This window comes from Protobothrops mucrosquamatus, unplaced genomic scaffold (assembly GCF_001527695.2).
Source record: "Protobothrops mucrosquamatus isolate PMUCROS unplaced genomic scaffold, P.Mucros_1.0 scaffold1199, whole genome shotgun sequence".
Taxonomy (NCBI): domain Eukaryota; kingdom Metazoa; phylum Chordata; class Lepidosauria; order Squamata; family Viperidae; genus Protobothrops; species Protobothrops mucrosquamatus.
Genome location: NW_015387410.1, coordinates 103,011 through 247,189, shown reverse-complemented (window position 1 = coordinate 247,189; position 144,179 = coordinate 103,011). Strand labels below are relative to the sequence as shown.

The window sequence follows — 144,179 nt, the reverse complement described above, 5'->3', positions numbered from 1 at the left end:
GAAGACTGGTCTCCCACCATCTGGTTATAAGCTGAGAAAAGAGGGCTGGAAGAGAGGATTGGCTTCATGTTTCCAATCCCTCTTCCCCTACAAGTGTTGCCAGCATCTCCTGCAGTATATCTCTGAGTCTGGCACTGTTATAAACCTTTCCCTCCCCCCTTCCGCCCCCAACCACCCTGGTTATTTCAGGGACTGCATACCAGCATGCACATCCTTTCCTGGAATCTCCAATCACCTCATATGATAAGGCACTTTCAGAGGAGTTCTGCCAATAAAGCAGTTTTTCATAGGGATTCTAGTGGGCTATGTGTTCCTGTAGCTGTTGTTATGTATTCATGTCACACAGAGGTTCAATTGATGAGAAGGGTCTGACTGAGCAAAAATAGAGATTTGCTATCTGATTTCAACTTGGAGCACTCTCTCTTTGGGGATCTGGAAGTAGGAACATCCTGTGGACACAAGGGTACTCCCAAAAAAGTCTTTTGTTTATTTGTGTGTTTGTTTGTTTGTTTGTTTGTTTGTTTGTTTTTTAATGCCTTCAAATCAGTGTTAAATCCTGGCAACTGCATGAACAAGTCTTTCCAGTTTTCTTGTCACGATTTCAGAAGTAGTTTGCCATTGCCTGTTTCCTGGGGCTGAGAGAAAGTTACTGGCTCCAAGGTCATCCAGCTGGCTTTGTGCCTAAGGCATGGCTAGAATTCACAGTCTCTCAATTTCTGGTCTACACCAACTTCAGGCCACAATATTAAAAATTAATAGTAGTCTTAGGGTGTTTATTGTTGTTGTTTGTCCATCGATTTCGATGAAGACCTTGACATCTTGGGTCAAGATGTCAAGACTTGCGCGTGGATTGGATTAAAGTGAGGGAGAGGTGCGCATAGTCAGCCTCACTCTCTCTTCCCAGATTCCATCTTGTTCCAATGGCAGGACAAAAGTCGAGACAGCTGGAGATGGGCTAGGCGCAGTGGTTGACCAGGGCGTCTTTCGTGTCTTGCCGTGCTCTCAGCGTACCACATCGCTTGCAGAAACTGCCTTCATGACCGTTGGTCCTATTTTAATAGGTCTCATCCACTCAATCCGCCAGAGTCTGTCTTCACATGCTCGGGATAGACAAATCCTTTGCTCACCGAATGTCAAAGACACAACGGCTACTCTCGACCTGGTTTGGCCAGCCTGTCGAAGCTGTTGTCCGGGGTGTGGCCGCTGCGCATATTACAGCTACTAGGAGCCACAGGTGAGAGCTGAGTGTCAGGTGGGGACCAAAGGTGTACGAGCTGCCCTAAAAAGGGCACGACATGCCCTCCACCAGAGGTGCTACCCCTCCCTGAACACCCCATACACCCCAGGGTATTTATAGAGAGAGACTATCTGACATAGTGGTTTCATTTTGTCCACTATTCCAAAGACAATACATTTGTTTTCATGGTCAATTAATAACAAAGGTCAACCACTGACCTAACCATTAATAATCAGATTTTGGTAGGAAAGTAAGAAAAGAGGGGGAGGGAAACCTATTGTTTTTCTGTACTAGAATTGTTTATTCCAAACTCCCAGCAAATCCAGTTGAATCTTGAACATTAATGATTTTAATTTTTGAATTCATTCCAAAGTTCCTGTTTTTAATCTGTTCAGAGTACAGATTTCTGGCTGGTCAGAAAGGACTAATAAAGAAGTATCAGCATTAGAAAATACCTAAATTTGGAAACTGTAGCTAGATCCAATAGACGGCATAATAAATGGAAATGTAAAAGTAGAAAATACTTCCAGTCCTTGACACATCTTTTAGCTCCTAAATAACTCAGAAAACAATTGGTGAACATCTGTCAAAGAACAGCTTTCAGATAGTAATAAAGAACAACACTTGGCTTTAACAGGGAAAATAATGGTCTGTGTTGTTAATAATTCTGAACAGCGAAGATTTAGCAAAAGACATCTGTTTTAATAGTGGTTCAGAGGGATTAACAGTCATATGATAAGCAGTATTTACATGTGGCTAATGGTAATATATTGATAGATGGCATAGAGTAAAAAGGCCAACTGGGTTATTTAAACTTTATAAAAATGATTACCCAGTTTATTATTATTTAATATAGTTTCATTTGCAATGGAAATGAAATTAGTCTGCAGTTAATATGTATTTCTGCATGTTCTGATTAGCTGCTTTTAGAAAGTGCCCTGATTTAATGTTCATAGATCTTGGATTTTACTTTAGATGTGGTGGGTTGATGCTTTCAGAACAGCATACCATGTAGAGCCCATAAACTAATGGTCCTTAGTAATGAGTTAATATTTGGATCTGGATAACAGAATAACAGAGTTGGGAGGGACCTTCGAGGTCTTCTAGTCCAACCTCCTGCTCAGATAGGAAACCCTATACCATTTCAGAAAAATGGTTTTCCAATCTCTTCTTGAAAACCTCCAAGGCTGGAGCACCCACAACTTTTGGAGGCAAGCCATTCCACTGTTTAATTGTTCTAACTGTCAGGAAATTTCTCCTTAGTTCTAGGTTGCTTCTCTCCTTGATTAGTTTCNTCGCCTACATCGTCCATATAGGACGACTCGGGAACTCAACTCCTACCCCGGGCAGCTCACCTATCCCCTTATGCCCAGGGGAAAGGTATCAAGCCGTTTGACAGCTGATGCTGGCTGTCAAACCGGCTTTTACGCAAAACAGGCGGGAGGCAGCAAACAGCTGCGACCGACGAAATCGCCTGCCACCGGAAGTCCACAAAACTTCCATTGATTGAACCTGGTTGGCTATGCCATTTTGGCCACTTCTCTGTCCCTTTACTGGTCTTGTGCATAAGCCTTTTTTTTTTTAAGGGAAGCAGCTGATCAACACAAGTCAGCCTTCACTTCAGTGCTTCACTGCAGATGGCAGAAGGTTTAGTGGTCAATGGGGTTTGTACACAGAGAAAGATAGGTAAAACAGTAACTGGAACCAAATAACATAAAATGAAATTTGAAAGTGAACTATGTACAAATGATGATGTGCTTTGAAAAATGTACAATTTTTTTATTAAGATTTGTAGAATAGTAGAATAGAATAGAGCTGGAAGGGACCTTGGAGGTCTTCTAGTCCAGCCCCCCGCTCAAGCAGGAGAACCTGTACCATTTCAGACAAGTGACCGTCCAGTCTCTTCTTAAAAACCTCCAGTGATGGAGCGCCCACAATTTCTGAAGGCAAGCTGTTCCACTGATTAATTGTCCTCACTGTCAGGAAGTTTCTTCTTAATTCCAGATTGCTTCTCTCTTTGATCAGTTTCCAACCATTGTTTCTTGTCCTGCCTTCTGGTGCTTCACAGAATAACGTGACCCCCCCCCCTCTTCTTTGTGGCAGCCCCTCAAATACTGGAATACTGCTATCATGTTGCCCCTGTTTCTTCTTTTCTTTAGACTCTAGCCAAACCCAAGTCCTGCAGCTGTTCTTCATATACTTTAGTCTCCAGGCCTTTGATCATTTTAGTTGCTCTTCTCCAAACTTTTCCAAGGTCTCAACATCCTTTTTGGAGTGTGGTGACCAAAATTGGTTGCAGTATTCCAGGTGTGGTTTGAAAAAAAAGAAGAACGAGTTAAAGACTACTTGATAAAAGGGACTATGAATTTTGGTTATAAAATACAGATGGATTAATGGAAGACAATGTGGATATATAGGATAAAAATCACATGGTGTTAAAATTTAAGATATATATGACCACATATATATATATATATGTGTGTGTGTGTGTGTGTGTGTGTGTGGTCATATGTGTGTGTGTCCCTAATAACTATAAAAATACGCATCCCAGGAATATCTGTACAATGATATAAAATCCTCAAACTCTGGGAAGGATATAAACCAGCTGTTTATTGTTAAAAAAATAAAACAATAAAAATAATTTACAATACTAAAAACAACCTTACCTGTACATTTGGTTTTTCTTGCCTAAATGTAGAACCTTATTTTTTTCACCATTGAATTTCATTTTGTTAGATAGCGCCCAATGTTCAAGTCTGTCTAGATCCTCCTGTATCTTAAGCCTGTCTTCTGGAGTGTTGGCTATTCCTGCCAGATTGGTGTCGTCTGCAAATTTGATGAGTTACCCATCTATCCCCTCATCCAAATCGTTGATGAAGATGTTGAAGAGCACTGGCCCAGAACAGAGCCCTGGGGCACCCCACTACACACTTCCCTCCATGTAGATGCAGTTCCATTGAGGACCACACGCTACGAATCACACACCAGCTACGAATCCATCTGGTGGTGATGCTGTCTAACCCACATTTTTCTATCTAATCAAGTAGTAGGTTGTGATCTACTTTATCAAATGCCTTACTGAAATCCAAGTAAATTATATCCACAGCATTCCTCTGGTCCACTAATTTTGTCACTTAGTCAAAGAATGCAATAAGATTTGTCTGGCATAATCTGTTTTTGACAAACCCATATTGGCTTTTAGTAATGACTTTGTTTGCCTCTAAGTGTTCGCTGATTCATTGTTTGATTATCTTTTCCAGAATCTTCCCAGGTATTGAGGTCAGGCTGATAGGTCTGTAATTTCCTGGATCCATTTTTTTCTCCTTTTTTGAAGATGGGAACTACATCAGCTCTTTTCCAGTCCTCTGGTAGTTCCCCAGTGCTCCAGGATCTTTGAAAAATATAGTTCAGTGGTTCTGAGATCACATCTGCCAGTTCCTTGAGAACCTTGGGGTGTAATCCATCTGGTCCTGGTGATTTGAACTTGTCTAGGCTGGGCAGGTGCTCACTTACCATTTTCTTGCCTATCTTAACTTGTGTTTCTATTCTGTTTTTTATGGCACTATTTTTGATAGGTTGGTCTGTTTTTTCCTTTTGTGTAAAAACAGATGCAAAAAAACGAGTTAAATAGTTCTGCTTTCTCCCTGTTGTTTGTCACCTTCTTGCCACTTTCACCCACTAATGGACCAATCATTTCCTTCACTTTTTTCTTGTTTTGTACAGGTTGAAAGAAGCTTTTTTTGTTATTTTTGACTTTGGTCACAAGTCTTAGTTCATTTTGAGCCTTAGCTTTCGTCACTTCATCTTTGCAGGCTCAGGCTATTTGCTGATATTCTGACTTAGTTATGTGCCCCTCTTTCCACTTTCTATACTTTTCCTTTTTATCTTTCAATTTATCAGAAAGGTCTTTATGCAGCCATGCTGGTTTCTTTTGAGAGCTGTTATTTTTCCTCTTTGTTGGTATTGTGCTAGACTGGGCTTTTATTATCTCACTTTTCAAAATTTCCAAAGCTTATTGAGTTGTTTTCTCCTTGAGGATTCTCATCCATGGAATCCTTCCCAAGCCCTCTCCAAGTTTATTAAAATTAGCTCTCTTAAAGTCCAAGACTCTAGTTTGACTGTGTTCTATTGCTTGTGCTTCCATAATGTTGAATTCCAATATTGCATGATCACTTCCTCCCAAGGTTCCTGTGACTTCAACACCTTCTATCATTTCATCTCTGTTAGTGAGGATTAGATCCAATATGGCTAATCCCCTAGTTCCCTTCTCTACTTTTTGGGAGGCAAAGTTGTTTGCTAGGTTTGTCAGGAATCTGGTTGATCTTCCACTTGGTGCAGAGTTTTTCTTCCAGTTGATGTCAGGGTAGTTAAAGTCCCCCATTACTATTGTGATGTGCTTCCTACATACCTTAGTTAGCTGACTAGCAAAAAGTTCATCTATTTCCTCTGTTTGGTTGGGTGGCCTATAGTATACACCTATGGCAATTCCCCCCCCCCCCGAGGAGAGGAGCAGGGTGCCGAAATTCAAACAGCTGTCAATGAGTGCAACGGAAACAACAGAGCAATTATCTACTGGGGGGGAGCCGAATAGGCCAGTAACACACTAGTTAGCCAAACGCTTGGCATTACAGAGACTATAAGAACGTGATTCTCAATCCTGGCTAGAACTCTGACGATGTCAACACATGCTGACGAAAGCTAAGTTTTTAAATAAATTCTTCAGTCTCGGTGATCTGTGTTTTAGTTTTTGAATATGAATATACCCGAGACTCGTATCTTCAAAACACACACACACACATAAAATGAGGTACTGTTGGTACATGACACCAGAAAATTTATTACAGATACATAAATGTACTTCAAGCCAAGGTTGGAATGGGAAAAATGTGAAGGGACATTTTACATAGTGGACCTGTAAAGAACTCATTAAATACATATCACGCTACAAAGGATTTTAAAAATCGATATTGAAAAACAAAAAGAATTAGATTGATACTCTATATGGTAACTGCAGCAAGATTATTATGCAGGTAGCTTTTGACTTATGACCACAACTGAGCCCAAAATTTCCACTGCTAAGCAAGACACTTGTTAAGTGAATTTTGCCCCATTTTATGACCTTTCTTGCCACAGTTGCTAAGTGAATCACTGCAGCTGTTAAGTTAGTAACACAGTTGTTAAGTGAATCTGGCTTCCCCACTAACTTTGCTTGTCAGAAGGTCACTTGCCAGTTACCAAGTGTCCAAATTTTGATAACGTGACCACAAGGATGCTGCAAAGGCCGTAAGTGCGAAAAGTGGTTATAAATCACTTTTTTCAGTGCCATTATAACTTGGAATGGTCATTAAATGTATGGTTGTAAGTTGAGGATTACTTGTATGCACAGCAATGGAGGAATACTAAAACTCCCACAATGGAGGAATGGGTTGTGAATTTGTCAGGATTGGCAGAAATGGCAAAAACGATTTGTTTGGACAAAGAAATAAGTACTTTTTCTAGAAGACTGGAAACCTCTTACGGACTTTTTGCTCAAAGTGGGGAAAAAAGCGAAGTGATAATTTATTGACTTGACGATTGAGAAGGGATTAAAAAGGGTCTGAAGGGATTTTTGTTAACACCAAGAGGGAGGAGAGAAAATAAATTTGTTTATAATGGTGGACAAAAAAAAACGGAAATCGTTTATATTTTCTGATTTTTGTTTCTTTGGCCTTTGTTTTACTTTGTGCACATTTTCTTTTCTTTTTCTTTATTTTTCCTATTTTTACTTACATTGGTCTTTTGCTTATGTGAAAATTCTCACTAAGAATTATATATATTTACTCCTGATGCTAAAAATATAATAATAAAGGCAAGACTGATTTTTTACCTTTTTGCACAGGCCTAGAAGCAAGATGAACTTAGGGCTTCTCTTTCTCCCTCCCCCCCCCTCAAGCTAACAATCAGGATTTACATTTATCCACTTGTTAGTGGGGCCTACCTGATAAGGCTTCACATTAGCCTTAGGCATGAAAAGCTGGCTGGGTGACTTTGGACCAGTCATTCACTCTGAGCCCAATCCACCTTCATTGGATTGTTGTTATTGTGGGGAAAATAGGAGGAGGAAGTTGTGTTGAGTTATTCGCAAAAATAACAAAGGTAGGCTACAGATAAATAAATAAATATCCCTCAGTATTTTTCTTTCCTTTTGTCAGAGCTAGTCAATATTTTTGTTTGATGTTTATTCTTTTTTTGCCCCCAAGAATATAGAAGCAGCCTTTACAAAAGAGAAAGAATGAAGTGTGAGCTTAAAACTGAATTAATAGATCTAACCTTCTTAAAGCAGGGGTCTTCAAACTTGGCCCTTTTATGACTTGTGGACTTCAACTCCCAGAATTCCTCAGCCAGGCACGCTGGCTGAGGAATTCTGGGAGTTGAAGTCCACAAGTCTTAAAAGGGCCAAGTTTGAAGACCCCTTTTTCTAAAGGCAAGGCTATAAATGCAAGGTCCAAGCTTACGTAGCTGCATACGATTGTCTCCACCTCTTGCACAGAGCACCAATTTTGGTGGGAAGTTTCTGCCCACGTAGCAGTTCAAAAGCATACAAATGCAAGTAGGTGGCTCTCAAGAAACAAAGGTGAGCCCCGTGCCCTAGAGTCGAACACAACTGAAGGGAAATTTTTAACTTTACTTTTTTTCATGGGAAGGAAATTCTTTCGCTTTACTCTTCACACATTAAATCTGAAGAAGTCAGTATGCATCATGTGGTAAGGTTCAGTGATGGGATTCAAATATGTGAAGAACCAGTTCTCTGTGGAGATGCCGCTTCTGGAAGTCCACTCTAGGCCTGGGCAACAAAAAATTAGCTACTGGTTCTGCCGAAATAGTGCAAACCGGCTGAATCCCACCACTGGGTAGGTTCTATCACAATATCACATCAAAGTTCCGGTTTGGATAAGTATGTGTGCAAACACCCTGATCCTTATTGTGCCAAAGTTCACAACTAAATATGTGTGCAAAGTTCAAATCTGTGAAGATAAACTATAGTAAATAGGTGAACCTTCAGACTCTGGTTCTGGATTCATTGTGACAGTACAGCAACATTTTTTGTATGGCAATAAAGTTGTGCGACCACACACTATACAAATAAGGCAAAAGAAAACAAGGAATGATAGTAGCTTTATGACAAAAGCATGCAAAAAGGATTCAAAATAGTCGGCTGTGGGAGAAATTTAACTCAAACCCTGAAAGCTACTGCTGGTTAGCTAAGACATACTGAATTAGATGGGCCAACAGTGAATACAAGGCAGTTTTATACCTAGGTCAAAGGTGCAAAACTGATGTCTGGGAATTGCTGATATCCTGCTAGTTTCCTCTTTGTAGGCTCAAGATGGTGGGGCCAAACATGTTAGCTTTTTTCCCCCCTGGGGGGGAAACTGAAAAGTTAACAAGCAAAATGTTTGCTGGATGACCTTGTTAAAAACACCTATTTTACTTCTTAACGTTAAATGACTCCCTACACCAAAAGAGGTAGTATTAGTCCATTTTTGGAGTATGGCCCTCAATATAGCACTAGCTTCTAGGAATTCTTAATATCTGAAGTGGGTGTCTTCTTACGTTTTCAAAACTTAAGTGACCCTTGTCCCAAAGATGGAAGATAAATCCTTCCATTCCCCACCATCCAGTCAGAGCTGAAGAAGCTTCTTGGATGAGAAGCGAAATGTCTTCAAAGAGAAACAAAGTCCAATTGCCTCGTGAAAAAGCACCTTTTTGACAACTATGACCTGGATGACTGAGCGTCTCCATAGACCCTTATTTCTTTGTGCATGTATCTCATGCTACAATCTGAGATCTAACTCCCTAAGCATTATTATTCTATTCCATGGATTGTGCTTCATTATTAGCATATAGTAAATAAAACTACTACAGAAAGTAATACAGCTCTCCAGCCGGTGAAGCTATACACCCAAGATCTGAGGATATCTGTAGTATGATTATAGACAAATTTGGGAGGAAGGGGGAAAAATCACGTATTTTCAGATATAGAAAAGCAAATAAAAACTAATCTAGAGTAAAGAGTAAGAATGTAAGCTGTCCTCCAGGACATCCACGAACTCTCAGGTGACATACAGCTGGGTTCATGGATTGGGCAAAGTCATCATGGTTTGGCTTTGGCTTAGTACAGGGGTCTTCAAACTTGGCCCTTTTATGACTTGTGGACTTCAACTCCTGGCTGAGGAATTCTGGGAGTTGAAGTCCACAAGTCATAAAAGGGCCAAGTTTGAAGACACCTGGCTTAGTATGATGAGTAAACTCAACCAAATTATGGGGTATAGTATTGCATTATGGATGAATCCATTCCATTAGGGTGTATTTGGTAAACCCTAACTTGTAGGGTAAATGTTGGATGCCCAATGCTTCAGATATTTGAGGTGATATTGATAGTGGCCTACCTTATAACAGGGGTCCCCAACCTGTGGGCTGTAGCCCACTAGCGGGCCGTGGCCTGGTCATTGGGCTGCGGGACAGGCTGGCCAGTGTGTGCACACATGTGTGCGCACTCTCCTCTACTCGTCCTAGCGCAGCCGCTACACAAGCGGGGTGCCACATGACAAAAATGGGACGCTGCATGCTGAAACCAGGGTACCACACGGTAAAAACAGGGCACGTGGCAAAAATGGCGCCATGCAGTGAAAACGGGTCACCACATGGTGAAAATGGGGCATCGCACAGCAAAAATGGGGCGGTACTAGCAAGGGTCACACAGGCACTAGCACTGCCCCGTTTGCGTTGAGTGTGCTTGTGGCCCCGTTTGTGTGCGCACGTAAAATGTTTCCCCCTCCCTTTCCCTCCCTCTCCCTTTCCCTCCAACTGAGAAATGTTGGAGACCTCTGCCTTGTAAGATTGCTATAATTTTATTAAATTTTACAAAATGTACAATAAAAATGAACACAAACCTTATAAAATAGCTATAGATGAAGCTCTTTGATCAACTTCAAGGGCTAATTAGGAACAACAATGAAGCAGAGCAGCATTTCCAAAACTGATGTACTCCAGATATTTTGGGAGGTCATTAGCCATGCTGGCTGACAATGCTGGTAACTATAATTCATACATACCCGGAGGGCAACAGACTAGGGCAGCTTTAACTTCAACGGATGCTTTTTTTTAAAATTAGTCGCTTCTTTGGAGATGCTTACACTGCCTTATCCACGCCCACCTTTCCCTGTTGTTGAAGACCTGAGATTATATTTTAACTATATTTCTAGATGGTACTCTAGTCTAGATGCTGCAATGGACTTGGAATGGAGAAGACAAAGTCTGAAGGCTTATCCTTGTCTTCCCACCATACTTAACAAGGTGTAACACTTGAAAAACACCTGCATCATTCTTTTAACAAGTTCCATGAGGATCAAACTGTATAATGACAGAGCAGACATGAATTCACCAGAGTCAGATGTGGCCACAGGCCAGAAGAACAACAGAGAAATCAAGTGGAAGGAAAGATCACCAGCTGCTGCATTACTACACCATCCACAATATGCATCCGTAGCACATCTGCTCTGCATTTCTAAAATCACCAAGTTGTTTGTTCAGCAGTGGGCGTGTTTGTGGGAACTGAGTCACTGGCCGTATGAGCAATTTCTGCTTTTCCATCTCTCTTTGTCAGACCTCAGTTGGACAAAACCAAGAAATTATATTGCTAGAGATAAAAGACTGGTCTTCCATTTCCAAGCTGAACCCACAGGCAGAGGAAGCTGGTCCTAGCATAGTGTTTTCTACCATATCAGAGCCGTGATGCAGCGAGATCATGCAAAGATCATGGCCTTTAAAATGTTGCTGTTGCTCCCTTCCTCCGTCCCCAACATCTGCCTCTCGTTCTATCCCAGGAGTAGTCAACCTTGGCTCTTTTATGACTCGTGGACTTCAACTCCCAGAATTCCTGAGCTAAGCTGGCTTAGCTAAGCTAAGCTGGCTGGCTCAGGAATTCTGGGAATTGAAGTCCACGAGTCATAAAAGAGCCAAGGTTGACTACCCCTGTTCTATCCTATGAAGGTGGTCCTTCCTCCAGAGTACAGGAAGCTGGAGCCACTTCACAAATGTTACGCTATGAGATGGCTGAGGAGATGAAAACGATGCAGAGTGAAGGTCCAACTCTCCTCCCACAATGACGTACAGGGATGCAGTGGACTTCCAAAAATCCTTTAGGAGAGATAAGGTGCTGAAGCATGGTGTTGCTTCTTCAAGTCTCTCCTTCTTCTGCAATAAAATCCTGAGCTCCACTTGTCCTCCAGCCCATGACTCTTCTTTCTGAGGAAACCATTGGAGTGATCTTTTGAATTGCCAAACCTGAGTTTCAGTCCTAAGACTAAAGTCAAATAGCTTTCACATCTCCTTCTTGTCTAATTATGGCTACTCAAATTAAAAAAAAAAGTTTCCCAAACTTCCCCTTCTTTCACATCATACTTACTTTGCGGAAGCGAAGGCCCATTTGAAGAATTCACAAGATGGTCGTTGTGGGGATCATAAGAGGACAAAGGAGTATTAGGTATTTTTGCCACTATGTTATTTTTTGCCTGCTTTTTTCCATACACAAAGTGCGGGATTTGAATGGGAGAAGAAGTGGAAGAGCAACGCAGCAAATAATTTAGGCCAGGGAGTTGCCATCTGGTGGTTACTGTCTGCAGGGCCATATAAAAATGCCAACTGAAGCACAGTCCAACGATGCTTCCGCCCACCTTCCATTGCTTAATGGAAAGCACATTAAGATTCAGTAAGTGCTGAAAGCTACAGTTGTCTGAAATAATTAAGGATATATAGCTACACAGATCTTTTCTTCTTAGAATGTAAAAAACGGTATCTACTATAGATAGTCCTTGAATTAGATGGCAATTGGAACCGGGAATTCCATTGCTAAGTGACACAGTTGTAAAATGTGATGTAACATGACCACGTTGCTTATTAATGGCAATTCTGGCAGTCCTGTGGCTGTTGCTCACAAGGATTGCACAAGCAAGGCAAGGACCTCATATGATCACAACTTCCAACTTCCTGCTGCATCCCCCACTGACTTGGCTTGTGGGAAGTTGGCAGAGAACATCAGAAATCAACATCATAACTTTGAATGGTCGCTGACTAAGTGGTTGTAACCCAAGGGCTACCTATAGTCCAGCTCATCCACCAGCCTGGAAAGAAAGCAAAGTCAACTGTGGGGTCGACTGTGGAGTCCTTGGTGCTTCCTGAATTTGGTGGTGATGCTCAGCGAGCATCAAGGACCCCACAATTCAACCCTGAGCTACAAATACTCTCTTCTAAAGTCAATTATATTCATAAAAAGCTTCAGCAGGGAGAATTTACAAAAGAGGCAAGGAATTACTCAGCAGATAAATGACCGTGTTTACTACATGGCACCTCCCCATATGCTTCCTCAAATCCATGAGTACCCACAGCTTGTTAATCTCCAAAGCTTAGTGATGCTTTGGAACAGCAAAAGGTATCTTTCTACTCAACGCACAGCTCAAGTGGTTTCTTCTTGCAAGTGACAACTCAGCCAAGACCTTGGCACGGAGATGAGTAAGTAAATAAATAAATAAATAAACCCAATCCTTGGCAATCCTACAGCAATAGTGATGAAATCAACTAGAAGTTGTTTATATTTTTAAAAAATAAGAAAAGAAAAAAGACTCCCCTCTTCTTCTTGTGTGGCTCAAACTCTGATGCCTCAGTTGTCCACCTGCTTGTGCCAAATGAAGTAGGCTGCTAAATAATAACACCCATTCCTTTTCTGACTTCAGAAACCAGCCCCAACTGGTTTGGGAACTTTTCTGCATCTTTGATTTAAGGGGAGCAAGGACTTGATCCTTTGCCTAAGGAATCATTTTTCTGGAAAAACATCCTTTTTTAGGACTCTCCAGTCTTCTACCTTCCTGGATAATCGAAGTGTCTTTGCACCCATCTGGGACTTTTCAGATGCTTTGTTCTTTGGTTCAGATAGTTCCTAGCTATCATAACCAAGCCTAGATTAAATAGGCTCAACTGGGTTGTACTAAGGCTTCTCCTAGGAGACCCCTCCACCCAGTGGTTGGATTCAGCCAGTTCGCACCAGTTCGGCAGAACCGGTAGCTAATTTTTTGTTGCCCAGGCCCAGAATGGACTTCCAGAAGTGGCATCCACACAGAGAACCGGTTGTTCACATATTTGAATCCCACCACTTCCACCTCATTTGAGCAGCAGGGTGAGAATGCCTAGGGAGATTCTCAATCATCCAGATGATTCCCAAAGGTGCTTTTCAAAAGGCAACTGGACTTCCTTTATTTCACTTCAGCAAAATGTCTTCAAGGAAAAAACAAACTGCAGTTGCTTTTTGGAAAAAGCACCTTTGGGACAACCATGACCTGGATTGACTGAGAATCTCCATAGACAGCCAGGTGCTGTCCCAAAGGTGCTTTTCAAAAAGGCAACTTGGACTTTCTTGTTTTTTTCCTTGAAAACGTTTCGCTTCTCATCCATCAAATCGGTTCTGAAGAAACTTCTTGGATGAGATGCGAAACATTTTCAAGGAAAAAAAACCAAGAAAGTCCAAGTTGCCTTTTGAAAAGCACCTTTGGGACAACCATGACCTGGCTGTCTATGGAGATTCAGATGCAGATATGATATAGTTGCAATTACCGAAACTTGGTAAGATGTAACCTATGACTGGAACATACTGATAGAAGGATACAAACTGTTCAAAAGAAACAGACCCCATAAAAGAGAAGATGGAGTTGCAATATATATAAAAGACCACTATATTGCCCACAGAAATGCATGAAACCAAAGATGAAAACCTCCTAGAATGCATATGGGTCAATATAAAAGAAAAAAAAAAAGAATGACATTGCCATAGGTATTATACCAGGGCTTTTCAACCAGTGGTACGAGTACCACCTGTGGTACATTGGCACCTGGCAGGTGGTACGCAACCATCCTAGAAAAGTGGTAGCGGGGGAGGGGAATGAGCTGAACCAGTGGCAGCACCGCACAAGCCTGAGCGAGAGATGGCTGGAGCTGCAGGGCTGTCAGGGCTCAACGGAAGCGCCAGGATCAGTGCTGCTTTCCAGCTGAATGGCGCTTTGGGGCTGTCAGGGCTCAGTGGAAGCACCAGGATCAGTGCCAGGCTCCAGCTGGAGCTCGGTGCTGATCCTGGTGCTTCTGCTGAGCCCAGAAGAAGCACCGATCAGCTGGAATGTTGCAGCATCTCCAGGGTCTTGTGATTTACATTCAGATGCTTGGCAACTGATTCATATTTATGACGGTCACAGTGTCCCAGGGTCATGTGAAATGACCAAAACTTGCTGCAACCACCCAGCAGACGGGGGGAATAAAAACCAAACACCCCCCACCCCACCCTCACTGCCAATCCTCAACAGAAATGCTCACAATGAAAACCTCGGACAGGAGGAAGAGCGCCACTGGGTGGGCAGGCAGGTGTCTTGCTCGGCTGTGGCTTGGGGGGCACTTTTTTCAGTGCCATTGTAACTTCAAACAGTCACTAAACAAACTGTTGTAAGTCGAGGACTACCTGTACTTTATCACTTTTTTCCTTTTTTGGGAGGGGGGTCATCAAGTTTTTGACACCTTGCTAGGTGACTGGTGGTACTCGGATATTGCCATATCCTAAAAGTGATACAATGGGTGAAAAGGTTGAGAAGCCCTGTATTATACTATCGGCCACCCAACCAAGCAGAAAAAACAGATGCACTTTTTGCTAACCAACTAACAAATATAGGAAACACATTATAGTAGTAATGGGGGACTTTAATTACCCTGACATAAACTGGAAGACTAATTCTGCATCAAGTGAGAAATCAAGCAGGTTCCTGACCAACCTAGCTGACCATTTTGTTGTCCAAAGAGTAGAGGAGGGAACTAGAGGGAAGGCCATACTGCACTTAATTCTTACTAACAGAGAAGAAGTGATAGAAGTTGAAATTACAGGAAACTTGGGTGAGAGTGACTGTGTCATATTGAAATTCAACATAATGCAAACACAAGCAATAGAATGTAATCATGCCAGACTCTTAGAGTTTTAACAAACTCAGAGCTTGGGAAAGGTTCCTTGGAGGAAAATTTTAAAGGGGAAAACAACCCAAGAAGCTTGGGAAACTCTGAAAAATATGATCATAAAAGTCTAATCCAGCTCAATACCACTGAAAAAGAAAAACAAGAAACCTAAGTAGAAACCAGCTTGGTTGCACAGAGATTTCTCTGATAAACTGAAAAACAAAAAGGAGAAGTACAAAAACGGAAAGAAGGACACATAATATCAGCACAATATCAGCAGATAGCCAGAATCTGCAAAGATGAAGTGAGGAAAGTAGACCACAACCTAATTCCTGGTAAGCTAGAAAAAAGTGGGATAGATAGCATCACTACCAGATGGATTTGTAACTAGCTGACAGACCAAACTCAATGCGTTGCCCTTAATGGTACTACATCTACATGGAGGGAAGTAAGCAGTGAGGTACCATAAGGTTCTTTCTTAGGCCCAGTACTCTTCAATATCTTCATAAATGACTTAGATGGGGGAATAGAAGGGAAACTCATCAGATGTGCAGATGACACTAAGCTGGCAGGAATAGCCAACACCGGCCTAGATAATAGGCTCAAAATCCAGATGGATCTCAACAGACTAGAACGGTGGGCGCTATCTAATAAAATGAAATTCAACATAGAAAAAAGTAAAATCTTACACTTAGGCAAGAAAAACCAAAAGTACACGTACAGATTAGGTGAAACCTGGCTTAATAGCAGTAACTGTTAGAGGGATCTTGGAGTCCTAGTGGAAATCAATCAAATATGAGCCAGCAGTGTGCAGCAATAGCCAAAAAAGGTATGCATTCACAAAATCATGTGAGGTACTAGTACTGCTTTATAAAGCCTTAGTAAGGCCACACGTAGAATCTTGCATCCAGTTTTGCTCACCACACTATAAAAAAGATGTTGAGACTCTAGAAAGAGTGCAGAGAAGAGCAACAAAGATGATTAGGGGCCTGCAGGCTAAAATATATGAAGAACGGTTACAAGAACTGGGCATGGCTACTCTAGTGAAGAGAAAGACCAGGGGTGACATGATAGCAGTGTTCCAATATTTCACGGGCTGTCATAAAGAAGAAGGGGACAACCTACTTTCCAAAGGATGGAAACTGATCAAGGAGAGATTTAATCTAGAAATAAGGAGAAATTTCCTGACAGTGAAAACAATCAACCAAGTTGTGGGCGCTTCATCACTGGAGACTTTCAAGAAGAGACTGGACAGCCATTTGTCTGAAATGTTAAGCAGTGTTTCTCAACCTTGACCATTTTAAGGCATGTGGACTTCAACTCCCAGAATTCCATAGCCAGCATTGCTGGCTGTGGAATTCTGGGAGTTGAAGTCCACATGCCTTAAAATGGTCAAGGTTGAGAAACACTGTGTTATAGGGTCTCCTACTTGAGCAGGGGGTTGGATTAGATGACCTACAAGGTCCCTTCCCAACTCTTGTTATTCTAAGTCAGGGGTAGTCAACCTTGGCTCTTTTATGACTCGTGGACTTCAACTCCCAGAATTCCTGAGCCAGCTGAGCTGGCTCAGGAATTCTGGGAATTGAAGTCCACGAGTCATAAAAGAGCCAAGGTTGACTACCCCTGTTCTAAGTAATTCTAAATAAGTTGCCTCATGAAAAAAAAACACCTTTGAGACAACCGGCCATAGCTTGAAAACAAGGCCGGAGGCAAACAGACTGGCGGGGACTGAACAGGGCAGGCGCTAGGATCCCGCGGACCCAATTGGAGGCTCCGGGCTGCAGAAGGCCCTGTTTCCCAAGGCGAGAAGTCAGCTAGTCTTCCGCGGCCGCCGCCGCCGCCCAAAGCAGCGGAGGCGAGAGCTTAGCGCAGGGAGGAAACCGGCTTTTCAAGCCCTCCTAACGTGATGTGGCAATTCCTTTTTTTTTTTTGCCGACTCCGACGTTCCAGGCAAACCCGCACATGGGAGACGATGGCTCAGAAGGTGTTTAGCCGCGCGGCGGAGACTTTCCACTAAGCAGCCTTGGCCGGCGGAGGGGAGAGGACTGCGCGAAGAAGGGCGCTCCGATGGATGACAGCCGCTGCATCGACCAAGAGCTCCAGCCTTCCTCGGAGCAAGCCTTCAAGGCTTACAAGCGGCGCTGGGTCATCCTGGCGGCCGTCTGCGTGGTGAACTGCTCCAATGCGATGGTACGTAATTGCCAGCGGGAGTTTCGCTTTCCTTCCTCCTCCTCCTCCGCTTCTCCGTCTCCCCCGGCAGCCGCTTCTGTCTGGGAGCCGGTCGGGACTTTTTTTTTCCTACTTTCCCGCTTTCCCAGAGCGACCGTCCTGGCTCATTTTTATTCATTTCTTTGCAAACGCCTATCTTGTACACAGTACACAAGACGATGCTAGGCGGGTTTATTTTTATTTTGTTTTACCCCACGGCGGTCTACTACCTATCGTAAATCACAACGCCTCGATCATCACATCGCCTCCGCCTGCCTTGACTTGGACTGGTGCCTTGGGGGGGGGGAAGAATTGAGTTTTCTGCGGCGTCCCCAAAGCGAAGCGAGGAAAGTTGCCCAGCTGCGCTTCCCAGCCCAGCCTCCTTCCAGATGTGTCTGTGGGGGGGGGGACTTGGGTTTGTAGGAGATATGTGAAGTTCTCTACCCCTTTCCCTGCCTGGGGGAAAGGCCCTTGCATTTCCTTAAGCGGGAGTGCACACGTAGTCTGACCTGAGACTGATAAAAGAAACGTGAGAACACGCGATTCATGCGTGTCTTCTTCCATCGCCAGGTCGGGCTGAACGAATTGGGTGTCTCTTTAATTAATTTAATTAACTTCATTGCTTTCTTGGCTATCCGCTAAGGACTTATAGTATTGATCTTTACAACAGCCCTCTGAAGTAGGCTGAAAAATTAGCCGAGTGAGGTTCATGGCAGAGGCACCCTAATAGTTGAATACATTTTTCCCCAATCCTATAATCCCCAAATTCAGCTCCCTCCCCCACCCCAACCTTTTGGGCACCAGGGACCAGTTCCGTGGAGAGAGAGGTTTTTCCACGGACCGGAGAGGTCATGGTTTCGCATGCTGCCTGCATCCCACGACTTCGCTTGTTTGTGAGGCCCGGGTTCTGGCATGCCACGGAGCCAGGGTTGGGGACCCCTGCCCTAATTTCACAATCAAAGGTTAAGGGTTTTGAAAAGTAGAGATGAAGACATCCAGAAGGCAGCAGGCTTGGAAAAAGAACCCAAGTGGATCTCTTCTGAAATTCTTCTGTATTCAATAAGAGCCTTGCTTTATTACATGTTTTACTCCAGGCTTGAATGTAAAAAACAAACAAAAACCCTGATAAATATTAGCTACCCTCTGACTATATGCAGAATGCACTTCCTCTCTTAGTACTTTCAACCCAAGTGAAGGGCCAGAGCTTCACCTGTATTATCTAATTTGCATCAAAAGCCAACAGAGACTGAATAAAACAATTGATCGTTTTGTTATAGCTATTTTTTTGTATACCAACGGAGGCTTAATAGTCTAAAGATACTTAATTTTCTGGGATGTGCAGAAAAGGTGGGGAGAAAATAAATCATTGGGATAAGATGTCCTCGTTTTGTATTCCATTTCTGGAATCACAGACAGCTCATCTTAACTTATTTAGAAACTTTATTGATTTAGTCATTTGACCATACCAATGTATAAAACTAATACATATATATTAAGAAAACAATAGGACATGTACATAGTAAGTCATCAGCCCTACAGTTAACTCCGATTTGATCTAAACTTTTTGTTCTGTCTGAAATGGGCTTGGATTATTTTATTATTAAATTTATTTATTTATTAAATTTGCTTGCTGCCCATCTCGCCACATATTTTACTAGTAATATGCACGTTCATTCCCTGCAAAAAATAAGACCCCTTTTTTAGTTTTTAAATCATCTAAATAAGCAGCTCTTTCTGCAGCATGTAGTTTGCAGGCAAAAAGAATATATCCCAGATGTTCAGTGGCTCCTGTGCCACAAATGCACAGCCTTTCCTCAAACCGAACTCCGTGGAAACTCACAAGGTTGCTGTCATTGATCTATCTTGTCCCCTGGAGTCCAGTTGTTGGAAATGATCCCTAGAAAAAAGCTCTTCTGAGATATCCGAGGCACATAAGTTGTTAAATGCTTTTTTAACCGGGAGACGGATTTGTGTTGAGCCAGCCACTTCAAAGACTTAACATATTTAAGTGCTTTAATACTGTATCATCTTGGGCAGCTTATATGACATGTCCCTTGCCAGCCACAGAGTGATAGTGAAAAAGTGCATTTTGCCTCCTATTTGTTCCGTGCTTGCAAAACTTCCTAAATGCACAGGAATGGAAGTCACATTTTGCTGGTTCAAGCCAATAGCCCATCTAGCCCAGCCCTCTATTAAGCTGTGGGGTCCAAGTAGATGAATTTAGGACTAAACACATTGCTAACTCTCCAATGCTGTCACTTCCCTGCAGCTGCCATTAAAGGCCGGTGATTTTGGAGGCAGGATACAGCCACCCAAAGGTCAATTCTCCATGAATCAGCCTTTGAAATTTATTTTAAACTGATGACCATCATCAGATGGTAGTAGCAAATTCCATTTTCAATGCCCCATTGTGCAAAGAACAGTGCCCTTTTATTGTCTTCCCACATGGATGCAGGATGTACTGGACGACCCCAAGTTCTAAGACTATGGAGGAGGGAAAAAACACTTATTTTCTATACTGTGATTTTTTTTGGAGAGTTTGGAGAGATCCTACACAATCTTTTAAAATTGTGTAGATCTTTCTAGATTACCAAGACTTCAGTGATTATGGAATCACGGTACAAGGAGCATTCTTAATCTTCATTGTCTGTTTAATCCAGTTCTCAAAATAATCTGCGTAACAGGTCTGTAGGATGGGTTTACAAGGATACACAATACCGCGGCCTGTTTAGCATATGGTTTAAGTACTTAAACGTGAGTTTAAGTAAACTCAATTTGTTCGCATTGAGGAAGTATGCCAGAAACACTGGGATTAAAGGTTGATTGATGGCTACTTTTCGTGTCATATACATTTGCTGAGGATCAATTTAATGTATGAAACAAGGGACACCATATCATCGGTTATGGATTCTGTCACTCAGCTTCTGCCCCTAGGTCAGGGGTAGGCAACCTTGGCCTTTTTATGACTCGTGGACTTCAACTCCCAGAATTCCTGAACCAGCCATGCTGAAGGGAAAGAGAGAGGTTTCCAAGCTGAGCCATGCTGGCTCAGGAATTCTGGGAGTTGAAATCCACGAGTCATAAAAGAGCCAAGGTTGCCTACCTCTGACCTAGGTTTAGCAATAGCAACAGCACTTAGACTTATATACCGCTTCATGGTGCTTTACAGCCCTCTCTATGGTTTTGGTTTCCATGTCTTCTGAAATTTCTGGGTTCCCACCACTAGCTGTTGATCATGGCAACAATGAGAGACATCCATGGAGGAATCCTTTTCTGCCTTCTCAGATGCTTTTTCATCTCTGCGTGCTATTTCTGGCAGGAAGGAACATGGAAGCTGCTACATTGTTTCATACTATTACTGCTATACAGGTAGTCCTCGACTTACAACAGTTCATTTAGTGACTGCTCAAAGTTACAACGGCACTGACAAAAGTGACTTATGGCCGTTTTCCCCACTTAACGACCGTTGCAGCATCCCCATGGTCAAAATTCATACACTAGTTCATACTTACGATGGTTGCAGTGTCCTAGGATACTAACTGCAGTGGCTCACTTAACAACTGTGATAAGGTCATAAAATGGGGCAAAACGCATTTCACAAATGTCTACTACAGAACCGCTATAGTAGTTAAGTTAGTAACATGGTTGTTAAGTGAATCTGGCTCCACCATTGACTTTGCTTGTCAGAAGGTCACAGAAGGTCTGATCTAGGTTGAAGGGCTGCTCTTTGGGAATGACCCTTCAGCAACGGTCTCGCTTAGCAACATAAACTTTGGGCTCGGTTGTGGTTGTAAGTCGAGGACTACCTGTACTACTTCTCTTCCTTTCCGCCGAAGCTATCAATCAGCTGTCAGGATCAATAGCTGCTGAGCACTCACAACCTGCTTTGTAAAATTTGTTATTATGTACAAGTATGAGCATGTGACTTACTGTCATGGTTCCGACAGATGAAACTCTTCAAAGAACTTTGAGGCATTGTTTACCTTAAAGAATCTTTATTGGAGTAGCATAGCTTCGGCACTAACATAGTTGAAACCAAAATCTGAATTCCCCTCCCTTGAGCACATGGTATCAAAGCACAGTTCCCTCCTCCAATTAACAGTCATAAATCACATTCTCCAATTAGTTTGAAATGCCGGCTTTCCCTCCAGTTCTTCAACTCGCCATTTCATCATCTCTTATTTCAAAAGCACTGAATTCACACACTAGTACAATATTGTTATGTCTAACTAACTCCCATCACATTCTTCCTCCTCCCCCTGTATCATCTAATTCTAAGAGTAAAGCATAAGGAAGAATAAGGCTGCATCTCCATATGTTGTCAAAGCAAGAACATCCAATGTTAGCAGCATTGGCACTTACCTGTTAATGGCAAGTTCAGTAGAACTTGGAGCTTTTCAGATGTTGCTTGACTATAGTTCTTAGCAGTGTGAATGGTGAAGGATGCTGGGAGTTACTGTCAATGGTGAAGGATGCTGGGAGTTACTGTCCAAGAATTCCTGGAAGGTAACAGATCTCCATTACTATATAGAAACAAAATAAAATATATTAACGTAGTTTATGATTAGGGGGTTGGGAAGGTTTCTCTCTCATAAGACATGCTACACAGCTTTCCAGCTTTCTCTGAATTCATTGTAATGGAAAGAGGAATAATTTAACATCCTGGCTGGGATGAGAAGAATTGGAGATTTCCATCCCTTACTGAAGGGTCATTCCCAAAGAGCAGCCCTTCAACCTAGACCAGACTAGGATGCCAGATTTATGAATGCTAATACTACTTTATTATACAATAACAGAATCTTGTAAGTCTGATTGCACCCTATTTCTTTATCTTCAAAAGAACTGGGGATGTTCATGTCTGAGACGTTTCATCACCAACTTATGTTTCTGCCCGAAACTCGGATTTCTTTTATCTGACTTGGTTGCGGTTCTTCCTCTTGTTTCAACTTCCCATTACAGGTAGATGTGTATTTCAAAATTGCCATACATAACATTTAGGTCAAAATTTTATTACGATCATAGACCAGCATATGTAACATTAGGCTTGCGTTAATGGCTCAGCTCCACAAGTTTTGTCATTCTCTTTCTAACAGCAAGCAGCTGAATGCTCTAGGGATATTTGTAAGCAGGGTGCGGTGACAAATCCTTCTGTTTTGACATTTGTTCTACTCAATTGACATCACTTAGACCGCCACTCTTCAATGAAACTAATTAAACCCCATAATTAATGCACACCGAGGAGTTGCCTCTCTCCGTTTTCCTACAAATAGCATATCAAAAGAAGTGCAGTTGTCGGGAAACGCCCGGCCAGGTAGGGAGGAGGACTGAAGTGGGGAATTAGCCTTGAATCATTACATGGCCACAAGAGATCCAGGACTAACTCCTCCCCCCCCCCCCACACACATACACAGCCTGCCGAGCACCATGGAACAAGATAGATCAAGGACAGCAAGCAGTTTGGGCAGATTCCTGTATTATAGGCAGCAAAGTAGTTAGTTTAAATTCTACATGTGTGGTTCTGGTTGTTTGTGCCTGACAAAAAGACCAGCGATGAAAGTAGCAGGAGCTCTTCTAAAATTGTTTTCTGAGACTGCTGTCAGCGGTGAACTCATCCAGTGATTCTACTTTTTCCTATATTCTCAAGTTTTTTGGGGGGGAAGAGAAAAGATAGACCCCCCCCCTTTCTGACTGGGTTCAAACCTGCAGAAACTAACCCCTTATTATAGAAGAACATAGAGAACACAGTTCTGCAACATTTTTTTAATTGTTTCAGTACAGGTAATCCCCAAATTATGACAGTTCACTTAGTGGCCGTTTGAAGTTATGACATAACTCCTTCCCCAAGTACTTACGACACAGTCCCGAAGTTACGAACGTTGCACCACCACAGCAGTCGTTCGCCCTCATGAAGGGGCCACACAGGCACTGCAATATTTGCCCTGCCTATTACCCTCCCCCCCCCGTGGAGACTCACCTTGCGAAGATCTAGCGAGTCTTCAGTTTCTTTGCCTGCTTTGTTCCTTCAGGCCTTCGGTGTCTTTGCAGAGAACAGAGGCCTAAAGTACTACATGCTCACGTGAGATCGGTAGCGCGAGATCTCGCGTGACTGATCTCGCGTGATCTTGCACTACTTTAGGCCTCTGTTCTCTGCGAATTGAGGCCTGGGCGAGATCTGTGGCAAAAGGCTTTGCAAATGGAGGGAAGGCTTTGGTTTTTCAGGCTTTCCCTCCATTTGCCTTTTCCTTTGCTGAAGCCTGCAAAGGTAAGAGATTGCATCCCTGTAGGCGCCGGTTGTCTTTGCAAAAAGCCTTTGCCAGCAAGAATGGAACCCAGGAGGGGCCACCGCATCTCTCCCGGCCTCCATTCTTGCTGGCAAAGGCTTTTTGCAAAGGCTTGCCGAAGCCTAGAGGGAGATTGCGTCCCTCTAGGCCAGGGGTAGTCAACCTTGGCTCTTTTATGACTCGTGGACTTCAACTCCCAGAATTCCTGAGCCAGCTGTGCTGGCTCAGGAATTCTGGGAGTTGAAGTCCACGAGTCATAAAAGAGCCAAGGTTGACTACCCCTGCTCTAGGCTCTGATCATCTTTGCAAAAAGCCCTTGCCACTGAAACAGGAGCCATACTGAAAACGGAGCCATTGCCATGTCCCTTCTAAGCTCGGTTTTCGGCACAGCTTGGTTTTCGGCAGCAAGGGCTTTTTGCAAAGATGATCAGAACGGTCTCCCTCTAGGCTTCGGCAAGCCTTTGCTTAAGGCGAAATCGTAGCAGAGAGGCTGGACAGGAGACAGCTCATCAAGATTTTCAAAAGTAAAAGGGACTCGGTTGGGCAGGATTAGGAGAGGGAAGCATGAGATATCTCAGTGGGCTAGGGGAGGTATTGGGTTGGGGACCTCTGCGTTACACCATTCTAGACAAATGGCTGTTGAATCTCTTCTTAAAAACCTCCAGTGATGGAGCACCCACAACTTCTGAAGGCAACCCATTCTACTAGTTAATTGTCCTTATTGTCAGGAAATTTCTTCTTAATTCTAGGTTGGTTCTCTCCTAGATTAGGTTCCATCTACTGCTTCTTGTCCTGCCTTTAGGTGCTTTGGAGAATAGCTTGGCTTCTTCTTCTTTGTGGCAACCTTTGAGATATTGCAACACTACTATCATGCCATCCCTTGTCCTTCTCTTTATTAAACTAGACATACCCAATTCCAGCAACCGTTCTTTATATGATTTAACCTCCAGTCCCCTAATCATCTTTAATGCTCTTCTCTGCCTTCTTTCTAGAGCAGAGGTCCCCAACCTATGGGCCACAGCCTACTACCGGGCTGTGGCCTCTTGGCCACCAGGCCGCGTGAGTGGCTGGCCAGTGCGCGTGCTCACCCCCTCTCGCACCGGTGCTAGCCAAGCCCCAAGCTGGTGCTACCTGAGCCCCGAGCCTCGGTCCAGTGCTAGCTGAGCCGTGAGCTGCGAGCCTCATGCCAGTGCTAGCAGCCCCATTTGCGGAGCGCATTTTTAATCGGTTGATTAAAAAAAAAAAGCAGACCATGCACTTGGGGGGAAAAGCTGGAAAGAAAAAAAAAATCTACCCGTTAAATATTTCCTCTCTGCTGACTGTTTTCCCAGTTTCAAATGCTGCATGTTTTATTTTTGGGATTATGGTACTTGAGTTACAGTTAGCTTGGCTGGTCCTGTCACTTTGCCTGACTCATTTAAAGCTTCATAAACTTCATTACATTTAGCAGTTTCAGTTCAGGGCTACGCGCGCTTGATGATGGAGAATGTTGTGGATGTAGGATTTTTTATCTAAGACGGGCTTGTAGATCATCCTTGGAAGGGCAGAAGACACAGTGCTGATGGACACGACATTGCTGGGTTTTGACAACTAAATCAGACTAATGCTGATGTTGACCTTGGATTTGTTGCACCTCTTAGATCAGATATACCAATTTATAAATCCCTAAGCTTTTCAATCAGATATAATGTGAGAATAATTACTGTAATTACTGTTTATTAAATTTATATGCAACTTGACTCACAGCAACTAATTACTAATTTCATGAAAGGAATAACCAATTACATGGAAGGAAACCAGTTCAGTGGTACCGTAGTAAGGCAATGTAACTATCCTAGGTAATGTATCTACATCCCTTGAAATCCTGAAGCCAACATGAGAAGCTCTGTTCCAAGTATCTTTGCATGCCAACTAGCTATTCAAAAGAAGGCTTTTCTAACTGAGGAATATCTTATGGATATATTTTTTTTGCCTTATAGTATCTTTTAACTTGAGCATTTAAACTCAGTATATCATTTTACTACCAACTTATTTTTTGGTATATCCTACACACTGAAGTAATGCTTCATCCCTGATTATCTTAAATTATATCTATTGCACTCTTTTCCATCTCCGAAAAAAACATACGCTGCATTTTATTATGACTACCTTTGCTGACCTTCCATTGCGTTTCCTCTGTTATTTTTCCTATGTCACCCTATGGGTCTAGGCTGCAGGGAAATGTCAAGGAACCAGGTTTGATCCAAAAGGTTAACTCCAGGCCAAGCCTATTCCTTGGAGCCAGATGACATCAACGGGGAAGCCCAGAATTGTGCGCCCTCTCACGGATGTCCTCCAGATCCCAAGAAGAAACTACATGAACAGCCAGGAATATATTTTCAGCCAGAGACTGAAAGTATTCACAGTTGGAAATACCCTGAAGAACTGTGATTTGAGACCTGGCTTTGGTCACTAGATATCTTTTTCCAATATGTCTTTCTAGGGTTAGTGGTCAGGGGCAGAATTTTGGAGATTAGATGAGCTGGCTTTCACTTGGCCTAAAGGCTAAAGACCCTCATCATTGTTCTAAATAAATTAAGGATGATTTTTGAGCTGAAAAGGACCTGAGCTTTTAGATAAATCCGAAACGAATCAGCATCTCTTGAGTACAACCAAGCCATCATTGTCATGCTCCAGCTTTTGAACGCAAATCCACAACTTCAGAATCAGCATGCAGAACCTGGTTATATCTTACAGTAGATCTGGATTTTTTTTTTGTTTCAAGGGCTGTATTTCTAAGGCTAGAGGAAAACCTATTGCACAATATTCTGCAAACAATTATTGTGTCTTCTGTGATGGAGTGTAACTTTACAGATAAGTAAACTTTAGTGCTCCAGGTTTTAACATCTGATCGTGAAGATGTCCTATTTTGAAATGGACATCTTCATTGGTGGTTAAAAACCCCCCCACCAACTTTACTATTTCAGATTCTGTTAGGCTGATATAATATAAAGACATATAAATGTTCTGATTTCAGTGATCACGTTGTTTTGAATCTATACATATATCAAATGGAGTTGATTCCAGTTCATTAGCAAATCATTTCAATTTTAATAATACTCTGTCAACCCTTCAAAATAGACCTGGTCAGGAAACCAGTGACACAAGAACCAGCATAACTCAACTTTATTGCTTCATGGTACAATAACAGAATTTTGAAACTCTGAGTTAGATTCTCTCATCCCTATATTATACCAAAGAGAATCAAAGCAAGGCAGCTTTGAGTTTCTTTATTACTCCTCCCTTTTAGGGCTGAGTTGTGTTTGCATAACAGCTATTGAAATCATTCTTTAAGGCCATCTTCATACTTCTCTACTGTAAATGTTGTTGATGAGACAAGTAGGATTCTTTTTGATGTCAACTGTCTTAAGCACATTCTTCAGAATTGTTGGATATTCATCCAAAAGAGGGTGGTGATGGTGGTGGTGGTGATGATGATGATGATAAATGATACAGGGTGGTTGAAAATGTTGTATTATATACAAGATGTAAGTAACCATAGTGCGCGTAGCTTAGAAGGTGCCTTGATTTTAGTACTCACAAAAAAGGGTGCCTGAATGTTTGACAATGTTTTGTTCTTCTCGTTTCTTTTCTTTAGCTATGGTTGACCTTTGCTCCAGTGGCTGACATAACAGCTGAACGATTCCACACCTCACTGGATATGGTCAATTGGCTCTCCATTGTGTACTTTGTGGTATCAGTTCCTGTGGGGCTTCTAGCAATATGGATCCTGGACACCATCGGACTTAGATGTGCTGTAAGCAGAACAGAGATGAGCATGAGTTGGTTTAACCCTATCATGATCTTTGGAATGGGTTCTCAGGATTTTTCCAAAAATTGGTGGGGTCTGCTTCACTAGAAAATCAGAACTGGCCGATGAGCTTCCCCCAAAATCAGATGACTCACGTTCCACTGCTGACTCTACACAACTGGAAGCCGTGACTGAGGGGCATTGAGACGTGTGGCAGGTTGTAAGGCATGGAGACAGCAGTGCAAAACAATGAGATGTTTGATTGAAGGGGAGAGATGGATTTCATACTTGCTTTTTCTTTGCATTAAGAAACAAAAACAAAAAAAATAAATTTGGGACCTGGTTTGGATTTTTTTCCCTCCACTCAATTTTCTAATAAAAACATGTCTCTCTCTGTGTGTGTTTGTGTGCACCCCTGCAAACACACTGCAGTTTAGCTCAGGGTCTCCAAACCTGGCAACTTTAAGACTTGTAGGATTTCAATTCCCAGAATTCCCCAGCCAGAATCCTGGGAGTAAGTCCACAGATCTTAAAGCTGCCAAGTTTGGAGACACCTGAATTAGTTCATGAGAGGAATGTGTTATGAATTTTCATTGCAACTGGGGAAGTAGAGAAAGAGTTGTCCACGCCTGCACTTCAAACCTGAATCACATCAAAAGCACCCAACTAAATACTCAAAAACTGCTACTTTAATACTGGAGCATTAAAGTATCAAAGTTCTAGTTTGTCATTTCCCAGTCTGGTGGCTTTTATATATGTTGGGATTTCTGTTCACAGAATCACAGCCAGCATAGGGTGAACAGATTTTCTGGGAACTAGAATCCCAAGATAGGCGCAAAGCAATAGACTCAAGAAAGTATTAAAATGGTGCATTTATTTATTCGTATATTTGGCTGGTTGGTACAGTGTTTATAGCCCACCCCATGTTTATAGCCCATACTTCAGGGAGTACAAATATGGACACTAGTTGAAGACATCACCTAGTTTTGGCCTTCAGTGTACGTCCTAAAAGATGCGATAGGATCCTTTGTTTGTACATGTATTCTTCAGCAGCCAGGGATGAGGGGATTTTTCCATGGAGCTGGAAAATGTTATTTTGAACATGCCCAGAACACAGTGCTGCACAATCACTTTCAATGACTTCAAGGAAGTTTTCTGCGAATGTTTGTTTAGCAGCCACATTGTGATCTGGGTTTGCTGCCATTTCCTTTCTGCCCACGGAGTAGGGATCCTCCCATCTCATTTCACTGTGTTTGAAAACTAATCTTTGATCATCAACATATAACTTTGCTTGGAAATGCCTTAATAGCTGTCCTTAGCTGTATCCCAGCCACTGCAAATTCTGTATTGGTGGACAGAGCCTGCTTGCAGCTAGCCCTATACCAGGGATAGGCAACCTCGGCTCTTTTATGACTCATGGACTTCAACTCCCAGAATTCCTGAGTCAGCTATGCTGGCTCAGGAATTCTGGGAGTTGAAGTCCATGAGTCATAAAAGAGCCGAGGTTGCCTACCCCGGCCCTATACTTTTGGGTTCATTTACCCAATTGCAAATGGAATCGATCCAGCTTCAATTGAGCAAGGACTCCTGCATGCACGTGGCCTCTTTTTCACTAATGCCCAAAACGCCTCTATTGAGAATGAGCTGAGAGTGTCTTGACATTTGAGGACCATGGACAGCGTCCAGCACCTTGCCCACTTTCATTATTTCAGAGAGGGAATGTCATTCCTTGAATGCTTTACATACAGTGGTGTGCCACAGCTGGCTGATACTGGCTTGTAAAAAGCAATTGTTAAATTTTCTGGAATTTAGCAAACCAGCTGAGAGCAGAGTTGGGCTGCAAAGCCTAGGATACCCATCAGTTGTTTGGCAGCTAGTGGCACGGCAGTGGCAGAGCTAGATGAGCTCGTTGTTATACCTTTATCAGTGTGCCACTTGTTTCATTTGCGTCACTTACTGAAATTTATGCTGGGTAAGACTTGTGCCACAGGATATCCCTGCCCATCTTCCAGATTCTCTGCCTCACCATGGGCTAGCTGTCTCATGCTCTTTAATACAAAGAGTAGGCAGCCTTCTATTAAGTACGTGGTTACACACTTGGAAATATAACACAGGAGGGCATTTTTAGCATCGTTACTCAGCATCGTTAGCATCAGGTCATGGAAGACTTGATTTATGTTAACCCTGGCTGTGTGGCTTTTTCTCTTGCAGGTGCTACTCTGCGCCTGGCTCAATATGGTGGGCAGCATCATTCGTGTTTTCAGTGTTATTGATAGCCTGAGCTTAGGCTCCCTAAACTACATCTACCTTCTTGTAGGACAGTGTCTCTGTGCTGGAGCCCAGCCACTCATCATCTTTGCACCAACTAAGCTAGCAGCTCTCTGGTTCCCTGAAGACCAACGAGCCACAGCCAACATGATTGCCTCTATGTGTAAGTAACTGAGCATTGATGAGTCCGTCCTAGTTATTCCATAGCTGAGGGAGATGGGAGCCCTGGGTTCAGATGTCGCTTCTCTCGGGAACACAACACTTTCCCTATTGAGGCTGCAAGAGTTTATTACTAGCTTACTGGAGAGGGCTATTTTTGTGAAGATGTACATACTAGATTTTTGAACTTTTCTAAAACACTATATATCAGCGGTTCTCAACCTATGGGTCGCGACCCCATTTGGGGTCTATCGACCATTTCACGGGGGTTGCCAAGCAAGGCTGTCCGCCATTTTTTTTCCCCTTTTCCGGTGGGTGCCTTACCTCCCTTGAGCTGGGCCAGCTGGTGGTCGGCCTGCTCCGTCTCTGCCGCTTGCCAGCTACGCCTCGGCCGGCGCAGGGGGCAGGGAAAGTCCTTGACTTACGACCGGTTTAGTCCTTGACTTACGACCGGTTTAGTCCTCGACTTACGACCGGTTGGGGGTCGCGGCATTAAAAAGGTTGAGAACCACTGCTATATATAAATAGAGTGGAGAATCTGTGGCCCTCCGGATGTTGCTGAGGTAGGACTTCCTGTATTTCTTGCCACTGACCATGCTGAGAGATGGAAATCGAAGTTTAGTAATGTCTAGAGCAGTGTTTCTCGGCCTCAGCCATTTTAAGATATGAGAAACTGCAACTCCCAGAATTTAAAGTTGCTGAGGTTGATAAACACAGGTTTAGAGGGTCATCCCAAAGAGAAAGAAAGGTTAAGTATAACTCCAGAGGTTACATCTTTCATCTATATTCATGATATTTTCCATCTGCGACACTCTAGGTCAGTGTTTCTCAACCTTGACAATTTTAAGGCATGTGGACTTCAACTCCCAGAATTCCACAGCCAGCAATGCTGGCTGTGGAATTCTGGGAGTTGAAGTCCACATGCCTTAAAATTGTCAAGGTTGAGAAACACTGCTCTAGGTATACTTATACTATATTTTCCAGAAATCATGCTGCTAATTAAATTGAGTTGAATATCAATTTTATTTAATTATTTCATGGTATCTTACCTAAGTGACTCTGGCTGGCTATGAATAAATAAATAATACTGCCTGCTCCTGAGGAAGAATAAAAAAGATAATATATCTACCGTGTATCTCCAAAAGTAAGACCTACCTTGAAAGTAAGCCCTAGCTTGATTTTTCGGGGTGGGCCTAATATAAGCCTTGCCCCCAAAATAAGACCTAGTTTTGGGGTGAGGCGCATGCCTAAAAATCAAGGTGGGGTGGGGTGGGGGCTGGAGCTGCCCTACGCGCCTCGCACCCACTTACCTTATAATAATAATAATAATAATAATTTAATTTGTACCCCGCCCTTCTCCTCATAGGACTCAGGGCGGCTAACAGCCTCATAAAAACCACAATACAATAATACAATAATATCTATATTAAAAACCGAATTAAAAGAAAATATTTAAGAAGGCCAATCATTAAAATTACCCTTAAAATTACCCTTAAAAAACCCCGCTAAAATNGGCCTGGCTGCGGTGGTCCTAAGGTAAGGCCTCCCCCGAAAATAAGACCTAATGCTTCTTTTGGAGGCAAAAAAAATAATAACTCCGGGTCTTATTTTCGGGGAAACTCAGTATGTCCTGATCCATTCTGTAGATGGGATCTCACGGAATTGGCCACAACACTTGAAAGTCAGATAATGACTCAAACTGAAAAATCTTCGTCCTCTTTTGCTAGTTGTCAATTAAGGGGCTCTCCCTGATTTGCTAGTCTTCTACCTGAAAAGTTATTATTTGATCACAAGGGCTGATTTGGTGAAATAGACACATAAACCCCTTTTTCCACGTGCCGCACAATTGTGCCCCTTATGAGAATCGTAAAGCCCATTTAGAGGGGTTTTCAAAAAAAATGAGGCCAACCCAAAATTCCCCTTTCCCAATTTGCTTCTTTCTACTGAAGCAAGAAGTCCGACGAAAAGCTTCTGAATAGATTTGTGGCTTCAGGCATGGGACAGAAGGGGATCCTACTTGCTCCCCTGCCAGTTCACCTGCATGTTGAATGTGTTCCAGTTTACTTTGGTGAAATCGTTTGCAATCATCTCTTCCTTTCTTTTTGCATTTCCATTTAGCCAATCCGTTGGGCATGCTCGTAGTTAACCTATTGTCACCGACACTTGCTCCAGAAGCGAAAGATCTCCCTTTACTGGTAAATGAACATGAAATTTCACTTAGAATTCAGCACGATATACCTGTTCTTTTGGGAGGCAAACTACACAACTGCTGATGTTTTTTAAAATTTGGCTGGGTGCCTGTTTTACAGATTGGAGTGTCTGCAGTGCCTGCGATCCTCGGCTGCCTCCTGTCCACCTTCGGTGTTTGCAGTGGTGTTCCCCCAACTCCACCGTCGGCAAGCGCCGATCATTTAAATTCACCGACTTTCTGTGAAGGTTTGAAAATGGTAAGCTGCAAGCAAAGTAAAGGAGTACCCATGGGGATTGCCACTATAATTACAGGTAGTTCTTGATCAACAAACATTCAAAGTTACGACGGATCCCCCCCAAATGGTACTTTCGATCCGTTACAATTGCCACCCCCTCTGTCGTGTGATTGCATTTGGATGCTCAGCAAGCAGCCCACATACAGTATACAGCCGTTTGCAGAGTCTCGTGGTCACGTGATTTGCAACTTGTGATGCATTATTTTTTGCGGCCAACTAAGAAACTGTTTCCTACTTTGCCGTTTTCTTCCAGTTTTCAGAAAAAAAAACCCGCCCATTGCAAACAATGGGTTTACTTAACAACCATGGTGTTGGCTTAATGACTGCTATGTTCACTTAATGATCGCTGCAAAAAAGGTTACAAAATCAGGTGGAGGTCACATGATGCCCCCCTTAATGACTGGCACAACTTACTGCTGTAATTCTGGGCTCTATTACAGTCATAGGTCGAGGACTATCTGTATATATAGTTATCCCAAACAGCAAGATGGATAGTATATAAATTTATGTGTGCTTGTGTGTATGTGTGTGTAAAACCAAATCTAGGTTATATGGAAACAAAAAAGAATATCTTCTTGCTAGTCAGGGGTAGGCAAGCTTAGCTGTTTTATGTCTTGTGGACTTCAACTCCCAGAATCCCTGAGCCAGCCAAGCTGGCTCAGGAATTCTGGGAGTTGAAGTCCACGAGTCATAAAAGAGCCAAGCTTGCCTACCCCTATGCTAGGTAGTCTGGTTGACTACCTATGTCAGTGTTTAAGGAATCAATCAATTCTTCTCCCAGAACTGTGCTGGATGAGACCAAAGGCTAATGAAGGCCTATTTCCGGTTTGCAGACAGGAGTTGATAAAATGCCTAATGGTGTCTGCAGTACAAGCAGGATGATCAGAACAATGGAAGCAGGACTGGTATGTCTTGTGCCATGACATCCCTTGCACACATTAAAAGTGGTATTTCTCTGGAATATGAACCTTACTTTCCGAACATTAGCCTTGCAAGCCAGAAGTCCCAAAAGGCAAATTCAGCAACTTATTCTCGGCGTGAACGTCTTTCAATATTTTTTATATTTATAATTGTAATAATAAGCCACCCAGAGTCACCTTGTAAAGTGAGGTGAGCGGCATACAAATTAAATATGAAACTAAATAAAACATCTACTGGCATCTTGCACAGTGTGCTGTGTTTTTAACAACTCTTTCTTATTGTGCTTGCTTTAGCTGGTCCGAAATAAGCCTTACATTATCCTGACCCTCTGCTTTGCCACGGGGGTAGCACTCTTCACCTGTCTCAGTTCTCTGTTGGAACAGATCCTGTGCGTCAATGGATATTCCAATGTAAGTCCCTTCTTCTTTTTATGTGTCTTTGCCAACATGGGGCTTCATGGCAGGAGAAGCTAAGACAACCAGGAACTACGTGAGATTGGGTTGTAGGATAAGGAAAACATGGGTTGTCAGGTGCGGTTAACCAGACCCATACGTGTAGAGTTCAAACTAACTGCTTTATTGTTGTGTGCCTGTTGCACAGGAATCTGCCCAGATTTGACAGCTTTCGCCTGGGAAAGACCAGATAAGGTTTAAAGGTATTCAGTGGGAGTCAGATTGTGCCCTCTTATATTTACCTAATAGATCCAGACTAATTCCCTGCTTCAGCCCTCCCACCTTGGAAGGTTTCTTTCCAACATGTGGCAGTGGGAGACACAGTGCTGATGGGAAACCAGGATGTCATGGTTCCGACAGATGAAACTCTTCAAAGAACTTCGAGGCATTGTTTACCTTAAAGAATCTTTATTCAAGTTGCATGGCATCGGCACGTACATGGTCGAAGCCGAAATCTGAATTCCCCTCCCCTGAGCACATAGTATCAAAACACAATTCCCTCCTCCAATTAACAGTCATAAATCACATTCTCCAATTAGTTTGAATTGCAGGCTTTCCCTCCTATTCTCTAACCTGCCAATTCTTATCATCTCTTATTTCAAGCTCTGAATTCACACACTAGTACAATATTGTTATGTCTAACTAACTCCTACCACATTCCGCCTCCTCCCACAGCCTCGTCTAATTCTAAGAGTAAAGCATAAGAAAGAAAAAGGCTGCATCTTCATATGTTGTCAAAGCAAGAACACCCAGTGTTAGCAGCGTTGACATCAGGAAGTGCCTTTTTCTCATGGGAATCTTTGGAACTTGTGATTAATGGTTGCACAAGGCATGCCAAAGGTCCTCTCCAAACTGGCCATGATCCTTCTGGGCATTTAATTTGAAGAGTCTGGTGGGAGGAGGAGAATGGGAGATATGAATATTTAACTTACCCTGACCGTTGAAGGGCACTTCTTACATTTGGTTCTGTTCTTCTGTTCTTATTCTTCTGTTCAGTGGCTTCTGTGGCAGAAGAACACAGTTTTGGAGAGCAAAAGGGGACACAGAGCACCTGTATAGTGGTGTGAACCAAATGCATAATTGGTCCACCTCAAACTGCGAGACGAGCAGCACATAAATTTGATAAACAAATAAACAATTTCTTTAAAATGATACATCAGCAGCAGAGGGCAGCCATATGAACAGAATTCGATAACTTGTACATTGGTAGTATTTAATAGTGCCAAATTGTCCAACGATAAAGGAAAACACAACTGATCAAGTCTTCTACTGGCAAATATTTTCTGTTTTATTTTATTCCAAAAATCATCTAGGTCTCCTCAGTTTCTTTTTTTTTTCACATAAAAGGCAGAAAATGCATCCCCACAACTAAAACGTATTTGCAGTCCAATAGCTGGCTTGTTTGCTTTATGGATCCCCTGTAGACCTTCCTAAAGTATAGGCTGATGGAAATAGGACACACTAAGGCAATCAGAACTGTGTTTCAAGCTCCAAAAATGCATATCCAAGGTAATTCTGAAGTACAAGCTGGCCAGATAAGGATTGAGGAAACAGCCTGGTTATTAATTTTCAAATTACTGGCTTAAATGACATGATTTCCCAGTAGAGTTGATCTCATTTCTTTTATTGAATAAATTCCAATCCTCTTGGGCTCAGACAATTGTTAGAAAACTTTCATCATGAAGCCTCTCTCTTGATTTCCTATACTCTGTCAAATTTGCACAAGCTAAGAGAGTTATCAGAGAAAGGCTTTTTGATACTGAATCTTATAATGAGAGACCTTATTCCGAAGCATATCCAAGTACACTTTGATCAGCCTAAGTGGAAACCAGCTAATTATATCCACTTGCTAATCTCTCCATTTCAGCAAAAGATTCAGATAAAATTGCTTGTCTTTATCTAAGAGATTTAAGAAAGTTCTCAAAGCTAGTCAAACCTGTTCTAATGGAGAACAGGTCCAGATCAGTTGATGGACTCAGTTGAATCCACCTTCAGGCACGGTCACAACTTTCATTCTATAAAGATCCTGAAATGTTTCTTTTTCCTTTGTTGTTGCTTGTTAACTTCTTCTTATCATGTAAGAAAAGCCCTACAGTATTACACATTACACATACTATAGCAAGGCTTTGATGACTTCTGGTCTAGATGAGTAACATTTTCATATTTACTCCAATATTTGGTCACGCATGAATGAACTATGAACTGTAACTTATCACTGAGTTTTTAGATCATGAGGTTTTATAGTGCAATTTATATTTATATTGTTAATTTATTAATTTATGACACACTGAGACTCTAGTTTTAGAATTCACTTATAATTAATTTTGGGGAAAGTCTTTAGATTAATCTTTAGTTCCTAATTTTCATTTCAATGGGGCACTTACGCTTTGTTTTGCATACTTAAGTACGTGACATTTACATGGCCGAATTTCGTTGTATTTTGTTTTAAGCTGGTCGCGCTCACTGGCTGAAATAAAATGCATCCTCTCATATTGATTAAAGCGACTTCCTCTCCCCATCCCATGAATTTGGCCCCTCTGATTTTAATTGATGATTTTGTTTCACCCAGGAGTAAGATTTTGTATGACCATTTAAAATGCTAGTTTTTCACCTGGAGAGATTCCAGTGATTGAATAGAAACCTCCAGTGCAGCACTTAACCAGCATGCTGCAGATCTGAAAGCCAATTAGATCTGGCTGTCCCACCTCAAAATTTGTGCCTTCCCAGTCACTCCCCCCTTTTAAGCTGGCAAGAGATCTAAACTTAAATAACAGCCCCCAAATTCAGAGAAGACCTTGGAAGGGTATTATATCTCTGCCATGGAATTCTGGGAGTTGACAGCTACACATCTTAAAGTTGCCAAGTTTGAGAAACGTTAATTTAAATAAATAACAATTTCTGCCATTGAAGTGAAGTTGTTGAAACACTAAGCCATGTTTTGCTAGATTGTCCTTACTGCAAAGATTCCTGCTTCAGCCAATAGCCCACCCTCTACTCAGCTGAATTCATTTTATTTCCAATTATTATTGTCTGATCAGTGTGATTCTCTGGATATGGTTAAGTTTTGCTTAACTAATGTATTTGTAAAATAGAATTTTGATCACATTGGTTTTATAATTATTGGTTAACCACTTTGGTTATCAGAATGTTATCCTCTTTTTTTGTTAATGTCATAAAAAGCTATACTATTGTATTGTGTACTGTATCGTATTCTATCGTATCGTATTCTATCGTATCGTATTCTATCATATCCTGCTCAGAAATTATGCCACATGTTTCAGCTGTGTGGCCTGCATTTCAAAACCACTCATAAAATGAAGATTCAAAGTTTTCCCAAACAGATAACATCTAGCCTTTCCAGTTCTTAGAACATTAAAGCTGGGAGATTAACCACAAGTCACTTAGCTGAACCCAGGATCTCTCCTGATAATGTTATAAGACTTATGAGGCTTCTATTTTCCTTCTGAAATTTCCCTAATTTCCAGGCTTCAATATATTGCCAATATCACTAACTTGAATTTCTGAACTCATTCTTCTACAAAGATGGTTACACACATTTTAAATAGCAATAATACTTAGACTTATATACCGCTTCACAGTGCTTTACGGCCCTCTCTAAGCAGTTTACAGAGTCAGCCTGTTGCCCCCCAACAATCCGGGTCCTCATTTTACTGACCTCGGAAGGATGGAAGGCTAAGTCAACCTTGAGCCAGTCATAATTGAACTCCTGGCAGTCAGCAGAATTAGCCTGCAATACTGCAGTCTAACCACTGCCCACCATGGTTCTATACTTTATACTTCTCAATACTTTATGTCAATACTTTAGAACTGAAGTATCTCAATATGTATATATCTCAATACTTTAGAACTGTCTTAATGTGTGTGTGTGTGTGTGCGTATGTATTATATATGTAAGTAGAAATAATGTATCTATCTCTATATCTATCAATCTATCTATTGATCATCTATCTATCTCAATACTTTAGAACTGTCTTAATATGTGTGTGTCCGTATGTATTATATATGTAAGTAGAAATAATGTATCTATCTCTATATCTATCTATTGATCTATCGATCATCTATCTATCTCAATACTTTAGAACTGTCTTAATATGTTTGTGTGTGCATATGTATTATATATATAAGTAGAAATAATGTATCTCTATATCGATCTATCGATCATCTATCTATCTCAATACTTTAGAACTGGAGATCCAAGGTATCGAGTTCCTTCAATGTACAGGTGTTTCTAAAATTGTCACAGCTTGGTGGTGATTATTTTTAGTCATAAATCCAATAATTAAGAAGGAAAGAGTACTATCCCTTATCCATGAAGTTGTTCAACTATGTGCCCTAATCCAATATCTTGTACAGTTTTTTGCAGGTTTGACTGGAGCCTTGTTCATTATATTTGGGCTCATTGGTGCCTTCTTCCTTGGATTATATGTAGATAGGACAAAGAAGTTTACAGAAACTACCAAAATCAGTTTTATTCTATCTGCTTTGACTTGCATTGGATTTGCAGTGGTAAGTATATTTTGAAACTGAAATAATGCTTCTGTTTACCCTTCTATAGAGATAATGAACTTTTCAGCTGAATAAATCCTGCCCTCTAAGAAATAGTTAATCATCTAAATCTTATAATGTGATTATTAACAGAAGTGTGTTTTCCATGTAACCATAGATCAGTGGTGGCGAACCTATGGCACGGGTGCCAGAGGCGGCACTCAGAGCCCTCTCTGTGGGCACGCGCGCTGTCGACCCAGTCCTAGGCCTTCAGCTGGGTTTTATAAAACCTTTTCGCTGCCATGTACAAAAAAAAAGGTTCAATCAATCAGTCAATTTCAACTTCTCACGGGAAAAAAAAGATCTTGCAAAGTTGGGATTGATTGAACTTTTTAGTCCCACCCAGTCTGCTGTTACCACCGCAGCCACGCCCACCCAATGGGCCACACCCACCTGGCACCTGATGATGCATAAGTGGGTTTTGGGTTGCAGTTTGGGCACTCGGTCTCTAAAAGGTTCGCCATCACTGCCATAGATGTTTAAGTAAGAACTGATTAACACTTAATCCCTCCAGTGCCAAGTGATATAATGAAGGTTGTAATATTTTCACTTTCATGCTGATACTGAAGGAGATCAGAGGAATATTTGAAGATAGAATAAGTAGAATCATCACACTTTTTTGATCGCAAGCTATCTCACTGAAGTCTTAGGAGGATAAAGTAGATTGAATAGAACTCTGGAATAGAAAAATAAAAATTGAACCCTTGTCAGCATTTCATAGGATCATTAATCATTCCATATTATTTACCAACTTTTAGCTAGTATAAAAGTTCTTATGAATGTATTGGTGGTTAAAATAATGCCAAGGGATATTTTGGGGTTCTTAATCAGTACACTTGTTATTATTGCTTTAAAAAACTATTATTTCTTTAGATCAGACTTCCCCAACTTTCCCCAATTTCAAAAAGAATTGGGGCTTCAGTTCCCATAATTCCCTGTTGAAAGTTCCATATTACTTTTCATGTTGAGTTCATCTAAAGAGAGAGCCAGTTTTGGTGTAGTGGTTAAGGCACTAGTCTAGAAACCAGGAGACTGCAAGTTCTAGTCCTGACGTAAGCACCAACCAGCTGAGTACCCCTGGACCAAGTGCTAGGAAGAAGTAAGCAATAGCAAACCACTTTTCAAAAATTTTGCATAGAAAATTTCACGGACTTGTTGACCCCAGGAGTTGCCCATCACTCTAGTGAAATATTATCTATAGAACTAAATCTAAATGGATGCATTGGTGTCAGGGAGAAACTGGAAAGCAGCACTGCCTAATTTGTCATGCTCAGATATACTGTAAATGTGTAGCATGCTCTGGGTGGCAGGAATATCTGCTGGACATAATATAGAGACTTCCCCATTTGCTATGGTTATTTTCTCTTCTCTTCCTGCAGGTATCCCAGATGAGAGACCAAACCTATGCTGTGGCAATATTCAGCAGTCTTTTTGGGCTTTTTGGATTTTCTATGTATCCCATTGTCATGGAACTAAACGTTGAATGCTCTTATCCTGTAGGAGAAGGAACGTCGTCAGGGATCATTTTTGTGACCAGGTAGATAACAATAACAATAATAATAAAGTTGGAAGGGACCTTGGAGGTCATCAAGTCCAACCCCCTGCTCAGGCAGGTAACCCTATACCATTTCGGACAAATGGCTGTCCAGTCTCTTCTTAAAAACCTCCAGTGTTGGAGTATTCACCGCTTCTGGAGGCAGGTTGTTCCACTGGTTAATTGTTCTAACTCTCAGGAAGTTTCTCCTTAGTTCTGATGAAGAGATTCATTCAAGAAACTGAAATTGGATGTGGAAAATGGAAATTGATCTTCTCTGGACAATAGCTGGATTCATTCACTGGGTTTTAGGATAATTGGTTTAGGTTGGGTTTAGTGTGATGCTGATTCCAGCCATTGTGGTTAGCAAAGCATGGTTTCTGGCCCAGCATTATATGTGAACCAAGGTCTTTGGGCTTTGGGTTATTCAACAACAAATGCTAGTTGAGGAATTCTGGGAGTTGAAGTCCAACTCTTAAAGTTGCCAAGATTGAGAAACACTGAACTAATATATCCCTTCCAGGAGCAACGACTGACAGATTATTTTTGCCTTTGAAGCCAGTAGGAGTCAGACTTGCCCAAATCCTGGGAAATCACTAATAAATTTAAATACCGTAGCTTGTTTTTCTCCCACACTTTGTAAGTGAAGCTAAACAAAATCATTTCTAAAGAAAGGATTTGTATGCAAAGTGGAAAATAATGTCGGACATTGCAGAATAGAAACAATTAAATGTTTCCCAGGAGGGAATGGCTCTTTCATCTGGGCCTTGGTTTAAGCTCTTGTTTCTCAACCCTCTGCTACATATAAATCAGAATGCATAAGCTGTGTTACAAAACAGGTACCTATTCAAGTCACACAAGATTGAAGAAAAGAGAAGACTGTTCATTCAAGTAGAAAAAACAGCGCAGAGGGACAGTGCAAGAATTCTTATTAGGAAAGCCTGCTGATTCATTGATCACTGTAGTTACTTTGTGTATATGTTTTGGATTTTATTTTATTACAGTGTCACCAGTTCCAGTAGTAATATACTCACAAACCGAAGAGTATTCTAGTGACTTAAGAAAAGCTATATTCTCAAACTCTTCCCCTGCTCCATAAATATGGAAAAAAAGGACAGTTACCTTCAGATTCCTGATAAAGAAAGAAACAGGAAGATTTCCTACTACTTCATTCCAAAATGGAAAGAAATCTTCAGTGCATTCTTCTTTGGCTGGGGTAGCTAGAAATTTTGGAACATGCAGCTTATTGATGCCAGCTAAGAAAAAAAAAACCAGGTTAGATTCTACAGCAAATCAATAGCTGGGTCACCCTGAAGGTCTACTTCAAGCCCCAAAGCAAGTCTTTGTTGTTAAAGCTGAAAAAAATCTCACTTCAAAATAGACGTATTTTAGCTGTCGTCACCAGATGGGTAACAATCAATTTTGTTTCAACAGCCAGATCCTAGGAGTTCTGTTCATACTTCTGTTCCAGAACTTGGCGGTGGAAAAAAAGAATGCCCCTTTCTCTACCTGTGCTCCATCTCTAGGTCCACCAATGGATTGGACAAGTAAGTATGTTCCTTGGAATGATTTGTTAGCACATGAAGGTACCAGCAGATTCTTCACCAGCATTGGGGGGTGCATAAAGTTGAACAAAATCCTAAGAGTTGCTTATAGGCCATTACCCCCCCTCCCTTAAAAATAAAACATGGCTTAGTCTATTGACTTTTATTTGGAGGTAGATGAAGTAACCAAGGATCTTATCTAGAAGATGCCTAGGTTGGTTTTCTACACAAAATCAACTGTGACTGCTATTTGCCTTGGATTACTAGGGTTTTAAGGGTTCAGTCCTAGAGAAAATGTGATGGTGTTTTTCAAAGCTTCGGAGTTTTAGAATTTTAATCATTAGATATGTATCCTTTTGTTCAGGCGCGCATAGTGATGTATATTAGACTCCCTTACCCCCGTTCTCCCTACAGCAACAAATCTATGGCATATATTGGAGTGACTTGAAATCTCCCAGTATATTTCTGTAGTGAAGAATGCCAGTCTGGTACTTTAACTTACCACCCCTTTTTAGCAAAAAAATATACTGTGTATAGATGTTTGCAAATTGCTTAAAGCCACAGAATGTCAACACATGGAGTCTTAAATAAATGAAGCAAGTGTTCACCAATGATCCAAAAGCAAAAACGTTGCCCTTGTGTTATTCGGTCTTTCTCATTTCTCACTAGGGTTTAAGTACAGCTACATAATTAGCAGCATTGTATCCTGTGGCTCTCGTAGAGCTGTACCACATGAGGTCAAAGGGGGTGACATCAGCAAATCAGAATGATGCTAGTCACAAATTGTAGGAATGAGAGTCATGTTGAATATTTCCGATTGATTAGTCAAGCATAATATTTCTGATTGATCAAACAGGGAACAGATCCACACACCCTTGGAGTGTACGCCATCATGTTGTCAGGGTCTTCCATCACCATAAATGCAGCATGTTTTCTTTATGCTATCATAATAGGGAAGAATCAAGCATACAATCATTTACTTGCCATTTGAAAGCAGTCCGTTCAATTTAATTCTCTGATATTGTCATTTATTTCTTAACCTTGATGGATTAATTCTAGCTCAAGTGTAGCCGAGTATTTGATCTGAAGGCAGAAAGCTCCAGATTCAACCATTAGCATTTCCCAAGTGAAAGGACCCAGATGTTGATGAGAAAAAATTAGCCAATGACTGCTGAAATAGGCAATATTAGGTTAAATCAAAGGTGGTTGATATACCCACTGATATTTATTTAAGAAGAAAATTTTAGTATTCTGACTTTGTAGTGTGCTAATGTGATTGTTATAAAATGATGGCAGTTCAACTCAAATACCATATATAATTTGGTCTAGTGATTAAGGCACCAGGCTAGAAACCAGGTGATTGTGAGTTCTAGTCCTATCTTACCTATGAAAGCTCGATAGATGACTTTGGGCCAGTCACTCTGTCTCAGCCAAATTCACCTCACTATTGGTTGTTGCTATAGGGAAAATAGAAGGAGGAAGGAGCATTAAATATATTCACTGTCTTTGGTTGTTTATAAAAATAAATAAAGGTGGGATATAAAATGAATAAAATATCATGGCTGGTACCAGGACAGAAAACAAACTCCTTTCATCTTATTGTTTAGATCAGGGGTAGTCAACCTTGGCTCTTTTATGACTCGTGGACTTCAACTCCCAGAATTCCTGAGCCAGCATGCTCAGGAATTCTGGGAGTTGAAGTCCATGAGTCACAAAAGAGCCAAGGTTGACTACCCCTGTTTTAGATCATTTGTGGGCAACCAGTCAGGTGTGCCCCCAATTCCTTTTAAGGATTCCAGCAGCTTCTTTGATCAAGCTACTTAAGTTTGATGGTACACAACAGTTGTAGGATATTCTATTAAACTTTTGTTAAAAAAACAACAACTCCAAGCCCCTTATTTAAAAAAAGTGGAAAGAATTGTGTCCCTGTGGTGCTCTCTGAGCTTGGTTGTTGCTTGCCCTATCAGTGTTGGCTGGAGTGTTGTTCTTCGTAGTTGATTAGGTTGGTTGTTTACTGTTTGTCTGACTTGATAATTTCTTGATTGGGGAATTGTGGCCACTCTAACATTTATTATGGCCTCACCCTCTCTCCATCAGCAGTTTTTCGTTTGTCCAAAATTAGGAAATGTGGCCTTGCTGCCAAAATGTTGTCTAGTCAAGGTTTAGTGTCAGTGTTGCAGATGTATATACTTTGGGTGTTTTATTGGATGAACTTTTTTTGGTTTGTGCATCAAACAGTAATTAAAGACATTATTGTGTATCATTGTACCTTTGGTTAAATGACTTTCTCATACAATTTTAGTAAGCTTCTTGTGACATATGTTGTTTTACAAAATACTAATACCAATTCCGCAATAATAATTCAAACTGCAACTGATTTGGGTAAAATCTCTATAACTGGTAGTTTTAAATATTCAATATGCCGTAGTTCTATGCATTATTCCTCCCACTAGGTAGCTAAATGAAACTTATTTAAACATAGTTCAAGAGCTATTGGATTTTGTTTCTATGTTTTTTAAAATAAAGGGCTGAAGAATATTCTTTTTTTTTCTTACAGATGCAACACTAGTGATGGCTGGAATTACCACTTTGACATCCTGTTTGTTTATCGTTACATTTCACACTAATTACAAGAGGATCTCTGCAGAAACATCTCAAAGCTCTTCCATCAACAAAACAGAAGATGACGATGTTGCAGTAACAGCATGAAATATTTCTAAAGGAACTCTGGACTAAGCCATATGCCTAAAAATCAGCCGACACCTCAAGACACCTCAAGTGCCATAAACTCAATAAATTATAACTTTGTGATAAGTGACTGAAAAAACACTGGTTCTTTTTATTCTTCTGACAGTTGAATGTATAAGTGGCATGGAAGCATTTAAAACCGCCCCATCTTCTTCCAAAAGGGAGATATTGGCAATGTCAAGGAAACATCAAGCTTTCAGAGAAGGGAGGGAGGGAGGAAGGGACAGGACATAAATGCTAAGCTATTGCATTGTCTTGACTAATGGTGGACAGGCAGACAATATTGGGAGCAGGGAGAGAAAAGGAAAAGAGATATTTGTAGATAAAGAGGAGGGGAAGACTGATCCATGCGCCATTTTAATAAGCAACTTCATTCCCCTTTTGCCATTATTGAAGGCACTTTTTCAGAGTTAGAAACAAGGATTTTCCATTAAATAGAACTTAATCTTAGGCAAGGATGCTAAATTGCAGCAACGTTCTGGGTAATCTCGCCTTTTGCTTCCTGGAAAGCTGTGTAGAGAACAGTATATGGTTTGTTTGACTCCACTTGGCGCTATACTAAAGTTTATGGTTTAGTGTGATATATGAGTGTTTCTGCAGCATAAAAACACAATAGACAAGAGATAGGTACAACAGAAATTTAACTGTTATATTTGTAACAAAAAATTCTAGGCATATCCAGTAGTCACAATGTACTTGATATAGAATATTTTAAGTCAATGCAAAATATACAATCAAAATGCAACCAAACATAAATACATAGCAAAAATATATACAGATCTCTTTAAGGTTATAACCAGAAGACAAACGTATTTAAATATTGAAACAAAAAAAAGCATAAACTTATAAATAATGTTTACAGTCATTGCATTTCAGGACTGCTACTTCAAAGACAAGAAAAGGAATTTGCAAGACAGATTAAGTAAAAAACTAGGCACACAACAAAACTAATATAGAACAAGTAAACAAGTTGATGTGCGTTGCTAGCTTCTGTTTAAGCACACAGTGGGGACACTCTCCTAATTATTAGAATTTCACTATTGTTCTGGAGCAAGTTGTTAAGTACATATACTGCAAAAAGCAAGCACGGCACAAAAGGCAAACTACTCCGTTGCCCACACGTGATTTGTATGTTAGAAGTAGGCCTTTGCCACAAAATCTTGCTCAGCTTATTTAATAGAATACGTTCAATGCATTACCTCCATAGTTTTCAAAGGCAGGCAGGCTCCCTTCTGTGCCATCTTTTAGACCAGGGGTAGTCAACCTTGGCTCTTTTATGACTCGTGGACTTCAACTCCCAGAATTCCTGAGCCAGGTAAGCTGGCTCAGGAATTCTGGGAATTGAAGTCCACGAGTCATAAAAGAGCCAAGGTTGACTACCCCTGTTTTTCGACAGTGAATACATGCTTCACCCTGCCATCCTGTGGGATCCCGGGACAGGGTCACTAATCCAATGCTGATGTCGACAAAGGCCTATCACAACCTCTCTTCTAAACCAAGGCAACTCAAGGCAGCAGGATGGAGGAAAAAATCAGGAAGATACAAATCTCACAGCAGCTTTAATGGCTGCCAAGTCCAACTTGCGCCATAAGGAGAAAGTGCATTTGACTGCTGCAAAACTTAAATCTTTCTCTAGAACTTTCTTGCCTCTCATTTTGAATGAGGAAAGCCCACTCCAACCACATGAGAATCGGTGTGTGTCAACCAGTGGTGGGATTCAAATATGGGAACAACTGGTTCTCTGTGTGGATGCCGCTTCCGGAAGTCCGGTCTGGGCCTGGGCAACAAAAAATTAGCTACCGGTTCTGCCGAACTGGTGCAAACTGGCTGAATCCCACCACTAGTATCAACCCACGGGGGCATACCCAGAGAGAAAATATTTTATGTTTCAGTTGAAGTCAAGAATAGCACAGCAGTGAGTGGTTGTGTATTAGGTACATTCAAATGAGTGCGCGTGCGCACACACCCACACCCACACCGTGATTTAATTCTTCTCAAATGGCAATCATATCCCCTGACCTGCTTCATGACTCATCTTCTTTTCTGAACTGGCTTACCAGTAATTTCTTTTCAAAGTCAGAGAGCCCTAGTTGACCAAGGAGGACTGTAGGGATCTCCAGGAGGAAATTACCAGCTTGTTTGTTCCAAAGAATTTTTGAGTCAAAATAGTTAAAACTGCGGTACAAAATAAGTAACTGAATCTTCAGGCAACATGGGAAGTAGAGGCTTACTTGGTTAGCAATACAGCAATCAAAGTGATTTTTTTAAAAGCTTTTTGCATAAGTAAATACATAATTCGGTTTAGAAAAAAACCGAATTACGCAAAAGCAAAGCGATGGAGAACGTCTGTGCCTCATTGCCTGTTTGATCGGGAAAACAATCTTTCTGAGTGATTTTGGTCTGGGAGTTGAAGTCTACAAGTCTTAAATTAATCAAGTTAAACCATCTGAGCCTGCTATAATTATCCCATATAATTTCCCTAAATTTCTTGGAAACCATATCTTGGATCAAAGATTCAGAAATATAAATGCTTAAAAGGTTTTTTTCCCCCTAAAATATCAGTGTAGGATGGTCCTTTATTCTGAAAAACTTGGCAGAGACTTCTAGGAGTATATAAAACACTAACCCTAACAGGCTTGTAGTTTATTTATTTTGGTCACTGACCAGCAAAACAGAATTTTGAAAATAGAATTATAGCTGTCCTGTTGCAATAATAATATAAGCCAGTGATGGCGAACCTTTTAGAGACCGAGTGCCCAAAAAATGGCCCCGCCCCCGCCCCACCCCCTGGCCCCGCCCCACCCATCTCCCACCCCGCCTGCCCGCAGGGCCACTCACCATCTCCAGGGCCCGCCGCAGATCGCCCAGCAGCGCTATGGCGGTCACACCCTCTGCCTGCCCCCTGCAGCATCAACTGTGCACGATGGGGTGTAAGGGCAGAGTCTTGTCTATGCTGCCTGGCTGCCATGTCCTTGGCTGCGCTGCTCCGCGTGGGCCACGCTCAGGGGCGACTCTCCTTCAGGGGGGCTGCTGGAGAGGAGGGGGTTGCGGGGGGGAGGCAAGGCTGGGGCAACAGCACGTGTGCCCACAGAGAGGGCTTCGAGTACCGCCTCTGGCATCCGTGCCATAGGTTCGCCACCACTGATATAAGCTATCTACAGTAAAATTAACTAAATTTTTAATTGCTACCAAGTGTCTTATATTGCACAGCTTATTCTGTATAAGTGTACTATACTGTGACAAAAGAAACAAAAGTGACATTTTTTTTACCTTTCATACTTTTTTTCCTTACCTAGAGTTTTAGCAAGTAATTTTTCTTTCACCTTTATATAATAGAAGTCAATACATTTTTAGAGACCTTTTATGTTACTTACAAAACAGGGAACAGCATTATTTATGTGACTTCTTTACATTTTTGTTTTGCTACAGAGCAAGTTAGGATTCTCACTCATTTCTTGAACAAATATTTATTTAAGCTTGCCAAATTGGTATATATAAATTTACCCATTTGATGAACTGGCTTGCATCATGCTTGTTCCTTACTTCTACACATAAAGGCAGGCCAGCTTTTGAAGTGAATGGATATATCCCAGGAAGATCAATTAAGGAAAGTGAGCACTTTTCCAAGCAGAACAGGCTGCAGTGCCTAATTTTATTTTCTAAAAACATATTTGAATTTTATGTGGGGCCAACATGATATTTGAGGATAGTAATGGCACTTAGACTTATATACCGCTTCACAGTGCTTTACAACCCCCTCTAAGCAGTTTATAGAGTCAGCATGTTGCCCCCAACAATCTGGGTCCTCATTTTACCGACCTCGAAAAGATGGAAGGCTGAGTCAACCTTGAGCCGGTGAGAATCGACCTGCTGGCAGTCGGCAGAGTTAGCCTGCAATACTGCATTCTAACCACTGCACCACCAAGGCATGATGCTTTGCAGCATGCTAACTACTAGTTACATGTAAAACGGAACAGTTCATCCATAGAATACCTGCCTCCCTAAAGGACCAATCAGATAAACCACTTCCTGTTTTTGATAATACACCTCCAGAATCACGTAACCTACTGGCACCTTAAATCCGCCAAATGCTGGAGACAAACTGTTCTGTTTTGCACCCCCAATGGTTTTGAATTTTAAAATAAAAATCTACAGGGGAAAAAATCAGACAGAGAGCAAAGAGCCTCAATCAGCCAATCAGTTAATAAAAGATGACAAAGGTCTCTAAAAAAAATACTTCTCTAACACAACGTATCACTGTGCAAGATATCTCCTTGGATTATTCTCCTTTTAGCCCCCCTAGTGGTCTAGACCATGAAATCAACTCCATAGAAAGGCTAAAACTATGTTTTAAAATGGAGATTAGATATAATAATAACAAAATCTTGCACGTCTGATGGTGTTGTGCCTCCCCCTTCTTATAGTTGAGGTGTCTGTCTTCTGACACATTATCTGGAGTTCTGGACATTAAAAATGCTTTAGCCGTTTAGCCTAAGGCATCTCCATCAAGGTCTTATTTCTTACTCTTTACCCCTCTATTCATGCAGAGAAACCTAGAGGCTCAATAGGCCTCGTTTATCCAGAATTATTAAGTGGACAGATTGTAATTGCATGTATAGATGGACAGAAAATCAAAGCTAGCAGCAATTCATATTTGTAGAAATATGCAGAAAACAACATGCACTTAAAACATCCATTCCACAAAATATTTTCCTTCTTGAAAAAAGATCAGTTTTATACATACCAAATTCCATTTCTCTACTTAATAGTGAAAGACTTATGTACTGGTCAGGTGTAAATGCTCAATGGATATACAATACAGTACGTTTACATTATCAGTGTTCACCGAACAGGGTTTCCAACCATCTTCACATATAGAGGACTTAAGCATATATGTCTACTCTATGCAACTGCATATCTATGAGTGCTACAGATTTCCTGCATGGAAGCAATATTTGTGTAGAAAATTTGACATATACTAGGCTTGCTAGCTGAAATGTTATCTGAAATAAAAATATGGTAGACATACCTTTTACAAATCAAATCAGGGAACCCCCCAAAATAGACTCTTACTTTTTTTTATTATAGATAAATATTTAACTCAAGATCTCCATCAAAATTTCTGTAACTGCATATAAATCTCTCCTTATAAATTATCTTCAGAAAATATAAACATTCTAGTTAGAAATATTTAGTCAATATCTAAGTCAATACAAATGCTACAGACTCTGAATCTTCAGATCAGTCAAAAGCTACACTTACAGCTTTGGAGAGCATCTTAAGAGATCAATCAAAAAATAGAATTTTACTATCAAATGCAGAAAGCGATGAAAAGCAGTGCACTAGCACAGAAGTTTACAATCAACAGTCATAACCCTGTAAATATCAAAACCACTCACGAAATGACATTAAATTGGGCTTTCATGTTCAATGAAGGGGTTTCCATCTAATGAAAATTAACAGACAACCAAATTCACCCCAAAAATATGGTAATTATTCCAGTCTGAAAGGTCACAACCTAACCCGTCCAAGTTACTAAAATCAAGCTGATTTTAAGTTCTGCGGTTCATTTCCCACTCTCTAAAATCACTTCCCAAAGTGATTGTGGTAGGCAACAATTGCAGATGCCCGTATCTTTTCTAAGCAAACTGTAGTTTAGTAAGCCATTTCAAGTGAGAAAGCAGTCTAGCAAAATAAAAACCCCACTTAGCGGCACTCGGATTTTCAATTGTGTCAAAAGTCACAACAGTCAAGTGGGCTCTTCAGAGATCACCAGCCTAATGTGATTAATTATTAAAAGAACAAAATGATTGTGACATTCTGTTCCTATGGAATTGAAAGGCACTAAATGTACAAATGGGATCCAGAAATGGAATAAATAGCCTTCCCCAATCTACCTTTCACCTGATGTCTTGAACTTCAATTTCCATCTACTCCCCAAAAGCACGGCTGTCCAGCACACTGAATGGGTGTCAACCTGGAGACAGTTTGGGTAAGTCCTACTTAATTCAATAGTAATAGCCATTTTTCCTATACTTAGACTTCATTTACACTAGGTGTGTCCAATCTTGGCAACTTTAAGACTTGCGAACCTCAACTCCCAGAATTCCCCAGCCAGCATGTCTTAAAAGTTGGCAAGGTTGGACACCCCTGATCTACACTAATGTCCATAAAATGAACAACACATTTATAGGACCAAAACAGAATTCACTTGCCAAAATTATAAAACTGGAATGCAGAGACTGCAATTTCAGGCAGAGACACTCTGTATTTTGATTGCATGTTAATGGCCATTATAATTCTTATTTCTGATACTGCACTAAAAATTATAACTGCTCATAAAAAGTAACTTTTATAGAAGCTTGCAGGGAAATTTCAATTTATTTATTAATATCTTATAGAAGTACTTGCTGTGCCTAAGTCTATTTGACAGCAAGAGGTCAGGGTGGGGAATAAATAGGCATTAAACAAATACAACAGAATTACAAAGCAGACAATTTACCGGTAGGTGCTGGAGATCTTAGCCCTAAAATGCACATTGTTTTCATCTAGGATTTTAAATCCCAGGCAAGAATTTTGTAATAGCTATGACAAAGCTTCTCTGATATTTACAAGTGCAAAATTAAGGAAGCATGTAAACAAGAGACGTCTATATTATTCTTATTACATTAATAGGCAGAATGTAAAATTAATTCTGAAGAGGCCTGTGTCAAGACTGATTTCAATTATTTACATTTTTGTCAATGTGATCTGGGCTTATACAACGATTGGTATATTTTTACTTCTGAAAAGGTTGTCCAATCTGCAAACTAAGCGGCCTATTGACACAATGGCCTCTTAAGTACGTAATAGTGAACAAATACAAAGACGTATTCACTCTTCCTCGTTAAAAATGATTCCTTCTAGCTTAAAAAAAAAAACCTGGAGGAATGCAATGCACTGCTTTCAAAATAGAATGAGTTCTTGCCGCCCACTTGTTTCGCAAAGAATCTAGATCTTCCGCCCAGATGCTCTTGCAGAGCGAGACGTGAAAATCAGGAGCACGTGCTTCCGTTTTCAGAACTTGTACAGGTAGTCCTTGACTTACAGCCATTCCTTTAGTGACCATTTAAAGTTACAATAGTATTTTTTTTAAAAAAAGTGACTTATGGCCAGGGTCTCTCAATTACAAGCACTGCAGCATCTTCACAGTCACGTGATCAGAATTTGAGCACTTGGCAACTGGCATGTATTTACCATGCCAACTGCAAGGCTGCAGCGTCCCAGAGCCGTGTGATTGCCGTTTGCAAGCTTGCAAATGGCCTACCATGACCATAGTCAACAGGGGAAGACAGATTGACTTAACAACCATATGATTCATTTAACTGCAAAGATTCGCTTAAAAATTGTGGCAACCCCCGCCCCAAAAGTTCACACAATCAGGTGCGATTCATTTAACAACTGTCTTGCTTAGCAACAGAAATTCTGGTCCCAACTGCGGTCGTAAGTAGAGGACTACTTGCACATGTTTTACGTGTGTTTGCCTATGGTTGAACATTACACATACACCAATACTTACTTCGTAAATCTGAAATTGTAAATCTGAAATCAGATAGCAAACTATAATTATCATTTGCATTAACTCATCTTCTGTTCTGGTGTTCCAATGACACAAACCATACGTTAGTGCTCAATGGAGGAAAAAAGGCAAGAGAGAGTATGTTCTTAAATCTCTAATTCAACATTTGCAAAGAGTCAGTGACATTTGTATTAGGCCAAGTCACATGAACGTGGTTATGATGATAGCTTATATCCAATAAGAAAAAAGCTAATCCTCACCACCAGTGCTTTTTTTATTAAAAAAAAAAAAAAAAGGTGCCTGAACTCACACATGTCATACAACCCGCCTTGCCTACCCTACAAGGTTCCATCCAAAAAAGATGCCGGAACTCCGTTCTGGGCATTCTGTGACAAAAAAAGCCCTGCTCACCACCAATCACATCATCCTACTTGGATGTTTCGTGGGTTTCAAGAAGAAAAGTCCCTCCATCTCTTAAAGAAAATGTCAAGGCACACCACACAGAGGGAAGCTTTTCATAGTGCAAAGAAATTGGCTCTTTTTAATGCCCAAGTATATCAATGCAGCACTTCAAAAAAAAATCAAACAAACAAAACATAGCACACTGTTTAAGGACACAGTCACGACGAGGTAAACCAAGTCAGCAGCTTTATATGGTAAAGGTCAGCGGGAAGCATGGAGTGGCAGCAAGGTATTGTCACTGGAGGAGCAGGGCCAGTACACATGCATTTTTCTCCTTCAGCATTTGGAAATGGAGAGTTTTAAGGAAGCGAAAGGCAGCAGGACTCCTGGAAGATTAAGGAAACTTATTTCGTGCCACAATTCCATTACATTTGCTGAAAAAATGTGCTTCTGAAACTTGGCATGCAATCTAGGAGAACTCCAGAGTTGTAAAAAAGGGCAGTTTAGCACAAGCGTAAAAGGTACATAAGACAATTTTTAGCATTCCTGCTACGATCAGCAATGTAGTGAAAATGTATAAAAATATTAAGCAATATATGTCCAAATAATACTTTTGCATATAATCTGAGTGCGTTTCTTTGCTGAAAATGCTAAAATAGTGCAGATGTCTCATGCGTAGAAACTCAAAAGCTAAAAATAGGTTGTTGCATGAATAATATTTAAAGGACAGTGTATCTGAGAAAACATTGTCAAGGTCAAAGGAAAAGGTGCTCTTTGTTATTATTTTTGTAAATTTACTCAGAAAAAGTAGTGCGAGCAAAAGTACGTGCACGTTTCATGCAAACAAAAGAAATAAAGCTAAGTCCTATTTTAGATCAGCTAAAGTGTGGAGAACATCTTTAAATTACCATGAAAACTAATATAGCATGAAATGGCTTATGCTTAGATGAAATATGTTGAAAGCAGCTATGAGATTCTGGGGAAAAGAATGCAGAAATATTAAGGAATTGCAGAAGGTGTTACAATTTCACACCCACACCCACACACAAACATACTCTTTTTGGAATCAAATGCTGCACAACCTTGGGATCTAATTAGACTGATTCACAGATTGTGCTAAGCTGCGATTTATTTAACCATGGTTTATTCCACAAACGTGCTAAATCACAAACCATGATTTGCAACCAACAATGGCCAGATTCACATGGCACATTAAATTAAAATAAAGCAAGCAACCGTTTTGGCTTAGTGCAATGAACACATCTAATTGTAATTATTTTCAGTTAAGGTAGACTTTTCAAATAGTTGGCTATGCAGGTTTTCTATTAAAGAAACACAGCCACATGACTTGGGATGCACTAGACTAGTTACATCAATATTCTTTGAACTGAATCCAATTGTGTCATTTTACTGATTAGTGGGAAAGACTGTTCTCTTCTAAGGGTACAAAATCATAGAAACAGGTATCTACCACACTAGAGACCCCCCCCCATGTGCAGAGACTATGCAGAGAGACTTCAGAGATAGTCCAACACACAGTGGTGACGTGTAAGAAGCACACTGGAAGAGTATATATTTGAATCACACAACCAAGTAGCTGGCATTGTGTGTAGGGATATCTGCAAAGTGCATGGGCTAGACCAGATGGGAAATTTCACAAAAAGTCATGGATAATAGAGTAACAGGGTTAAGATCCTGTAGGACTTCCACATCCAGACAAGCAGGAATTGGTCAATCAACTAGCCATCATAGACAAGGACCAAAAGACAACAGTGGTGATAGATGTAGTAGTTGCCAATGACAGCAATGTCAGGAAGAAGGAGTATGAGAAACTGGAGAAGTACCACACCTGAAGGAAGAACTAGAGCAGATGTGGAAAGTAAAGGCCAAAGTGGTCCAACAGATCCCAGGAACAATGTCCTGGGAGATGTCCAGAAGAATGCAGTGCTAGAAACAGCTAAGATATTGCACAGATCTTTCAAACGCCAGGCCTCAAACGCCAGAAGACCGAGATTGAGGAAGACACATACTACCCATAGGGTGAGAAGGATTTTGTTTTTGTTGTTAAATGCTGCCAAGAAAATTGCAGGGATATCAGCTGCCTGGAATCAAAGCTGACTTGAAGGCACACACACACACACAGACACAAACACAAAAAGAGGTGAAGATGATGAAGAAAAAAGATCTAAGATTATCTTGTGCTTAAATAGCTAAATTTGATTTTCATTCTGAGTTTGTCAGATCATGTTCGGTAAAGTCCAATTCGGCATGTTGGTTTCCACCTCACAGACTTGGCTGATTTAAGGTTTAAGGATCCTAGCATCATCTTCCAGCATCTTTTATTTATCTGTATGAAAAATAACTGAAGAATTGTTTTCAGTTTGTTTTGTTGCTTAATAGCAGAGAGAGGTTACTACTGGCAGATGACATTAGAACTCTTAAAACATTCCTTAGTAGGCCAAAAGCAACCAAGGATGAAGTGGGGATGACCATGGATAAGAATCACACACAGCAAAGCATGTTCTGGACAAACCATGATGAGCATATCATCAGAACATGGCCTCAGTGTCTCTCCTTGCTCTTAACACACACGCACACACACACGCATCCCAAATAACTTTTACCATTGTTTGGATTATGGGCAAGTTCTAAGATTTGATAAAAGAAAAGCTCACATATGATTTTAATGTTATGAAAAAACTCTTAACTCCCAAAATAAAGCACATTTAGTTGCAAAGAATTACTTCACAAACATTTTAAACAAATATTCTCATTTCTGCGCAACATTTTATGTTCAGGAAACCAGAAAGTCACATATTAGGGGGGAGGGAAAGCAACTGATAGTATCATAAGAACACCTTTTACAAAATATTCACCATTCTCCAATGTAACACTGGATGGTACAACATGGAGATGAAAATACTGCAAACTGCAACACGCTCTCACCGTTTGGAAGACTGGTGCATGAAAATGTCTAGTTAAAGAGCACTAGTGAGCACCACACAATTTTTCTTTGCAATTATTTGCAAATACAGATATACGAGAGATGCAAGACACACAGAGCGCTGAAACAGATCCACAGCTGACAAAGATAAGGATGGACCAGTATTATCTACATTACAACTACACACTATCTGAATCCACTTCCAGACACCCCTATTTTCTCCTAGGAAAATACAACATTAATATTTGCAGCAGCAAAATGATAATGCTTTTGAAAATGCATCTTTTCTAAACGAAAGCAAATCCTGCAGACTCTCTGGGCTTCACGTTTACTGAACATTTTCTGATTTTTTTCTATTGCTATGCGTAAGTCTTCCATTTTCAAAGAGACTTATCACCACTTAGCAAGGCTTTATCCATTCTTACACATGTGGAAAGGATACTATAACAAGCACAACTTCTACAATCACATGGATATAAAGACCCCTACCAAGATATTTCCAGATACAGAAAGATAATCTCTGCCTATGACCTGGTCACATATAATGATTCTGATGAGGTTCATGGCTATTGCTACTGTGTTCACATTCAGGGTTAATTACTATAGTGTGGTACAATTTCAACAGGTTGGATATCTAGAACTAGGATTCCCCTCCCTCTTTTATTTTCCTTTTGCTACTCCATATGAAACAGTATCCATCATTTAATCATCTGGATCTTGGACTTACACACAACATTTTCCCCTTTGGTGTGGTCACAAAGAGGTCTTCATACCACTCTTTTGTTTTGTTTTGTTTTGATTAATTGAAACTTAGAAGTAACTGTAATTTAGAACTGAAGTCAAACCTTCCTTGCGGTCAGCCACAGCTTATCTAAATTTTGAAGGAATGGAAAGTTGCAGTTCATTAAAAATGGAACTTATTTCAGACATATCCAGGCCAAAATGGGGCAGAGGAACCAAAGCTCCAAATTATCTTCTGTTAGCCTCTGAACACAGTCTACTCATTTGGGGGGAGTAGGTATACAGATAGCTCTTGACTTACAACTGTTGTAAGTTACAACGGTACTGAAAAAAGTGACTTATGACTATTTTTCACTTACGACCACTGCAGCATCTCCATGGTCACATGATCAAAATTCAGACGCCTGGCAACTGACTCATATTTATGACGGTTGCAGTGTCCCAGGGTCATGTGATCACTTTTTGTGACCTTCCGACACGCAAAGTCAACGGGGAAGCCAGATTCATTTAACAACTGCTAATTTAACAACTGCAGTGATTCACTTAACTGTGGGAGAAAAATCGTAAAATGGGGCAAAACTCACTTAACATCTATCTCACTTAGTAACAGGCATTTTGGGCTCAATCGGGGTCATAAGTCAAGGGCTACCTCCAGTGGTGGAATTCAAATACCTGAACAAGCGGTTCTCTTATTGGATGCAGGCCTAGAACGGACTTCCAGAAGTGGCATCCATGCACTTCCGGAGGTCTGTTCAGGCCTGGAAGGCCTCCTCCAGACCTCCGAGGCCTAGACTGGACTTCCGAAAGCACTGTACATTAAGCCAGTTCTCCGAACTTAGCAAAATTTAGCTACTGGTTCTGCCGAATCAGTGCGGATCGGCTGAATCCCACCACTGGCTACCTCTATGTAGTTGATGGCCAAAACTATGAATGATTGTTATAGAGGAAAAAGACACCACAAAATGATAATCATGAAAACAAGTAAAAAATGTCTGTGTACTGGCAGATGATCAGTTTCTTAATCACAAGGAACTCTCTATGTAGGATATTTGGCACCATCAGTACAATTATCACATTCAGAGAACAAAATCCATTATTTGTTTCTAAACAGTTAAAAAATATTTTAACTGAAAATAAACCAATGTATATTTCATTTTCTGCATTATCATTTAATATTTATCAAATAAAGGTTGAAATAGATTAATTTTCTACATTGTGCTTTGTACCCATTCTGAGTTTGATATTTCAACAACAGTCTGAATGCTGACAGAAAGAGAAGGTTAGAGAATGAAACCAGGAACATTGACTTACAGATCAGAATTAGAGAAAAGAAACACATGGGGTACATTAGAAAACCAAAGCTTGTAGGTTTCATAAAAAAAAAATCTGTAAACTATAAAAAAAGAGACAAAATTATAGGAGCTTTCTTTTCTCTAAAAAAAATTTCTTGTGGTAGTGTAATGAAAGTGTTTGCGGTCCACAGATGAAAACTCAAAGCAGAGGACAGCTAGCCATTATGGGGAGAGTTTTCCCTCTTCTGCATTCTATTAAACTTTTTCTTTGCCAATTCTTCAATGAGAGCTCTGTTGTGTGTTTAACAATTATTGATTAAAAACAGTATGAGTAACCTGTGGGTTGCACAGGTGAAGAGGAGAAGGCAATGGGATCCCTTGTTGTGTAGATCAGGAAAAAAAGAACTAGTTCACAAATTATATTATTGGTTCTTTTCTATTCTCACCCAAGTTATTTATTTTTCTCTGGACTAGCTTAAATCCTTCAATAGGCTCCCTAATACAAATTCCTCTGATCAACTCATCTGTATAATCGTATTTCATGTCAGTTACATGGTTACTGAACAATGAACATGGAACAAGAAGACAGGCTCATAAATGACCTGAACTATGCAACAGTATTTTGCCAGACAAGTGTCATCTACAGTAGATGTGCAGCATTTGGACTATGAGTATCTCCCATCAGCGCCCTGCTTCATCAGCCAATGTGCTCTCAGTTCTTGAATCCTTAATGTTTCCAGTTTTCTTCTGTTTCTGTTTTGATTTCTTTAACATATGAACCTGCAATCAAAGATCACATATACAAAAGATATCTGACAATTAAAAATCAGACAATTATACAGTTAAAAAAATCTTTAAAAGAGGGAAGAACTAGCTTATGTTCCTAAGGCATGGCTTAACATACACCAGCCTCCCCTACCAGGCATTCCCAATAAGCCAAGAATTGTAGTAGATACGCTAGATATGGCCACGGGAAGCAATCATCCTGTCCAATTGGACATGTTCTACATATAATACATCTGATGCAATGCAGAGAGTGGTAGGTAGAGGGAAAACGTTTGACAACAAGCTATGCATACAGAAATAACATGGTGTACATTCAGATATTCATTTGATTCTGTATACTGAATCCTAGAAGAAAGAACTAGCTCTGGCTATGATAACAAATATCTTTTGGAACTATTATAGTTAACTTCAAGTAGTTAGAAGGAGCTTACAGTAAGTTGAAAAATGTTGTACTCAAAGAAAACTCTATATTTGGAAAGAAAAAGGTTAGGCTGGAACCTCACATTTTAGTTTTCCATGTACGTATATATTACATGAGGAAGATTTAGCTATGTGTATTCCAGCCTGCAACCTGAAATGGTACAGTGAGAACATGACCTTGAGCAATAAATCAATTATCATATATAGTAGGTCTCCACTATGTCGCCTTTAATTTACCATGATTTTCTGGGTTGATTAATCTATTTTCCATTCTGTTACCCCCCCCCCCCAAATCCTGAATACATGATAAGACATTCATCTGACATGCAGGTTTATTCTATTCTTCGTAATATACATTCCTGAGATGTAATTCTGCTTAGCTAACCCAGAAAGCCTCCAATCATAGCAGATGAAGAAGGCTGAAGGAAAAAGGCTACAGCTGTTGGGATTTTTAACAACTAAAATACATTCTATTTCAACCAGATCCATCTGGCTATAGTCTGTTATGTACAGGACCTGAACACAGTTACAGTTTTTTTCTGCTTTTCTACAGTAATGATAAAATGTCTACCAAACATATAAGTTACCTTTGGTCCTGCTGCAGAAATAATTATCTGACCTGGTGGTTGAATCCAGGGCTCACCATCTACTTGGACAGGAATTGGCTTCCGAAGTGTTACACGGAAGTAAGAGCCTTGGGCTATCCGGATGCCAGAACGAAGGCCACCTTGAACTTGACCCTATTGGGGGGGGAGAAAAAAACTAATCGGAACACTACTTTTCAAAAACAAATCAAGTCTCCTTTGAGATCAGTCACTGGGTAAAACTCATAAATACTGATTCTTTTACATTTTTTTATATATGTATCACACATGGAATTTCTCCCGATTATAGCCTGAAAGTAAGGAGAAGTTTTCTGACAGTGAGAGCAATTGATCAATGGAACAGCCTGCCCCCTGAAGATGTGGGTGCTCCATTGCTGGAGGTTTCCAAAATAGACTGGACAGCCATTTGATAGGGATGATATAATCTTTCCTTCCTTGAGCAAAGGGTTGGGCTTAAAGGCCTGAAAGGTCCCTTCCAGCCCTATGATTCTACGTTCTATAACAGCGGTTCTCAACCTATGGGTCGTGACCCCATTTGGGGTCGATTGACCATTTCACGGGGGTCGCCAAGCAAGGCTGTCCGCCATTTTTTTTCCCCTTTTCCGGCGGGTGCCTTACCTCTCTTGAGCTGGGCCAGCTGGTGGTCGGCCTGCTCCGTCTCTGCCGCTTGCCAGCTACGCCTCGGCCGGCGCAGGGGGCGGAACCACGCATGCACGGCGCTCCCGGGCAGGGAAAGTCCTCGACTTACGACCGGTTGGGTAGTCCTCGACTTACAACTGGTTTAGTCCTCGACTTACGACCGGTTTAGTCCTCGACTTACGACCGGTTGGGGTCGCAGCATTAAAAAGGTTGAGAACCACTGTATTTCCAAATATGCTTCCATTTAAACCAGGAGTAGTCAATCTTGGCTCTTTTATGACTCGTGGACTTCAACTCCCAGAATTCCTGAGCCAGCTAAGCTAAGCTGGCTCAGGAATTCTGGGAATTGAAGTCCACAAGTCATAAAAGAGCCAAGGTTGACTACCCCTGATTTAAACTATCACACTGAACACCCTCGCAGTCCGCACCATATTATATTCCCATAGCCTTGTGTTTCAATATAAAACTCAATTAATTTACAAGTGCAATTGTTTCAGGTCAAGTCAAACAGAATAAATCCATTGCATCCCATAAAAAGATTCAAATGAAAAAAAAAAACTATTTGACTTACCATGTGAACAACTCCGGTGACACCAACTACTTCTAACAAGCCATCATCAATTTTTGGTTTCTCAAACCGGCTGTCATTATCAGACCCCCAAAGGTCAGCCCCTGATCCCCAACTAGAAACAAAGCAATGATATAACCTTACTGTATTTACTTATTTGGAAAATTCATATAGCTGACCATCTTGCATATATATCTCTGAATGATGAAAAATAATGAACTAATAATAATAATAATAATAAAAACAACTGGAACATGACTTTGAACACCACGGGCATTGACAAAATCACAATCAGTCAACTGCAAAAGGCAGCTTTACTTGAAACAACTTACATCCTCTGAGGGTAACCGTTAACAACATCAAACAACATCTGCCTATCCCAGGTCCTTGGGAAGGACTTGATAAGTAAATAAAAATGACAAATCCAGTCTAAACATCTGACTGACTGCCTGACAAATCGTATTTAAACCTCTAATACCTTTTTATTTCTGTAAGACATTTTACTTTGGAGCATTTATTTTGCAGGAAATTAAAACAGAAAAACAAATGTACAAACAGTACATATAGCACATGTAGTTTTCCTCGCTGATACTGTAATTACTGGCATCAAACAGGGGCATTGTAGCAACTTGAGAGAGAATAATAAGTGTTTAATAATCAGAAGACCAGGTAACATTTAGATATGGTATCTGCTCTTGTCTTAATGACCTGCAGAGGGCGCTTGAAAGCAGCAGACAAACCTTTAGGTAAAATGAAAGCAGTCATAAATCCTACATTAACCCACAGATATTTAAAGACTGGGCCCCCAAAAGAAAACCTCTGTCCTGAGGTACCAAGTCAACCCGTGAAGATGTGCCAGCATTTAAAAAGAAACAAACAAGAGTTTATTCAGAGGTGAGTATAATTAATAAACTAGATCTGTTATTCGGATCGTGTCAGATTAACAGATTGGTAATACATTTTTCATATAGAAATATTAAAAAAAACACCTTTAAAAATGAGAAAAAAAGTAGAAACTAACTAAAATAACCAGTTGCCTTGTTATTTTAAAAATTAGTTTCTTCTTATTTATTTGTCTGTCCTTCAATATATTCAGGGCTCGTTTTAAAGCCTTTACAAATAATCCGTGTGTTGACTGGGTTCACAGTTTGTAACTACATTATAATATGACAGTTTGTAACTACATCATAATATCATATTATGGCTTTGTATGATGCATGAATCCAGCTAAGCTGAACAAATGCTGGTTTAGTGAACTTTATGTTCATATCTCTAATATTTCTTTGTATCTATAAACAATGGACCTATTAATGGTAACAGAAGGAATCATTCTTATAACACCTTCTTCCCTATATAAGGAAGCTAGATTTGACTGAGTTTTTTACAAAAAAAAATTGACAGAATTCTTAGAAGAGGCTCGGTGTTTTTGTACTTTAGAAATCTGAGAATCTTGCTGCTGATATCGTCTGACGAAAAGGTTTTGGGTAACCGGCAAAGGGGGGAAATGTCCATACAAGACAATGAAAAGCTCTGGGCAGCTGGCACAAACACTACTAAGCTCATGAGATCAATGGCGTGATTCTGTACAAGGCAGTTTCGTGTGGTCAGAAGTGAAACTGAATGGACAAAGGCAGGAGGAACAATAAGTAGAACAGCTAGAACAGAGTCCATTTGTTTCATGTCACCACGCTTCACAAATTTTAAAACTGTTTTGGATCTCTGTGAAATAGTTGTCTCTCTCTCTTTAAATGGGTGTAGGCTAATATAGGCAGGCCAAACTATATGCATCTAAGTTAAACAGTGCAATATATCATAGTTTGCCATTACAGGAATACTGCTTAGCCCAGGGGTAGGCAACCTTGGCTCTTTTATGACTCGTGGACTTCAACTCCCAGAATTCCTGAGCCAGCCATGCTGGCTCAGGAATTCTGGGAGTTGAAGTCTACGAGTCATAAAAGAGCCAAGGTTGCCTACCCCTGGCTTAACCAATCACTTAAGCCTGCAGATCTTCTTGCCATTCCTTGGCAATGCCAAATGTGGGTCAAAACATTTTCTCCTATTTTAAATGAGCAGCTAAGCATCGTGTCTAAAATAAGATAAACCAGAAAGTTGGCTTGTTAAGATTTTTTTTTCATCCTGCCTTTATTATTTTTATACACAAGGCAGTAACCATACCTAATACTATTTCCTCCACCTATTTTTCCCAACCTGTGAGGGGAGATGGGCTGAGAGAAAGAGATTGGCTCAAAGTCACCCAGCCGACTTTCGTGCCTAAGGGAAGACCATAATTCACAGTCTCCTGGTTTGTAGCCTGGTCCCTTAACCGTCAGACCAAATTCCATAGCTCCAGTATACTATATTTAAACTGGGAAACAAGATAATATACAGTCACAATGTTAGCCTCATCCTTGCAGTCCCAACAAAAGAAGAACAAAGAAGAATATGTGTAGCTCAGGGTTGAAATGAGGGGTGCTTGGTGCTCTCTGAGCTTGGTGGTTTTCTTGCAGATATTTCATTACCCAAACCAGGAAACATCATCAGTGCTAGTCTAACCAAACTCAGAGGACCAAAGCATCCCTCAGAAGAATAAGAAGCATATGAGCTTGAAATTCCTGCCCACTAACAACTCACAGTTATTTATTAAATCCATAGTAGAATAACATAACTCTGAGTGTGAAGCAAACTCTTAATACAAAAGCACCTAAGAGCTGTTTATTAATAAAGCTATTTTAGCTATTACAAGGCAGTTCTAAACACTAACGTAAGCACTGTTTGGTAAAAAGCAAATCCAAAGCCAGATATCTAGTTATTTACCTGGGAATATTTATGAAAATAAGACCCTCTATACTTGGAAGCTCAACTTCATGCTGGTCCATCTGAAGTTTGATTTCTTTATGAAGACTCCTGGTATGGCTCATTTTCTGCAGTCCAACTTTTACATAGACGCCTTTGTTGTGTAGCCTAGAAATAAAAGTTGTGTTTCTTTTATAAAAATGGTATAAGCTCTGTGATATGTATATCTGTGCTTTGCTGATTGACACAACAGTTTCCTTCTCTGATTTTATGGGAGTCTTGCTTTCCTCACTTAGATAAGTAAATTTCTAGCAGATCAATCCTAAAATGGAATCAGGCTGCACATTATAAAAAAAAATGACAAAGTCTCAGTCTCAATTAGATTGCACAGCAGAATAGTCAAATACCTTTGCTCTTACATGAAGACCAATTTCACACACTGGAATGTGGAATCAAATCAGGCCTTGCTAGATGGATGCATCACAATTCAGAGAGACATAATACATTTCTAAACTGAAGAACCAAAACAGTGATACGCGAGCAATACATTGGAAATGGAATTCAATGTGAAAAAAAGAATGGCTTAATCTTTACATGTTTACTTAGGAACTGTGATGAATGTAGATACGCAGGGATTGTTGAAAAAACAAGGCTCAAGTGGTTGTTTTTTTTAAGTTTTTGGAGTTTTAACTAAAAGAATCAAGAATAACTCAAGTCTTCTACGTCATAGTTTTTGGAGTGTTATCCGCTCTTCAACCCAGCCACCATGATTATTTCGGATGATGGGAATTGTAATCTAATGCCTCTGGCAGGTACGGGTTGAGGGAAGAAGAGGTGGAGCTATCATGACAGTAATGGTTGCTACCCAGTGAAACTGTGTTAAGATTCCCTCTTTCTTACATGGCCATAAGTTCTGGAGGGCAGGTTTCGTGTGAATAAACGCAATGGATATGTTTATATATGTTAGCTGGGTTTATTTCCAAAAACACAACTGATAGTATCTTGCATCATTTTTATGTCATTCCTACAAACAGAAAGCCAGTTAGCTCCATGTATCTAAATTGGAATGAAATACTATTCAAAAGAAAATTGTCAAAGAGAGCGGGGGGGAGGGGGAACTGGAGGAAGAGCCATTGACATTCTGAAGAGGCAAGCCTTGTCTCATTTTTCTGAGACTACAGATAGAGACGACCTGATAGTATATGTTTGGATTTTCAGATTTTCAGCCTTCATTAAGGGCATCTGAGCAAAACTAGCAGCCATGGGATCAAACACATATCTACTCGTGGATCTGTAAGTGGGAAAAGTGGGGAAAATGGTAATCTCTTTCAGCACAACCTCACAGATTTCTTGGAAAATAAGGAAGCAATCTGTATTACCATCTTCTGAGATTTTTTTATATATATAAATGTTCCAGTCTAACTCAGAGAACTGAACTTCCAGATGTTCTCCCATCCAAATAATAACTAGGTCTGGCCTTGCTTAGCTGTCTAAGATCAGCCAAGATGGACTAGATCAGTAATGGCGAGCCTTTTAGAGACCGAGAGCCCAAACTGCAACCCAAAACCCACTTATGCATCGTTGAGTGCCAGGTGGGTGTGGCCAATTGGGTGGGCGTGGCTGCGGTGGTAATGGCAGACTGGGTGGGACTAAAAAGTTCAATCAATCAATTCCAACTTTGCAAGATTTTTTTTCCCGCAAGAAGTTGAAATTGACCGATTGAACCTTTTTTTTTTTTTTTGCACACGGCGGCAGAGGCCTAAAGCGAAAAGGTTTTATAAAACCCAGCTAAAGGCCTAGGACTGGGGCAACGGCACGCGTGCCCACAGAGAGGGCTCTGAGTGCCACCTCTGGCACCCGTGCCATAGGTTCTCCACCACTGGACTAGATAGACATGTAGCTGGGTAACTGAGGCACCAAATAAGCAGAAACATGATCTTCTCATTGGACAAGTATGAAATATGGTGTTTACCACTGACTAGTGTTAGAGTTGCCATGATATCCATTTTTAATAATATCCTTAAGTTATGGTATGATAAGTACCATGTATATTTCTATATTACCCTAAGCAGAGATAGTCTTGTAACAGATATTCTGTTGCGTTGTAGATGGGGCTGCCTTTAAAAATGGTCTGGACACAAGTTAGCTCAAAACAGAACAGCTACACTGCGTGTTGGAATTGGCCAATATGAACAAATGATTCCAGTTCTTTGTCATCTAGGCTGGTTCTCGGTCCAGGTCCAATTCAAACTGCTGCTTAAGACCTTTAAAGACCAAAATGGTTTAGGACTAGGTCATCTGAAGAAGTTGTCTTCTCCCATATGTACCTACTCAGCTCCATCACCCAAAAAAAATTCTGTGAGCTTTTATAAGAAGGTCTTTTCCTGTGGTGACATCTCATTGCCTCCTTCTCCCCCACCCCGAAAGAAGCTCAAGTGGTGTCCACCTTAGCTCCCCAGCTATTTATTACCCAGATTTGTTGTTCAAGTGGATGGGCCTCACATGATCACATTCTGGGCACTTGGTAGCCAGACTGCATTTACAGCCATTTGCAGAGTCCCACAATCATGATTGCAATTTATGTATGATGTGTTTTGCCAGAAACTGGTGTTTGCTTCATTTGGACAATGAATTCCCTTAATGACCACAGCATCTGCTTTATGAGTGTCACGTTTGCTTAATGACCATTGCAAAAAAAGGTTGTAAAATCAGGTGGTCACGTGGTGACCCACTTAATGACCAGCACAACGTACGACCATAATTCCAGACTCAGTTATAGTTGTAAGTCAAACACCACCTGAATTAGTGAGATGAAATATATGAATGTTTGTTCTCAATAATTATCAGTTAGTGGGAGAGGTTGTTCCTTTTCTCAAAATATTCCAAATACCTGCTATTGAATTTGTCTGGCTCTTCTTCCCTAGCATGATGGAAACCCAGACTCAGCTCTGCATCAATTCCAAGGCCACAATAATTATTCATCTGTACAATCTGAAAACAAAAAAGTAGAAATGAAGTTTCACGTTTTGAACCAAACTATTTCTAACAAATACACAGGAACATCTCTATTAAAAACTCTCCAACTTAAAAAGAACAACAGTATGAAGCAGATCCTATCTAGTTAGGTTCAACTTCTGGTCTCTTCAACAGGACAAATATCTATCTTGAGTCTTGAGCTGTTTTTCGTAAGAAGTCATAGCATTCCAAGGATAATCCGGTAATATTCTCAATTCTCAGCATCCAGTTTATCTGTTGTCTTCTTCTTTTTCTACACTGCCAAACATATGTTTTGTTTTCAGTCTGTCATATCCCCGCAGGTTTTGCTACAAAATAAAAAGGTAGTCAAATCATTGGATTTGACGAAGGAAGAATTGGACCCCTGCTTATCGCCATGATTCTTCGGAGTGATTTTGGAAAAATCAGGTTAACATAATCTTTCTGGAATCCAGGAAGAGAGCCTTCGCTGAGTGATTTCTTGGGAAACCAGATTAACATAATCTCCCTGGAGTCCAGGAAGGGAGCCTCCTCTGAGAGATTTCTGGGAAAACCAGGTTAACATAAGAGAACTTTCTCTGTCAACCAGACTTTAGAACAGGGGTAGTCAACCTTGGCTCTTTTATGACTCGTGGACTTCAATTCCCAGAATTCCTGAGCCAGGAATTCTGGGAATTGAAGTCCACGAGTCATAAAAGAGCCAAGGTTGACTACCCCTGCTTTAGAACATTCTCCCCCAGAGATGAGGCGGGCCCTCCACTCTCCTGGCCTTTCAGACCTGACTCTGCTGACTCACTTGAGACTCAAATGAAAGCCCTCCCTCTGCCTTTTTAACTCGGCTAATTTTATTCTTGTTTTAACTGCCTACCGGAATATATTATTTATATATTTTATATTTTTATAGTTTAATTGTATACCGCTCAGAGTCTGCTGTGAGATGGACGGTCTCCAAATTTGATATATAAACAAATAATCTTCCTTAGAAAATTATTTGAAGAGCTATGACATATTGCCCATTACTCACATTCTTCACACAATGAGTTTCAAGAGGCTACATAAGAAAGCTGGTGATTTAATTTTACATTATGCAGATGATGTAAAGTTTACTGTGCTTATCCTAGAACGGAACAGTATGCTCAGCTGTTGCTTTATTGGTTTATAAAAAGGAACAAGAAGTAAACTCTGATCCATTTTACAAGGATTTTAAGGAAACCCAAGCAATTTGGTAATTACTTTATCAAGCATGTATTCTAATTACCATATTTTATAGCTTTGCAGTCCTCTAATTAGGGAAAATAGGTAACAAAGCACCATAGCAATTTATATGCCTTTCAAAATAAAATCACATTGCTCACAAGTAATCAGAATATTAATTATATATACATTTAACATAGACTTATCCTCTGTGCATAATGTCTGTCAACATTGCGTTAGGAAGTTTCATCATGAACTGCTTATTCATCAGAAAAGAGGAATAGGGAGTGAGAAAGTGACTAATTATGGTGAAAAAAAGAGATAAGTAGAAGAGAAACTGAAGGGAAAACGGAGAGAAGACTATAAATTATAGTCCCCAAATCAACTTAATAAATAGCAGGCATCTGAGAAAAACACTACAATACAACAATTCATTTTGAATTATTAGATCATTCTATATAAGAACAAGTTTTGGATGTTCAGCACTTTGTTTTTTGGTTTTTTTTTACTTATGTTGTTATTGCTGTACTTTCAGGAAGGAAAAATTGAGAAATACCTTAGGAGGTTCTGGCTCCAATATACCATTTTCTGAGCTTTCCAATGACTCTTGAGCATCCAAAAGGATGGTCCAACGGTCCATAAGCACATCGTCAGCTTCATCTACAGATATCAGGATGGAGTACGGATCTTCGCCACTATAGCCAGCACCCCAGCGCAGGACCCTCCCCAAGTCATTACCTGATCAAAAAGGGCATGTTTTCGTTAAAAAAAAATCTACTAAAGAAAAAATAAAATAAAAAGCCTTTACTTTACATTAACCTGAATTTCAGTAGGCCTATTACACAGGTGTCACTCGCCACTTCACGTGATGTGTCGCGACGTATCGCAACTTTTTTCGCATTGCCGGAGCTGAGGTGGGCGGGCCTCCGCATGATGCATCCGGTCCACAGGCCGGCAGTTTGACACCCCTGGCCTACTACCTCTGACCAATAGTTTGGCCTACCAGGAGTTGTGGTTCTGCCACATCTACAAGGCCTTTGATTCAAATACATTTTTAATTATCACTTACAAAGTTAAAATGAGATGTCTGCTGAATTTGCCATTGGAAATAGCCTAATGGCATCAGTTTGCTGTAACAGTTAACCAATGCTAATTTAATTTACGGAACGATAGAATCTATGAGCTTATGGGAAACCTCATCCACTGCCCTTCTTCTTCCTAAAATCCGCAGTTTAAGCCTCACCTGTTCCTAAAGGCAAAATAGCCACAGATGGTTCAGGCCAGGAGAGCTTGTGCCTGATTTCTTCCAGGGCACCAAGGACCCATCCAACTGTGCCGTCACCACCGCACACCAATATTCGGAAATACGGAATTTGAGAGAAGGCGTGAAATCTTCAATGTATAAAAAAACAATAAGGACAATATTATTGATAAGCACAACTGTGAATTGAAGCATGTATACAGTTTTCTTTAAACCTATCCAGCCAACTAAAAACAGAAATAGGCTCACGTTATCTTCTTTTTAAAAAAATAGACCGAAGTCGGTATCCCAAGAACCAGATAAATTTTATATGGGCAAGGAGAGGTTGGACTTCATTTAATCCAGCAACAACCCTTCCAGCTCCAAAAGCAATTTGAAGGTCAACAGAAAGAATTGAGACATCTCTCATTGGGGTCAGACTCCTGGGAAACGCACAAAAGTAAATTTCTGGATCTGGTCTGAGTGCTTTTGAGATACTGACAACAGTATGAAGATAACTCACAGAATGATGAAGTACTATCTCTTTATTCTAGAAGATCTGATTGTGTTAAACATAGTTTTTCATATTCTAACATAATAGAACCAAAATCAGAAAAAATAAACAAAGAAAATGGACTGACATAACCTTCTTTTTCAAATAAGACTTCACCTTCATCCCACATGCATCCTGCTCCCTTCCTATCATCTTTGTTAATTTTAAGTACATTTTAACATTAATATTTATTGTTTTAATATTTAATGTTTTATTTCGTTGTTTCACTTAGTTGTAAGCCACCTAGGCGAGATGGGTCATATTTAAATTTAATTAAAAAATAAATAAATATGAAATGATAGAATGGGCCTTTGTATCCTTAGCAACCCAATGTAGGGCATGAGCTACTGTATAAGGCCAAAAAGTCCTTCTCAATCTTAGATTTTTCAGATTACATTTGCCCTCAAAAACAGCTATTAGGGGAGCATTAAAACATGCTAAAGTGTTCTTCAGAGTTCAAGAATGGTTATTTGATTTAAATATCTTGCCAGCCTAAAACAATGGGGCTAGACTACTCAGAAACTCACTCCTGGGTAACACAGATAAGCTCATTTGGCCTTTGAAACTCAAGTGCATTGCTTGAACAATGAAAGCATTTGATCATGGTAAAGACAGAAAATTAATGTTATTCTCTTGCTGAAGATAAATGGAATATAACCCTTTAATTTTCATACAATGCTCTGTCATCCGAAATTCTATTTAGCTTTCTTCTACAAATCTGTTAAACGTTGAGCAAAACAGAACTGTGCCCACTAACTTTTTATAGTATCACTTTCCAGCTATGTCATATGCATTCAAAATGAAACGATGACAGATTTGCATGTGATAACAAGAAACAAAGCAAAATAGTTTGCTGGCTAGTAGGAAAAAAAACCCTCATCGCCAATAGGTAATACAAAATTGGGGGGAAAAAGTACTCAAACCACTCTAAAATTAATTCTGTGTTTCTACTTATTAAAAAAAAAAGCTTGTAGAACATGTGCGTGTATTTCATACAGCTCAAGTAGGAAAAAAAACATGCAATGCTTCATTTTCAAGAGTTAATGCTTTATCAAAATTTAAGTATGTAAGTAGGAAAAAAGTCATGTCATGAATGTTCAGTCTATTTTCCAATAAAGGGTAAGTGCCTAGAGCAGGGGTAGGCAACCTTGGCTCTTTTATGACTCGTGGACTTCAACTCCCAGAATTCCTCAGCCAGCTGTGCTGTGCTGGCTGAGGAATTCTGGGAGTTGAAGTCCACGAGTCATAAAAGAGCCAAGGTTGCCTACCCCTGGCCTAGAGTTTTCAGCTTTCTCTCTTTTTCATTCTTTACATCCCCGTCTCTTTGACAAATTACCTTCTTTTCTTTGGAATAGCCGCTGCCAAATCCCAATGCAAAAATAGAAATTGGCATTTATTCAACCCACCCCAACAGTTTTAATAAGTGACTTTAAAGCCTACTGAAAAGAGTGCAAAAATTTATTATTTGACAGGAGGGTTAAACATCTCTTCCTTCTTTTATTGAACCTTTTGGCATGAATATTGTCCGAGCTCAGCCACATTGCTATTCACACTGCGATGCTTCCTAATTACAGCACTAAAAGCTTTTGAAAGAGGTGGCTGGCTTCCAAAGCCTTTGTGGATCGTTAGCCCAAAGCTTCGGATCTGCATTTTCCCAAACAGCAGCTTTGCACTCCAAATTCAAGTAACCTTCCAAAATAAACAGACGATAAGGCGTCAGAATCTTCTGGTCAAAGAGAGAATTAGGAAATCCCAACACAGCAGCTGCAAAATCTTAAGAAGTTCCTTGGCAACACCATCTTCTCATCCATATTGAAACGATACAAGATCACCTAATTAACCAAGGTTACAGATTTTCAAACTCCTGAGCCATTATGCATAAGTGCCAAATGTTAAACACAAAAGGTTAAGAAACAAAAGGAGTTAAGATGAGGAAATGTTATCTTCCAATTCCTTCTCCAAGGGGGTGGCGGGCAGACTAAAAATGTCACTCACTGAGCAATTTCCATTTGGCCATTGTTCAGGGCTTCGGCAGCTTTGCAAGACCAAGAGCGAAGGAAACCAAGATCAAGGGGGAAAAAATATCGCTCAAAACAAGTAACATGTGAAATAGCCAAGATGTATTGAATAGAAACAATATGTTACCCAGGCAGCGGACCTCCATTTGTTAGTTCAAAGATCTGATGAGGGTTCAACAGTTTTCGAAAACTGTGCAACAAATCCCGACCTTTAAGACTTCCACTTTTGGCATTCACAAATACAAGTAAAGGATAGCAGTTCTGAGGAAGCTTATTTTGCTAAACAAAAAAGAAAAAAGAAAAAAGAAAGGAGAAGTGATTAAAAATATAGCATTTAGAACCAACAAGGTAAAGTTCCAAATTACACGATGATGTTTAAGACAATAAAAAAAAGGGAAACCCAATATTCCTAACAATCTAAGAGTACTTATTAAGAACTTTTTTCACATGGTTTTGGGGAGGTGTGGGTCATGAATTTAAAAGGCACAAAGATATATGTTATTGATTTCCAAAGAAACTTTTGTTTTTACTTTTTGCACCTAACTTCCAGTAAGGAAGAGCACAATTATTCCAGACCAATAATAGACACATATAAAACTTAAAATTGCCTGGTATTCCAAGCCATCATCATCAATCTATCTGTCTATCCTTTCCCCTTTTATCTATCTATCTATCTATCTATCTATCTATCTATCTATCTATCTATCTATCTATCTATCTATCTATCTATCTATCTACCTACTTACCTACCTACCTACCTATCTATCTTTATCTAGTTATAAAAATGGGGTATCAACTGACTTCTACAAGGGATAGCTATTGCTAAGACCTTTGGTAACCTTGATATGCTGGGGCTGAGTTATCAAAAGTAAAACATCTGGAGAAGCAGGTGGCAGCCATGTCCATGAAGGCCTCTGCACACATGTGTACCAGCTGTGTCCTTTCTTAGATTGGTAGGCTCTGTTCACAATAATTTGTGCTCTGGTTACCTCCTACTGCAATGTGCTATACACTGGGCTACCTTTGAAAGATACTCAAAAGCTGTCATTGGCCTAGAATCCAGCAACACAAGTAGTTGTTGGACACAACTCAGTGCACTCATATAACACCACTCTTTTGAGAGCCATAGTTTTCCTAGTAGTAGTATATGGTTTTAAGGAAGGCTGAGCACCCAAGAACTGATGCTTTCAGATTGTGGTGTTGAAGAAGACTCTTGAGAGTCCCTTGGACTGTAAGGATATCAAATCAGTCAATTCTAAAGGAAACCAACCCTGACTGTTTTTTGGAAGGACAGAAACTGAAGCCGAAGCTCAAATACTTTGGCCATCTAATGAGAGGAGAGGACTTATTGGAATAGACCCTGAAGTTGGAAAAGGTTGAGAAGGCAAAAGGAGAAGTGGAGGAGATGGCTAGATAGTGTCATTTACACAATGAACATGAATTTGGGCACACTCCAGGAGACAGTGGAGGACATGATGGCCTGGTGTGCTATGGTGCACGGGGTTGCGAAGAATTGGACATGACTTAGTAACTGAACAAAAACAAAAGTTTGCGAACTGTGTTGGCTCATGGATGTAATTTAAGTTGCTGGTTACCATCTATAAAAGCCCTTCATGACCTAAGGCCAGATTATTTGTAGGATTGCTCATCTCCAATTGTCTCTGTTTACTCTATGAGATTTGGTAGAAACAAAGATATCTGGGTGGGACCTGGTGATGCTTTCTCTGTCATAGCACTTGCTTTCGGAATATTTTTTCCGCAGTTCAAATGGTCTGATCCTACCAGCCCACCATAAAGCCCTGAAAATATGGCTCTTCCCCTGGAAATTGGGCCAGACTGTGAGATGACCCCATCCAGATTGAAAGCTATGGCTGATCTCAATTATTCTGCTAGCTTTTATTTTGTTATTCTCTTTTCAGATCCAGGCATTGGTTGTGCTTTGTTTTTAGTTCCTTTGTTTTTCAGGTTTCTCTCCAAATATAAGCTGCTCAGAGTTGCTTTTGTAAGCTGGACATCCATATAAATCAAACTAAGCAACAACAAACAAATATATCTTGAACCATCTCTGCCACATTTACTCCAACGTGAGCAAAGCTTATTTTGCAACTTGAATCAAAGGTAAGGCATTGATTGTCCTAGGCAGCTGCTTAAATACAGGAACAGTTTGCCTTTATCCCTAAAGACTATCTTTTGTTGGCTTGGGCAAAATGGAAAACAGCAGTGACAAGCAGTTTATTTTAGAGAGAATGAACGGATTAATATTGTCAACCCAAATCATTCTTTTCCTCCTGGACTCTAATTACATCTGGCTCTAGTAGAGGTTTCTTTCTGACACCATGATTTATACTAATTACTGGCCTGAGCTTCCAAATGAAAAGATAAACTATGATGTAGAGTCGCTTCTATTTCTTAACTTCCTATCAATTCAATACTCCAGCCTTTAGGTGGAGGTACTTTCAGAAACAGACCATCAATGCTCATTACATTTCATTCTACTTTAACAGCCAACCACACAAACCAATTACTTACCTACAATGAAGTTGAGTAGTCTTTGGTGAATTCACCAAAGGGCTTTCCACTTGTACAAAGCCCATTGAGAATCTGCTACAGTGTATGGCAGTGATGGCGAATCTTTTAGAGACCGAGTGCCCAAACTGCAACCCAAAACCCACTTATGCATCGTCGGGTGCCCGGTGGGTGTGGCCCATTGGCTGGGTGTGGCCCACTGGGTGGGCGTGGCTGCGGCAGTAACAGCAGACTGGGTGGGACTAAAAAGTTCAATCAATCAATTCCAACTTTGCAAGATCTTTTTTTTTCCCACGAGAAGTTGAAATTGACTGATTGATTGAACCTTTTTTTTTTTTTGCACATGGTAGCAGAGGCCTAAAGCAAAAAGGTTTTATAAAATCCAGCTGAAGGCCTAGGATTGGGGCGATGGCGCGCGTGCCCACAGAGAGGGGTCTGAGTGCCACCTGTGGCACCCGTGCCATAGGTTCGCCACCACTGGTGTATGGCATGCTTTGCTTGGAATCTTGTCCTCCATACATACATACAATGAGTAGCTAGCTGTGTTTCATGCTAAATCCCCTTAATTCTACCTGATACCAACATAGCAAATCCTGTGTGAAATCCTGAAGTCGCCAGCACCAAGCAGGGAAGGATGTATGAAGACATAGATTGCAACTCCTAAGAGTTTCAGTTTCAGACAAGTAACCCTTTCTTCATTGTACCAATAGAAGAAAATATTTGTAGCTCAGGGTTGAACTGTGGGGTCGTTGGTGCTTTCTGAGCTTGGTGGTTTTTATTCAGACATGTCATTACCAAACTAAGTAACATCATCAGTACATTGATGATGTTACCTAGTTTGGTAATGAAACTAGGTAAGAACTCGTAAAAAAAAAAACTACCATCAAGCTCAGTGAGCACTGAGAACCCCACAGTTCTTCACTTTGTCTCTGTATTTCTTACAATGGGCGAGGAGCTAAGCTTATTACACAAAGGAGGGACTGGGACCGTAAGCAACAAAAGGATTGCTACTCTAAAGGCTTGCTTCCCTCTGAGAATGGAGGCCCAGTTGATAATGATGAATAAAAGTGGAAAGTGGGCCTCAAGCAGTTGTCCAGCATCATCTGGGCGAAGGAATTCCATGTACAGCAGAAAAGCAGCTCTTATAAAGTGATCCTGAATTTCAAGAAGGCACTCTTACTCGGCAAGATCATAAGAAAGCTTTAAAGTTGCAACTATCTATTTACCAAAAAAATGCTGAGAATCGTTGAATGGACCTTGCAAAGCCAAAAACATATGCTGGTCTCTTTGAAATAATGCTTGTTCAATGTAAATGGAAAGCGAGTATCTTGAAGCAAAGCAGAAATCTCATAATGTTGACGGGCTGAGTAAAAATATAGTAATGCCATCACACAGACAGACTTCAGGAGGAAGATGATATCGAGGAGATGGATTATTTTATCATTTTTCAGAAAATGTGGAAAGATGAGTAGTCCAGTCAGAAGGACCATTAATAACATCTTCTGTGAGAGAACATGAATGTGGGTAGAAGCCATTAGTTCAAAAGGATTTGACATCAACATTAAAGAAATCCATCAAGGACTCCAGGCAGGGATTAGTGAGGATACTAGCAGGTAAAGACAGGTCAAACCTTCATGAAACATTTAAAAACATTTAGAGAAAAAACATTTTCCAATCGAGGCTAAAAAAGAAAAAATGGCTGCAAGAAAAAACTTTTATGGAGGAAAATATCAGGTCATCTTCAAATGTAAATGGAATGCCAAACTATGATGAATTGCACACTGAAGGGGGTGGATATGTTCCTTGTTTGCCTCCCCTGCAAAGAATATTCCTTGAGTTGCATAAATGGTATGGACAACCATTTCTGAGAAATTGGAAGAACGCCATCTACAGTAGCTCTAATGGAAGTTAGAACTGACTCCTTCAAGATGTGAGGCAGTCAGAATAAAGATCTAAGTTATGCACTATTCCCTATGGATAGTCAGAAGTTCAGGTCATTTGAGGAATAGATTGTACACAAGTCACAAAATGAAATAAACCATGGCTATTGAAGCCTCCATGGGATGAAAAGGATGTAGTTGGATTCTCGTGCATCTTTGCTAGCACCTTAGTCAGCATAAGAACTGGTGGAAGAAGTTTCATATGGACCTGTTGCATGAGAAACTGAACATACCTCCTAGAGACTGATGGTCTATTTTATCCCTACTGAAGAAACCCAGGCGTTATTGTTTGTCTCAAGATACAGTGATCATTCTTGTATTTGCTCCGGTGGATTCAAAGAGGGCCAATGGTGTGGTGAACTTAGTTGACTCCAAGATTGGAAACATGGGAATGAGGAGTAGAGAAAGGACGGTGTCTTACATCAGCCAGTCTTGCAATCTGTAACAGACCTAAGTATCCGGTGATGAAATAGATGGAGAAATAAAGTAGCACAAAAGGCTTTGGAGGCATAATTGTCACCCTTTAACAGATCCAAGTGAACATTACAAACAGATGAATGTTGTGGAACCCTGGATCATGAGTGCTGGGAGATTTGGGGAGAGGCAAGAGAAAATGTGAGGATATAGGCCTCATCTTTAACAACAGAGAAGGAGATCTTTGAGTGATGGGTAATGCAGGGCTCAAGATCATGCAAGAAGAGTGTAGTGAAGGGATATGATATGAAGACATGGAATTGAGGGATATTGGGGTAATGTATTACCCAAAGACAAAGCAATCAATAAATGACTATGTTCTCAGTGATCTCAACATGGATGAGGGGGCTTCACATCCTGGCTTTCTTAGCAATCTTTCATGACAAGACATAATCCCTGGGTTTTCCCTATTAAGGGGAGGAGTAGCCTACAAATTCTGACAGCAAGGCAGCAGGAATAGGCAGAGTAAAAGGCAAAAAAAAAAGAGCAAATAACCACAGATAAGCACCTAGATGGATGAAGGTGAATTGCAGGTGAAGCTGAATCCAAAGCCAAGCTGAAGATTTATGATGCCAAATCAACACAGTTAAACAAGCAGGGGTTGTAAATAACTGGATTCACAAAGTCACAGTATGTGAAGCCAGATGCTTAAATTGCTCCTAGCAAATGAAAACTCTTTCTGTGAGTCTTAAATCTGTTCCTTGCCAAGGGTGCCAGCTGTTCTCTTCCTTCTGCTCTGCTGGGTAGTTCAGTGTCTTGCTTCCCCACCACTGGGGAGGCACTGGGTAGAGAGATTGTGGTTGCACTATACCAGGGGTCTTCAAACTTGGCCCTTTTATGACTTGTGGGCTTCAACTCCCAGAATTTCTCAGCCAGGTACACTCACTGTAAATGTTTCTACAGAGGAAAATCAAGATCTATTTACTGTATAACAGAGTTGGGAAGATTTGGAAGATGGGTCCAGCCACCTTCTCCATTACACAGAACTCCTCACCTGCACACTTTTATACAGGATAATGCATCCTCCATGGCAGCCTACAAATTTTCAAAATCCCTACAAGTCTTTGTAAGCAAACCCCTGGCAACAAACCCTGATCTTATCCTTATTTTATTTTTGTAGTACATACAAATGCCCAAAGGACTGGCAGACTCTATGGGCTTACAACAAACTATATCAATCAGAAATATTCACTTTTCACTTTTTTTCATAAATGAAAATGGACTAGATTAACTCTCTTATTTTTATTGTGGGGTACTTGGCGAGACTACCCTTTCATCTACTTTATTCCATGTTTTATACTAGAAAACTGTGATTGATTTCAAACAATTGTGTGTAAATCTGGTTTCATAAGCACAATAAACCTGCATTGTTGCTTTCTCTCCTCTTCTGTCAAAGTTGGAAGAAAATTGAAAGTTTGTGCTTCTAGTTTAGATTAACCACAGGTTTACACATAGTTTGTGATTAAATGTAATTATGGCTACTTTACAGAAAACAGCTTCACAATCCAAAGAGCTGACTTGTTCAACTACCATCATTCAGATCAATCCCAGGGATTTTTTTTTTCCATTTCCAAGCTTTCATTAATCTAAAGTAGAACTAAACATTTCTGAATTTCTTGCAACTGATCTGAGAACAAAGGGGATTGTTTAAATTATTAATCAGCTTGGGTCTGAACCAGTTCATGTTCACCTTGCTTTTTCTACACACAAACACACACACACCAAGTTCAGTGAAAGAAATTCCCCTCTCTATTCAATTCTGCATCTCTCTCTTCCTTTGACTTAATTTCCTAAGGAAAATTAAGTCAAAGGAGCAACATGTAGAAAATAAGCAATAAATAAGAGCAACATGTAGAAAATAAGCAATAAATAAACTCTTGTGCAATGTATGACTGCAATTTTTTCCAACTCTTTTCTGCCTGCAAAAAATCAGGATGCTCTCCTAGGAAAAGCGTTATGCACCAAGTGTTCACTTGAGTAGAAATAAACCTCGGCCTACCTCTTTTAATTTGGAAATAAAAGCAAACTTTTTGAAATCTGATTGATATGTACAGGAAACCTTGTAAAACAAGACTTAACTAATTGTATGCATAATCCTATTGAACAATTTCAATTAAGGTGGGGATTTTTCAAAGGGTTTACTGTAAGATTGATTTTTGCACCCGCACCTGTTGTTTAATATGCAATTCTTAAAGCTCCTATCTTGAATTCAGGTATCTTGCAAATCATAAGAAACAAAGGATTCACTTAGACCAGTGGTTCTCAGCCTTTTTAATGCCGCGACCCCCAACCGGTTGTAAGTCGAGGACTAAACCGGTCGTAAGTCGAGGACTAAACCGGTCGTAAGTCGAGGACTACCCAACCGGTCGTTAAGTCGAGGACTTTCCCTGCCCGGGAGCGCCGTGCATGCGTGGTTCTGCCCTCTGCGCCGGCCGAGGCGTAGCTGGCAAGCGGCAGAGACGGAGCAGGCCGACCACCAGCTGGCCCAGCCCAAGGGAGGTAAGGTACCCGCCGGAAAAGGGGAAAAAAATGGCGGACAGCCTTGCTTGGTGACCCTCGTGAAATGGTCGATCGACCCCAAATGGGGTCGCGACCCATAGGTTGAGAACCGCTGCCTTAGACCCAGTAAACAAGCCATAGCAGTAACTATAGCAGGTTAGGAGTTATTGTCCCCAGATGTAATCTCATACATGCTTGTGAACGTCAGTATGTACCCCAAGTACAAATCAAGGAATGGCTGGGGGGGAAAGTTCAGTCAGATAAGAACCTATGTGATTGGTCTAACTTATAAAAGAAACTTTAAAGCATTCCTAAATGTCATAGGATGCACATCCCAGGAAATAAGATCTCCTGCTGCTATCATATAAGAAAATGTAACCACCATTCATTTTTACATTTTCAAGAGATTTCAGCCTGCCTGATCAATTGCCAATTCAATACTGACAACGTTCAACAATATGCAGAGTTATTTGCAAAGCTAAATTAACTCACTGTTATGCTCTCCAGAAATAGCTAATGTTCTTATTTAAAGCACACTGGAACTGTCCTTCAAGCTTTTAAATGGCAAAGCTGTTTTTCTTTTAGATTGAACCAAAATAGCTTATTATTTTAAATGCCCAAATCAAACACAACTGTTCTTTGTTTATAACAACACATTTCCTAACTGACAGTAAATTCTTCCATGCCTCTATTTGTTAATTCTTCACATTCTCTGTGTGATCAGAGTGGAACAGCAAAATAGTGCTGAATTTAATTTAACAAGTTAAATTGCTATAAAAAATGAGAACGCTTTCATTTCACTAAGAAAACTTTGCTCTGATTATTAGAATATATTTGTATCACCTCTATGCCAGAGAGCACATATTTAATTAATACTATTTATACTGGGCAAATGTTTGAACAGTCATTATTTAAAGAATGTCAGTCCAGTTGGATTTTAAGGAACAACTCAATTATGTAAAATATTCAGTCAATAACATGCAATGGATTATTTCCTTGATAGCAACTAATTAATATGTTTCTCTTCTAAGTATTTAACTAACTTATTCTAAGTATTTAATTTAACTAACATGTGAAGTTTTAGTGCCACTTTATAACGCCTTGGTAAGACCACACTTGAAATATTGCATCCAGTTTTGGTTGCCATAAGAATAAAAAAGATGTTGAGACTCTAGAAAGAGTGCAGAGAAGAGCAACAAAGATGATTAGAGGACTGGAGGTTAAAACATATGAAGAACAGTTGCAGGAATTAGGTATGTCTAGTTTAATGAAAAGAAGGACTAGAGGTGACCTGATAGCAATGTTCCAATATCTGAGGGGTCAACCTATTCTCCAAAGCACCTGAAGGCAGGACAAGAAGCAATAGATGGAAACTAATCAAGGAGAGAAGCAACCTAGAACTAAGGAGAAATTTCCTGACAGTTAGAACAATTAATCAGTGGAACAACCTGTCTCCAGAAGTTGAGGTTGTTAAGAAGAGATTGGACAACCATTTGTCTCTGATGGTATAGAGCAGTGGTTCTCAACCTTTTTAATGTCGTGACCCCAACTGGTCATAAGTCAAGGACTAAACCGGTCGTAAGTCGAGGACTAAACCGGTCGTAAGTCGAGGACTAAACCAGTCGTAAGTCGAGGACTACCCAACCGGTCGTAAGTCGAGGACTTTCCCTGCCCGGGAGCGCCGTGCATGCGTGGTTCCGCCCCCTGCGCAGGCCGAGGCGTAGCTGGCAAGCGGCAGAGACGGAGCAGGCCGACCACCAGCTGGCCCAGCCCAAGGGAGGTAAGGCACCCACCGGAAAAGGGGGAAAAATATGGCGGACAAAAAATATGGCGGACAAAAAAAATGGCGGACAGCCTTGCTTGGCGACCCCCATGAAATGGTCGATCGACCCCAAATGGGGTCCTGACCCACAGGTTGAGAACCACTGGTATAGAGTCTCCTGTTTGAGGAAGGGCTGGACTACTAGAATCTCCAAGGTTACCCCCAATTCTGTTATTCTTTTATTCTCTTATTTATTTTGCAATTATTGCAGTAGAGAAGGTCATCCACCAGTATGGGATAAAATATCATCAATATCTATCTCCATTCTCCTTCAAATGGGGGACATGGTGGAAGTTTAAGCCAGTACCTGGGTCTACCAGGATCCGGATAGGAAATAACATAGACAAATGGAGTGACAGTTCATTAAGTAGTTAAATGTTTCCAGATTAGTAACAATTTTTGCTCTCAACAGGTAATGTTCCCCTGATCTTGGGATTCCTTCTGGACTCATGGTTCCTGATGGAAGACCAAGTGGAAGTCCTGATCAGGAGGTTCTTTGCCCAGCTGTACCCTTGCCTAGAGCTGAAGAGCATCTTTCATTCTGTAGGCATCTCACTCCTAGATTAATGCAATTCCTTTTATATGCGGCTATCACAGAAAATGACACAGAAATTTCAATTAGTGCAAGCTGTGTCGCCCCATGTTGTTATGGGAAATCTCATTACTGCTACTTAACTATAGGAGCTACAGTTACGGCTGTCCATATGTTTCTAAGCGCACTTAAGGTGCAGTTCATTAATTAAAAAGCTCTACGTGCTTCGGGACTTAGGTATACATGAAATCTTGAGTCTGTCTAACCATTATGATCAAACAGGGAATGCCTGCTGAAGGTCCTCATCTAGTGTGCAGTGTGATTAATAGGGTCATGGAAATGGACATTGTCTATGGCAGCTCCCCACTTTTGAAACAGTTTCCCCTCCCCTGAAATACAGATAGTCCTCGACTTACAACAGTTCAAAGTTACAACGGCACTGAAAAAAGTGACTTATGACCATTTTTCACACTTATAACCGTTGCAGCATCCCCATGGTCATGTGATCAAAATTCAGGCATTTGGCACCTGGCTCATATTGACGACGGTTGCGGTGTCCTGGGGCCATGTGATCACCTTTTGCGACCATTTGACAAGCAAAGTCAATAGGGAAGCCAGATTCACTTAACAACCGTGTTGCTAATTTAACTGCAGTGATTCACTTAACAACTATGGCAAGAACGGTCATAAAATGAGGCAAAAGTCACTTAACAAATGTCTCACTTAGCAACATAAATTTTAGGCTCAATTGTGGTCGTAAGTCGAGGACTACCTGTACAAGTAGCCCACTCATGGCTTACCAAAGGCTTGCAGAGGCCTAACTGTTTTTCTGAAGGCCTTCAGAGATTAATTCCTATTGGTGCCAAGTATGTTATACAGAAACTCTATAACATTTATATAAAACTCAATGCACTGAAAGCCACTAGACTGAAGCAATATAGGTGTCTAACAAACAAAACAAAATAAAAATAAACATCAGAGGAAAATAGGCTAAATAAACATGAATTGTATAATTAGGTCATATATTAATGTCTTATGTTACTACAGACAGCCAATGGATCTTACCAGAACTTCCGGGAGTATAACTGCAGTTAATGCCTTGTCACTGACGGAAGTATCTTTAACTAACATATATAATCTTTCAGCTTCGGAAAAACAAGTAATTTCTAGTACAACAGCACCTATAATAAATGAAGAATATATTTAATATGACATGCCCATACTTCTTATGTATAATACAATGAGTTACCATATTTGTCCCAATACAGTATTTGTATGCTATTAAGCTCAGTCACTCAAATCTAAAACTTCATTGGGTATTAGGATCACTGGGGACTGGGTTTATTTCAGGAAAACAACACTTCTTTCTATGGTACTATATAGACTAGATTTTTTAAAAAAATATAATGTTCTCTAGGAGATGAAATATCAATACATTTTAGTACAATTAGGAAAGAGCTCATGCTTCTACATGCAAAGAGCATTAGGAGGAAGGGGAAGAGCTAGTGAAGTAACTCTCATACACCATGCATGAACCAAAGCGACACAGAACGTCCAACAGTTCAGCTGCCAAATTTGAATTAAAACATTATATTCTTACCTTGAGATGAATATATGTGACTCACAGAAACTAAATTTGCTGAAATAATAATAAAAAAAATCATTGCCCATGTATCCCTTTTAAAAACTTTTTTTTTCTAACTGAAAGAAAAGTGTATAGCTAATAAGTTAATGCTGTCTCATTTTAGACATATTTTAAAAGGTCAATTTTGTTTATTTGAATGAGTGAAATTTAAACACAAACTGTCCATGGATTTTAAGCTAAGGCTTCAGGATAGTAAATAGGATCAACTGGTTCGTGATAAAACAAAGCTAATTCCAAATAGTACTGATGGGAATGTTAGTTAAACAAACACAAATCACACATAAGCTATTAATTTAAGTTGCTGTCAGCAAGGATTGGATGGGCAACATTCCATAAACCATGGGCACAATTTTCATCTGTGCAACTGAGCTTCTGAGGACCCAACAGATATATATATATACAACCCACATTCATTTTCAGAAATGTGATGGAGAAAGAGGGACAGAACGATTGCATAACATGTCAGGTTGGTGTTTAACAAAAGATAGAATCCAATATATTTTCACCCAGCAATGAACCCAACTCATAAATTTCCACTTCTCCTTCATTATCCAAAATAGCCAATTCTAATTTAGTTAATTTTTTTTTAAAAAAAATCCAGTCTTCACACCTACTCTTTTTAAGGGGATATTACTTTAACACCAAATCAGTATTCCTTATTATTTTCTACAATTTCCCCCCCAAACTAAAAATGACTTATAAATGTAATACATTTACACCTAATAATAATTTCATGTAAAATCATACACGCAAAAATGGAAAGTCAGTGGCTGTCATTCAATCCAAGGAAAAATGAAAGAGTAGAACAATTTATTAATAGTAAAAATAAGTGTCAGGGGCATACGGATGGTTGCCTCTGATTAAATTAAGAGTCTTTGGTTAAAACATTTTCTACAACTTGCAGCATGTATATAAAACATAAAAAGTAATTCCAAAGAGAGATGACATCTGAGCACATTTCAAAATATAAAAGCACTTTTCATTTCATGTAGATTAAAAAAGACATGGGGGAAGGGGGTTATCTGACGTACTTTTGATGGCTAATTCATCTTTGAGGATTTTTGTATATTCTTCTGCAGTAAGATGTAGTGGTAGACCACCAACAAACAGATGGACACGCACAGTCGATATATTGTTTTCTACAATGTAAAATCTTGTTTGGTTCATCTGACGTAATGATGTCTGTGTAAGAAAAAAAAATTAAATTTCATCACCTTAAAACACATTTCATACAGAGAGAAATTCAAGACTTTTATAACCATCTTGCCAAAACGCTATTTCAAGACCATGAAGCCTGTCTACCAGAAGGATCGTTCTCCAGCAGAGAAGTTTGTTTTGGATTTACTTGTTCATTTTCAGTCTGTCCTACAAGTTTGAAAACTACAAATAGTTAGAGTGCCATTAGTGTAAACAGGCACCCAAGTAATTTGAGAATAATACCATGGAATTTAAAATTCTATGCCAAGAATACACAATGAAGAAAATAGCAAACTATTTACTTATGGTCACAATAGCTGTTGCTACAGTAAACCAGAAATGCATTTTATAAGTGACATGCAACCAGCACAACCACCAGAAGCAAGAGCTTGGCATTACTTCTGAAGAAGGACTTTTGCCTCCTTCCTCAAATAAACCAGGATTTGGAGTTACTACGTATTTTTTTTTCTGTCAACCACTGGCTTTTTTAAAGGAGGGACAAACCCAGACTTCCAGCACTGGTGAAATACTGAATTTTGTTTCTTCTGGAGTTTTTTTCATTGGTTAAGTGACAGCACCTCGCTAGAAAAGCCACGTGGATAAATTATTAAATAGAAATGTCAGCAACTGTGGGATCTCCTTATATGTGAATCCAGTCATTTTGCCTAAATATCTTTGTACCATGACTTTTTAGAAATATTCATAAGAGTTTGTATAGTTTCCTTATTTACCTTTCTGATGTCTTGTAATCTGCTGATAATTGATTCATGATCATCCAGCACCATTCGCTGAACTAAGGAGAATTTTAAAAAAATCTTCATTGATTGTTTTTTAATTGAAAGCTATCATGCTGTTAATTAAAGCTGTCAAAATTGCCAGTATTGAAATTTCTTAGAAGTAAAGGAACTTGCAATTTAAAAAAATAAGAAAATCAGACACCCAGGTCTTTAAACTGAAGTTAAATTACATTTACATAATACAGTGGAACAGTAAATATGACCAGTATCTCACCTTGTCTGGAGCCCATAAGGACTTCCACCAATTTGAAGTTTTGGAAGTAATCTGACTGCCAAAAGAGAGATATGTTAAAATAAATGTCTAGTAAACTATAGGATTTAAAACTGTTTTCATGATTTAAAAAGAAAATTAAAATGTATTCATAAATAGAAATAAAACCAAAGCTGTCCTCCCTTTAGTATCACAATTTTCTTACTATCTGAAAAGATAGTACATTTTGCATTGCAGTTTGAAAAACAACACCAAGTTGTGGACTTTTATTAGACATTGAAAGACAAATTTTCTTGAACACCGCATAAGTAAGTGCCAAAGTATTAAATATTAATTTACTGTATACAACGAGTGTGGCTCAGTCACCAATAATCTAAAGTGGAGCATGTTTTGCCCCAAATGTCCCTGTGGCTTTAACAAGACAGGTGTAGAACTTCAATAGCATTTTCGCCTGTGGCTAAATAACAATGGATTATTAATTTTGGCAAGAATCAATGCAGAAAAAAATCAAAAAGCCACAAAAAAAGAAAAGAGGATAAGGATCATTCTCCTTCAGGCTTAGCCTTAAACATTAGTTTAAACTATTTGGGGTCCTCTAAGCAGAACATGATCCAGTCCATTAAAGAAAAATGTGGGAATTGCCTGTTTTCAGTAGACAAACTCTCATAGATGCACCATTCACCGAAGAAAGGAATGTGAGTTACACTTAGTATTTATAAAAATACCAAAACTGGATCCTAATGGATCTTATTCTGATTTCTCATGCCACATATCAAGTAGGAAAAACTTAATCCAAATTGTTTTGGATCTTAGGCAGAAGAAGACCCACTCTCTGTAACCTTCACTCCCTTTAACAAGATCATAATATAAATTTTAATCCTGACAGATTGAAAGTACAGACCTAAGCCCTTCCATCTGCTTTCTGGGGAGTCCTAGGGAATGTGTAAAATATAACGAGAGAGTGATTATCCTGACCCTCCCTATTCTGCTTCTCTTTCCCATCATTCTTCTATCAAGTAAGGTCAACATAGCAGCCAGTCAGAAAAAAGCTATTTAAATAACTAGTTCCTCAGACTTTGTAGGATGTGGAGAAACAGAAGATGTATATCAAAACTCTAGTGCAGGGGTCCCCAACCACCAGTTTGTGGCCCGGTACCAGGCTGCGGCCCATTCAGAATCGGGCCGCAGAAGCGGTAGGCGGCATGCCTGCTGCTCATGTAAATGGAGCGTGTGCGCGCACCTGCCACTCACACAGAACCATTGCATCTCCCCCCCCCCGGTTCGCCAATCCAGAAAGGTTGAGGACCACTGCTCTAATGGACTAGCAATGAAATTCCCTAGCTATTTTCTTGTGCCTCTTGTTTGGGATCACAGTAGGATTACAAATCGAGTAAGACAATTAAATTTAACCCATCAGACCCCGGAAGAACCAACTAGTTTTATATTACTGCCTACCTGGTATCCAAGTAGTGGAAGAACTTCTTTAATGACCATTTCGGTGGTGCTTCCCTTATATATACGTATTGAAACACAGGCCACTCCAACCCTGAGGACGTGGGTAAAAGTTTATATACAAGATAAGAGAATCAAAGAAACAGAAATAATATTTTCTCATTCTCTACAACAGAACTGTTTATCAAATTGTGAGATATTGATCCTGCAGTTTATCAAATAAGTTGCTAAAACTTCACATACTGTGTATATAACATGTACCTTACTTGAATACGTCATAGGCGAGTGTCTGTATGAACTTGTTATTTATTTGAACATATTATTTATTAATGTTATTGTGGCACCCACTGAAGATTCTGTTTTGATAAATATACTAATCATAAAGGACTTTCAAGATTCTTCTTGTTTTGCTCTTAAACTATAATATTCTGCTCCGTTTCATTTTCTTTGCAGCTGATTAAAATCTGATTTTTAACTCACAGACTTGCTACCATCACCTATAATTAGTGTCGGAGATTATATAATTGCCCATCAAACAAACATGATTCTGGGTGGCAAACATAGCGGGAGATAGGCAGTCTAGGAATGCAAAATACAAATTAAATAAATCATAAAAATAAAAAGCAATGAAGAAGAAGAAGAATAACAATGACACAAGAATAGCTATTCAGGACAAGGTTAAAGTTTAGTTAGATCCTTTTTAAAAACCATCCTCAAATGCATATAATCACTGCCTGTTTTTAAAAACTAAAAGTTACTATTTCAGTGATTAAAGCTAGTGAATAAACAATTTTAGTATGGCAATATATCACTATGTATTTCATTTAGAACAAAGGAAGCTGTTACGTATCTCGGCAGATGTTGCTGGAACAATGGTGCACACAGAATGCTAGCATTTCTCTTGCTTACTCTGAAAAACTGGCTAAGGAATTAAGAAATTTAAAGATTACAAAATAATGCAAAGATATAACATATTGTTTTGATTTTAATAATTGCTGCTGCTTAGGATTCCTTATCGTCCAGGCGTGAATATATATAGCTTTGCTTCTTTTCTTGTTCACCTATTATCCACTGACCAATCTCCTTTGCAACATGCAAAGTTAAGTGTTTTTTTTTCAGACTAGCATAAACAGGTGTTGGCTAAATTTAAAAATGTTGGGAACTACAATTGCTTTTTTGCAGGAGACTCATATTCTCCTTAAAAACAATGTGCTTTTACAGAAAGCCAAGGGGTGGTGGGAGAATTATGTAAGTGGTAAAAAAAAAGTGCAAAGGTTGTTGCTACGTTATCTGACAGATTTTCTAAGTAAATCATTAAAGAAGTAGTATCAGGTGGAAAAGGCCACATCATATTTATTGTCAGACTGAATAATCAAAGTCTAAGACTCCTGAACTTATAGCACTTTAATCAGGGCTTTTTTTTGTCATAGAACTCACGGAAAGGCGTTCCGGCACCTTTTTTTGAACGGAAGAATCGGTTCCTTCTAAGCTGCCAGCTGGAGTACAGGTGTGGCTGCAGAACGATTTTGCAGACCCCCAGCAGCCTGATCCAGGCTCCGGAGGCCTGGAAAAGGCTTCTGCCGCCTGGATCTATGGCTGCAGAGCAATTTCGCGCCCTCCCCCCACAGCCGATCCGGGCTCCGGAGGCCTTTTCCTTTTCTACGCAAGTAACTTACACTACTCTCTTGAAATCCCTTCCTCTTCAATCTCTCCACTCAGCAAAGTGGGAGGGGACAGAAATAAAGCAAGTGATTTCTGTGCGAAATCCATCCTTTGCCTGACTCCTTCCTGCTGTTGGCACAAAGTGGGTCTACAAATTAATCTCTGTTTTGCTATTATTGGTAGTGATAGTTAAACCATACAAAAAAAGGAAAAGACAAGAGCTTTCCATATCCTAAATGGTGTTAAAATAATGCAGTGTAGTGGCTACCTGGATGTAAACTAACTCTTAAAAGTTGTTTGTTTATGTATAAGATGGGCATTATAGAATAAATAACCTCAGTACTTTGATATCATGCCATAATAGCTAGCAACTCCTATCTGACTTTATTAACACTTGGACAGGAAGCCAACAAGAAATGTTATCAAACAAGCCACATGGATATGTTCAGACAGTCCCTAGATATAGAACTCCAAGCAAGGAAGACTTCACCTTCAACTTTCTTGTATCCTTCATAAAAGAGGGATCTATGAATTGGGAGAGGTACTCTTGCATTCTATGGTAAATATAGAAGCAGATGCTAAAAGCAGAGATCTATACAGGAGCTAGATATGACTATTGTAATTTGTTGCTGCAAGGCATGGATGCCTCTGAAGATTAGCAGCTGCTTTGGAAGAGCTGTTTGCTTCAAGAATTTAATCCATGTTATGTCTGGACAGGGTCTCTCTCTCTCTCTCTCTCTCTCTCTCTCTCTCTCTCTCTCTCTCTTCTTTCTCTCTCTTTTTCTTTCTCTCTCTCTTTTTCCCTTCCTTGTCCAGTTTTTGTCTGCTGATTTTTTTTTCCTGTAATATTTTGGGAGAGGGGCATCTCTTTGGGTCAATAAATATGCAACAAGAGTCTTCCTATTTGGAAGTTGCTGAGAAAAAGATGACTCACTTCAGCCAGCCAGGATAAATCTTTATGACTTCGTTCTCCTTAGGTTTAGCTCTGATAACCCAAGCCTCAGGAATTGCTTCTCGGAAGACAGACCCCGGCTGCGCCTCTTCAGTTGTATCGTTCCTATTAATGATGTCGTCACAAAACAAGGCCTGCTGAGTGAATGTCTGAAGTTCGTAATCTTGCTGATCATCATTGATGTAGTACGCCCTCAGCGCAGCCTCCTACAACAGTAAATCCTTGTTTTTTTAAAAAAATCAAAAGAATATGCCTGAATGGAATGGTGATACAGCCCTCACTTTATGTCAAGTATACAGTTCCAATCAGCAGTTACATTTCCCCTGAGACGTTTTGTGATAAGATTGAAAAAAGTGTGAAATTCTAATCTTTCCTCAATATTGGCAAGTTCTATCATTATACATTATCATGTACCCCAATTACCAATGTACCCCATCCTAGATTGTTCCTGAAAATGCTAAGTGGGAACAAACCCAGTTAGCCCTGGGATGGGAGAATATTCTGTCATTCCAAGGTCTCAGAATAGATTGAGAAATTGCAATGACATTTCAGAATAAAAAAAAAAACAGCAATCTCTTTTCCTAAATTTACTAAGAAATCAACATGGACACCTCCAGGAATCAAACTCAACTTCACAGAAGCTGTACTTAGTCCCAGTACTCTTCAATATCCTCATAAATGACTTAGGTGAGGGAATAGAAGGGGATCTCATCAAATTTGCAGATGACACTAAGCTGGCAGGAATAGCCAACACCCCAGAAGACAAGCTCAGAATCCAAAAAGATCTTGACAGATTTGAACAAATGGGCCCTATCCAACAAAATAATAATGTGAGAAAAGCAAGATTTTATACCTGGGCAGGAAAAACCAAAGGTACAAGTACAGATTAGGCGAAACCTGGCTCAAAAATAGTAAGTGTGAGAGGGACTGTGGAGTCCTGGTGGACGATCACTTAAACATGAGTCAGCAATGTGCGGCAGCAGCCAAAAAAGCTAATACAATCCTTGCTTGTATAAACAGAGGCACAGAATCAAAATCATGTGAAAGTATTAGTACCACTTTAAAAAGCCTTAGTAAGGCCACATCTGGAATACTGCATCCAGTTTTGGTCACCACATTACAAAAAAGATGTTGAGTCTTTGGAAAAAGTGCAAAGAAGAGCAACTAAGATGATTAAAGGCCTGGAGACTAAAACATATGAAGAACGGTTGCAGGATTTGGGAATGGCCAGTCTAGAGAAAAGAAGGACTAGGGGGGACATGATAGTAGTATTCCAGTATTTGAGAGGCTGCCACAAGGAGGAGAGGGTCAATTTATTTTCCAAAGCACCAGAAGGCAATACAAGAAACAACGGATGGAAACTAATCAAGAAGAGAAGCAACCTGGAATTAAGGAGAAACTTCCTAACACTGAGGTCAATTAACCAGTGGAACAGCTTGCCTTAAGACGTTGTGGGTGCTTCATCACTCAAGGTTTTTAAGAAGAGACTGGACAGCCACTTGTCTGAAATGATATAAAGTCTCCTGCTTGAGCAGGGAGCTGGACTAGAAGACCTCCAAGGTCCCTTCCAGATTCTATTCCATTCCATTCTATTCTATTCCTTTGTTGGTACAGTAACAATTGGTAACCAGATGTCCCCTCCCATTAAGTAGGCATAACTTAATAACCTCCAAATATTGATTCCCTATTTAAAGTCAATCAAAACTCAAAATACAAGTAGCAACATTACGCACATGGCACTGTTAAATATATTGAAAATTAAGATAAAACTTAAAAACAGATATTAACTCAAGTCAAGTAAGTTTATTACAGTCAAAGACCAGAGACCAAAAAACAGATATCTAAGTCAGTACTATACCAGCTAGTAGTTACTTTCTCACTGATTACTGTTTTGCCATAAAAGAATAACACTTGGTCCAAAGTTTTAGTCTCTCTTACAAGCATAATTAAATTCTACAGAATTTTCAATAAACAGAGAAGTCAATTTGGTTTGTTGGCATTCTTACCACAACTTCTTCATTTTTTGTAATCCTCGGAACTGTAATGAGACGATACTGATTACGTTTTACTGCGTCATTCCCATCGTATATTTTTAATATTTGCTTACCTAAAACAAAAACAAATATTCTAATATATAACACAAGAAATACAGTTAAGTAGCATACGCTTCCAAATTGCTGAGGCATTTGAAAGGTAATTCTTAATTGCAATATTAATGGATTGTGATTGCAGTTCTATTATTTACACTGATCAAAGAGGCTACATCGAGTAACATCTGGTCTATAAGAAATAAGCAAAGATTCCTCAGATGCATATTAAAAACATTTTCTCTTCCACTCATGAGCTATCAGACTGTACTAACTGTCATCTAGTAGTATAGATTACCATATGAAGACTTCTCCTTTGCTACAAGCTCCTTAATCAGAAGCTAGATAAGTCATCAGTCAGAGGTCTTCTAGTGCAGTGTTTCTCAAGCTGGGCAACGTTAAGACATGTGAACTTCAATTCCCAGAATTCTGACAGTTATAATCCATATGTCTTGAGGTTCCCATTGAGAAACATTGTTCTAGTGGATCATGCACTGATCGGGGAATTAGACAAAATTATGTTTAAGACCTACACATTTTTTAATCAGAAGCTAGATAGTCATTAGTCAGAAGTCCTCTAAGTGCAGTGTCTCTCAACTTTGGAAACTTTAAAACATGTGGACTTAAAGACACGTGGATTCCATTATTCTAAACCCTTAGAAATTGCATTGGCACCTTTTCATTTACAATCCTGGATGAGCTAGCTAAATTTGGATCCAAACAGATCTTGAGAACCAATGCTAATTACCCAAAATCATGATTTATGGCTGTACAAGTCTGCCAGTCTTCATAGCAATAGCAACAGCAACAACAACAGCAATAGCACTTACACTTATATACCACCCCATAGTGCTTTACAGTACTCTCTGAGCAGTTTACAGAGTCAGTATATTGTCTCCCAACAATCTGGGTCCTTATTTTACCATCCTGTGAAGGATGGAAGGCTGAGTCAACCTTGAGCCTCATTAGGATCAAACTCTTGGCAGTGGGCAGAGTTAGTTTGCAATACTTCATTCTAACCACTGTGCCACCAGGGTTCATAAGTATAAACCATCAATGCCATAATGCTAAACTCCATTTCTACATAAGCCTCCATTCAAATGGTCCACACAATCTAGGCTTGCTTTAAAAAAGGAGCTTCACATCCACAGTCATATCCACGTTCCATTTATAGACAATATTTGCTACATTTTCATCATCCTAAGACAGTAATAATTTTAATTTTATACAGCAAAAAATGAGTCAGAGCACAATTTTAAAAAGCGTATAAAATTGACAAAACCAATATGATCTTCAGCACTTCATGCTATGAACTCTATTTTATAGCTCAGGGAACAAAGTTTAGGAGGCCCCAAGGACGAAAGAAATATTGACACAAGTAAAATAAGCCTCCAGAACTGTAATTTGAAATATTTAAATAGTTTGAAATTATCTGAGAACAGAAACACATAGAATTTAAAAACTAAAACCAATTAGTAGTATATGCACAAAACACTGTTCATGTAAAAATAAAACAAAATTAATAAAAACAGATTGTGAATCAGGAATAAAAATGTTGAATCTTTCTTAATAGAGGCTTCACAATGTTTTAGGGCTCAGTCCATGAGATTCTGTTATTTTATGTTCTATTTCTGAAAATGTTAATAATATAAAAAAAAATCTGTATGCTAAATCCTGCTAAATATTCAATATAACCATAAAGGTCTTAAAAACATGCTGATTAAGTAGTTGCTTTTTAAATATAAGTTGTTGTAAAACACAATCTGATTTCATAAAATCAGACTTCTCTCATAGTTAAGGCAGTTTTAGATTTATATTTCAGCCCAAAAATCTACTGTTAATTTTGGGAGAAGAAAGAATAGCGCAGTCCAAAAAACCCAGAGGATTATGAAATTAGAAAGAAAATTATCAGAATCTACGATTATCTCAGATTTCATATATCTTTATTCACCTATTGAGTTTGTGTTAAAGAACACAGGGTAGAAAATAGGACCATGCATTCTACTTGGAATATTTGGGATTTAACTTCAAGCAGTACTGCAAAATCCGTGAAAGCACATGGCATCTCCCGTGCCCTAGCGAAAATATTTCATGTGGAGGAGGAATAGTTGTTTAGAATGAAAAACACCAAATATTCTAATGTGGGAAGGGATGATCCTTCAAATATTTTATCTTCAGCATGAAAAGCTCAGGGGGCTACCTCTGCATCTAGTGCATGAAAAGATTCTGAAATCAACAGGAAGGCTATGGGAGAAAGGAAAAAGTGATCCCCATCCTTAAGTCAAATGCAAGCGTTTTAAATCATTTTTGGAGACCTTGTGGCTGAAAAGTACAACAAACAAATGCACAGTTAAGAGAAAGATTTAAGGTAGTTAACAGGACATTCGGAATTGAGTAACAGGAGACAGAATTTGAATGATGTACAAATGATGAACATGTAATTGCCAAAATGTATGCACTCTTTGCTGAAATTTGAAATGGAAAATGAACACGTGAAAGAGTATAGGATAAAACTGGCTGAGAATTTGGGACATAACATTGTTGGAAACAGTGGGAAAAAGTAGCTGAAAGGATTGGAATTCACATTAAAATCTAAAGGAGAATTTTTTATAAAATGATGTACCATTGATATATGACTTCAGAAAAGTCACCTAGCCTAAGTAAAGGTACTACAAATGTAGTGCAGACAACATGAAGGGTCATTTTATCATGGCTGATGGACTTGTAAAAAAGCCAGAACATTTTGAATTCAAATACATTTGGTTGATACACAGAATCATGGAGACAAAGATTCAACTGAACCAAGAACTTTTTAGTTGGGATTAATGCACAGACAACTAGAAAAAAAGCCATTGCACATTGTTTTTATAAATGATCATTGCTGGGTGGAGATTCTGAAATACCCACAACAGAGGATTGGTAAAGAAGTCTAGCAGAGATAGAAAAATTGTTTGCTTAGGGAAAGATCAGCTGCTACATTTATTGGACCAGGGGTTCCCGGGCTGAGGGTGCAAGACGATATTCCAGGGGGTTCAAAAACTTGGGTCTTCAAAATTATAGTGTATATGCATAATTTGTTGCCGTTATTTTGAACTTTTGTAAGGGGTGTGAGACTATATCAGAAGCATAGGGGTGCGGGGTATAGAAAAGATTGGGAGCCGCTAAATTAGAAACTGAAAACCCCTTAGGGACTTTTTGCTGAAAAAAGAAAATTAACTGATTATTATTTTATCGATCGGTAGACTAGAAAGGTTACATTATGGAAAGAAGGAAACTTTGATGTAACCTAGAGAGAGAGAGAGAAAAAGAGAGAGCGAGAGCGAGAGCGTGCGAGAGAGAGAGAGAGAGAGAGAGAGAGAGAGAGAGAGAGAGAGAGAGAGAGAGAGAGCGCAAAATATAAGAGTTCTTATAACTGCTGTTAAAAAGACCAAAAATCACTTCTTTGTTAATACTTTTTTCCTTTTCTACCTTTTCTATATTTCTTTTTCACTTTTCTATTACTTTTCTCTATTTCTCTTTAACTCAACATTTATATTGTTTTACTCTGTAGAAAAACACTTTTAACAACAATTATATTTAAAAGTACAAAAGTAAGCTAACAAAATAGTAAGGAGCTCTTAAACCTGACAATGCAAAAGGCAATGAGATCTGTAATATATTGAGAACTATTTTATGTAAAAACAAAATTTAAATTCTGCTCTTTAAATCACACTGAAACTAGTGTACAAACAATTAATAAATCAATCAATCAATCACAATAAATACAATTATTTAATTCAATAGAGAGAGCAATGGATTTCTTTTCATATGTCATTTATAGTTATGATATTAGGTTAATTTAGTAGTTTTAACCTTACATATGTTAAAATATTCAATAATAAACAGCTAGTATTTCAAAGAATCTGCATCACAGACACTTTGAAGGGCTGAATCACACAAACAGCTTGAGTTAATCATTGTTTAATAACAATATTGTCAATTATAACAAGAGCTGGCTAGCTGTCAGCTGCACTAGTAGGCCATATGAGGAAATCTTCTCCAAGAAAGGCTAAAATGTTCATTAGGATTGGCTATAATAACGAAGTCTAACAAGTCAGAATTGTGTTGTATCTTCTCCTTTTTATATTGTGAATCAAGGAGGCATCTCCCTGACCAACGTCCAAATGTTATCTCATTGTTTGCATTTTAAACAGTGCTTCATCCCCTTTTGCTCAGGTAAGGGTTCCTGCATATTTCTGCAAGGTCATATTCCTGAATCTCTACACCAGCTTCTTGACAATCTTTTGGATTGAACATTTTGCACAGTAAAAAAACTGCAGATTATCTGTGTATAAACCTTTGCGTTCTAGAGAGAATCTCTACTTAGTATCGAATGCCACTTACTGGAATCGGCAGAAACCTGGGATTCTTTTAGTGATGACTGTGTTGAATTATCAACGTCATCGTCATCATCTGTGGAAAGAAAAATTGAGAAAGGCATTTTATATGGCGGATGCACAGAGTTAATGTATTGTTTTAAAGACACTGCAGCATTCAGAAAAAAAAGGACTGCCAATATTGCTCTTCTTGCATTGACATCATCTACTACATAATGAAAAGTGCTGAATCAGGATACTAATGGCATTTATGCCCTGGGGGGATTAAAAATCCCTACAGCCACAATGAAACTATTTCACAGCAGAGATGTGCAAACTTCATTAACCTTGGAACATTCTGCTCCTGAATCAAAGAACCTGGCACAAATTTATGATATTTTATTTATTATTTTTACAAAGAAGAAAATGATATTGCAAAAATCTATATTCAACTTCCTATGGGGGGTTCCTGAATCCATGAAAAAACTTAAAATACATGGTTTTGGTTGGGCAGCTGATGTCAGGATTATACATGAAGTTCCAATTAACTGATATTTTTTTTTACTACTCATGCTTAAGTGCAAGATAAATGTGCTAAATAAAGGGCCAACAGGATTCAAGAGAGGGTGGTCTTGGTCTATTTTTGGCTACGCAGTGACTCTAGGTTAATTCCTCTTTTGATTCCATCCCCAGGTTCTGCCATCCCTTTTCTTAACTGATGGACAAAGCTGAGACTATCAGTTGGTTTAGCTTCTCATAGAGTAGTGTTCCCATAGAGGAGAAAGAAACATAGTGGAGAAAGAAACATACTCAGAGGGGGTGCGTTAAATTCTGGGGAAGAAGAATTGGGAGAAAACATGAATTAAGATGCAATAGTTGGGCACCTAGATCAGTGGTTCTCAACCTTTTTTAATGCCGCGACCCCCAACCGGTCGTAAGTCGAGGACTAAACCAGTCGTAAGTCAAGGACTACCCAACCGGTCGTAAGTCGAGGACTTTCCCTGCCCGGGAGCGCCGCACATGCATGGTTCCACCCCCTGCGCTGGCCGAGGCATAGCTGGCAAGCGGCAGAGACAGAGCAGGCCGACCACCAGCTGGCCCAGCTCAAGGGAGGTAAGGCACCCGCCGGAAAAGGGAAAAAAAAATGGCGGACAGCCTTGCTTGGCGACCCCCGTGAAATGGTTGATCGACCCCACATGGGGTCGCGACCCATAGGTTGAGAACCGCTGACCTAGATGGATTTAAACGTTGATGCCTGTTGACAATTGGCTGGTGGTAAAAAAAAAAAAAGTGGCTGGTAAATCTGTAATATGTTGGGAAATGCTTACTTTGTAGCTTAAAGAATACAAATGGGTGGACGACACCCCTGGGAAAGACTCACCAAAAATCTAAAAAGGAAGTATCTTGGCTTTTTATTTATGTTTGTTTTAATTAAACAATTAAATTTAACTGGCATGCCAGTTGGTGTAGTGATTTTAAGGCATCAGGCTAGAAACTGGGAGACTGTGAGTTCTTGACCTTGGGTACAAAGCCAGCTGGATGGCCTTGAGCAGTGGTTCTCAACCTGTGGGTCGGGACCCCATTTGGGGTCGATCGACCATTTCATGGGGGTCGCCAAGCAAGGCTGTCCGCCATTTTTTTTGTCCATTTTTTTTGTCCGCCATTTTTTTCCCCTTTTCCAGCGGGTGCCTTACCTCCCTTGGGCTGGGCCAGCTGGTGGTCGGCCTGCTCCGTCTCTGCCGCTTGCCAGCTACGCCTCGGCCGGCGCAGGGGGCAGAACCACGCATGCGTGGCGCTCCCGGGCAGGGAAAGTCCTCGACTTACGACCGGTTGGGTAGTTCTCGACTTACGACCAGTTTAGTCCTCGACTTACGACCGGGTTTAGTCCTCAAGTTACGACCGGGTTTAGTCCTCGACTTATGACTGGTTGGGGTCGCGGCATTAACAAGGTTGAGAACCACTGGCCTTGAGCCAGTCACTTTCTCTCAGCCCCTTAGAAGGAGGCAATGGCAAATCACTTCTGAAAAACCTTGCAAAGAAAACTGCAGGGATCTTTCCAGAAAGTCTCTGAGAATCAGACACAACTAAATGGAGTGGGGGATGTTTTTAAATATGTCATCCAAAGACATGTTTGTGAGATTGACAGCTACATAAATTTGCTAAATAAAATAAATACATTTTCCTGAAAATGAAAATATTGGTCTAAGGTGTACTGTAGGGGGCAGCAAAATATTGCTATAGACTCCGAACAGTGTTTCTTCAGGATAGCCCAAGCAAATAAATCAAGTAAAAAACAAGTTTGCATATTTGTCCCATCACCAAATCTATCTCATGTTGTGCTATAGTAACCTCTTTTTTTCCGCTATAAATTTGTAATTGGTGGGTTGGCTAGGAATTGTGGAAACTATCGTTTCAATCTATGTGTAAGACATAGGGAAGGAAGGCTGTACTATACAATTTTTGATAAACTAAGAATTTAAATTTTATAATGGCTTACTACTTTGCCAAAATATTAATTTAGTTTGCTGTCATCATCTTCTTTTTCCAGTAAAGAGTTAAAGCATTTTCTTATATTTAGTGAGTTCAAACCAAACCCCCAAAACCACAGTTTCCTGACATTTTGAACAGGGTATGCCATTTCAACTCATATCTTTTTTTGAAACCTATAAACCTGTCAATGTTTCTTGGAAGAAAAATAATCACCAAATCATTTGCGAGAATAGCAATTTACATTGATGATTACATATTATAGGTAGTCCTCATTTTGCGAGGTCAGCAATTATTTGCAGTTACAAAGGTGATGAAAAGATAACTTTGCGACCAGCACCCACATTTACTACCTTAGCAAGCCTGTAAAGCAAAGGAAATCTGAAGTAAGATCACAAAAACATCAACGGCTTCACTTAGCGATTGCTTTGCTTAATGATCAAGTTGCCAGTCCCAATTATGGTTACTAAATAAAGACTACCTGTTATAAACCAAATCAAGTCATAATATTATTTAACAACAATTCATAATAATGTGAATACAAGAGAAAGGCAGAGAAAGAAAGAGAAAAAACAATTGTAATGAAACAGTTTTAACCTGATCCATCCTGAATTTTACCTGTCTCTGTTTGTATGCTTTCTGACATTCGAAAACAGTGCATTTTACTGAAATTCCGAGAAAATAATCGCACACAACTGGGGGGAAGAATCATGTTCCTTAATCTTCCAAAAGTACATTCTGGAGGCACAATCACATAGCAAGCGGCATGAGCCTGCAGAAAACACAACATCAAGTTCTCAAGAAGGTGTGTCAGATGGCCAATAGGTTGCAGCACTTACATTTTTGTCTTCTGTAATTTGTGATATTCTACAGGAGCAGTGATAAAACAGACAATAGAAATGGTGGGAGTTTTGTCAAAGTTAATGCTTTTTCCCCAAAAAAAACCTGCTATGCATCTCAGAGTTGAGAACACTTGAAAATACTGTATTTTCAGTGCTATGTTAGTCAGCATTCTTTTAGCCATAACTACAGACATTATTAATCTCTCACAAATCCAAATCCATATGTGAGCTTTGATAATTATGTGAGTGTCTATATACTCACAACTACAAACTGTTTTAATGGAGGAAGAAAGTTCACACTTAGGAAAATCATATTCTCCTTACAAAGAATGGGGAAATCATTTGAACACAAGAATGTTTCCTGTTCTTTTATAAAATATGTACTGATATCATCAGAAATACCAGCTAACATTTACCTGTTCTTTTAAGATTACTCTTACTCTATAGTTCTACTCCACGCTATCAGACCTCTTTTGTGTACGCCTTTGTGTCTTCAAGTCAGTCTTGACTCCTGGCAACAACTGGACAAGTCCCAGCAGGTCTTTTGGCAGCATTTTTAAAGTGCTTTCTTCCTGTGGCTGAGAGGGAACAACTGGCCCAAAGTCACCCAGCCAGCTTTGTGCCTAAGTCAGGATTAGAACTCGGTTTCCTGGTTTCTAACCTGTTGCTTTAACCATTACACCAAACTAAGTCTCTTAGTCTTTCTTACTTTTTCTTATTCTTAAACTTTTATTTATTTAATATCCCTCCTTTATTGTTTTTATAAATAACCCAACGTGGCGAACATATCTAATGCTCCTTTTTCCTCCTATTTTCCTTACAAAAACCCCGTGAGGTGAGTTAGGCTGGCCCAAGGTCATCCAGTCAGCTTTCATGGCTAAGGCCAGATTTCAACTCACAGACTCCCAGTTTCTAGCCTGGTGCCTTAACCACTAGACAAGGGGTAGGCAACGTTGGCTCTTTTATGACTCGTGGACTTCAACTCCCAGAATTCCTGAGCCAGCATGGCTGGCTCAGGAATTCTAGGAGTTGAAGTCCACGAGTCATAAAAGAGCCATCGTTGCCTACCCCTGCACTAGACTAAATGGGCACCCTCCTTCCTATGTATAATTACCGTCTTTCCCCCAAAATAAGACCCAACCGGAAAATAAGACCTAGCATGATTTTTCAGGACGCTCATAATATAAGCCCCACCCCAAAAATAAGCCCCAGTTAAGATTGTCAGCCACACGGATGCATTTAGTACCGTAATTTTCCCCCCAAATAAGACCTAACCAGAAAATAAACTCTAATGCATCTTTTGGAGCAAAAATTAACATAAGACCGGGTCTCATTTTTGGGGAAACATGGTAGCAGAAATGTTACCATCTGTAGAGATTTATTAACCAAACACAGAGAGAGAGAGACACACACACAAACACCTTGCTAATAATTCTGAAGCTTATTTGATTTAATAAGTAGCCAGCAAAACATCCAGGAATTTTGGATTACTAATCGTTAGAATGTTTTCTATCTCGTTTGCTAATTAAGATAAAAGATTAACCACACGTCTTCGCTTCCTTAATCTCCACAGAGCAAAAGATATTTTGTGCGTCTGGATGGTTTCAAGTTCTGACAGTAGAATAGAAAAAATACTTTCAAGTTTAATTCAGGTGAAAATTTAACAGCCTGTTTTTAATAGTAAAAGTGAAGGCATACCTATGTCCTCGCTTAATGGCAATAATTGGGGCTGGAATTTCTGTTGTTAAGCAATACGGTTCTAAAGTGCAAAATCCTATGCCTGGAATGCTAAGCAACAGCAGTTCTGGCAAGCCCCGGTTACCATTGTTAGGTGAATTACTGCAGGTCATTAAGTGAGGACCTCACATGACTATGACTTCCAATTCCCTGCTGATTTTGCTTGTGGGGAGCCAGCAAATCACAATTGTATGATCATGGAAATCCAGGCTGGTTGTTGAGTGACTGGATCACAGACCCATGACCGTGGGGTACTGCAACAGCCAGAACTTTAAGGACTGGTTGTAAGTACCACTCATTCAATGCTTTTGTAAGTTTGAACAGTTGATGAATGAGTGGTTATTAACTGAGGACCACTTGTATGCTGAAACCTTGCCAAAACTTCCTAATACACTTTTCTCTCAGCTACAGAGATATCCCCAGAGTGTGGTCAAAAGAGTCAAGATGGTGGCCGTAAAAAACAGGCAGACTGAATCAGGTTCAGTCACATCCTTGTGGTCACCATCTTGATTTCTTTGACCATCCTCACCTCTGCTCACTAGGTTTTTAACGGTGGAAATAATCCTAGGTTATTTCTCTACCTCAAACCACGCTCCAGTTTTCTACTTAATGCTGCTATTCAAAGGAACAAATGTTTTGCTCTGAAGGCTAAGCATTTAACCTCTAGCTTTATGTTGTACCAATACCTTCTATGAATTTAAATAACCATTTTTATTATTAAAGAAGGGAACACCCACAAAGGCCATGATGGTTTCCCAGAGTAGATGCTTTGCGGTTTAATGTACACTTCGATAACGTGTTTTGTTCCATACAGTTATTGTAAAGGTCTTTTGGAAAACAGCTTTCTTTTCTTTTGAATATATCTATTCTGTGTTTCCTTGGAGACTTGCCTACCCCTTAATATGCTTACCAGGATGCCACACCATTCACACCTCATACCCGAGAGCACGTCGGAAGAGCCACACGTTTTCTTACAAACTTTGCAACGTGAGCCTGATGGAAGGTTTCCCTCCCTCCAGTGATGATGGCACATATCCTACAAAGAGAAGCAGAATCACAAGAATTATGTTAAGACAGGGCATTATAACATTTTGCCCTACAGGATCAAACTTGGGAACTTGGATGGGAAAGTAATAATAATAATAATAATAATAATAATAATAATAATAATAATAATAATGATGATGATGATGATGATGATGATGATGATGATGATGATGATGATGATGGATGATGATGATGATGATGATGATGATGATGATGATGATGTTGGAAGAGACGTTGGAGGTCATCTAGTCCAACTCTATACCATTTCAAACAAACGGCTGTTTCAATCTCTTCTTAAAAACTTCCAGTGTTGAAGCATTCACAGCTTCTGGAGGCAGGTTGTCCCACTGATTAATTGTTCTAACTGTCAGGAAGTTTCTCCTTAGTTCTAGGTTGCTTTTCTCTTTGGTCAGTTTCCATCCGTTGCTTCTTGTCCTGCCTTCAGGTGCTTTGGGGAATAGCCTGACTCCCTCTTCTTTGTGGCAACCCCTGAGATATTGGAACACCGCTATCATGTCACCCCTGGTCCTTCTCTTCATTAAACTACTAGACATACCCAATTCCAGCAACCCTTCCTTATATATTTTGGCCTCCAGTCCCCTGATCATCTTTGTTGCTCTTCTCTGTACTCTTATTAGAGTCTCAACATTTTTTTACATCATGGTGACCAAAACTGGATTCAGTATTCCAAGTGTGGCCTTATCAAGGCATTGTAAAGTGGTATTAATACTTCACATGATCTTGATTCTATCCCTCTGTTAATGCAGCCTAACACTGTGTTGGCTTTTTTGGCAGCTGTAGCACACTGCTGGCTCATATTTAAGTGATTGTCCACTAGGATACCGAGATCCCTTTCACAGTTACTACTATTGAGCAAGGTACCACCTATACTATACCTGTGCATTTGGTTTTTCTTGCCTAAATGTAGAACCTTACTTTTTTCACCACTGAATTTCATTTTGTTAGATAGCGCCCAGTGTTCAAGTCTGTCCAGATCCTCCTGCATCCTAAGCCTGTCTTCTGGAGTGTTGGCTATTCCTGCCAGCTTGGTGTCGCCTGCAAATTTTATGAGTTCCCCATCTATCCCCTAATCCAGATCATTGATGAAGATGTTGAAGAGCACTGGGCCCAGAATAGAGCACTGGGGCACCCCAGTACACACTTCCCTCCATGTAGATGCAGTTCCACTGAGGAAGTATCCAAAAGCTACCCAACAGATCATACTGGGAAACATTTTTAAAAAGTATCTGAGAAGAACGCAGAGGCAAATTATTTCTGTATTGCTGCCAAGAGAACACAATAGACAGGAGTCATCAAAGAGTTTAGTTTGAATCAAAAGAAGCTTTATCTTTTTTTTAACCAAAGTAACCACCCAAGGTTACTGGGAGTTAAGGAGTACAGGTAGTCCTCGACGTACGGCCACAATTGAGCCCAACATTTCTGTGGCTAAGCAAGACAGTTGTTAAGTGAGTTTTGTCCCATTTTACGACCTTTCTTGCCTTAGTTGTTAAGTTAGTAATATGGTCATTAAGCAAATCCACGCTTGTCAGAAGGTTGCAAGAGGTGATCACATGATGCAGAGACACTACAACCATCATAAATATGAATCAGCAGCCAAGGGTCTGAATTTTGATCATATGACCATGGTGATGCTGCAATGGTCATAAGTGTAGAAAATGGTCATAAGTCAGTGCCATTATAACTTCGAATGGTCATTAAATGAAATGATGTAAGTCAAGGACTACCTGTTTATAGTTTTACTGTGTGTGTATGTGTGTGTATTGTTATCATTTAATAAATACATTATTATTACAGGTTTTTAAAGCCTCACAAGATATTAAGGGTCTGATAAAGTAGCTACATCTAAGATTATGTAGAAAGTCAAGAAAAACATACTTTCAGAAATCTTAATGACTATATTTAACAGCCAGTTATTCACCTATGTGTTAAAGACTTAGAAAATATTTCATGTATCTCTGAGCAAATTTACTTCCCGTGTTATTCAAAGCAAACCAAATGATTTTGGAAAAGGACTACTCATAGCCCCAATTTCTTTCAAATGAAAATCTGGTGAATCTCTCTAATATTATATTAAGTATATTTATTTTTTAAAACTTAGTAAACCCTGGGAGGTGAGGCTGAGAATTGAACTTGATGGATTTCACTGGAGCTCTCTGTGGTATTGAACTGAATGTGAAGGCAATCCGCAAGAGGCATTAAATTCTAAGCTTTCACTACGCTATATAGTGAAAGCTTGATTTAATGCACTATATTTCACCTGGCATGTTTACTCTTCCTAAATATCCATCAAATACAAATTATGTAATTTGTATTGATTTATGGTATTTCCATAATAGCATAAATGGAGGAGAATGGTGTAATTTACCTTATTTGATTAATGATGTTATTATGCAAAGGACTTTGAACAATGCAAAGTAGGAAAAATTAATATTTTTTTGCATTTTGTTTTAATTATTATATTCTGATTGTTTCAGCAGGACATTCCTGCTATATTAAAAGGATGATTGAATGGAAATTCTGTCTGTTGCATCTGAAATCTACTAAAAGAGGATCTGTTAAACTAAACTATCAATGAATAGGTTTTAACTTAGATTTTGTCAACAAGGTATCCAAGCAAATTGGTTACCACTTTAGTAGCAATGCTCTACTAGATATTTCCTTTGGTCAAAAGTTTCCAATTTTTTTTTTGCAACATTGCTCAATTGCTTGCCTGCCTGCCAATAATAATAATAATAATAATAATAATAATAATAATAATAATAATAAAAGATGGAAGGGACCTTGGAGGTCATCTAGTCCAACCCCCTGCTCAGGCAGGAAACCCTATACCATTTCAGACAAATGGCTGTCCAGTCTCTTCTTAAAAACTTCCAGTGTTGGAGCATTCACCACTTCTATCTATCTATCTATCTATCTATCTATCTATCTATCTATCTATCTATCTATCTATCTATCTATCTATCTATCTATCTATCTACCTACCTACCTACCTACCTACCTACCTACCTAATTTCTATACAGCCCATTACACTTGTATGATTCTGGACATAAATTAATTTAATTTTGGTTGTTATCTACCAAATGTGTTACTGAAAAACACTGAAAAACTAGGATGCATTTTTCATTTGATCAGCATTATTTAAAGGTGGTGGAAATTTATTCAGCTGAAAAGTAATCCAATAACAAAGAGTTTGGGAAATTTATTGAAATTCATCACCATTAATTTACTATATTAATGATATTTTAACATTTATGTGTACGTATCCATCCTGTATGTAACACTCCCTGATACACACACACACACACACACACACACACACACACACAGAAGCATACACAGTCACAAGCAATTTTTCATTTTTTCTGTTTTCTTTTTGTTCTTGTTTTAGTTTTCCTTCTAACACTGCACACAACATTTAATGTTTTGCTACTTTGGTAAAAATGCAAAAATGTTAACCAGCTAGAAGTATACTCACATGATTTTGATGACCATCTTGATGGCACTGACGGCAATCACTGCAAGCAAAGGGGGCACAGTCTGTGTGTACATGTATCTCACACACTGAAATAAATGGGGGAAAGCAAAATGAACTTTCTTCTGCATCCGTTTATCCACGTACATCTCTATATTTACTTCTTTCTAGGATAACCTTTAAAAACTATTACAACTGTTGTATCCTTATAGAATTAGTAAGTAAAGTATTCTGAATACAAATTTAAAAGTTATTTAAATTAGGTGATCTGTTAAACACTTAATTTTCACAGTGCTGTCTAACGTCTATGTACAATATATTTACCAATGTAGTATGGCTATATTATTATCACTTATCCTTCTTATTATCTTCTTTACTCCTCCCCCCTTAATTGGAATGATGATGAAGATGATGATGATGATGATGTTGTGTTGAAAATTTCTGCACCAGAGACAAATTCCTTGTGTGTCTAATCACACTTGGACAAATAAAGGATTCTAATTCTTATATACAACATAAGTTCCCCATTTAGTGCTAAATGCCATGAAACACAAGGGAATATGTTTCATTGACAAACACAATTCCATTGCAAGGGAGAATACAGGTTTCCTTTTGAATTTTTTTTTCCAGCAAGACTTTCTTTAAGGATCAAGTAAGCACTCATACATTTCCTTTTCATAGAAAAACATAGATCGGAACCAGGAGAAAAAGAGTTAACAGTGAAATTAAGTTATGCTGATTAGTAGTATAATCCATTCTTTTGGGAGCTTACCTTCACAGCGAAATGCTGGACTTTCCAACTGCTTTCTGCACACAGAACAGAATTTTCTCTTGTAATGTCCTATGGGTCCTAAACAATGTGCAACTGGAACCTGTAGGGGGAAAAGGTATGGATTAACTACATATTGCATAGCAGTTTATGTTGCATATACATTTTAATTGCTATGCATTTGGTTAATGCCCAATCCGAAGCCAAGGCTCCATTTTTCCATGAGTATATAAACACAACACGCAGAAGAAGCCGAGAAATCTATGTGGTTGCTAAGAGTTAATACCACCTTGATGGCACATAATCAACCAATACTATATTAATTTCTTCTCATTAAGAAACAGAATTAATTCTGTTTATTGTTTGAAACATTAAAAATATGAACTATGCATCATTAACAAATTCTGTTTATCACACAAGCTTGGAACTACAAATCAACAATGATAAATTCCTTGACAAAAGTCAAGGAAATTCAGTAGAAAAAGTCCAGAATTAAAACTATCTCAAATTCAGTCAAATTCCATAGCCAGGGATTTTAGAAACCAAGGTTGCTGCCTTGGCAAATAAGTACCCCATAATCAATAATGACACCGCAGAATCAAAGCTATATTTATCTGTAATTAGTTCTCCACCTACCCATACTTTCCCTTGTTCAGTCAGCCCAAATCTGGGGGAAGCAAAGATTGTTCACCGGGTGTAGATCTTATACAACCTTCTCCACAAAGATTTTATGCAACGGGGATTCTTTTTGGACTGATTTGACTTTGCATGTGTTTTCTGACTGCCCAGGTCCACAATAGCAATTATACTGTAAATTGGGAGATACGCCTGCCATTTTGTGTTTGCACTCATCACTTAGTCTCAAAATTTATCCTTGGCTGAAAAATGTTACCAAATTGACTTAAATCTTTTGCATGACATCATTAATGTCATGAGATATATCTATAATTGAGGCATCTGTTTTAATTTCCAATTTCTTGATTTGGGTGAATATAATCCTATGTCCACCTTAATTCTGCTTTTAGACCAGCTAATTTGGGAGTCAGTTGAGGTGAGATGTGTAATATAGAAATTTAATACATAAACAATTTTTTTTATTGCTGGATTTTAAAGTAGAACATTATGGAATAAGATTGCATATTGACGACAGCATTTGTGGATTTGCTATACAGTCTCTATAAATATTTCATAATGACATTACTGGCATTGGCACTTGTATATTTTGAGAGGGGTGAGTTATATATTGATTTCTTTACTTATTAGAATTACAGTCTACTTTTCCCCAAGCTGTACAAAACAGCCCACATAGTTTTAATATCCACTGTTATTTGCATAACGCTTTGGGAGGTTGGTGAGGCCTAAGGTCAATCAGTGACTCATATAAATCGTCTAATGTATGAAACTACTAAATCTACCATAAGAAGAGAGGAAGAAATTCAGGCTGCTGTAGGAAATGCCAACCTTATCTTTAAGGGCAGCTTCCCACCTACTAAACATTTCTTTTTACGTAGTTCAACGAACTATCAAATATTAACTAAAATATCACAAAGCAACAGCAGGCCAGTTACAAGCAAAGGGCAATATTCTTTCTGATGGTCAATGTACTGTACATTAATGCAGGAACGATAGGGCAGAGAGAAAACACTGGGGATATGCAATTCAAATTATTCACTGAATGCCACACAGCAACAAGACCAGTGACAGCAGCTTGCTTTGACAGAGTAAATGAGAAGTATTTTCTGCCTACCTTGCGATGTAGAGCCTAGGAGACAAGGGTGAGGGCTACTGAATAAAAGTAGGTGGTAAAACAATTTATTGAGCCTCTTCCATGCATTAAGAATCGGAGAAAAAGCTATTATTACTGGTTCATTTATTTCTTTATTGCTTCAATTTACACACCTATCCATTTCCCAGGACTCCAAACTGCTTACAAGGTATTACATACAATAGGGGAAGAAGATAACTGTTACAAATTGCCATCAGTCCTCGCCATTAAGGGAAAATATTTTTTTCCCAACCATTTCTTAATGCCTTCTTGAAGAACAGTGTCTTCAAGAATCCATAATTTTGAAAGTGTTAACGGGGAGTGGATGGCTCAGATATCCAGAGACAAGCTTTTCCAAAGGAGGGGGGCCATCACCAAGAAAGCTTGATCGTGAGGTCTATTTCTTTGTTGATGGAATCTCTAGCCTAGCCTTCCCTTCCAGAATTTTACCAAGTAGACAAATACTGTGCTTCCCTGAAAATAAGCCCTTATATTATATTTATTTTTGGTCCAAAAGACTCATTAGGGCTTATTTTTGGAGGTTGTGTTATTTTTTTTACCACAAGGCCCAGCCCGGGTGGTGCCCCGCCCCACCAGGCAACTCAGGTTTCCCTCGGTGGAGGAGGAAATATTTGGAAACTGCTTTTTCATTTACATTCATTTACATTGCTTACAGGGAGAGGCTGCATGTTGCAGGAGGATGACAGCGCCGCGTCTGTGTGCATGTCTGCCTCGCTGTTTTAGGCAGCGCTTTGGATCAGCTGCAGCGTGCTGTGGAGAGGATGGCTGAGGTTTGGGGGATGGTCTATTCCAGTGATGGCAAAACCTTTAGAGACCGAGTGCCCAAAAACTGGCCCCGCCCCACTCCGCCCCCCCATCTCCCACCCCGCCTGCCCTCAGGGCCACTCACCGCCTCCAGGGCCCACCGCAGATCGCCCAGGCAGCCCAGCAGCGCTATGGTGGTCACGCCCTCTGCCCGCGCCCTGCAGCATCAACTGTGCACGATGGGGAGTGAGGGCAGAGTCTTGTCTACGCTGCCTGGCTGCCATGTCCTTGGCTGTGCTGCTCCGTGTGGGCCATGCTCAGGGGCGACTCTCCTTCAGGGGGGCTGCTGGAGAGGAGGAGGTTGCGGGGGGAGGCGAGGCTGGGGCAACGGCACGTGTGCCCACAGAGAGGGCTCCGAGTGCCGCCTCTGGCACCCGTGCCATAGGTTCACCACCACTGGTCTATTCCCATGAATGTAAATGAAAAGGCAGTTTCCAAAGTCTTCCTCCTCCACTTAGGGAAACCTGAGTCGCCTCCCAGAGTGGGACGTCTCGGGACGCCCAGCTTTCTTTCCCGCCCTTCCGCAGAGGAAGAGAAAGCCGGCAAAGCCCATGTCTGTATTGGATCTAATTCACTTCTCATTGGTCTTCAGTAACACTCCAGGTATCTCTTCAAATACTTATCTCCCTCAATTCCTCTGTAAACCAAGGAGAGTTCCAGGATCCCTGGGTAAGGAGAAGCTGCTTGAGTGTGATCCAATCCAGAGGTCCCGATGCCCTCTCATTGCAGGAAGACACTAGGACTTCAGTTGGACCATTTAGCAGACCAAGGTTCCTTCTGGAATCCAATTAGGTTCGTCAGATACTTGGGGCAGACCAATTTAATATTTCCTATCTCCCTGCATTGGAAAGAACTGCAGGGCCATCAGAAAGTGTTCTGACATGGCCTATGTACTATTGATATAAAGAGAGTGTCAATAACAAATGTACAGTGGCATCATATTTCTACTGCTGGAATCTGGAACTTCTTTTTCTTTGATAAATGAACAAAAAAGATCCGAATAAATTAATAAAAAAAAAGATGTTGAGACTCTAGAAAGAGTACAGAGAAGAGCAACAAAAATGATTAGAGGTCTGGAGGCTAAAGCATATAAGGAACGGTTGCTGGAATTGGGTATGTCTAGTTTAATGAAGAGAAGGACCAGGGGTGACATGATAGCAGTGTTCCAATATCTCAGGGGCTGCCACAAAGAAGAGGGAGTCAAGCTATTCTCCAAAGTGCCTGAAGGCAGGACAAGAAGCAACGGATGGAAACTAATCAAAGAGAGAAGCAACCTAGAACTAAGGAGAAACTTCCTGACAGTTAGAACAATTAACCAGTGGAACAACCTGCCTCCAGAAGCAGTGAATGCTCCAATACTGGAAGTTTTTAAGAAGAGATTGGACAGCCATTTGTCTGAAATGGTATAGGGTTTCCTGCCTGAGCAGGGGGTTGGACTAGATGACCTCCAAGGTCCCTTCCAACTTTATTATTATTATTATTAGTATTATTAGTATTATTATTAGTATTATTAGTATTATTAGTATTATTAGTATTATTAGTATTATTAGTATTATTAGTATTATTAGTATTATTAGTATTATTATTATTAACTGGTAACCTTCCAAGGGGGAGGAATCCTATCAGATCTATCCACTTGCAATTATTCTGTAAGAACTATCCCATTTCCAGGAACTGAAAGCCTTAAGATCCACCATCCTCATTCACTAGACTATGGCCAAGGCTTATGAATTTTGCAGCCTCAGATTATTTGATGGGCCACGTCTAATTCCCCTCGGTTGAAACCAGAAAAAGAAGGCTGAGCTTGCTGGTATACAAAAAGTTTTTAAACATCGTACTTGCGTTGAGGCGCAACAGCAATGTTCTATTAATGCATTAAAGAAAATCAGGGGGGGGGGGAGGAAATTAAAAGCCTCCTTACATGACCTAGCCAAGAAAGAAATCTCCCTTTAAGGAGATACATAAATGAAGTTGCCGTTGAAGGATGTAGTTTTGCACTGCAGAAAGGCAAAAGGGCAGCAAAAAAATATACAGCTGAGAAAGAAAGGCAGTGTCCCACTTCCAAGCAGCATATTTCCATCACTGAAGATAAGGGTGGGATAGTGCCAGCCGGGTCTGACCTAATAACCCAGGCATAAAAAGTCTCTCTGTTGCAGAAAGCATTGCAAGAGAATGTTCTCCCTACTTTACGCAATCAGATGATGCAATTACTATTGAGTAGCTTCCCTTCTCTCCGAGATGGCAATAGTCGGAGCCTTCCGTTGACGCTCTTGTGAGCGGACAAAAATAGCTCTGCATCAAGTTATGCATATTACCACACATTCTCAGAAAATGAGTAGAAGGATCTAGTTCTAACAGCTTGATTTAATCCCTTCTTCACCCCCTCTGCCAAATTCGTCCCTGAAATTAATCTTACTTCCTTCACTCCATAAAGCCTCAATTATTCTTGTACTTAATCATCACTATAGACAAGTAGCTGTTTTAATTATACAAGCAATATCAATTTTTTGGTTTTCGTTTATTATTGAAACCTCTTTCTGGAACACAGTCTTTACAATCCATTAAGATCATTTTGCAAAGATAATGTAATCTCATCCTTGCCTTTGCTTTAAAGCCATGTAATTGTACTTAATACATTGAATCACATCCTCACGCATGTATTTAATATTGGAATTTTGCTGCGTTATCCCAAAGTCCTTAAATAATCAGAGACATAAGCTAGAAAGACTTGAAAGCTTTCACCTCCATTTTTTTTAATTAAGTAGTTTATTTGATCACACAAACCATCAAAATGCCATCCTTCTTTTGTTTGGTTAGTGAAAGGAAGCCAATTTCAATCCATATTTTGCAAAGATGGCTTGTTTCCAAAAAATTAGCATTAAAATTAGCCACTGTCAAATGATGGAAAGGTTTGCAGTTCATCAACATTTGAAGCAAACAAATTCCAATATCCATGTAACTAAAGCTGTGGAAGGAGAATGAGCTTAGCATCATGCTACAGATCAGGTGAGCATAATATGCAAGCCAAATCTAAGTAGGATTTTAGCACAAGAAAATGTCAAATGTGGATGCAACAAGGATATTCAGCTACCATGGGCTTGCTGTTGCATAATCTATGAAATATTCTCACCTTACACCATGTTCATCAAGTACATTTATGATCCTAATACTAAACAAGATCACGTGAAGTGTTAGTACCACTTTATAATGCCTTGAAATTCAAGTACTTTGGCCACCTAATGAGAAGGAAGGACTCACTGGAGAAGAGCCTAATGCTGGGAAAGATTGAGGGCAATAGAAGAAGGAGACGACAGAGAATGAGGTGGCTGGATGGAGTCAATGAAGCAGTAGGCGTGAACTTAAATGGACTCCAGAAGATGGTAGAGGACAGGAAGGCCTGGAGGAACGTTGTCCATGGGGTCGCGATGGGTCGGACACGACTTCGCAACTAACAACAACAAAGACCACACTTGGAATATTGCATCCAGTTTTGATTTGCCACAATAGAAAGATGCAGAGAAGAGCAACAAAGATGATTAAGGGAATGGAGGCTAAAGTATATGAAGAAATGTTGCAGAAATTGGGTATGTCTAGTCTAGTGAAAAGAAGGACTAGGGGGTAACATGATAGCAGTGTTCCAATATTTGAGGAGTTGCCACAAAGAAAAGGGGGGTCAACCTATTCTCCAAAGCACCTGAAGGCAGGACAAGAAGCAGTAGAGTAGATGGAAACTAATCAAGGAAAGAAGCAATCTGGAATTAAGGAGAAACGTCCTAACTGTGACAACAATTAACCAGTGGAACCGCTTGCCTTTAGAAGCTGTACGTGCTCCATCACTGGAGGTTTTTAAGAAGAGATTGGACAGCCATTTGTCCAGAATAGTATAGGGTCTCCTGCTTGAGTAGGGGGTTGGACTACTAGAAGATCTCCATAGTCCCTTCCAATTCTGTTATTTTGTTAAAATATAAAACTGAAATGCTGTTTTGTACACTCCCAGAATATACACTACCTTGCCCCAAGTGTTTATTTACCATCCTGCAAACAGTGGTTCACAAATACAGGGCCACTATGCTTACATAACGTACACTCTACAACTTTCACCCCCTAGATCTCTCCATTATGTCCTTAAGCCAAAAGGTATGTAAAACGGAATTTTGGCTTTATGTTAAATCAGAAATAACACAGAGAAAAATGAAAATATGTATGCCTTACACACACTGTTAAAAAGAGTTATTAGCTTTCATAGAAAAGATATTTTTGAAAAGTCCACAAAGCAAAAACAACAATGTGGGTTAACTCTAGAAAATGGAAGCATTAACAGCTGTTTGGGGGACAAAGATGCCTGTTCTATTTTCAGCTATCTTCAGCAGTTAAACTTCCTGTTTCTATTTTTGTAGGGGGTTCCCTTGGTTTTCAAACTCTCATTATGCTGACAGGCTTAAACAATGATACGCATGACTGAAATGCACACGCAAACACAAAGACACACATATATGCATGTATGGGCTCCTAACTAAAGTCTGCAGGAAGTCAGTTCATACTAAACTGTTACACAGAATAGGGTATGGCTTAATTTGACCTAGGACTTATCTGCACAAAAACTACATATTAAGTGCACAAAGAACTATGCAAGATTTGGAGCATAATTTCAGCAAGCCTCCTACAATTTAACATTTTAATAACTGCTATACTAACAGGAAAGAATGGATACTAGCATTATCTCAAAAGACTCTCAAAACAGGGAACTTTTCTAATATCAATAAGCACACATAAATCTATTTGAGGTCAGAATCCTTCAAAATGTAATTCTGGCTTCAAAAGAGGCTTGTTTCATGTTCTATATTTACACAGTAAACAATCAACATCTAAACTGGAGATGAGTAAAAGTAGCTGCAAACTAGTGAAATAAAATATTAATCTATAAATGGGATTAACATAAATATTGTTTTTGGATGAAGAATAAGAACTAATGCAAAATACGTACCTCTTAACCTAATTATTTCTTAGAGAGAGGAAGAAAACTAAATGCCATTATAGCACATTTTATCTCTCTGGCAATTAAAAACCAGCTGCCTTTCACTTGATTAAAAGACATTGTATACATAGGGATAATATAAATTTGAAATAGTTAAGCAAATCCATGTGCCATCCTACTCAAAATAGAAATATAAACATGACTGAAAGCTCCTATAAAGTTTGAAAAGAAAAGGATATACTTTTGTCTTTTGGAAGACATACTTTGAACAAAAGTCCACAACATTTCAACAGGAGGATATAGCCAAGCAACAGATAAAAGCAGAGATAGGGAGAATTCTTACCATTATGTCATTCATTTATGTCTGTCTGTTTGTCTTATTGCCTTAGTTTTACAACTTGGAATTCTCTTTCTGAAACAAGTTCCCCCACCCCCACCGATACAAATGCAAAAGTCAGGATGTACTTTTAAAGGAAGATGCTAGAAATAGGTTTCTCAGATTGCTTGCTGAGTTTGCCTGCAGATTCAGAAAAATCTGCTGGACAAAAAAAAAAAAAATGGGAAACCTTGTGCAATTTTTAGATGGAGGTTACATCACACACTAACATTTTCTTTGGAATATTAGTTTGTAAGTGTGAATGCAATGATTGCTAACAGATGTTTTATTTACACTGGGTATGAGATCTCTTAAGAAACCAAGTGACCTTCAGCTTCATAAACCAATGTAGAAATGTTGGCCCTTAGAGACAAAAAACAAACATTTTAGTCACCCTTCTGCAGAAGTCATACTCAAACACACACACTGGGTGAGGATAAGGCCAATGTTTAGCACACTTGTCATGGACAGGATTTCCTAATACATTATAACCTTGGCGATGCTGTTCAATGTTAAAGAGCCAATCCCAAGTCATCCCACTGAAATGGTTCAGCCTAGTCCAGGGGTCTGCAACCTTGAGAACTTTAAGACTTGTGGAAGTCCACAAGTCTTAAAGTTCTCAAGGTTGCAGACCGCTGGCCTAGTCAAAGATGCACCTAATTTGTATCTTGGATAGAGTAAATCAATAAATCTCCTCAGAAATCTGCAGAATTAAATTAGTCACTCTTGGGACGAAGTGTACATAACAACCTTATCTGCAGCAAAGGAAGAAATAAGGTTTTTTTTTAAAAAAAAAAAAGAACACAACTCCCTGCCCATCTGTTCCCAGCCATATCTCTAAGCTGCTACAAAAATTTCACCCATCTTCCAATAAGAATTAAGAGTTTTGTTAAGGGAAACCACACTAGCTACAGAAAGCAGGTGACCAAGGAAAAACAAGGATTGGAAATGGACCTTACAACTGGAGTTTCTGATGGGAAAGAGCAGTTGAGAGACATGCCCAAAGCCCCTCAGCTAATTGCTGTCTCATTTGGTTTTCAAAGGTAAAACAAGTATGACTAAACCAAACACTGTAGTAGTAATAGTATCAGTAATATTAAATATTTTACTAAACATGCCTATCCAATGGCAAAACTCAGAGCATTCAATAACCACTCAATAACCCTCAATTTTGTTTTGTCTTCCCATGTAGAGCAAATAGGGAATGTTCCTGTCATGTTCCAAAAATGTTGGAAAATAAAAATAGAAACCTAACACAAAGGCTCACGCACAGCTACATACTAAATACCAGCATAGGTCAGTGTAAAGAAGGGAANGAATTGTCCATTCAAGCATTAAAACAGCTCTTTTTACTCTAAATAACACTAATATATGATTATACTTCCCTCTCATATTTGGGGGGAAAAAACTCTTAACAAACTTTATGAACATTAGTGTCATCCAAGGCCTTAGGCTTTAGCAAAAAGGCTTTGATGTAAAAAAAAAATTCAAACTAGACCATCTACTCAACAAATATCCTTCAGTTATATGAGCATTCTATGAATAATAGAACATGGAAACAGTGTAGAAATAAGCATAAACATACATTGTGGACCTTCAGATCATGTAGTACAGAAAACTGGAGCAGACACCTCAAGGGAATATTTCTCAACCTTAGCAACTTTAAGATGTATGGAATTCAATTGCCAGAATTCCCGAGGTAGCACTACTAGATACGGGTCAAAGTTGCTAAGGCTGAGAAACTCTGGCTCAAGTATTAGCATTCACAGATTGCATAAATAACTGAACACAACATTATTCCAGGAATGTAACCCATTAAACAGCTGCATAGTTGTTGCATATATAATGCAAAGATATATACTGCACACACACCTACATATATGCATGGTTTTAAAATTTAAACCAGACCGTAATATTTTATTAAAAAGAGCTATATATAACTCTGTGGATGGCATAGATATTAACAATCAAGTCTTCATTCCCTATCCCTCTAAGAGGGCAAAGAGGAGGAAAACAAAGGAATACAGGATTTGAAACCAAATTAACTCTCCCACAGAATCCAATTAATGGACTGTCTTGAAGAGTCTATCAAAAACAAAGATAATCTAGTTTCTGAAAAATAGATAAAACAGCCATAGTCAAAGTTTTTCAACATTAGGGTAACAAAAAAGTTGAATATGTGCCAACTTTCTCAAAGTCTATTTCCTTAGTCTTCAACAAAGTGCAGAAGAACAGCTGTGTCATTTCTGATTTTATTTGGAAGGAGTTTTGTTTGGACGGTACTAAGAATGATCTTGAAAACACAAAGATACAATGGCAGGATTCAACTGCAGGCGTTAAAAAAGTGAATGGGACAAGCCCTGTCTCAAGGTCGGTTTTTTGACATTATTCTGAATACTCAAAATCAGGACTTGCAAGACACTGACTACAACATGAGAAATCAGGAATTAGCCAGTTACATTCAAGCTCAGGGCTAAGGCTGATCTTAGAAATATGAAACAAATATGTTTGCTTAAGAAGTGGTAAGAACCATCTGAACATTTAATATGTAGACCAAAAAAGTGCTGCTTCAGATGCTAATAGCAATAGTAACTTCTAAATGAAGTTGCAGAGATTTTTTTTCCCATTAATTCATTTTAATCTGAAAAAGAAACCGGGAATTGAAAGGGTAAACCTTAACTCCTTCCCTTAAAACTTTAAAAATGGCCTGAAAAAGTAGGTCTCCCCCACTCCGGGGATCAAAGCTTCAAAGGGGCAATTGGGGATATGTGTACAGCCAACAGTCTGCCCACTGTAGATAAACAACTGATCCACACAAAAGTGTGCTTTCTCACTTCAAGATATTCTGCTTATCAAAATGCCCAGAGTGTCTTATGATGTTCCAATCAGCACTTATTCAACTGCTGTGTTTACTTCAATCAACATATATCTTTTCAGGTTCAAAAGTTCTGTTTAAATGCTGTAATTTATTAGAGTGTTTTGCAGCACTCTGAAAGCAATCCATTTACATCCATTTAAGAATATTTATAAATATAAACAAAAAAATGCTATTGTTCCATTCCATTACTTCCTTCACAATAGATATTAGACACGTGGAGAAACAGCACTCATCCAATTGTGTTAGAGCAATTAAATAATTATCAAGGAGGAAGAAAAGTGTTGAGCAACACTGAAAATATTGTAAAAAGGCAATGTACCTAGAATACAAGTTATTTTAAAGCAGCAGTGGCATAACAGTTTCAGTCAAACCAATATACCAAAGTCATGAACAGATTATTGAATTCAACATTATTTGAGAAGAAATTCCCAAGAAGAATCATATGCATACTTATACACAAAAATATGCATTGGAACTTACCAATACACAAAAAGCTTCTTAAATATCATGAGTTAGAGCCAGCTTGTAACTAAGCCCAAGCAACAAAGATTAGTCATAGTATGCTAACTCCATAATTCTCTGAAAGTTGTTGACACAAAACTTATCTTATTCATGCCAACCATCTGAGTTCACAAGACTTCATTTGACCTTGAATTCCATATCCTGCTTCAGAGTGACATGTTCAGTAAGATAGAGAGATGGTCAAATTTCAATTAACGTGGAGCTAAAATTTTAGTTGAAACTGATCCATTGCCAGATTTTCATCAATCTTGAAATTATAATTTAAAAATGCAGTTTATGATTTGCAATATTAATATAGTCTAAGAATACATCAGGAAAAATGTCTTTAACACCCTTCATGTGCCACAGCTTCTAAAAATAGCTACTTTATATAATCTGGAATGGGATTAGAGTATATAAATAAACATTTTCACACACAAAATAAATTGCTATTAAGCTTTCTGTTATTTTTTTTTAGTATTAAGAATCGAGTTGAATATTTACTTCATGCAGCTAATCCACAGCTGTTCTCTACCAAAGAAGATACTTCGTTAGGAAAATGTAATTAATAGGGACCACATCTTGGCTTGGAAAGCGAACAGCATTAAGTCTGCACAGTACTTGAATGGGTACGAAAATAGAGCAGTTGAGAAACATCTCCGAAGAAGGTAATAATAAGCCACTTCCTTACTGTGGCCAACATATTTATGAAGTCATTAGGAATTAAAGTTGATTTAGATGACACTCGTTTTAATAAATAGAAGTAGCTGAGACATTTTATGAAACCTTCTAAGGCTGAAGACTCTAAAACATTCAAAAATGTCATAGATTAAACCTGTGGCCTATATCCACATCACGTATACTACCATCTCAATGTTTATCAGTCTATTTTTCTCTTATATAAGTTACTGGGAGATGGGGGTGGGTGGGAAGGATACTGCATCCTCAAATAAAAATATAGCTTATAAATAGCACAACAATCAAAATAAAAAGCACACCCTGTACTCCTTCTGGTGATACCATTTCATCATCTAAAGATGTTCTTCAACCTTTACCACCAGACAGGAAAGTAAGTTGGGATCTCCAACCCATTCGTGATTTGGTTATAGCAACAATGAAATGGCCACCAACAATAACAACTTAACAAGATTCCCAATAAATAATAAATAGCAATTACATACACTGAATGATTGGCTTGTCTTCTTGTATATAGGAGTATGTCAATTTGATATTAACTTATATCAGGGTGAATTTTCCCCCAAAACTAAATCAGTATTTTTTATGCAGTATATTTAACAGTTTGCCCTGGTAATTTAGTTCCCACACAACACTAATACATATAATATGGTTTCATATATTATGCAACACAACAAGAAAAAAAAATGGCTTAGCTTTAGATACTAGACTAGTACTTGACCAAACTCTATACATATACACCAAAAAGTTTCTCTCTATTTTCGTTTTAATCATCATAGTCTACAATGACTTGCAATGACCATACAATGTCACTGCAATGCAGTACAATGAATGTACTTCTAAAATCCCAGAATTATCAAAAATATAAATATAATTCTGGATAAATTTGGATACTTTGATTACATTTATATATCAGCAAGTAAACTTTCTATTAACGTTAATTAGAGTTCTAGTAAATAAAGCTAGCAATATCTTTACATTAAAAACAGAAGGAATATTTTCAGGCATAGAAAATATTGAATATAATACCCTTAAATGCATATGCAGTACTTTTGCAGGATACAAACTGTTTGTTTACCCTTATATAACACTGATTGTACACATTAACATAGCATATTGCCAATTTTTGTGTGAAATGCTAAGCCAGGATTTTCAATCATGGTTTGTTGGGTCTCATAGAACATAAAACTATCCAACAGATCTAACTGAGGAGAAAATATAATGTAGTGATTGTCCTTTACATAAATATGTCATGACAAGCAAAGGAACATTTATTATTCTTCCTTTTTCATTAACATAACACCCAAAGACAAGTGAGGAGGAATGTTTTTTCATGAGAATGAGATGAGAGGAATTGCATAGTATGGCTGTGCAAGATATCAAGAGTCAAAGGGCAAAAGTGATATGGAGCACGTGGATCCTTATATAGCGCTATCAGAAAGATCTTAAACAAAATGTGCCTTTTCTCGGATATGTTTATTAGCTGTGAGGGCAGATTTGTGTTAGCCCAGGAAAAGATGAAGCAGTTTTAAAGGGTTCCAGACATATTACTGTTTTCACAAGCTCTGAATCACAGCATCTATGCACAGTCCTATTGGATTCCTTTTAATTTTTATTCATTTGTTAAATCTATAACCTGCCTTTTTCACAGGAGCTCAAGAAGTACATAGCACTTACGCCTACTTTTCCACAGCAACAATCCTATGAAATAGGTTGCGCTGGAGAAAGTGACTGATCTAAGTCACCCCGTCAGCTTCTGTGGCTGATGACAGACTAGAACGGGGGTCTTCAAACTCAGCCCTTTTATGACTCATGGACTTCAACTCCCAGAATTCCTCAGCTAGGCACGCTGGTTCATGAATTCTGGGAGTTGAAGTCCATGAGTCATAAAAGGGCCGAGTTTGAAGACCCCTGGACTAGAACCTGAATCTCCCATGTGCTAGGCATCCAGTTACACTCCATTGGATATTTAGCTTTTCCCAAAGCATGAGCAACTTACCCTTACAAGACTTGGAGCAATAGATGAACAAGGTATCTTCACATACTTCAGGCACTTCTCATGAGACATAAAATTGCAAACTGTGGAAAACAAATATACATGTCAATTTGTATTAAGAAACAGACAAAAGTAAAAGTCCCCCTTAGCCCATTCATTAAGATTCAATATAATGTGTTCTATGAATTCTTTTAGTGTCTTGATTCTCCTGCCAATTAGCTTTATTGGATGATGCTTTGTACAGATAATATGAAATATGGAGAAAAGCATCTTATTATCTTCATTCAATGAATAAAAATATATAACAAAAATATAAAAAATATAACTCCTTGAAGAGTTATGGCATTTCCTCATGGAAAAACAGCTCCCACTCCCTGATTCTTTAAATTTATTTTCTGTAGAATGTTTTCTGATATCCATGAACCAGAGGTATACATAATTTTCCAGCATATCATTGTTTTAAAATTAGCATTATAGTCTTGAATATTTTATTTTCAGTTTCTTTTCTAAACTGACTTTGAATTTGTCTCTTTCACAGCATTCTACGCTCTTCAAACTACAAGTAAAAGGTATAATATATGTGGCAACATAAACTCAAATTATGCAGGTGAAAACCCAATCTCTCTAAATTTCCAACAGGCTCTTTTCCAACTGTGAGTATGGACAATAAATAGAAAATAAAGAGCAATATAAATGTAACTTCTATTATTACACAAAACTAACCTTAAGACATTTTTCTGGTTATAACAATAAATAGACATTTTTAATAAACTATATAATAACAACAACAACAACAAAGTTGGAAGGGACCTTGGAGGTCATCTAGTCCAACCCCCTGCTCAGGCAGGAAACCCTATACCATTTCAGACAAATGGCTGTCCAGTGCTGTCAACTTCCAGTGTTGGAGCATTCACAGCTTCTGGAGGCAGGTTGTTCCACTGATTAATTGTTCTAACTGTCAGAAAAGTATGTGTCTAGATATCTTTATATAAATTTGTATTTTTGCTTACAGAATAATTTCTCTCATTACATGATCTCTTCAGTATAACACATATGGCCTTGAAATTATCAGCTACTAGATAGAGAAGCATAGTTTTTTTCGTCTCTAGATGTTAAGGTGAAGTACCATTAACAGTTAATTTTTCCTTTCCAACTTGTTTTACGTCATGCTGATTAAATTCTCTGCCAGCTAAAGTAACAGGCAAAAAGAGGATAACATAAAGTTTTGTAAAGTGTTTGGTTCAGATAATTACTTGAGAACACTGCAATGTAATTCAAGAGAGCAGAAAGCAGAATAGAGGAAAAATATTAAAGTCTTAAATGCATAGATTTTATTCTTTGCTGTAACACTTTAAACCAAGGGGTTTTAAATTATTGCAGGATGCAGAACCTGTTCATTAAAAAAAAAATCTGGCATCCCTGTTCAAGAGGAGTGAGGCTTCTGATTTTCTCCGTTAGAAACTAAGATTTGAAAAATCCTCCTTTATTCCAAAGTTGATTTTATAAAAAGGGTTGCTATGCAACAGGAATAAAATAATTTGGCAATCAAAAAGGACAAATTTCAAAACTTGCTATATCCAAAAGAATATTTTATAAATGTCAAACAAAGACAAATATTTTTGTCTGGCTTAGGAAATCATGCTGATATAATAAACACAACTTCTGCTGAAATGTTTGGGAAAGCAAGTTTGCAATACTATATAAATGAGCCATTTTAAATATATATTTACTTATTATTTACTTATTTGCATGATTTCGACTGAAATTCAGAATCAGGAACCTTTTCTCAGAGTTTCCTCTAACAGTTATTATGAATAATAGACTTTTCTATAATGTAGTGGATGACCTCAGAAAAATGACACATTACTATCATATTTTTTTTTTAAAAAAAAAAGTGAAACAGAACATTGCCATAACTACCCCCTTTTTAAAAAAAAATATGTTAAATGAAAGCTACAAAATGCACCTATTTTGCATATATATATATCCAGATACTGTATAGGTTTCACCCATAATGGCTGGATGAAAAGGCTGAGAAAGAAAAATGGCTCTCCGTGGGTGCATGGCTGGTTGGGAAATCCTGGGAGTTGAAGTCTACACATCTTAAAGTTGCCAAGGTTGTGAAATACTGCATTAAAACATCTGCGCATGCATTCCTCCAACTATTTCTCTTAAAGAGTTGAACTACATATTGCAATGACGTTCTGGAGAATCATCAATATAAAAATAAAACACCCACAAACAATCATCTTCCAGGTTATATTATGTTACAAGATCTTGCTCTGGATTCCAAATCATCCAATGTGAATTTAAAAAATCTCTATTTTCTCTGTAGTATTTTCCAAACCAATGAACACCCCCCCCCCACGTCCTATGATTTCTCTTTTATTTGCATGTACATGCCTCTCTCTGGCAATCAGAGTGTAATCCCAAACAAGGGGGCAGGGCTTTGTTCTTAAAACACCATATTCCTCTGTTTCCTAATTAAACGGTAGGATATTTCACTGATAAGTTCCCCAAGCTGTTCGTTTGTTGTATAAATCAGGGCAATGTCACAGTCAGCTACATTTTCTGTGCTGTTAATCTAGGATAAAATAGTAGGCAATTATATCCAGTTATGCAGAACTTAATTTCAGCATGAGACATGCAACGAATAGTTGTATAAATATTAACTTGGGCTAGAATTCAATTTTAAAAATTACTTCCATAATTTTAATTACTTTAGAATCACTTTAAAACCGCCCAGTCGGGTTTTTTTAAAAAATATATTTAAAATTACTCCCATAATTTTAATTACTTTAAAGTTTAATTACTTTAAAATTAGTTTAAAACTGCTTGGAGGTGCTAGGACTTGGGGGCACATACATTTAATAAATTATTATTACTTTAAACTATAGATGCTGACAAAAGTTCCAAAGAAAAGCAACAGCAATAACACTAATTCTGGCTAAATTCCACAAAACTTCTTGTTTTTTTTAATAAATTTTACACTACTTCCTGTTTCACAAATGGTTGTCTTAAAGCAGTGAATGCCATGGAACTCTTTCCATTGAAGTACATAAATGACAAGACAAGAAACAATGGATGGAAACTAATCAAAGAGAGAAGCAACCTGGAATTAAGGAGAAACTTCCTAACAGTGAGGACAATTAACCAGTGGAACATCTTGCCTTCAGAAGTTGTGGATGCTTCATCTCTGGAGGTTTTTAAGAAGAGACTGGACAGCCACTTGTCTGAAATAGTGTAGGGTCTCCTGCTTGAGCAGGGGGATGGACTAGAAGACCTCCAAGATCCCTTCCACCTCTATACTGACTGACTGAGTGAAATTGGCAAGATCTTCCAACTGCTTCCCCTCTCTTGCAACATGGCACATAGCTCAAGAGTTTACCCATTTTTAAAGAGCAGCTTTTCTATGGAGAATATAGGGAGCCAAAAAAGTATGACATATCTTTCCCAACCCAATTGAAGGTTGCAAAGAAATAAACATAAAGGGGCTCAAGAATTCTGTCCTTCTATCCGTGTGTCTATCAACAGAATAGCTCTCCAAAATCTGAAAAGATGATACAGATATCTTCAACTTACAACCATAACTGAGCCCAGAATTACAGCCGTAAGTCATGCCAGTTGTTAAGCAGGTTACCATGCGACCACGCCCAATTTTACGATCTTTTTGGCAGTGGTCATTAAGCGAACCATTGCTGTTGTTAAGCGAATGCTATGGTGTCTGCAATGGATGTTTTTTTTTACTAGAAATCAGAAGTAAACACTGGTTTCCAGCAAAAAAAAACTTAGTAAATCATGGTCAGGTGAATAAATGTGAGCTGGCTACCAAGCGCGCAAATGCAATCATGTGACCACATGGAGAGGGCAACCATCAGAACTTCCAATCTGTGTCACAAGTAGCCTTGGGGAGGTCAGTTGTAATTTTTTGTTATAAATCAAGGATTACATGCAATGGTGGGAGAAGCTGGCAAAAGAAAAAGCAAGTTCAAAAACTGGCCATATCTGACTTGAGGCTATGCAGAAAAATATTCCAGAAAAATCCCCCCAATTCATCCTCATAAGAGAAGCCTTTGAAGAAAAATTTGGAATGCTATTGACCAACCTTCCATTTTAAGCCCCCACCCCTCCTCCTTCCTGTCATGTGACTCAGAGCATGTGCAGCCTGGCCTGTGCTTCCCAGTGCTCACACACAGATATACGTTGATACATTGACAAAACGAGAGCAGGAAATAAACACAAAAATGTCAACACATAAATCCATTATACCAGTGTTTCTCAATCTGAGCAACTTTTAAGATGTGTGGACTTCAATTCCCAGAATTCCCCAGCTGGTATGTCCCTCTGGGAAATACTGGGAGAATTGAAGTTCACACATCTGAAAGTTGCCCAGGTTAAGAGCAGAATTTTAAAGATGAATTTTCCTTATGAATTTGCTTAACATTTGGCGCTGTTTTTTTGCCCCAATGTTTCAGCTACTTTTAGAACCAATCTAGAAGCTGCAGAGAAGAGACACTCTCCTCTCTTGATATCCCTCTCTTGATATCCCTTATTTGAGATAATGTGAGGTACAAAAATTCTGCAATTTATTTTTTTCTTGGCCAATGCTCTACCTGCTTAATTGCCAGCAACAGATATATTTACTGTTATTTCTTTCACTGGCATATAGTTCTGAAAGAAAATTGGAGAGGATGACTCATACTCATTCAGCCCTCTCAAGAAACTTGAACACCTTGGGTATGCATAAAGAAATAGGAACAAAAGAATAATAAATAATAGTATTTAAATATCTAACTCCATCTTATAGGGTGGGAACACCGAATTATACAGGTCTTGGAGGGAAAATCTTTGTCTCCAGCTTATCTGCAATTTGGCTTTTTTGCAATTAAACTCAAATATCACAGAAACTGTAATATGTAATATTATAAAAGCCACTGAAAAGTCACGTGAAATATCACAAAAGCTATAACCTATAGTTAACTGTTTAAAGATTGCAGTTAAATATTCCCTATTAAAATAAAGGACAATGTGTAAAATAAACTCAGCTGCACTGTTTATACTATCTCTATTAAAACACCTCAATGTTTTTTCGACTTCTGCATGATTGTAAAAAAATAAATAAAATCCAGCTGCTTTAAGAGTCACATGCCAGGTAATGAATAGATTTCTTAACCCATGGCATTTTTTTTCAACCGCATTTGCACAGAAAATAGAAAATAATAAGCCAAAGGAATTAGGGCAAAAGACATGACACAGGAAATGTAGTTAAATCTGGTTTTACCATTCATTATTCCTCTCCATACCTTTCAGCCTTGCTTCTACCCTGTCTGTGCACCACTTCATACACTGCCTTTATTCTTTAAACTTCTCACAACTCTCTTTCTGAGAACCTCATTATCTCCATCCAACCATGACTTCCTTGGTTTTTCCCCTCTTCTCGCTCATTCTTTTTTCCTTCATATATTTGATTTGTGATTCAGGCTTCATTCATTCTTTCTTTCTGCATGACTAAGTCACCTAAATGCTCTGATGTTAAGTCCACCACCTATGCATTCCTGATCCTATCCACTCCCATTTCTTAGGTGCCCTCTATTCGACTGTATAGCTCTTTTAAAAAAATGTCATCTCCATCAAAATCACAGTGCGTTTTCTCTCCTTCTTTTAATCTTAATAGTTCTTTGCTCTCTTTGACTACATCCTTTGCAACTATCATTTTTTTCCTATACAAATCACACAAGATCTCCACCTTAACCCCCTTCACTGCAACCATCATTCTCTTACATGTCTTTTTTTTCATTCTCAGCCTGTTTCACTTCATCATTCCATCAAGCATTCTTTTTCACTTTTCATTAGGCACACTTCTGAGGCATTCTCTAACGTAATTCTTTTTTACTGTCTTTGAAGCAGCTGCCCCATTTTTTTTTCTTACATTCACTTTCCATTCATTCTTCTGGGAAATTATTCTATATTCTTCTGCTTTCTTCCTGCAGTTATTCTACTCTAGTTTCTTTCACTTCTTTTTCCTCCCTGTCATGTTTCCATAGATCCAATCTTGATATTATAAGATAATGCCTTGTCCAGGATTCAGAACTTCTTATATCCTTTATTAATTATCTCAGTCTTTATAGTAAACAATGAAATCAGCATGGTTTTTGTTAATTCCTTTCCCATGTGTAAACATGAATAGAATTTTGATTCGACCATATACTTGAAACATGCCTTCTTCTAAGCAGATATTTTAAAAAAAGTTACTTGCACTTATTCTTGGGACTATGGATGTCTCATTATTTTATGTACATTTCATCTCATTCCTGCCATTCATTTCATCATCTAACAGGTTTTGTTCTTCTTCTCTGAATTAATTCAGAATGTTACACTATTTTTCCCCCAAACAAATCTTCATGTCACTGGAACACAACATGTACCTCTCACTAACCAATGTCTTCCTATTTTCATATGCATTCATAACCATGTGAGTTGTTTGAACTGGATGCTGTATAATTCAGAGTTGTTTGAGGACTTGAATGAGTTTCACAGGATTAAGGGGCCAATGAAGAGGAAAAAAGAAGCAGCACTGAAAACACTCAGCCATCCACGCCTGCCTCAATGCTGCAGGCGTCCACAGACATTTCTCTAAAGATGCAAGAGAAGGGATGGAGCATGTCAGCTGAGACTTAGTACCCCACTTCTCTTAATCAGGGTTTCCAAGAAAAAAAAATAACAAACAGGTTCTGCAGTCTGAAATAGTTTGAAAGCCCTTGATCTACTTGACACCAATCCATACTTTCTATCATGAATTGTAGACTTTTTTTCATAATTAATCCTACATCTTCACTTTCCTGCATGCATTTACCAATCCCACTCCACAAAATCAGACTGACTTTATTCAGATCGATTGTATCCTTCCCTTCACAGTCAGAGAAAATATCAGTTTTTCTATCTTTCATTTCATTCTTTGATTTCACTCCAATTCTTGCTCTTTTACCATGCAACATCTCTTACATTCCAAGTCACAGTCTTCCATATGCCAACCCGAATAGCATACTTAGCTATTGATCTCCATCACACATTTTGTTTTTGATCAAAGTTTTCATGTAACACTTTTTGGCAAGGTAAAAAAGCTGCAGATAGATTACTGGTCTTAGTTACAACTGTGCCCTGCATCGTATCTTCAGTTAACAATAAGAACAATACTGGGCAATTCTGATAATAATCAAAATAGAGCTGGAAGGGACCTTGCAGGTATTCTAGTCCAACCTCCTGCTCAGGCAGGAAACCCTATACCATTTCAGTCAAATGGTTGTCCTGTTTCTTCTTAAAAGCCTCCAATGATGAAGGACCTACAACGTCTGAAGACAAGCTGTTCCAGAGGTTAACTGTTCTCACTGTTAGAAAGTTTCTCCTTAATTCCAGGTTGCTTCTTTCCTCAACTAGTTTCCATCCATTGTTTCTTCTCTGGTGTTATGATGCTTTGGAAAATAGGTTGACCCACTCGTCTTTGTGGCAGTCCCTCAAATACTGGAAATCTGATACATTTTAGCCAGTACGCCACAAGTATGAACAAAGCCCAATTTTACCCCAAATATGCTATGGCATTCTACACAAGTTTGGATTAATTTATTCTACTATACATCATTAAAAACTACATGAGCCCTACTTTCAATATATTTATCTTTTCCATCTGGTGTAAAATAAGGAATGCATTCTTCTCCCTTTTAACAATCTTTTCTGCCTTTTGAAAGAAGGCTGTAATTGTTTCTAAGAGCCAAATATCCAGAATTAAATATTTTGTTCTAGTTTTTCTCACTGAGTGGGTGTGAGAAAAATGTGCCGGGTGTAATTCAAACTTTCTCTCGCAAAGGAACAGGCAATTCAAAAGAGCTATTATTCCATTTTTATTTCCATTCACTAATTGCGCTGAGTTCCACCACACTCACAAGTTCAACAAGAAAAACAATATCACAGTCTTTTATTAATGCTGAATCTATTTTTCTAATATACGCTTCAACCTCCTTGATAGCAAATACATAATCCTGGCTGGGGAGAATTTTCAGATCTTACTGAAAAGGACAAAAAGGGGTTAAAGAAATGTACAGTATTCTTGTAATTTTCCAGCGATGTAGTCTCCTATTTTAAGAAGCAACCACCTCCAGGCAACCAAGCAAGTAGTGGCTTGCACTTTCCCAGGTGGAACACATAGGAGCTTCTGGCCCCCAAAGGATGGACAGCTGCTAATGAATAGAGAAAACTGTGCTCATCATTCATGTCAACATATGGAAAGAAAGAGGAAGAACAACAAGATTATTGGAAGAGAGAATGAAAAGAAAGGAAAAAGCTGTAAAGCAGGGATCTCCAACTTCCCGAGGCTTTGGCCTACTCAAAACCAAGCCGGGTGAGAGGCGGGCCAACATGCACGTACACACCGGCCCACTGTTCACACAGCCCGGTTCCCCTCCCTCCCTCCAGCTAGGCCACCAAGCCACAAAGATTGGAGACCACTACTACAAAGCACTCAGGAAATCCCAAATAAGTATTTCCAAAATTAGACCACAAGTTGCTATTTCACCTCCACACTGACATGATTTAATTGGAAAAGGAAACCTTTTATATACTGCATGTAATATGCCAGAATCTCTGAAAAAGTTGCTGTCAGACAGTTTTCAAGTGACAGGAGAGGGGGGAAAAATATTAGCTATATTTATTTTAAAAAATCATTTTAAACTATAGCAAAGTAAAATTAAAATCAAAACTTAGCTTTTGACATAGTTCTGCATACTTCTTTGCTCTGGCCCAATCCAGGTTTTGGAGCACAATTCCCAGGATGTCTCACAAAAACCAAATGCAGTTTGAAAAAGTTTTGATGTAAATGGAGAAGACTTGACAACCAAACAGTCTCAAAAAACAACCACATTTCAGTAAAAAAAAATATGTATAAACATGACAAAACAGTTTTACAAAGACTTCCACACTGCAATTTAACTATATGGCAAAATCCTTTTATAGCTTTGTTTCTTAGAAAACTGGAAGTACTATAAACACAGCTATTTCTATAGTGCTATTTCTTCAGTCACTACTGGGGCTTAGTTGAAAGCTGTCCAGAAAATTACAATTGCTAGAAAATTTATTTGCAGCGAGAACGGGCTGCTATCCAGGTTTCATCTCTTAAGTACCAGTATTAGACAATATTCCCACTCAGGTGGATTAGGCCTCAGAGCAAAAAAATGTCCTTCTTCTGTCAGTTCACTGTGATATATTGCTGTTCTCTAGTATGTTGTGAAGCAATTATGAAACGCCAACAGGATCTGCTTTAGAATCCTAGAATAAAGGGGGCCTTTATAGTGTGTTATAAAAGTCCAGTTAGTTCTAAAAAGACACACATGAAAGCACAATGAATTAGCCACAAGTAAAATTTTGCAGCAGGTTAAGATCCTTCCACGTTGCAACTAACACCAGAGCCCCAGGCTTATATAGACTGACTTACAAAATACTAAATATCTATAAGGATCTCCAACAGTGCTGTGTCGTACTAGGAAAATCAGAAAAACACTTCTGCCAAATATGTTTTTGTGATGTGTTATCCCTTTCATTTTCTGCCTGCACAGGTATGTCCATATTCGGTTAGTTACTTTGACTACTAGTGGAATTTACAAAGGCTACCAAATTTCCCTTTACACAAACAGACGATAACAATACGCATGGGGTAAGGAAGGACGCTTCTCAATGTAAAGTAGATCCAAAAGAATTAACTTCACCTAAAGTTCAGCTCTGCAACTTTAGCTAAATATTAAGAAAGGAAAGATGAGAATACTTTTTGGCAGGTCTGTGCCCCAGAGGAAGTATCCATACAGCATTACAGCAAGCACATCAAATTGTATTAATGCTACAGGAACGATGTCTATATTAGTTCCATATGCTAGCTTGCTCATCCCACAACGACTCTAAATTTAGCTCTCTCATTTTTTTAGATACTGTATGTTCACCTTAAGAAATATTTTTGTCATGCAGCTTATAGACAAATATAAACCTTTGACTTATGGACAAATATAGATAAATTTTGACTTTCATCGTAATTTTTATTATATCAATGGTACGAAGTGAAGTACTTGTTTATTAAAAGAGACCAACTACATTTTGGCAAGAATTCAACAAAATGTCTTGATGAGGCTAAGGACCAGAATGAGATACCTTTTTGCAAGATATTGCAGGAAAAAAATAATACAGATTATATCATATTAAATAATAGAATATACTTAACTAGGGATCTTATTTAAGTAAGCATGAACTGCTTCTAACAATAATTCCAAGCTGCACAGATTTCCCACAAAAAAGAAACCCAAGTGATGCCATGGGATTTATTTGCAGGAGCAGGACTGAAGGCTGAAGGCATATCTTCTTCCAACCTCAAGGGCAGCCCATACCTATTCTTCTTGAATCCTGCCTGGGAGGAGGCTCCGTGGTATCCGAAGCAGGACATCCAGATTCAGTCACAGTTTTATTCCATACAGCATTAACCTTGTGAACTCTAAATATTAATCACTGCCCAACTTGAATACATAATGGAAGGAGGAATCCTTCCATTATGTATTCAAGTTGGGCAGTGATTAATATTTATATGTTACTTATATGTAAGGGTGTAGGTCTATACATATGTTGTATATAGTATGTTTAAATGTGTGTTATGTATTTGAGAGCACGCACCTAAATTTCATTTTTAATGTGTGCCATTGTGTCCACAGTAAAAAATGACAATAAAGGTTGTCTGTCTGTCTGTCTGCCTGTCTGCCTGCCTGCCTACCTATCTATCTATCTAATTCTGATGACCTGTCCATCTAAGTGGCGTAATAGAAGATAAAAAAGAATACTTTCCAAAGAGCGTAGAACCAGGACCAGCAAGCAGTGGCCAAAATACACTTTTCATTCCCAAACGCTGGCCAAAGCCCTGTTCCCAAGTAGGAAAGAAAGCTACTTGATGTAATGATCTGTGAGAATATCCCTGAGAGAGAGGAAAAGGAGAAGATGGAGCAACAATCTAGGCAACAGTGAGATAAGAGGCAACTTAGCCTAGAGCAGGGATAGGCAACCTTGGCTCTTTTATGACTCGTGGACTTCAACTCCTGGCTCAGGAATTCTGGGAGTTGAAGTCCACGAGTCATAAAACAGCCAAGGTTGCCTACCCCTGGCCTAGAGAAGCAGTAGGGTGTGACAAATGTCTCAGAAGTGACCCTCCCTAGTTTCTTGAGGTGTAAAAGCGAAGAGGAAGAGATGTATTTTCAAAATACATCTTGCAAAACTCTTTACTGTAGCCTTACAATAAAGGTACAATTGGTACTCATAGTTAGTGATTCTTGTCTGGAGTACCCCTCAGGGCTGATACTTTCTCACTGTATATTTTAGGAGACCTCAGCATCAAGTGCATATCAAGGTGTTGCAGTTAACTGAGAACCAGAAATGTTTTCTCTTCCGGGAGTCAGTGCATTCTTAGGCCTCTCTTTCCCAGTGCATCTCCTCCATCTTGGGTGTTAAATTTTACTCAATTTTTTAAACCATGGATCTGCATGATCTGAACTGAACCAGGTAGATGGCAGTCCTGCACTTGACTCTATATGCAGGTAGTCCTTGACTTATGACCATAATTGAGCTTGGAGTAAGTCATTGCGGTTGTTAAGTTGAGGCATCACATGACCAGACCAACTTCTTTGATATTTTTTGCTGTGGTCGTTAAGCAAAGGAGATTAAGCAAATCAATTTTTCCCGTGGATGTTTTTTTTTTTTGCCGAAAACCCGAGGCAAACACCACAAACTGGCAAAACAAATCCCAGTCATGTGACCACGGGATGCTGCAAATGACCATAAAGCTGAACCCAGTTCCCAAGTGCCAAAATGCAATCACGTGACCACAGAGGTATGTGTGAGACCACAGTAATTTTAAAAATGGTCGTGAGCAGCTTTTTTGGGGGGGGGAGGGGTTCATTGTAACTTTGAATGGTTGTTAAGCAATTGGTTGTAAGTCAAGGATTACCTGTATCTGATTAATAGAGACATTCTTCAGAATCTGATAATATAAATACACAGCTCTAAGATTTGTTCTGGAATAATTGTTTCATTTATTGTTTTTGTATTTAACTTTGTACAGGACGAAGCTTTAAATGGAAATTTAGTTGAATGCACCTTGGTGATTAAAAAAGCCTGCCTTCTAGTAACCAGGTGGTTACTATTCATGTCATTTCCTTCGGCAGCAATACAGAAATGGCTTGCCGTTGCAGGATAGCAAAAAGTGAGGCAATGTTAAATGAGTATCAGAGAAGTTCTGCTTAATACTAGAATTATCGGTAGCTAAAATAAATCAAGCCCAACATAACACAATGCTATGCAAGAGTTCAAGTCCTGCGGAGCAACGTAACAAGCATGGCCGACTGCAAAGGAAGAAAAGGAAACTGCAAACAAAGATACAAAACTTTCCAAGAATAGAAATCTGATACTAATCAAGAAAATGTCAGAAATGAAGACTCTCCTCCAAGTCTTTTTCAACTTCACACTCTCCAGATATACAGAAATTACAACTTCTAGAATTCATAGCCAAGGCTGCTGAGGAAAGCTGCTCCAAACCATTGTACGGTGAATCAGAAATTGGCAGTAGCACACTTTAGGTTTACACAGTTTTTGTTTCATTGTATATAAGCACAAGAGTTTCTACTATAAATTAATGACGGGTGAATTGTGCTACTGGGTTCTAATATAACACGTTATTTTTTTTTCCTGGATCTCAAATTACATTTTAAAAAATATATCAGAGCTTCCTCTTTCTTCGGTACAACTTTCTTCTTTAAAAGTGGTTAGCTTTATAGTTTTAATATGGCATTGTATGCTGTTTTAACGTTTGATTGGGAGCCACCCAGAGTTGGCTATAAGAAGGGTGGCTTATAAATATTTTAAATAAATAAAATAATCGCAGTTCCCTTTTTAATCAGAGTTCTGTAACGTGTATTGTATGTATATTGTAACAATGAAAGAAGATGGTTCCTATCAACTCAAACACTAATATTAAATCCTAATTAAATCAGACTTTAAGGAGGTGGTGAATTTACACATAAAAAGAGAGATGTCAACATAAGACATGGCTAAGAGATGGAAACATTAGAGGTCACATTTAATACAGATGACACTGATGTGGTAATGAATAAAAAGAATTCATCACCAAGAAGGCTGAATTATTGTCTCCCTACTTCTTGTAGAATATTCTATATTTAATCATATTTTTAAATGACAGTGATGGTGATAGTTCTAACATAGGTTAGAAAGTTTTCAGATAATTAATAATCACTAAAATTATGTAAACAGAAAAAAGGTTATGGTGACTTAAATAGAACATCCCTAGTTGCGGGGAAATTATTCAGAATATATTTTTTAAGAATGTTCTGAAAGAAACAACATGCTCTCCTTTTTCAATGTACTCCAAGCTAAATAAAAGGAATTTAAAAATGCATTTTCGATCCCTCAATCATGTAGCACAAAGAACTACATTGCTAGAGAACATATGAATACTGATATTTCTTGGCTAATTCATGGCACAGCATTTTCAGTAGTTACCAGCTAAGGAACAGAGAATAAGAAAACAAAGTACTAATTCAATTATTTTTGTGAGATGGTATTAGAGTCCTCTTGAGCTATTGCTCTCATTTAGCTGAACTTTCTCCTCTGCCAATAATACATTGCTCAATTATTTATAAAAAATATGTGCTAACTTCTTCTTCTTCTTATGTATTTGAATAAGTTCTTACTTCGTTCTTGTTATACAACAAAAGGTAAAGAAACAATAGTCACTTGGATACTAGCTTGGATACAGAAGCTGATGCAAGAGAATTACTCTTCCATTCATGCACACTCCATGATATTGCTCAACTATATCCAGCAATACAGCAAATTACTCACTTTCCCTATTTCCTTACCTGGCTTACACACCCCATTGGATGTTTATGCAATAGGGCTATGAGCAATGCTTAATCATGGTCCCGGGGCTTCAGATACAGTGAATTATCCTTCTTGATATGACCTTCCTGTTCAAGTCCATCTTACGTCTGTATCATAACTATGTCTATGTCATAGTTAATTACAACAGATCAATATAGTATCAAGAAAGTTCAATCCTAATATGTATGCAGAAAGAACAAACAGCTGCTTCCTTCCAGAGCCATAAAAATAGGGGAAGGAAGGAAGCAGCACAGCAGAGAAATATACAGCCTCAAAACTTCAGATATGTTCCGTGTGCCTGCAAGATAACTTCCCTTCAGAATTACATGAAAGAACACAAGGGAAGCAAAATCAACATGTTATCCCATGGTGTTCTCATGCTTCTCTTACTTTAGGGAGAATAAATCAAACCAATTTGAAGGAACCCCTTCCACTGAAGCCTCATCTGAGTAGACCCCCCCCCCAAGGGTGCATCAATAGTTAAGAGAAACAAGCAAAGTAACCTGAAATAAAGACACCAAAACTGTAGAGAATGCTTCAAACAGGACTAAAACTACAGGTCGACTTACAACAGTGCATTTAGTGACCGTTCAAAGTTACAACAGCACTGAAAAATGTGACTTATGACCATTTTTCACACTTACAACTTCTGTAGCCTTCCCATGATCACATGATCAAAATTCAGATGCAGGCAACTGGTTTATATTTATGACTATTGCTGTGACCTAAGATCATGTGATTACCTTTTGTGACCTTCTCACAAGCGAAGTCAAAGGGGGAAACCAGATTCACTTAACAACCATGTTACTAATTTAACAACTGCAGCGATCCACTTAACAACTCTGGCAAGAAAAAATGTGAAAATGGGACAAAAGTCACTTAACAAATGTCTCACTTAAAAACAGAAATTTTGAGCTCAGTTGTGATTATAAGTTGAGGAGTACCTGTATGCCTCTGTAGGAAAAACCCATCACAATAAAACAAAATAAATATGTCTTTAGAATACAAAACTTAAATACATCTTCAGAATACATCTTTATAATTTGTCCCCAAAATAAATATAGGCTTGTGGGAGATTACGGTAAACAACTGATACATTACAAACAATGCAGTTCATTATTGTGGAATAACAACATACTCTTATCAACAGCGGAAAATAAAAGTACATATTCCCACGTTGTATATCCTACAAATCCTGGAATTTTTAGAGAACACGTGATTGGATTCAGATACTGTAAATTTGCTAGCCCATTTACATCACCCCACAACCAGTGTAATTTTCCCTATCATTTGACCAAGCCTTCCAAGTGTTCATGTATAAGAATTATTCTTCAATTCTGGCATTGGCTGAATTAAGTTGTTCTAATGGGAATCCCACAAACATACCTTAGATCAGGGGTTCCCAACTGGGGGTGCGAAAACTTGGGTTTTCAAAATTATAGTGTATATGCATAATTCATTGTCGTTATTTCAAACTTTTGTAAAGGGTGTGAAAATATATCAGAATCGTTCTAGGGGTGCGGGGTATAGAAAAGGTTGGGAGCTGCTGCCTTAGATGGACATTAAGGCCTCAATCCACATGGACTGAAAGCTCATGTTGCCAGCATATGTACCAATAAAGCAAGAAATATGGTTGGGCATGTCATAAATGGTTTTGACATGAACATTTTCCTTTCTCTTCCCCTTAATCATCTTCTCTGAATTAATGACCTATCCATCTCCAAGTATTAAAAGTACCAAACAGAGGAATTGCAACCCTCAGTAGAACTGAGGTTACTAAATGGGATGACACAGGGATATCAGGCTTTCTCTAGAAAAGGGCAATGATAATTAGAGATGCCATGACTTAAACCTTACCACAGAGCTATTGAAATAATAATAATAATAATAATAATAATAATAATAATAATAATAATAATAATAATAATAATAATAATAATAATAATAATAATAATAATAATAATAATAATAGAGTTGGAAGGGACCTTGGAGGTCTTCTAGTCCAATCCCCTGCTCAGGCAGGAAATCCTATACCATTTCAGACAATTGGTTGTCTAGTCTCTTCTTAAAAACTTCCAGTGTTAGAGCATTCACAACTTCTGAAGGCAGGTTGTTCCACTGATTAATTGTTCTAACTGTCAGGAAATTTCTCCTTAGTTCTAGGTTGCTTCTCTCTTTGGTTAATTTCCATCCGTTGCTTCTTGTCCTGCCCTCAGGTGCACTCCTTCTTCTTTATGGCAACCCCTGAGATATTGGAAGACTGCTATCATGTCACCCCTCGCCCTTCTCTTCATTAAACTAGACATACCCAATTCCAGCAACTGTTCTTTATATGTTTTAGCCTCCAGACCCCTAATCATCTTTGTTGCTCTTCTCTGCACTCTTTCTAGAGTCTCAACATCTTTTTTACATCGTGGTGACCAAAACTGGATGCAGTATTTCAAGTGTGGCCTTACCAAGGCATTATAAAGTGGTATTAATACTTCATGTAATCTTGATTCTATCCCTCTGTTAATGCAGCCTAGCACTGTGTTGGCTTTTTTGGCAGCTGCAGCACACTGCTGTGCAAGTATGCAAGAGCAAGACTGACAGCTAGAATTCTTTTAGTCTTTATTAGCCAAGTGTGACTAATGTCTCCAGTGCATAAGCTCCCAGTCCTTAAAGAATATATTTATATACTGTGCACAAATTATTTGTATGTATTCTTCACACTCACAATCCGTATAACGGTATATATTCACTTTAACTGCTTTCATTAATAACATCCCAGTGGTAACTAAAAAGAGATTCATCCAGATGTTCACCATAATAATTGCCCACTTACAGGCCTGATCATATCAACTACAGATGACAGCAGATTTTAAGGTATCAAGTCTCTATAAATAACAGCTATTTCCTCTGAAACGATTGATCAAGTACAAAACTGGCTTTAAAACTGCCCTTTCTTCCACATTTGATTGATCCTCAAATTTATGGAAAGGAAAGGAGATAAACCTCTGTATCAAAGGTTGTGTTTTGAAGTGGATGCAATATCCCAATAGGCTCTTCAAATTCAGAGGCAAGTCCTCATAGTATAACCTTGCTTTCCTTTCAAGAAATCCTTGGTGCTGGGCAATGGTTAAAAATCAACAGGCATTATTTATGCCAGCCCATAGAGAAATAAAATAAGGAGATAAGTTTTACCTCCTGTATTATTACATACATGACAGTTCCTCAGAAGACAAATATTGGCAATACTGTGAGAGAAAGTCCATTTTATCTGTGGTGCAAAACAGGGCAGGGAAGTATTTTTCCCAGGATAAAAATAAAGAGATAAGAAAATTGCAGCCTTTCAGACAAGCCACTATTAAGTCACAGAAACTTTTATCAGTAGAACATTGACAGTTTTACTCTGCCTCTGCATCATTTACAATTCAGGAAGCTTTTCTTTTTCCTAAGAGAAGTTATTTTCATCTGCTAATAACCTGCCCATGCCACAGAGCCATTTAAGAAAGGAAAAACCTAGTTTGGCAAATAAACAAGAGGAAGTCATTTGCATTTGCTGTTCCAGTAGGGAAAGCTTTTGCGTACACAAAGATGAAGGGATAGAAAAAGTTTTTTCCCTCAATTAATGTGTGCCAGGCATCCATGATTAGAGTGAAGGGATACTCCTCCCTCCTTAAAAAAAAAAACCTGCAAACATAAAAAAAATGGGCAATTTTAAAAAAAGAAACACTTTGCACTCAGACAGACAGCTTTACTTGGTAGAAAGAAGATCAAGAAAACATCAGCTGTTGGCTATTTCTCAGCATAAGACCTCAAAAATGGGGTGCGGAGGGAGGGGGGAGAGCTGCTATAACATCCACAACTAGACAAGCAAGTAGACAACGCCATTGGCAAGACAAACCCAAATCCCCCAAAAAAATAATACACTGCTAGATTTTCAAGTCCCCCAGAACTCTCCAACCAGCAAGATGGCTTGCATTCCAGGTTGCCCCATGAGAAGAAATGGGCCGAATTGATCGATCGATCGATCGATTGATTTTGCATCAATTACCCACGTTTATTTAAAGAGCCCCATATTGGAGAACTCATTCATTCTGGGTTTTTACTAACCACAGTTTACAAAGGTCCTAAAGATACTGCGCAGCTGGGCAAACATGAGATGGAGTGGCGGCAGCATCCCTACGGGGAGAACAAGCTTCCACTCGCCCGAAGTCGGGAGGGGAGGGGGGTTTGGGGAGGTGGAGGGAGCGGAAAAAAAAACAAAACACGACAGGCACTCTCCCCCTTGGGCGCTCCCCCACCCGCGGAAGTGGCGAGACCGGCCGTCCCCCGCGTCACGCGCCCGCCACGAACACTTTCTTCGGCACCGCAGCGTTACCTTCGCAGAGGTAGCCGGCCAACCCCCAGATGAAGTCGGTGCAATAGTGGCAGAAGGTGGGCTTGGTGAGGGTGACCCTCCTGAAGCAGTGCCCGGGCGGGCTGCCTCGAGCCGTCGGCGGGGGCGGCGGGGGCGGCTGCTTCGGGGAGGCAGGCGGCGTCTGGGGCTGCTGCTGGTGGTGGGTTTGCTGCAGAGAAGTCGAAGAGGACGACGACGACGACGGCGGCGTGGGCAGCGAGCGGCTCTTGCCGCCTCTGCCCATCAGTGGGCTGGACGCCGGGCTCAAGCCGCGGCTGCCTCCCAGCAGGGAACGGGCTCCTTCTGCCATGCCGAGGCGGCGCGGCGACAATTGCTGCTGCCGGCGTTCCCGAACCAGCGCAGTCTCCCGCTTTTGGCGAAGGCGGCTTTCCCTCTTTTCCCAAGCGGACGCGGGGCGCTTGCTCGCTCCTGCTCCGGGCCGCCTCCAGGGACGCCCCGCCAGCGGCAACAGCAACAGCAGCGGCGGCGGCGGCTCTAGAGAGACTTCCGCCGCGCTGCCAGGCAAGCCAGAAAGACGGCGGGCCGTGGGCGAAGAGGAGGAGGAGGAGGAGGAAACCGAGGAGGAGAGGGAGGGACGCAGAGGGCGGCGCTTGGAGGCGCGAACGGCCGCTGCCCGCCTTCGCCTCGAGGCCGCCTCCTGTCGGGCCGGCCGCGAGTTGAGCCGGAGTCTGGGGAGAGGGGTGAGGAGGACGCGGACGCCTCGAGCCTGAATGGCAGCGTGGCTCCGTCGGTGCCAGCCTCTTGCGCGTCTCGGGGGAAATCAGCCCTCCAGTCTGGATGCCGCACCGGCCTCTGAGGTTAATCAGACGGAAGGACGTCAGGCACAAGTGGCGGGACCCACCTGCCCCTCTCGCCCACTTGGCCCTACAGGGAGGGTGGCGTGGGCAACTGGGCTGAAAAAAGTCCACACGGAAGAACCACGCATAACTCTTGGCCCGACGTCCACTGTACTACCGTAGTCGTCTGGATTTTTTTCAGGTCTGGTATGATGGCCCTAATACCGGTAGTCCTCGATTTATGGCCACAATTAAGGCCACAATTTATGTTGCTAAGTGAAACGTGGATTAAGTGGATTTTGCCCCATTGTACAACTTTTTTTTGCCACTGTTGTTAAGTGAATCGTTGCAATTGTTAGGTTAGTAACAGGGTGGTTAAATGAATCTGGCTTCCCCGTTGACTTAGCTTGTCAGAAGGTCGCAAAAGCTGATTGCATGACCCTGGGACACTGCAACCGTCATAAATATGAAACTAGTTGCCCAGCGTCTTAATTTTGATCATGCGACTATAGCAGTGGTTCTCAACCTGTCGGTCGGGACCCCATTTGGGGTCGATCGACCATTTCAGGGGGGTCGCCAAGCAAGGCTGTCCGCCATTTTTTTTGTCTGCCATTTTTTTTGTCCGCCATTTTTTCCCCCTTTTCCGGCGGGTGCCTTACCTCCCTTGGGCTGGGCCAGCTGGTGGTTGGCCTGCTCCGTCTCTGCCGCTTGCCAGCTATGCCTCGGCCGGCGCAGGGGGAGGAACCACGCATGTGCGGCGCTCCCGGGCAGGGAAAGTCCTTGACTTACGACCAGTTGGGCAGTCCTCGACTTACGACCGGTTTAGTCCTCGACTTATGACCAGTTTAGTCCTCGACTTACGACCGGTTTAGTCCTCGACTTACGACCAGTTGGGGTCGCAGCATTAAAAAGGTTGAGAACCACTGGACTATAGGGATGCTGCAAGAGTCATAAGTGTGAAAAATGGTCATAAGTCAATTTTTCACTGCCAAGGTTGACTCAGCCTTGCATCCTTTTGAGGTCGGTAAAATGAGGACACAGATTGTTAGGGGCAATATGTTGACTCTGTAAACCGCTTAGAGAGAGCTGTAATGCACTGTGAAGTTGTATATAATTCTAAGTGCTGTTGTTATTGTAACTTTGAACGGTCACTAAATGAACTGTTGTAAGTCGAGGTCTACCTGTAAAGGACGATTTAACTTTTTTTTTTTTGTGTGCTTCCAGTCAGGGTTGACTCCTGGCAACTTGTCTGGGCAAGTACCTGGAATTTTCTTGGCAAGGTTTTTTGAATTGGTTTGTCCTTGCCTCGAAAAAGAGAGACTGGCCCAAAGTCACCCAGCTGGTTTTGTGCCTAAAGCAGGACTAGTACTCATGGTTTCCAGTTTTTTTTTAGCCTGATATTATAACCCCTTCATCGGGGTGTCCAACCTTGGGAACTTTTTGTGGACTTCAACTCCCAGAATTCTCTAGCCAGCATCTCAACCTAACTTATAAAGATAGAGATTTCCCCTGTTAACCAAGGGAGCCAGCATTGTCTGAAGATACTTCCATGGTCATGTGGCCAGCCTGACTATGCGCCAAGGTGCATGGAATACTGTTACCTTCCCACCAAAGTGGTACCTATTTATCTCTTTGCATTTGCATGCTTTCAAGCTGCTAGGTTAGCAGAAATCCACAAGTCTTAAAGTTGCCAAGGTGGGACACCCCTGCACTACATCAACCTGGTCTCAACTTAACTTATAGCTTCTTGTTTTTCCCTTTGAAACCTGGGGCAATGATCACCTCTGATGAGGCATTCAGAGATACACGGTCCCCTCCAGGGTATTTTTAGAAACAAACAGCCTAAACATGCTCAGAGAATCTTTTGTTGGACACATATGTTTTAAAGTGTCAGACTTTTTTTTTTTTAAAGATGCAACTGTTTTGGAACAATATGTGAATGGAAAACAATTGGGGGGGAAGTTGCATTTTGCCCATTCTCTGATAAATTCTGTTTGAAGCAATAAAATGTTTAAACTGCATGTGCTAAATCGAGTGTGGTTATTGATTTATTTTAAGTTATTCTGGATAAAAATAAGCCTATCCTTCACAGATACAGGAACATTGACCTCACAATGTTTTAAAATACTGATCATCAGCATTTTTGTTTAACTAGTCATGTCCTAGTTCAGTTAATATTAAAAGGAGTAAGGAGAGGTTCATACATATCTTAGGGTCATTCTGCACAGTTGCCAGTGGGCAGCATTTCAGCCATCACATTTTACACCTCTTGAGTCAAGAGAATCATCCTAAGCTCACCTCTATTCCAACAAGAAGTCGGTTGCAATAATACTTTCTGCATCACTTCGAAAGTGATGTTTCCATCCACATAGTTTCTCTGCCACCATCTAGAGCAATGTTTCTCAATCTCAGTAACCTTCACGTATATGGGCTTTAACTCCCAGAATTCGCCAGTTAGGACTGGCTGGGGAATTCTGGGAGTTGAAGTACATAGATCTGAAAGTCACTGAGGTTGAAGAACAGTGATCTGATTCTACACAATGTCTGTGTTCCTGTTGGTCATTACACAGAGCTGCTTGCATGCCCTCTCCTGGTCATTCGCCTGCTGCTGCCCTTCACAAGCCATTTTCAGGATATCTGAATCTGATGAGAAAAATACACTAGAATATATATATTTTTTAATCTCAGGTTACTTCTCCAGTAAGTGGTACTCCAAATCTCATTCTATCTGCACATGCAGCCAGTGTACCAGTTCTTAAGTAATAGCTGAAGAGGACCACTACCCCAGACCTAGTTCTTTCTCTATTTAAGAAACATGGATGGATTACCAACAAGTGGACCTTCCTTGTTTTGGTTTTAAACTAGATGAAACTGACAAGTATTCTGCCAGTTTCCCACAATTGAGATCAGAATGTTGGTTGCTAAGCAAGGCAGTTGTTAACGTGAGTCGTGCCTGATTTGATGATCTTTTTTGCCACTGTTCAGTCAATCACTACAGTTGTTAAGTGAATCAGGTGGTCGTTAAGCAAGTCCAGCTTCCTCCATCAGAAGCCGGCTGGGAAGGTTGCAGATGGCAATCAGATGACACCCCCATGATGCTGCCAATTGTTGTCAATAGCTGCAAGTTGCCAATTTTGATCATGTCACTGTGGGGATGCTATGACAGTTGTAACCAGAAGGTCTGGTCTTATCAATGAGGAACACCAGTAAGTCACTTTTTTTTCATTGCCACTGTAATTTCAAACAGTTGCTAAACAGATGGTTGTATATCAAGGACTACCTGGGTAGTGTTTTTCTACCATTCTGCTGGTAAATGCATTGGATGGGAAGATGCCAGGTGTGAGGGATAGTGAGTGGAGGTGGGTTCATTAAAAAAAAGTTCTATCAATAAAAGCCCCATTTCCTGAAGACCACCCATGGAAAAGAAAGCAACTGGCTTTTATTAAAGAAGTAGAGAACCAGGGAAATCAACCAATCAGGGACTGTGGCAACTGCTATTTAGAGAGAACACATGGCCAAAATTATTGCCAAAGCTTAAAATCAAGGCAGAAATTTTCTAAACTCTTCATTTCAACAAAGGAGACAAGCAGCTTAAGGCTACAATGCAAAATAAAATTTTAAGCCGCAAACTAAATTATGTTACGACTTACAGCTATGTGTGAACCATGTCACTATTTATTTCTGATTACACTGGAAAAGTCTTCATTTGCGTATTCAAAAACCCTAAAAGATTTTAGTATGTACAGCTTGAGAATATTAAAGTATCACCGTTGATTTCATGCAACTTCAAGAAATCAAAAGCTGAACTAAAGTGATACCAGATCTTCAAAATTATTCATTGCAAACTCTATTATCTATAATACTACATATAAAATAGATTTAAGCAACGAAAAAAACGGAACATGGGTGCATTATTTGAATATTCTGCATCCCTACAGTAGAATAAAACTCTTCTTAATTTGAAAAGTGGAACTATTCCTACGGATAGCTAGAGGTATGCTTTAATTCTGTGGGAGTGCAGAACTTGGCACCAACACAAAATATTTTGACTGCTTGAGCTTTCATCTGGAGAGGGGTAGATAGCTAGACAGAACAGGTTTCTGCTTTTGAAGATTGAGAAAAATGTACTTGAAACGGAAGGCAATGACTACTAATATTTTCCATGAGAAACTAGTGCTGCAAATCTCTGGTCTTAAAACATCCAATACTTCCACACACCCCTCAGGAGAAACATGCACGTCTATCTTTCATTTTCTTGGCTGTTCATTACTTATCATTTGGTTACTCATTCAGTTTCAATGTGTGAATTTGCTTCTTTTAAAGTCTCACCTTCAGCATATCCACAGTAGGTTTTTTCCCAGAATGGCCGGGCAACCTAGAGAATCACAGGTAATACCAATCCTAGTAAGTGTAGCTTAGGGGTATTGGGAAACCTCTTGTTTGTCATTTGCTATGTTGTCTAAGCCCTGTAATAGATAGATCACACATACATATAGTATAATGTAGTGCAGGGGTAGGCAACCTTGGCTCTTTTATGATTCGTGGACTTCAACTCCCAGAATTCCTGAGCCAGCCATGCTGGCTCAGGAATTCTGGGAATTGAAGTCCACGAGTCATAAAAGAGCCAAGGTTGCCTACCCCTGATGTAGTGCAAAGTATAAATCAGGTTTCTGATTTATGTGCCTCCTGAAAACAAAAAACAAAAAAAAGATCAGATAAAATAGATTTTGCTTTGGCTTTTTACCCTTGTTAAGCATTTATTATAAAAAATGGAATGATTAATCATACAAATAACTGAAAAACCTATATTAAAGTACACTGAACTTCAAAGTAAATTTTCTGAATTTTGGAGAGAGAATTAAGTTAATTGTCTACCACACTGGATGGGTAACATTTCAATGTAGAATCTATAAATCAGCTTAATTTCAGCACGTTCTACCTTTCCTTCACTCAGGAGACTATGAGATTACTGAAACAAGTTTAATGCTCAGATATCCTTTCTGCTTTTACAATGATATAAATCGTACATTGCCATCATTAAGCCATGGTTTGAAAGACAGTGCTGAAGTGTGACTTTATACATTCCTCTTTTGTTTCTATAAATCAAGTTGTTGACAATCAGCTCTATAGCCTGATAACACAGGTGGTCCTCGACAGTTTGTTTAATGACTGTTCAAACTTAAAATAGCACTGTTATAACCGTTTTTCAAACAACCGTTGCAGCATCCCCATGGTCACGTGATCAAAATTCAGCTGCTTGGCAACTGACTCATATTTATGACAGTCGCAGCGTCTTGGGGTCATGTGACCACCTTCTGTGACAATCTGACAAGCAAAGTCAAGAGGGAAGCCAGATTCATTTAACAACTGTGTTACTAATTTCCACAACTGCAGTGATTCACTTAACAAATGTGGCAAGAAAGGTCATAAAATGGGGCAAAACTCACTTTACAAATGTCTCACTTGGCAACATAAATTTTGGATTCAGTAATGGCTGTAAGTTGAGGACTACCTGTAGAACTTTCCTATACCAT

The 144,179-nt window shown here is 39.4% G+C and overlaps 2 protein-coding genes across 2 annotated transcripts; one reads left to right on the top strand and one right to left on the bottom strand.

The window, feature by feature from the left end:
- The first annotated feature begins 17,178 nt into the window (after positions 1–17,178).
- On the top strand, positions 17,179–44,292 carry SLC49A3 (solute carrier family 49 member 3). The gene is made up of 10 exons (XM_015820881.1): positions 17,179–17,446; positions 27,383–27,541; positions 29,747–29,966; positions 32,081–32,157; positions 32,272–32,409; positions 33,663–33,779; positions 38,196–38,348; positions 39,767–39,924; positions 41,356–41,468; positions 44,023–44,292. Exons 1-10 carry the CDS (start codon positions 17,324–17,326, stop codon positions 44,172–44,174), a joined length of 1,410 nt encoding a protein of 469 aa, XP_015676367.1. The 5' UTR covers positions 17,179–17,323; the 3' UTR covers positions 44,175–44,292.
- A 13,316-nt stretch (positions 44,293–57,608) lies between these two features.
- DGKQ (diacylglycerol kinase theta) lies at positions 57,609–138,158 on the bottom strand. The gene is made up of 24 exons (XM_029285026.1): positions 138,040–138,158; positions 137,831–137,931; positions 119,503–119,582; positions 105,491–105,590; positions 104,722–104,807; positions 101,088–101,213; positions 98,217–98,370; positions 95,140–95,208; positions 90,676–90,776; positions 88,652–88,875; positions 86,059–86,149; positions 84,607–84,661; positions 84,327–84,388; positions 83,430–83,580; positions 82,354–82,392; positions 81,819–81,934; positions 71,088–71,239; positions 68,393–68,541; positions 67,706–67,887; positions 65,852–65,952; positions 62,983–63,129; positions 60,172–60,283; positions 58,944–59,096; positions 57,609–57,930 (listed from the first exon to the last, which is right to left on the bottom strand). Exons 1-24 carry the CDS (start codon positions 138,156–138,158, stop codon positions 57,832–57,834), a joined length of 2,769 nt encoding a protein of 922 aa, XP_029140859.1. The 3' UTR covers positions 57,609–57,831.
- Between the last annotated feature and the right edge of the window lie 6,021 nt (positions 138,159–144,179).

Coding starts and splice junctions, on each gene's coding strand:
- SLC49A3 (XM_015820881.1), top strand. CDS start 17,324: ATGGATGACAGCCGCTGCATCGACCAAGAGCTCCAGCCTTCCTCGGAG. Junction 27,542..29,746: donor CCATCGGACTTAGATGTGCT/GTAAGCAGAACA, acceptor TTTCTCTTGCAG/GTGCTACTCTGCGCCTGGCT. Junction 39,925..41,355: donor GGGATCATTTTTGTGACCAG/GTAGATAACAAT, acceptor TTGTTTCAACAG/CCAGATCCTAGGAGTTCTGT.
- DGKQ (XM_029285026.1), bottom strand. CDS start 138,158: ATGGCAGAAGGAGCCCGTTCCCTGCTGGGAGGCAGCCGCGGCTTGAGC. Junction 98,371..101,087: donor GTGAATGGTGTGGCATCCTG/GTAAGCATATTA, acceptor TGTTTTCTGCAG/GCTCATGCCGCTTGCTATGT. Junction 60,284..62,982: donor ATTTTCATAAATATTCCCAG/GTAAATAACTAG, acceptor CTTTGTTTCTAG/TTGGGGATCAGGGGCTGACC.